Raw genomic sequence first — 144,179 nt, forward strand, 5'->3', positions numbered from 1 at the left:
TCTTCTCTGATTATAATAGAATAATAAACCATCAGATGAAGACAAATATCACATGATCTCACTTACATGTGGAATCTAAAGAACAATTTAAACTGACAAAATAGGACCATAGGCATGGATAAATGAAACAGCCTGAAAGGAAGATCCAAAGAATGTATAAGCATATGTGCATAACCCATCGACATAGACAATAATGTGGTGGACAGTGCAGGGTGGACTGAGACAAAGAGGGAGAAAAGCGGGGGGGGGGGGGCATCTGTAATGAAGTCAACAACTAAAAAAAAATTCATCACACACACAAAAAAAATCAATCAGTGAAAGTTGACTTAAAATCCTTAAATATTTAGAAAATAATCAGCACACCTTTAAACTGTCCTTAGGTCAAAGAAGAAATCAGTAAAAGCATAGAGAAAGCAACTATATTTCAGAACTTGTGGGATGCAGTAATAGCACTGTTTGCAGAGAAATTCATCTTTTAAAGCTTATGTTAATAAAGAGGAAGAGTACATAATTAATTATCTAAGTCCATCATTAGAAGTTAAAAGAAAAAGCAATAAAATCTAAGTAAGTTAAAGTAAGTAAATAATAAATATGAGGACAAACCTAAAGAGAAAACAGAAAAAAAAGTAGAGAGCAATAACATTCAAAGCTGATTCTTTAAAAGGTCAGCAAAACAAAACTGGTAAACTTTTAAGTAGATGGATCTAGAGGGGAAAAAAGGAAGATTCAAATTATCATTATCAGAAATGAAATAAGAAATGACATTATTGATCTGACAGTCATTAAAAGGGTAACAAAGAAATATGATAAACAGCTTTATTCTAATAAATTTGAGAACTTAAATGGATTGGACAGATTCCTTGAAAGGCATAAATTAAAAACTGACTCACAGAGAAACAAACACCTGAATCATTCCATATTCATTAATGAAATTAAATTCATTACTTAAAAGCTCTCTAAAAAATTTTTTTTTTCATTCCAGATGGGTTCACTGGATAATTGTATTGAATATTCAAGGAAGAAATAATACCAATCCAACATAAATTATTTAAAAAATAGAAAAGGATGCAATATTTTCCAAAGAATTTTATGAGTTCAACATTAGACTAATACCATACCCAGACAAAGACATTATAAAGAAAACAAAGCTAAATATCAATATCCCTCATAAAACGGGATGAAAAATTCTTAACAAATATTAAAAACCTAATCAAGCAATAATAATAATAATAATAATAATAATAATAATAATAGTAGTAGTAGTAGTAGTAAACCATAAGAGTTAATACACAAAGATCAATTGTTAGTGTTATCCTAGGAGTATAAGATTGGTTTAACATTCTAAACTCAATCAATGTAATTCCTATGTACAGAGAATAATGGAGAAAAGCATATGATCATCTCAATAGATGTAGTAATAACGTTTTACAAAATATATCACCCACTAATTCTAAAAACTCTCAGTAAAATGTAAATATTAGGGTAAAAGAAGGAAACATTCAACTAGCATCCATATTTACTGATGAAAGACTAAATAATTTCCTCCTCTAAGCCTGAGAACAAAGCAAGAAATTTGCTCACATTTATTGTATTGATATTCTACAATGTGTTGGAATCCTAGCCCGTACAATAAGGAAACTCATAGATGCACACTCAGATGGAAGGAAGAGACAAAACTGGTTTTATTTTTTAGATATCATCATGTTTTCCACAGAACTTCCTAAAAACTGCCATAAAATCTAACCTATATGGTAAGTGACTAAAACAGCATCACATGACACAAGGCCAGTACACCAAAATCAATTAATTGTGCTTCTAGTTAAAAGGAAGAATTATGACATCAAAAACATAAAGTGCTGCTTGATCTGCATGGCTCTTTGGTTGAGTATAGACCTATTAACCAGAAGATCACTGTTCAAATCCTGGTCAGGGCATGTGCCCAGGTTGTGGGCTTCATCCCCAGTGAGGGGAGTGCAGAAAGCAGCCAATCACTCTCTCTTCATTGATGTTTCTGCCTCTCTCTCTGAAACCAATAAAAATATGTTTTAAAAAACAAACATAGCCGAAACCGGTTTGGCTCAGTGGTAGAACATCGGTCTGTGGACTGAAAGGTCCCAGGTTGGATTCCAGTCAAGGGCATGTACATTGGTTGCGGGCACATCCCCGGTAGGGGTTGTGCAGGAGGTAGCTGGTCGATGTTTCTCTCTCATTGATGTTTCTAGCTCTCTATCTTCCTTCCTCTCTGTAAAATATCAATAAAATATATTTTTAAAAATAATAATAATAAAATAAAAATAAAAATAAAAAACAAACAAAATGCTTATAATTTTAACAATATATATAATACCTGTACATTTGAAAACTACCAAAGATTGCTGAATGAAGTTAAGAGGACATACATAATTTGAGAGCCATACAATGTTCATGAATTGGAAAACTGAATATTATTAAGATATTGATTTTTTCTAAATTTATTTATAAAACAATACAACCCCAATTAAAATCCCATACTTTCAAACTTGATTCTATAGTTTATATGGGAATACAAAATAAATAAAACACAGAATTTTAAGAAAGATGAATGCATTTGGAGGAATTATACTCACTGATTTTAAGACTAACAATGTACAGTAAACAAGATAGTATTATATTAGTGTAAATATAAAAAAATTTAGATCAATGGAATAGAATTGAGAATTCAGAAATAGATATATGATCAATTATTATTATTTTTAAATATATTGCTATTTATTATTTACTAGAGGCTGGGTACACAAAATTCATACATAGGAGGGGGGATTATTCCTCAGCCCAGCCTGCACCCTTTCCAATCTGGGAACTCTCGAGGAATGTCTAACTGCCCCTTTAGGCCCAATCCCATTACAATCGGGCCTAAATGTGCAGTCGGATATCCCTCTCACAATCCAAGACTGCTGGCTCCCAACTGTTTGCCTGCCTGCCTTCCTGATTGCCCCTAATCACTTCTGCCTGCCAGCTTGATCACCCCCTAACCACTCCTCTGCCAGCCTGGTTGATGCCTAACTGCTTCCCTGCCAGCCTGTTTGCCCCTAACTGCCCTCCCCTGCAGGCCTGAGTCCCCCTCCAACTGCCCTTCCTGCAGGCCCAATCACCCCCCAACTGCCCTCCTCTGCTGGCGTGGTCACCCCTAACTTCCCTCCTCTGCAGGCTTGATCACCCCCAACTGCCCTCCCTTACAGGCCTGATTCCTCCCAACTGCCCTCCCCTGCTGGCATTCTTGTGTGTTGGAGTGATGATCAATTTGCATGTTACTCTTTCATTAGATAGGATAGAAGTCTGGTGCATGCATTGGGGCTAGCTGGTTTGCCCTGAAGGGTGTCCCAGATCAGGGTGGGGGTTCCCTTGGGGTATGGGACGGCCTGGGCAAGAAGTCTGTGATGGTTTGCAGGCTGGCCACACACCCCCAGCGACCCAAGTGGAGGCCCTGGTATCCAGGATTTATTCATCTTCTATAATGGAACTTTCTAGCCTTGAGCGGATCCAAGCCTCCAACTTGTCCATGGCCACAACCATTTTTGTTGGGATTTATTTATCTTCTATCCTTGAAATTTTGTAGCCTTGAATGGAGGCCTGGTCCAACCAGGGTGTGCGGAAAGCTTGTCTTCCTCCATTGCCGGGGAAACCCAAGCCTCCTGGTCACTCTGTGGCTGCAGCCATCTTGTTTGGGTTAATTTGAAAACTTGCTCCTGATTAGCTTGTGGGTGTGGCTTGTGGGTATAGCAGAGTGATGGTTAATTTGCATATTATTTTTTATTAGATAGGATTTATCTATTTTTCTGTAACTTCTTCAAGATTAACTTACCCATATTTTCTTCCAATACATATAATATTCTCTTTTGTATCTTCTTTCCAAATGGTTATCCAACTGTCCTGTTATTACTTAGTAAAAAGTCCTTCTCTTTCCTCCCCAGTAATTTGAAATATTGCCTTTATTATCTATCAAATAGCCATATATACTTTCCATTTTTGTACTTTCTATTCTATCCTATGCTTTGTCTGTCTATGCATGTACTAACATCATACTTTATTTAAAAATTTTTATATGTTTCTATTGACTTTTAGAGAGAGGAAGGAAGAGGGAAAGAAAAACATTGATTAATTAGTTGCCTGCACACACCCTGACCCACAACCTGGGTACATGCCTTGACCCAGAATTGAACTTTTAGTGCATGGATGATGCTCTAATCAACTGAGCGGCACAGGCCAGGGCAAAAATCACTCTTAAATACAGAGGCTTGGTAGTGTGATTTAAGATATGTTTTTTTCATTGCTCTTCTTTTCCAATATTTTCCTGACTATTTGCTTGTACATTTTGAGAATCAAATTTTCTAGTTTCCTAAAAATACTAGTATTTTCATTGGGATCACATATTTTGTCATGTAAATTTTAAATATTTCTTTTTATTGGTTTTTAGAGAGAAAGGGAGAGGGATAGAGAGATAGAAACATTGATGAGAGAGAAACATTGATCAGCTGTCTTTTATATGTAATCTACTGGGGATCAAGCACACAACCTGGACATGTGCCCAGACTAGGAATTGAACTGGTGACCTCTTGGTTCATGGGCCCATGCTCAACCACTGAGCAACACTGGCTGGGCTATCATATGTCATTTTTAATATTAACTTTAATTATATTGATTCTTTATGAGCAGAATCATCCAATCCAAGAATATGGATTGTATTTCTGTCTGTTCAACTTTCTTTTGTATCTTTCAATAGCGTTTTGTTTTCCAGGTAGAGTTGACCCTTTGTACGAACCTTAATCAGATTATGCTGGATATTCAAGGCCAATTTTCCATACACACGTGCAAAGTCAATGACACAGTTCTATTGTATACACTGTGCAGGTGTACCTTTCTATAACCCAAATACTGATGTTACTATTTGGCAAGAGGCCTCTTTAGTATGAGTTGGTATAAAGATGTGTTATTGACTAGCCTGTGCGCAGCTGCTTTAGGAGACTACTTTGAAGAACTGTTTTGTCTGATGGCTCCTTGTTAGCAATGGCTATTTGGTTATAAAGTCTCTCTGATATGCCTATGACTTCTTATATCTTCATCGTCTAATACCCGGCGTCCGAGGGCCTGTCCTTCAACACCCTTGAACAGCATGGGAGTTAGGGGCACCGACTCCTGAGCAGTAGAAAAATCCATGTACACATAACTTTTGACTCCCAAAAAACTTAACCATACTCTTCCCACAGTATCTGCTGGAGATTTGTTCTAAGATTCTCACAGATACCAAAATCCATAGATGCTAAAGTCCCTAATATGAAATGATGTAGAAAAATGCAATAGGCCCTTCCCACCCCTAGATTTCCAACCACAAATCATAAAAATAATGTTTTCCATCCACAGTTGGTTGAATCTGCAAATGCAAAATCTCAGGGATATAGAAGGGCAATTGCATATTTATTGAAAAAATCTGCCTGATAGATCCACGGCCATTCTATATTATTCATGGGTCAACTGTATGAATTTTTTACATTTACTGCTTATTTTATTTCTGTTTTCTTCCACTTTTTTCTGTTATGGGATGCTTTCTTTGATTTATATCTATAAAAATAATAATTTTTACATAATGAAATATTGATTTTACATGGTAATTTTATATTTTGATACCTCATAAAATTATATTATTTATAATCAGATTTTATTGATATTTTTCAAATATACTATTATATTTTATACATATACATATATTTTTATCTTTTGTAATGATTAGAATCCTAATTTTTAAAATAATTGCATTAGATAATATCACTAAAACAAGAGTATATAGTAATGCAAATTAAGGGCATTTTTGTCTTATTCCTGTCTTAGAACTTATTCAGTGTTTTTCCATAAGTAAATGTTATATTTTGGATTGAGGCATAGACACACACACACACACACACACACACACACACACCTCCTGTTAAGGATGAATTTATTGACTCTTATTTCAGAAAGTATTTTTTAACTTAGAAATTGATATTAAATTTTCAAATGTCTCTTAAGCACCTGAGGGAATATATAATATTGTTTCCTTAAATCTATTAATGTGCTGCATGACATTAATGGCTTTTTAAAATGTTGAACCATTCTTGAATTATTTAATAATCCTACTGGGTCAGGACATATTATTTTTTAATGTGTTTGATTTTGGTTGCTAATATTTTATTTTAAATTTTTGCTTTGATTTTCAAAGTGAAATAATCTATAGTTTTACTTGAGTTTCCAGATTTATAGTTTCAATCTTATGCTGACCTAAAAAAATAATTTAAATATTTTCCTTCTTTCAGTATCCTCTGTGATGTTATTATTATTTATTTGCTGGCCTCTTTAATTTGCACATTTGGGGGAGAATACATATAGAGAAACTAGAATTTGCTTATGGCCATTGTATAACAAAAACTTGGAATTTTTATCTTATATAAGATTAGTGAATGCTTATTGAAAAAGTCTTACAAAGTACAAATGAGCAAAAAGAAAAATACCATCCTATAAATAAAAGCATAGTATGCAAATTGTCCCCTCCACTGGAGTTCTTCTGGGAGTCCAACCATGGGGCGGGCCAGCAGGGGGGAGGGGAGTGGCCCTGGTGCTGGCAGGCAGCTGGGGAAAGGGGAGGAGTACTGGGCCAGCAGCTGGCAGCCACTAGGGACCCTACCAGTGCAAGAAGGCCTCTAGTAAAGTAATAATGTAATAATGTTAATAGTCTTTTACTATTTGAGTAATCATTTTACCAGATGGTTCAAACATATAATAGTGATCAGAATACAAAAATGTACCTTTAAATAATTCTTCTTTCAGAAAAATGTTGGCCTGAGAAACCTAGCTTTCAATTTATTAATACATTTTATTTCTTCTATATAAAAATATTTTAAAATATTTTAATATATCTGGCTCTTCAAATAACCTAATGATTCTATAATATTTGAAGAGTAAAAGGTAGCCCTTTAAAAATAGAAAACACCTTATTTTAATGTAACCACATGGGACTAATTTTAGTATTAGTCATGTGAAAAACCAAACATTCACCAAAATGAAAGCAACCATTTTGAGAGCAGAAAAGAAAAACTGAGTAATGTTTTCTATTCCCCACTCTAAAAAAGTCGTGTGTACACTCACTGAACTCATTACCCAAGCAATAATGTCTCAGATTCTTCTTTAGGAATGGATCTCACTGCCACATTCTTATGCGGACACTTGATAATATTTTTTTAAGACAGCAAAAGTATAGGAGAAAAGATTGTCTTCTGTTTGTTTCCTGTTTCATTTTCCTCTATTTCTCTCTCTCTCTCACTCTCTCCCTCCCGAAGGTTATTAGAACAACTTTTCAGGAGCCCCTCTAATTTTTCATTTATAGAATTTTTAGCTTTCGTAGCAATTGTCCTGGGTATAACAACATACATACATGAGTTGTCACCGTCTGTTATAATCAACATTTTACCATTTTGAGTGTTTAGAAAGTTGCTTCCATTTAGATCATTTCATTTTTTTTTCACCTTTGAAATAAAATTATCTTAAGTGTTTACTTCACATACTTTAAAAATCACATTACATGGTATTATAATGTTTGCTGTAATTATCAAAATGATATAAGAACCACCGAAACCGGTTTGGCTCAGTGAATAGAGCGTCGGCCTGCGGACTGAAAGGTCCCAGGTTCGATTCCAGTCAAAGGCATGTACCTTGGTTGCGGGCACATCCCCAGTAGGGGGTGTGCAAGAGGCAGCTGATCGATGATTCTCTCTCATCGATGTTTCTAACTCTCTATCCTTCTCTCTTCCTCTCTGTGAAAAATCAATAAAATATATTTTTAAAAAAGAACCTTATAAGTAGTAAGATATTCTGCTATACTTACACCCATTTTTCCCATTATGGCATCCCCTTCTGAAGCTCAAAGCCTTCTATTACCACTTACCTTTTGTTAGAGAGCTTCATTTAGTCATTTTTTAACAGTGGAATTGCTAACAGCAAAGTCTCTTAGTTTTCCTTCTTCTGAGTATGTTACTTCCCTTAATTTTTGAAGGATATTTTTGCCAGATATGTAATCTGTACCTGTGTTCTTTTCTTTCAATACTTGAAAAATGTGTCACTTTCTTCTGGCCTCCATGGTGTTAGATGAGAAATGGGCTTTCATTCAAATTGGTGTTTTCCTATAAGTAATGTGTCATTTCTTTTGGGCTATTTTGCTGATTTCTCCTTTGTTTTCAGTTTTCTGAAGTTTAATGGATTTCTTTGTGATTTTTTATTTCATTTATTTTTATTTTTTAAAGAATATTTTTATTGTTGATAGTATTAGAAATGTCTCTCATCCCTCTCCTCTTTTATCCTCCTCCTTTTTGTTTTAATTTTATTTGTGGTTTACTCAGTTTCCTGAGTCTCTACATTTATGTGGGCTATTGTCTCACAGGTCCCTAAAACAATTTATTTTCAAACTATTTCTGCAGGAAACCAACCAAACATTGTAGCTAGTAGTCAAATGTAAAAATAGCTGGCCAACTTTAATGGCTCTGAATGGTCAGAGCTATCAACTCATTGTTTAGTTGAGATAGTGGTAGTTGAAGCAACTTTAATTTGTTAATCATATGTAAATTCTGGTTGATTTTCTGTTGTTGGAATATCCTGCCTAAAGGAAGTTTTGATCTCAGAACCTCAATAAAAGGAATGAAAGGAATGGCGAAAGGCCAGACCACTGGGTAGTCCTCCCACTAGAGGTGGACTCCTGCCTGGCCCCCCATTTTCCCAAATTCATGTCAAGATTTCCCTCATTCTTGATATAATGCATAATTTTCCACTGTACCCTAGATATTTTGGGTATTATATAATGAGACTCGTTCCTATTACCACAGGCCATGTTCTTGTTAGAGTGCACCTCAAGGTATGCTCAGCTCCTTGTCTACCCACCTTAGCAAAAGTGGGCACTGCAAGGTATGGCTGGAAGGTTGGCTTCACACTAAGCCCCTAAAGCACCAGATAAGAAGGAGTAGAGTTCCAATTATCCGTGCTTCTTCCTACCTCTTCTGCTTCTGTGACAGCAGGTGGGGTTGGAGGCTTGGCTACACATGGGCCCCACTGACACAAGGAAGAGAGCCCATGGGATAAGTAGATTGTCTATCGCCCTGCCTCAGCCCATGTAATTCTACCTCCTGGATGCTAGGTGGGTTTGGAGGTTCAACTCCTCACTGAGTCTTGCTGACTCCAGAGGTGGGGTAAAAACTAAGCACTTATTAGCTGACTTACATAACAGAAACCATTTTTTCATAAAGTACTTACAAGTGAGCCCACCAGGTGTAAAGCATTGAAACTCTTGGTTTACTGTGTAGAGAGCATTCCCTGAATCCACTGCTCTTTGTGCACAGCTCATCTTGGACCTGGAAAACCAATCTCATTTTGTCCATTTCTAAGCAAGAGTTTCCATTTTTGAAACATCAGGACTTCTGAGATGGTTACCTATACTGTTGAGTTAGTCATGCCTGGGAAATGATTGTCAGCATGTTGTCAGTCCAAAAGTTAAGGAACCCAATGGACTGAACTTGATGGTGATTAATATAACTTATGTACCAGAGATTTAAACTTGAGAGCACTCATCTCTCCAGAATCATTTGATTCTTTACCTGTTGGAGAAACATATTTTCAGAACCTTTTCCATTCTTTTACCTGCTTGGAAAGAACTTCCTGGTAGAAAAATAAGCCACTAGCAAAGCAGAGGAACAATTTGAAAGAAACAGCTTTGAGCTGCCTAACTTATATTACCAGAACATCTATTCAGTGTGTTTTTATCTGATATGATAGATGCAATTTGTTGTAACAGATAAATTTTCTTGTCAAGGAAAACAACACCTGCCTATATGAGTTATTTTCAATCTTGGGCAATGTAAAAAAATACTGATGCTCCAGCCCCACTAAAGATATTCTTATGTAATTGTTCTGGGGTAATTCGAATTTATTAGTATTTTTTTCTAAGTCCCAAAGCTATTCTAATGGGTGCCCAGAATTGGGAATTTCTGCTTAGATTTATAATATCTACTTGTTAATTTTTAAAATTTATTTAGCTTTACAGTGCTCTACAAAGATAATCTTCCATGGAGGACTGAAAGGTAAGATTAATGATAAACCCAGCAATTTCCCTACCTGAGCCACTGGGGAATGGATTGGTCATTGCTCCCTACTGGGCTACTATTTTAGATATAGAAAAATTAACCTAAAAGGGGTATTTATCATTGAATGTGTTCATGAACTGAACTTGGTGGTGCTAAATGGTCGGTATAAATCCAGAGAAAATATTGCACTTGTCCCTGGATCAAATATTCTCACTTATCATCTATCATCTAAGGACATATTAAAAAATTCTGCCTTAGTTACACAGGGAAAAAGGTTCCTCCCCTCATTTTCCTTTAACATATTAATGATGATTTAAGCCTGGTCTGCCATTGATCTTCTAGGGTCTGATTTGACAAGAAGGGCTGGGCAGCCAAATGTACTTCTGACCAGGTTTGCGTGCAACATGTTAAGTAAAAAGTAATAAAGGCTGACTGTGGTTGCAACAAATTTTAAAACTTTCTGTGATAGGGAGTTCTGGTTCTGCCAAGGCGGAGTAGCCTTTCCCTCCATGGGGGAAAAACTCTGAACAGGCACAGAGAAAAAGAAGCACGAGATTTGTTAGGCTCTGATGAATAATAGAAAGAATATCCAATTCCTCAATCTGGAAAAGGAGAAGGGAGGACACCAGTTCCCTAAACTGGGTACAGGCCCAGAGGTTGCACATACTGTGTCTGGGGGCTTTTCTAGGGAAAAACAAGCCTCTGAGTCATGGAATCTTACAAGGAACCATAATAGACGTTACTGGATGAGATGAATATTGCTATTAAGGTAGAGGCATCAAAGACTGTCTAAATCACTCTGCAGGAATGCAACTTCTATGGATCATTGACTTATTCTCCCTTCAGGTAATAGGAAAAAAAAAAGACTGTAGAACATCAGTCACAGCCATCTCCTCTTCCTAAGAGTGGTAAGTCTGTTGACTGTGATAAAATAGGTCTTTCCTCCTTAAGCTTTGATCTTCTCTGGCTCCCCGAGTGGTCTATCATGGGCTCTGATAAATTCCACTAGGATCTCACTCTACCCAGGTCCTCTTTAATTTGTATTAAAACTGCTGAAGCACGTGCAGATATTGGCCATGGTTTCCAGGTACCTCTTGATTTAGGACTTAAGATTTGGCATTTTGTATTTAAAAAGTCATTTTTCTTGGCTTAAAAAAGAACAGTGAGATGGCTCAAGGATGGCACAGTATTAGCCATTCTGACTTCTAGAGACTTTACAGGTAAATTTAGCAACCAGTTAGCATCCACACACAAAATAACACATGGTTAAACCTAATTGTGTATTCGGATGCAAGTAGAAATTCATTGGGAGTTGTACCATCTTTAGATTTCAAAGGCAGACCAATAGCTAACTTAATATCCTAGAGACAGAGTTGGTTGAGTTAACTTATTAAATGCTTACTTCATGTTGATATCAATAGAAATGGATAAAAAGTTATCTCTATCTTTTAAAAGTTTGTAACTTATCACAATCTTCCTATTATCAGCCAAATTTAACCATGAGCAGTGCCTAACTAACTTCTTCTTTAATAGCTCACCAATGATTCCACAACCACAAAGGTACTTAATTCTAGCCTTGAATGTAATTACTGCTGGCTATCATACTCAGACCTCATTTTATGTATTTATTATTAAAGATTTTCTACATAAAGAAACCTATAGACATTCAAATTATATAAAGATGGCTCACCAGATCAAGTGCATAATTATAGTTGGTGTCTTTTTTAAATCTTAGCAGGCAGTTGCCCACATTTTCAATATTTATTGATCCCCCCTTTTAACATGCCTGTGTCCAAAAATGTAAGCGACTCATTGTCTAAATCTATGCAGAGGTACATCAAAAAGCACCATACAAAGCTTTTTGCATAATTAATTCAATCTCCAAAAATATTAAATGAATGTGAAATGCAAATAAAAGTTCTTGATGGGTACATAAAATGCTTGAAAAGAGTTAATTATTTTTCACTTAATGATAGTTGCAAAATTTCTCTAAAATGAAGACATTTACCTCAGTGTATATTAGATGTTAAAGCAGAAATTGAGGAGAAAGAAATTCCATTTGAACTTCATAAGCAAATGACTGGTGAAGGGATATCAGCTGTACTACATTACTACTTTCCATATTGCAAACTAAATTATGTGCTCATTAGTTTATGGGTTAATAAATGAGAAGCTAAAAAATTTACATGCTCTTACAAATGAAATATTTTCATGGAGCCAAAAGAAGTCTGACTAATTTGAATTAGGTTTGAATCCTCTGCATTTTTTAATGATTAATACCACGAGACAACGGAAGAGTAATCAGTTTCTAATTCTGACTTAGCCAGTGACTCACCAACAGAACTTGGGAAATTCCCTTACCCCATGGGTCTGCATTTCCTAATCTGTAAATGGATAAAATAATACAGATTCTGGGGAGTCCACTCAGTTCCATGATTCCATCAGATTCTAAGGGGTTTCCTATTTGTAACTTCACCTTATAAACATATAAAAATGTATCTGATGTAATTAAACCAAATTCTTATACGTTCAAGGTCATCTAAGGACTGAAGTGTGTCCTAAGCTGAGAAACACTCCAGGGCTATAGCTACAGGAATTAAATTGCTGAGCTCTCAAAGGAGAATGTAGCTGATGATATGTTATCATGAGATATGATCAGGTAAATGAAAATGCTTTACAAACTATGTAGGGCTACATAAATGTCAGGTATTAGGCATAATTATCATCTCCATTTATTGAGGGACCAACTTACATAACAGGGCCATATAATATGTCAGAGACAATTTGGAAAAATTATATTTTTTTATGCTGACTTTCCTTCTATTCTTTCATCTTACCAATATTTATGGAGCTGCCCTCTGCTTCTAAAGTATCAGTGGGGACATTAAAGAGGTATCTAACTGCTAGTATCCTCACCTAGTTTGCAATATAGTAAATACTAGTATGTATGAAACAACATCATCTATTTTTCCTTAATGATTTTATGGGCTGAAGATTAATTTTCCTGACTAGGTTTTTAAGTTCTTTGAGGCTCCAAACTAGACTTTTATTTCTTTTGACCTCTTTCACTATATTCAACAAATTACTGGGCATATTGATCCTAAAAATACATTGTTTGTTTGAAAAATAAAAAAAATAAACTATGTGATAGGACCTCCTAAAGGGCTAAACAAATATGTTATTGCCACTATTTATGTATGAAACTTTCTCCAGTGCAATTCAAGAAGATATCTAGACATTTAGGATCCTATAGCTTTAGAAATGTACTGGCCTAATGACAACCAAAATAATAATAATAATAATAATAATAATAATAATAATAATAATACCAAAGTAATAGCAAACTTTTATTGAAGGGTAATGTGTCAGACACTATGCTATGTGTTTATATTCATCATCTCATTTACTCCCCATAATAATCCTATTCAGTTGGAACTTATCCCCATTTTATAGATGAACAAATAGGCTGAGGTCTAGGTCAAAGTTGTATGGATAATGAGTGGTTGAACTAGATACTGAATGAAGGCAGTATAGCTGCCAACACCTAAAAGGGGACACCATTACTGGGAGCTGAATCTACCTGATTTACTATATTTAAAAATACCTAGAATTTTAGATCAGACTGAATGACTAGTTCTCAATGGAGAATAATTTTGCCACCAAGGGAATATTTGACAATGTCTAGAGATATTTGTGGGTGTCATGACTGCAGAAGTGCTATCAAAGTCACAGATGCTGCCTAACATGGTCCACTATGGAAAGCCCCCCACAGAAAAGAATGATCTGGCATAAAGTGTCAGTAGAGAAACCCTGATCTAGTCTTGTCTTTTCTTGCCAGTGCTGTAATGTCATAAATTACTGATTTCTTTCTCATGGCTCAGGGTAGTAATGAACATGACTTGAGAGTCCTGTGCAAGAGCTCAGGGAAGTGAGGCACTGCAGCTTGGGATCCCAGAGCTCCTATAATGAGGTGATGTAGCATGGGGTGTTTTTCCCCCAGAAGGTAAGAAGGCCATTTATAATGGCTTGGTTGAATTTGGAGTTTGTAAAGGTTTGGTTTATAGTTCATCTATATCCCTACCCCATACTTTTTAATTTAGACCAATGTCCTATAGTTATTGTTTGTTTGTTTTTTAATCCTCACCGGAGGATACTTTTCCATTGACTCTTGGAGAGAGTGGAAGGGAGAGGGAGACACAGAGAGAGAGAAACATCAATGTGACAGAGCCACATGGATTGGTTACCTCTCACACTTGCCCTGACCAGGGATTGAGCCTGCAACTGAGGTACTTGCCCTTGACCATATTGAACTTGAGACCTTTAGTCCACAGGTTAATGCTCTATCCACTGAGCAAAACCAGCTAGGGGTTATAGTTTTTAATACATAAAATAGAGCTGAGTTTTCCCTATATTTGAGACTCTTTTGGCCTAATAGTTAGATGGCATTATCTGTGGGTAGCTAAGATAAATAGCGATAGCAATTTCATAGCACTTGAAGTCACAATTCTTGATAATCTCTAGATTTTTAGGGACCATTAGACATCTCTGTGTGAATTTTGGAGTAATGGAAAGTACATTCTAGCAAATACTTTAGATACTCTGCCATTGCTGCATTGATTTAGAAACACACTTTTAAATCAATTTTTTGCAACTTTAACTTGTAATAAAATGAGTCTTAACCAAAGTGCCCTTTGCAATCTAACTGCTTAGGTTTGAGAATAGCAGGCAAAACAGAATTAATTAACATTTTGAAGCCATAGTGCTATATTGCTTAATACTACATTGTACTTAAAATAGGGATTGATTTCTACTCCATAATAAAGTAACTTTTCCCTCTTCCCATGCTCTTTTCAATAAAAACATAGATAGTGTATATTTAGAGAATAAGATTAAATAAAGCAATCACTAAATGTTTTTGATGAAGCCATATTAATATCCTATTAAAAAATACATGTTCTTCAAGACATCTTTAAAACTTTGTGAAAACAATTATTACTAAATAAGACAGAAAGCCAACCAATACTGAATGAATTAGTGTAATTTATGTATCATAAAACTGATAATAGACATTTATTTCTAAAAGTCCTTAAAGCGCAGGTAATAATGGATCCAGTCAGCAATTTGCCACTTGCAATTAATCACTCTCTTCATATTCACAACATTCAATTTTTCTTGCTATTTGAGGGAGTAATGATTAATTGATAAAAGTTTAACAAGTGCACTAATAGCAGGTGCTGCTAATTGCAAAGTCTTCAGAATGATTCTCTCCCAAATCTACTTTATGCTAATTTGTACAACATTAGTCATAACACTTTATAATTTTACTTTTAAAATGACTTTTCTTTTAGTCACCCTAATTTAATTAAGTATTTTAACTAGTTACATGTATCAAGAATACCAATGAATTTTAAATTTGTGAGTTTGATTACCATAAAACACTCAGAGATTAACAAGAACACTCATAAAAATGCACGGCTGCCAATTAGAAACATCAACACTGTGTAAATTAGAATTTGTTAATGGGTTTAGCAAATGTAAATTAAATTTTTTGAAATTTTATGAACTGAAAAATTGATTATATTTTTGTGAGCCTCAAAAAATATCTTATTAGTGATGATATTTGTTTCAGTAGTTTCTGAGATTATATTTGTATTTTAGCCATAAACATTTCTATTTCATTTAGTTCAAAAATATCAGATCACAGAAATATTTTTTTTCATCCACATATTTTTGCCCTGTACCATCCACACTATTAAATGAATACTTAAGCACATTTTTTCTTTCATCTGTTTTTCTCTCAGCAAGACAGATAAAATATGCATTCTAGGTCAGGTTTTTTATTTTGTACTCTTCAATATTAAAGTGCATGTAATTAAGTTAGTTTCCTTAGACAGTATGTGTTTATGACAAAACCTACAGATGCTTTTAGAAAGATGAATACATAAACAGCATCTCAGGTATTAATACTGTTTGCCTCTAGGAAATAGATCCAGCAACCTTGCATTTCATAAGTGAAGCAGAAGCTATTGTATATTTTAGTATGCATCGTGGAATGGAGAGGCCTGTTATAATGTAAGGTCAAAATCTATCCTCAATGAAGCACATGCCTGGTCTGAACATTAACTTCACACCAGTTACTCCCCTGCTAAGCTGCAGTCAAGAAACTGAGGACAGAATTGAGGATAGGCTTAAAATATCCCCATGGCTAAGTCTCCAGACTGTAATTCAGGAGCTGGGGAAGAGAGCATTGGATTGCTTTGTGAACTCAACAGTCTATTTTCCAGATAATGGGATTCATTTGTGAATAGCCACGACCACCCTCAATTTGCCCCCTAACTTCTCCTGCCCCTCCCAGAACTGTTTTTGAAAATCACAGAGCTTGATGATCACTCCAAAGGCTCCAAAGTCAGCAATTAATTATTTGGCTGCTCAAAACCTCTCACATTAATGCATTTTCCTAAATTTGTGTAATTAGATTACTCTATCCCTGATTAGCTCTCAAAGGGATAAGACACAGGGTAAGTGTACAGGCTAAAGATATCATGTACTTGTGCCTTTGCCTTTGATCAATGAGGATAGAAAGGGACTAAACATTGCAGGTTTCATGCATATAGTTCCATACTCATCATCTTTATGTAGGAACTGGGCCCAGACCACTAGACCTGGGACTCAAGTAGCAGCTGAAGTCACTCACACTGGGAGGACAGCAGTAGAAACCTGGCTTAAAAGAGATAAGGTCTCTAGAAATCAGCTGAGTCACAGGGATCAGAGCAGTCCCAGACTATCAAGAAACAGGGTGGCTTTGCTTTTCACCCTGATTCCTTCTTCCTATGTATATTCTTCCCTTCCCAACAGATCTCCTGTTATACTAGTTTAAAATTTTTTTTTAAAAAAAGGAAACAACCTCAATTCCCCAAAACAAAACAAAAAAGTTCTGTTAAATGTAGATATTAGTAGAATATTATGCAGCTATTAAAATAATAATGTAAGCTCTGTCTGGGTAGCTCAGTTGGTTAGAGTGTCCTCTCCATACTCCAAGGTTGGGATTTGATCTATAGGCAAGGTATATACAAGAATCAACCAGTGAATGCATGAAGTGGAACAACAAATCAATGAAGCTCTCTCTTCCTTCCTCTCTCTCTCTCTCAAGTAAATAAATAAATAAAAATAATAATTTATACATAGTATCGACATGGAAATATGTTCACAATTTATTAATTCAACATTTACCAAATACTGTTCCCTGCCTAGTGTGTGTCAGGTGTTGATCTAAGCGTTGATCAGCAGTTAATAAAACATACCTATCCTCATGAAGTCTGCATTCTAGTGAGAAAGTTAGAAAGCTAAAAGCTAAACCAGCAAATATATGTGTAATTTCAAGAGAGAAAATTGCCATGAAGAAGTATAAAACATGTCAGGGATAGAGTGGGAATGACATTTGAGTAGATAAGATAGAGGGAGAAAAACATTTCCAGCACAGGGAAATGCCAGTGTCAAAGCCTGAATTGGGAGTAAGGAGATAAGACAGAGGTAGAAAGGCCAACAGTATGGAGTTTCCTAAAAAAAAACCTAAAAATTGAACTCCCATTTGACCCAGTGATCCCACCTCTAGGAATATATACCAAGAAACTAGAAACACCAATCAGAAAGGACATATGTACCCCTATGTTCATAGCAGCACAATTCATCATAGCTAAGATTTGGAAACAGCCTAAATGATCATCAGCAGAAGAGTGGATTAGAAAACTATGGTACAACTACACAATGGAATACTGCGCTGCTATAAAAAGGAAGGAACTTCTACCATTTGCAACAGCATGGATGGACCTGGAGAGCATTATGATAAGTGAAATAAGCCAGTCAGAGAAAGATAAATATCACATGTTCTCACTCATTTGTGGAATATAATGAGCAACATAAACTGATGAACAAAAACAGATCCAGAGACAGAGAAGCATCAATCAGACCTTCAAACCTCAGAGGGAAGGTAGGGGAGGGTCAGAGTAAGGGGGAGAGATCAACCAAAGGACTTGTTTGCATGCATATAAGCCTAATCAATGGGCACAGATACTAGGGGATGAGGGCATGAGGGGAAGGGTGGGGTGGGGGATAACGGGGAGATAAGGACACATATGTAATACATTAATCAATAAAGAGAGGAGAAAAAAAAAAAAAAAGAAAGACCAAGGCTAAAAAGGAAGGAAAACAAGCTGTGCAATGGTGGATGTAAGTTGGAGATACTCAGCACCCTCACTCAGCTCAGTTGTCCTTGCCAAGGATGGTTCAAAGAAAAGCAACATCTGCCGAAACCGATTTGGCTCAGTGGATAGAGCTTCGGTCTGCGGACTGAAAGGTCCCAGGTTTGATTCTGGTCAAGGGCATGTACCTTGGTTGTGGGCACATTCCCAGTAGGGGGTGTGCAAGAGGCAGCTGATCAATGATTCTCTCTCATCGATGTTTCTAACTCTCTATCCCGCTCTCTTCCTCTCTGTAAAAAAAAATCAATTATATATATATTAGAAAAAAAAAAAAGAAAAGAAAAGCAACATCATCTGCACTGAGCTGGGGGTGATTCTGGGGATAAAGAGGCAGACAGGGTGCTCTACACATGTTAACTCCCAGTCTCGAAACCAATGCAGAGCATGCAAGTGTGTCTGCACCTGAAAGGTTTCATGGAAAGTAAAACACTCTGTGGGCCCGTTACACCTGTGGGCTCTATATGGCTTTTGGCTGGAAGTTTTCATCCCCTATTTTAAGCTCATTTAGTGAAAATTCCAGGACTGATTGGGGGAATTGGGGAAACATGCATTGCAGTCAAAGGAAATGCCCTGAACTGGAGACTTCCTCTGGGAGCATACTGACTTTCCTATCCACTGCCCCCTTTTCCTCCTTTTAAGATGTACCCTAGGACATTTTCTCCAGTAATAGAAGCCTCTGAGAGTTTCACTGCTTTGAACATCCTCTCATAATCTCATGTATCCTAGTCAATGCACTCTAACTCTCCACTCTGGTTGGGGTGTTTTGGAGGAATCCTGGGCAATACCATTCCACTTGAAAACACAATTTCTTAAGGTATTAGTGAGGAGAATAATATTTATCTTTCCCACTGGGTGATGTGATGGTTCAATGTGTGTGGCTCAGTAACTGAATGTCAACCTAGGAACCAGGCAGTCATGGTTCAATTCTCTATCAGGGCACATGCCAGGGTTGTGGGCTATATCCCAGTAGGAGGTGTGTAAGAGGCAGCCAATCAATCATTCTCTCTCATTATTGATGTTTATATATCTCTCTCCCTCTCCCTTCCTCTATAAAATTAATAAAAATATCTTTTAAAAAATAAATGATTAAAGGGCATTTTAAAGATTACTAATGTCAGCTATTATTGTGATGATTATTAGCTGATCCTACAACCCAGAATTAGAATGAGCACTAGGTTACAGCTGACTATTTCATCATCTGTACATACTTTCTATCCACTGGAGGAATTAAATTTAAGCCCAGCATAATTAATTAGTGTTTATAAAGCATGTTGTAAGTCTCAAAACCATAGCTTTAGTTTGAACCTTGCAGTAAGATTAACATTCTGATTGACTTCATTTACATTTACAGATCAAGCACTTAGGGTCTCATTTCTATATTCTGCTCAGTGTCTGGCAGCCTGCTGGCATATCATAATTATTCAATAAAAGCAGCAATAAAGTTGTAATGTCCTTTTCTCTTGATTTGCCTCCATATTTTTTTAAAAGTAGACTAGACAGGAAGAAAGATGCTTTCTTATTTTTGGCAGAGGATGATTCAGAATCTTTGCTAATGGGAGCGTGGAACCTTCTTTTTCCTGCTTACCAATCAGGAAAATAAAAACTATTTACTCTGGGAAGTCTGGTTGTATCACTCTTAAATCATTTATAGTCCATTAAGTGCTTTGAATAATGAAGAAGCTAGAGGCCCCTGATTTAATTTTCTCTCCTGTATTTCTTTAGTATCTTTGTGCTTTCTTGCATTTAGGGGAACAGCACAGAAGAGACAGTTAAGAATTTTTTAAAAAAAGAAAGCTATTAAAAGCTTTTACAAGGGACTTGAGCTTTAATAAAACCTCTCTGTATGCAGGAAGGCCAAATCTCCAGGGATTTGGAAAGACTCAACCTCAAAGTTAAACATTTAAAGAGCAAATTAAATTCATGACTCTAACATCGCTTTCTTTGTCTCTTACCCTTATCCTCTTTATAATAAACACAACATTTGGTCAGTATATTCTTTAACCCCAAATCTCCAATATCATAGTAAGAAATTACAAGAGCACATATTTGTCTAACATTTTAGTTTATAAAATACTATATTACATGTCCACTAGTTTTCTATTTCTGCCATAACAAATGATCATAAATTCAGTGGTTTAATATACAGTTCTATATTATTTCACAGTTCTATAGGTCAGAGGTACCAGCACAGATTGGATTAGCTGGTTCTCTACATCAGGTTTCACAAGGGTGAAATCTGTGGGGCTCTAGTCCTCTTTTGAAGCTCTACAGTATGAATGATCCTGAATACTGTTGGCAGAATTTAGTCCATGTGGCTGTAGGACTGTGGTCCCTGTTTCTTTGTGACTATTGGCCCAGTGTAATTCTCAGCTTTTATAGGCTACCTACGTTCCTTCACTACTGGTCTCCTCTCCCCATCTGCAAAGCCAGCAATGAGGATAAAGTCCTCTTCAAGCTTTGAATCTTTATGGCATCCCCTTCTGCTTTCTCCTCTGCTTCCCACTGAGAAAATTCTTCTATTTTAAGGGCCCATGTGATTAGATTGGGCTAATCCAGAATCTTCCCATCTCAAGATCTGTCATCTTCATTATATCTGCAAAATCCCTTTTGTCATCTAACAAAACATATTCATAAGCTCCAGAGATTAATGCATAGACATCAGTGGGGGTAGTCATTTTTCTGCCTATTCTTCATGCTAGGTAAGGAGAACACTGCTATCCCAGTTTTACTAGAATAGGTGAAGAAATGCAGGTTCTCAGTAGCATAACTGATTTAACCCAAGTCACAGAGCAAATAGACAGCAGAGTTTAAAAATAATGTGTGTGGCAGAGTCTAAGAATAATGACTAAAATCATTTTGTTATTTTCACTCTTTGATTTTAATAAACATTTAAAGTAAACGTCAGGTTCTGACTAATGCATGATACTACAATATTATGCTGACTGTCCTGCAAGGACAAGACTGTCCTATAGATTTCAATCATTTCATGTACAGAAAGCTCAATTGTATGGTTTCAGATTCCATATTGCTCTTGTCAGGTTTGAATGCAGTATCAAGGAATATCCAAAATTGTCTTAGAACACTATTAAAATACTCTCACCACTCCAAATACATATCTATGCAGGCTAGGTTATCTTCAGATATTTCAACCCAAATATACTGCATCAAATTAAATGTAGTAGGTAATATGAGGACTCAACTGTGTTCTCAGAAATCAGACATTGGAAGAATTTGCAAAGATGTGAAACATTGCCACTCTTGTCACTAATGATTTTTCTTTTTGACTTTAGAAAGCATAGTTATTTTTTAAATAAAAGTATGTAGTTTATTTTTAGCATGCATTTTACTTCATGTCATTTTAAGAGCATTAAAACAGAAATATTAAAAATATTATTTAAATGTACTTTAATTTTATAAATTTTATAAATGTTTATTGACATAATATATATAAACAAAAATTCTTTAGAATTCATCATAACTTTTAAGACTGTAAAATGCTCCTAAAACCAAAATGTTTGAGAACTACAAGGCAAGTCTCATCAGAAAGCCTGAGGTTGCTAGGTTTTTGCTGCCATTTAATTATAAAGTATATTACAATAGAGCAAAAATGTTAGTTCTTACTCTTAGAAAAAGTTGTCTAGATGGGAATAGTTAATGTTTTGAATATGGCTTCTGGAATATAATCTACGCTTTTAGAATCTATCAGACAAAAACAAATCCAACCAACCAAACAAATTAACCCCCCAAATACTCACAAGTATATATAGTTGTTCATATATATACTTGTAAAGGAGAAAACCTCCTTTATTTAAAAATAGGTTTTCTCCTTTACTTAAAACTAGAGGCCTAATGCCTGAAATTCATGCAAGAGTAGGCCTTCCCCGCCGCCCCCCAGCTCCCCCTGCTGTTAGCACCTCATTCCCTCAGGCACCCGGAACCCAGGCTTCCCTACAGCCACCAGCTTGGTCCAGAAGGTTGTCCTGAAGGACGTTGGGTCTACTTAGCATAGTATGCTTTTATTATTATAGATGTGATTATTTAAAATGAATTTTAGAGATCAAGTCTCTCATAGTTCTGAAATAAATGCTATTTGATAGTACTTCAAAAGTCCTAGTTTTTCTATTGCTTTGGGGGGAGGGGATGTAAAAACACACTTATATATCTATTTGGAGTTTGATGTTCTCATTTGTTTTGGCACTTTGCCTTCCCTTCTAATGCTACCAAAGGTTGGGTATCTAGAGAGTTGACTGATAGATATATTCCACCCAATGTTCCCACCTCGGGATGAGGTCCTTATACGAAAAGGAACATTACTTCTACCTGAAAGTAAAATTTTAGAAAAATAAAACTTCAATGTTCCCTACAATAAGGTTTGCTCCCCTTATTACATTCTGAGCACTATTGAGATGCCGTACAACTGTTGACATATTCAAAGCTCATAATTTTATAGAGAACTGACAAAATTGAAGACCCAAAAGCGTGAGTTACTTGTTTAAAGTGACCTAACAGCTGCATGTAGACCTAAGCAATGTGACTCAAGAGAGGTGTACTTAACCAAGACACTTTGATAAAATGGTGCTTTAGTTGCAGATAACTTTTAAAATGACATTTCAAGTTAAGGATTGCTTAATTTTTGTGGTAATAATTTTAACTAGGATTTAATTGCACTTTGGACACATACTCTTATGCTTACGAGACTTCCAAGAAGAGATTCAGGAGACACTGAGGCCACAAGGGATAGAAGTTGCAAAGATTTGAAGTTAAAAGAAACCTAGAAATGTTCCCCAAATTCTGCCAAAAAAAAAACAAACCTCCAATGGCTGAAGTAAGCAAACCTGGTTCCTGTTACTAGTGAGAAATGGCTTTGAAATTCCGTGCTTTATCTTGTCAATGTTCTTGAATTCTGCATAAGATAATACTATATTTTAATATATTTTAATATAAAATCATGTTTTAAATTACTCTTCATTGAATAAAATAATCTTCCAAGAAGATCCAGTTACTACAGTTCTTTGTGGCTCTACCACACAGTCTCTTTTTGGTTATTTCTTTTTTCCACCATCACCATTTATCCCCCCTATGCCTTCCTCCACCTTTACTTATCCTCTCCCCCCCCCTTCCACAATCATTACGCTGTTGTCCATGTCCATGAGTTCTTTTTCCCCCCCCTCAATTCACTACCTCTCTCGTTCATCGCCCTCCCCACACACAGCTGTCACCCTGTCTCTATGTATAGGTCTGTCTCTATTTTGCTTGTTAGTTCATTTTGTTAATTAGATTCCACATATGAGTGAAATCATATGGTACTTGTCTTTCTCTGACTGGCTTATTTCACTTAGCATAATGTTCTTCAGGTCCATCCATGCTGTTGCAAAAGTAAAATCCCCCCCCCCCGTTATTTTTTACACTGAGTAATATTCCATTGTATAATGTACCACAGCTGTTTTATCCACTCATCTACTGATGGACATTTGGGTTGCTTCTAAATCTTGCCTATTATAAATGACACTGCAATGAACATACGAGTACATATATTCTTTCAAATTATTGTTTCGAGATTTTTTAAATAGAAATTCCCAGAAGTGGAATTTCTGGGTCCTACTATATTGTCTAAATCTTAGAGAATTCTAGCTCCACAGAATACTTTGGAAGATCATGGAGGATTATCTCCTTTTCATATTTTCTCATCTTGCACTTTTGCCCAGGGATTCTGTACTAATTTGAACTTGGTAGCATAGCTCTAAATAAAATGATGGCAAGAGGATGCCAGGGGGCAACTCTGTAAGCAAGTGAGGTTTGGCAAAGTCATTGAATGATCCCCCTTTCACTGCTCCTTTTAGCTTAGCCTGGAGATTAGAGATAACATGTGTAAAGATAGCAGGCACACCACAAGAATGAGTGACACAGGCCAGACATGAGTACTATAGGAAACAGTGGGGACCCAGGCACACTGGAGGACACATGCACTGTTTAATATGGGCTGTCCTACACAGGTCCAGCACGAGTGAGGCCATATTTGCCAGGTATTCTAATGTTTTGAAAATTAGAGAAATAAGAGAATTCCATTATCAAAAATAAAAATATTTTGATTTTACTATTATAAATAATTCAATTTTATTAAATATGTGGCCAACTAAAAGAGCTTCAGACCTCTGGCCTATGCTGCCCATTCTTTTAGGAAAGGGAGCAACATTTGCATTGCATTATGGTTTATGTTATGAGACACCTAGGTGAATACTCTTCAGCTAGGTGTGTCAGGCATGGTGTGAGAACAGAAACTTCTTTCCTCTGATCATTTTAAAGTTTTGTTTCTGCCTACTGACAAGTCCCAAGAGGGAGAATTAAGGTGACTCTTCTGAAACAGGATAAAGAATGGCCTCTTTGTTGCTTTTATAGTATTTTCCTCTGAGCCTGAGGAACACACATCTCTTCTGTTCTCTCTTTAGTGTAAAAGGGAAACAACTATTTTCCATCCTCTGAAGAATTCTTTTTTTTGTATTTTGGAATAGTTATCAAGGTTCTCCTTGCTCATATCGTCGCTCTCTTCAGAGAAAATAATCCCAAACCCTTAAATATTTCCTCGAGGATTTCTTCTTACATTTTAATTATTTTCATTATAGACCTCTGGATCCTCTCCAAGTTTCCCGTATCTTGCTTATAATGTGGTCATACTGGAATAACTTGTTCCCATAAAAGCTCAGTCAAAACTAAATGCAGATAGATTATTTGCAGACTCTACATGTATGCCTTTGTGTTCTTTTCAAATAGTATTGCATTTCTAACTGATATGTAAACTTGCAATCTGCTATAAACCCTATATCACTCCCACTATTTTTATGTATAACCAGTTCCTTCTTATTTTTGTGCCATACCTGTAACTTTTACTGCTTTATAGTTCAACCCATGTAATTTCCTATGTGTTTACATTTTTTTCCTCTATATCCAAGATGCTGAGACTTTAATGCCAGTATCTACATACTGCTCAATATACAATAGGTGCTTAAGATATGTTTATTGAGTGAAATAGCTAAAATCCGACTTAGATAATATGTCCCACAAAAACTTTTTATTGAATCTAATAGAAGCTTTGGATACCCTTTTCCAAACTTGACTAAAGGGTTGGATTCTATCTAGGGAATGATCTGTGTCAAAATATTGGCTCTGGTTTCTTATTAGCTATTTGATTGGGATGTTATTTAAATTGGCTAAACCTTTGTTTCTAACCTATAAAATGTACATAATATCTATATTTAAAGTTATTATGATATTTATATGAAATATTGCATGTAAAATGCTTGAAAGTGCTTGGTATATAATGAATCTCCCCCAAAATTATTAGATTATGAAATAAATCATATCCAAAACATAGAGCACTATATCTGAATACATTAGAGTGGGGAGTATTTTCTCATCTCAGGCTCTCACTTCTAAAAGGTTTTATGCTGGAAATTATTTCTGGACGATAAGGATTCTTGGTCATGTTACTCTATAAGCTTCACTTTTTCATCCTTCTGCTCAAATTAAAAGTGCAGCCTAAGTGTTCAGCCCCAGTCAGATACTCACTACACAATGTTAGCATTTCAAATCACCAGTAGCATCAGTTCCATCTTTTCCTATATCTTCATGACACAAGACTCGAAATAGAAAATATAACCCACTGATGCAAAGAAGAAATGTAAAACTGCTATTGAAGTACTTTAAAGAAGAAAATATACTTGACCATTCAAGGAAGAGGAATGGTTCCTTTACAAGAAAAGGAACAGGTCTTACCCAGACTGTGCTCTGGAGGATGTGCTGGGCAAGAGTCTCGTGATTGACAGCTGGGGCAGTGATGGAGGCATGGATGAGTTCCCATGTCACAGAGAAGAGGACATGGTCACTGGAGAAACAACAAAGTATTGAGTATTCCAGTGAGTATCAGGTGATGCCAAAGCTTTAGGAAAGACAGGAAAAGTAAAAGGAAATGACAATCTAGAAGTGATTCACAGCCGCATGAAAATAACAAACTGGCAGACTACATGGATGCTAAAATTCACACTTCTAAAATGATCACCAATTTAACGGCTAAAGTGTGTATCTCAGCAAAATTGTGGTTTAAAGTGAAGATTTACAGTTTTTATATTTTAAGCAAGAGGTGAGCTGCTCAGGAACAAAACTTCTATAAGGCTTATTTATTGTCATCAAATGATAGTATTTAGGGATGTGTCTGTTAGCACAAATTACTATAAGGTGATAACTCATATAAAGTTTATATTAAACTTAGGATTCATTAGAATAATTTTTGAAGTCCAGAAGACCTTGCAGAAATTTTCATTTTCAGCCACTATAGTAAATCATTTCCTACTCAAAACTACTTCACAATTATAATGTTTCCCAAGGACACACTCTATGTTTATACTTATCTAGTTCTACCCTCTCTGGGGAAAAGGTCATTGACAATGAGATAGAGAAAATCGGATCGCATGGTCATCACTATTTCTCTTAGGGTTATTGATTAGAATAAATCAATTAATTTAAAATTCTTCTATAACTTTTCTTTCGTATTGAGAACTACATCACTCTTAAAATTATAATATATTGCTAGCCCAAATATTTGTGCCAATATGTTGTGTGTATTGTTTGGGATAATTGAATATAAAAGTGCCTAGAAAAATAATGATAGTAATGCAGATCTAGGCATCAAATGACAAAATTTTGTATTAATTCTATCATTTGCCAACTTTATACCATTGTTCTGGCAAAAAAAAAAAAGCCTTGAACTTTTTTCCCCTTTAGTTCAATCATTGGGAATGATTTCACAATGACTTCACGGTGCTGTTTAATAAAACAAAGGTGATGATCAAAGTCATGTAAACCCAAAAGAGCTAAGTCAACATACATAAGGCTCTACTGATTCTATCTAATACTACTTATACTTCTATCACTGCTATTATTATTACCACCACCACTATCAGCATTATTCTTAGGTTTGATGCAAGCAACTCTTTCTCATCCTAGGTTTCAATGTCATTAATATAGAGATAAACTATATATTAATTCCTCCAACACCTATATAATTAAAAACAATGAAAGATTATGTAAAGCATAGTAATATGCATTTATATGTCCTTTTAATAAAATTTATATGTAAATTATAATACTGTCAAAAGGTAGTACTAAATTATAAAGTAAAAACATCTGAATAAATAAAAAAAATGACTCTTCTATGATCCTCTCCCAATCTCATTCTCCTGAGATTGCTCAGTCTATGCTTTCTCAGTCTACTGCTTTTGAGGCTAGCTGTTTTAGGAACAGAGCAAATACATTTTAAATATAAACTGTTCAATACTATACAAGTTTCTACACAAGTAACTTAGCAGCCAAGAGCCTTCAAATACTTTGCCTACTAATAGGAAGAAAAAACTAACTTAAAACATTGTCATTAACAGATGGATTTTGAGTGCCTATTAGCCACAAGGCAGAGTTTTAATACAATAACTAACATGAATTCTCAGCTTTCCTTTTTTCTAAACTTCATGTAGACTATTCTTCTCTTCCATCTACATTGGCCATTATAACATTCCTCTTTATTTATTTATTTTTTTAAAATATTTATTGTTCAGATTATTATAGATGTTCCTCTTCCCCCGCCCCCCATAACTCTCCTCCACTAGGTTCCCATCCCACTCCAGGCCTTCACCACTCCCCCCCACACTGTCATCTTCCATACGTGAAAGCTCTTTGTCCAATCTCTTCCTGCACCCCCACACCTTCTTCCCCACATACCTTCTTCCCAACAAGAATTGTCAGTCTGCTCCCTTTCCATACCCCTGACTCTATTACATTCACCAGTTTGTTCTGTTCATCAGATTTTTATTCATTTGATTTTTAGATTCACTTGTTGATAGATATGTATTTGTTGTCACTTTGTTGTTCATAATTTTTTGTCTTTACCTTTTTCTTCTTTGTCTTCTTAAAGAATATTCTTTAGCATTTCATATAATACTGGTTTGGTGGTGATGAACTCCTTTAGCTTTTTCTTGTCTGTGAAGCTCTTTATCTGACCTTCAATTCTAAATGATAGCTTTGCTGGGTAGAGTAATCTTGGTTGTAGGTTCTTGTTATTCATCACTTTGAATATTTCTTACCACTCCCTTCATAGTTTCTGTTGATAAATCAGCTGATAGTCATATGGGTACTCCCTTGTAGGAAACTAACTGTTTTTCTCTTGCTGCTTTTCAGATTCTCTCTTTGTCTTTTGCCCTTGGCATTTTAATTATGATGTATCTTGGTGTTGTCCTCTTTGAACTCCTCTTGTTTGGGGTTCTCTGCACTTCCTGGACTTGTAAGTCTTTTTCTTTCACCAGGTAGGGGAAGTTTTCTGTCATTATTTCTTCTAAGAGGTTCAATATCTTGCTCTCTCTCTCTTCTTCTAGCACCCCCATAACTCAGATATTGGTACGCTTGAAGTTGTCCCAGTCTCCTTACACTATCTTAATATTTTTAGATTCTTTTTTCTTTTTGGTCCAGATATAAATGTCAGTGGAAGCCTGCAGCTTTCTCTAAGCACATAAAAAGCCATTCCCTCTCCATTCGGTACTGACTTCTTTTTTAAACTCAGTCTACCTGCACCCAGGTGCCTTGAATAAGTATCTTTTTTACTACACTGAGCCTGGAGTCAGTTTTGTGTGACCCCAGCCCAACTCTGAACCCTTCACTTGCCCCTCTGCCTCAAGTTCTCCTGGGCATGAGTCCCTGAAATGCATTTCCCATGACTCTGCTAAAGAATCTTATTTCCACTAGCAATAATTATGTGTTGGTATATACTTATTTTTACATATATACAAGTGTATAAATTGTGTAAAACCCTTAGGATATGTGAAATTTATCATATGTACATATTTTCATGTTATATTATATTATTCTTCAATTTAAAGGGTTAATAAATTAAATCAGATATACATTATTTTTTTTTCATAGTAAATGTCACACTGTCCTTCAAAAACTAACAATTTACATTTCTACTTATAGTATATGAAGATACTCTTTTATCTTCATGTTCTCATTAATACACTTTTTGGCCAATATGAGAAGCAAAAGATAGTATTTCCTTGATATTTAAATTTGCTTCCTTGATTATGATGTAAGAATTAAATTTACTTTCTCACCCTGTTGTCCCAGTACCATTTGTTGAAAAATTTTCCCTTCCTCTTTGATTTGTTATGCCATTAGTCTTTATCATATTTTTGTGATGTTAATGGCCATGATAATATAATAAATTCTTGAATATAGTAGGATCTGTTTTTGAGATATCTATTCTCATCTATTAATTTGTCTCTTTATTGTTGCACCAGTGCCACACTGATGAAATTAACATAACTTTAGAAAAGTTATTTCCATTAATCTTCTTTTTCAAATGTAAAAAGAATCCGATACTTTAAGTGATATCTTCAATGGTTTTGTCAGGGCAAAAAATACCAACTGAGATTTTGATTTGCAATTCATCTATGGTTGGGTTCCTCAGGGGAAACAGGCACTGAGATAGAGATTAGTCCCCAGGTAATTAATTGGGAGTGCTTGAGAGAATAATACCTTTGAGAGAGGAAGGGATGCAAAGAGAAAGTTGAACTGCAGCTGTGATGAAATTATGACAGAGGCTTCAGCTGCTCCCACAGAGAGCTGTAGAGCTGCAATAATTCTTCCAAATTGACCCAGATTAAAACAAAGGGGCTACATCAACCAGCCAATGTATACAGGCTTCCTCCAGGAAGGAGATAAAATGAGCAAGGCCATGGACAATTCCTAGAGAAAGACTCATCTATGTGCTGTCAGTAGACAACACTCTCAGTATCTAGCAATGAGAACCTTGATCCTGAATGGGAATATGAAGCATAGCATCCACTACATAATTTCTACAATATTGCTTACTTTTCCAGGAAAATTATTAGCCTTTCATTTTATTCGATAATATCTTAAATAACTTAAGCAAAAAGTACAAAAGAAGACAATTGTAAAAACTAAATAACTTTTCAGTGCAATGACTGGTAGTCAAAAATTAGTATATGTCATATTGAAGAATGAGCCCAAAATCAACAAGAGAACTTGTAGTAAGTGGTTAGGTATGAGCAGAGCAAGGACAGTGGATCAGATACAGGTTAGTATAGGGTGGGACTTGTCCCAAAGGTGACCTTTTCTCTCACCCCTTACCCCCATATATAGCTGGTCATCTGGTTTAGACCCCCTGGTTTTTCATATCACTGGTCATATGTTTTGGACTCTCCAGACCTCTCCTTCTCTACCATGTTACTAATCATGTGGTAGTCTCCCCTCCCACCCCCACCTCTGTCCTTAGAGGAGGAACAAGGAGTCCAGAAAATAGCCTCATAAGACTTCCATACAAGCCTTTGCATGATCACTACCTTAAGCATTAAGCAACTTTTTATTTCCCATAGTGCTTTGTTTATATCACTCTTGAAACATGCAACATGCATGTCTGTGTGTTTTCTTGACTAAATTTAATTTTAGAAGGTTTAGAGAATCTAAAAGAAAATGACATGATTTCCAGGGCCTGGAAACTGAGTCCTATTTTGAGTAGATAATAGAAACAGGCACAATCCAGGGCTCTAATAGCATTAAACAGCCAAATTAACCAATCCTTGAATTTTTCTCTCTAATATAACAATAGACAATTTAAAGGGTATTGTGATTGCTATCATTAAATATTTGAAGAAATGCCATTGGATAGTAGATTAAATTTAATTCTGATGCACCAGGAGAAATAGCTAGAACCAGTGTGAGAGAATTTCTTTTACATATTAGACAGGCATTTTCCCTTTACCAATTAGAGCTGTTCATAAATAATATGATCAAGTAGTGATATCTTCATCAATAGAAAATCAAGCAAAATTTGGATGATATTAATAATTTACATTTTAATAGTGCTCTATTTTTTCAAAGTATAATTTCATTTGACTACTCCAAAAAACCCTATAAGGTGGTATGTGTAAATATTATTACTTCTTCAGTTTGAAAAGAATGAGGTGTAGCAAACGCAATGATTGCTCAAGATTATGGGGTTAATAAATAGCACAGACTCACAGTCAAATTTTTTTTATTGAAAAATATTGGCAATCACTAAAACTTTATAATTATCACACCATTTAACATGTGTAAGGAATTGAAAGTAATTTTATAATAGACCTGGATTTGATTCTGCTCTTATTTCTTATATTTCTTATTCCTGGCAATCTTGTCTCTAGGAATGCCCATCATTAGCCACTCTATTTCTCTCTCCCCTTGATAACTTAAAACTACATTTCTTAAAGTTCCTGCTGATATATTTCTATATCTTGCAGATTCTGTCTGTATTCCCCTTTATTAAAGATTTTTTATTTGGTATTAGTTACTACATGTATTTTTACCCTTTCCCAGTACTCTATAGAGTCCAGTTCATGAATAAATGAAACATAGCTAGAGAAATTCAAACTTGTTTCTCTCCTTGTTCAATTTGAAGTATCATTCTTTCTCTCATGGAATGTTCTGATTTATTTCATGATTCACTGAAATATAATCAACTCTCTCTTCTCTTTCCTTTGCATCAGATACAAAAGAATTCTCTTCAAATACATAATGAATTCCCTTCAAATCAATTAGGAAATTCTAACCTGAATTTTGAGATCCTTTGATCTAGTTCTGGCTGTTGCTTTATGATTCTATTTTTTACACTAATGGAAACATACTGTTTCTCTATTTCTTGAATTGGAATTTTTAATAGCCACCAGAGCTTTAAGCTTTGCAGAATTTGAAGCAGCTCACTATATTCAGGTACAAAAAAAAAAAAAAAAAAAAAGACTTTCCATCTCAAACATGTGTTATGTAGGGTTTTCATTAAACTCCTCATTACATTTGAGCTAGGAAGAATGATTGTTGATAATGTGCTGGTGACTCCAATATGTTTTATTAAGTGGGTACTGCAGTGAATACCTAAAATTTTTTAACTTCAGAAATATAGCAAAAAACATCAAAAGATATAGAGTAGGTGAATGACTATGAAATTACTGCAATGATTTTTGCTTATTTCTTAATGTTCACTTGATCTGCTAGTTCCTATTGTAGCTGACCTTGCACAACAAGGTATGAACTGTGAGGATCCACTTGTAGATGAATTTTTTTCAATAAATACTGTGAATGTTATTTTATCTTTCTTATGATTTTCTTAATAACATTTCCTAGCTTCCTTTGTTGTAGAAATACTATATATATCATACAAAAATATGTGTTAATTGATTGTTTCTGTTATAGGTAAAGCTTCCAATTACCAGTAAGCTATATTAATAGTTAAGTTATTGGGGAGTCAAACGTTATATGCAATGTCTGAGGCATTATTTTACGTAAAAACTTTGTCAACTATTATATGCATTTTACAGATTTGAAAACTGAGGCACAGAGAGGTTAAGTTATCCAAAGTCACATTGCTATAAAGTAGTGAAGGCAAGCCTTAGCTGGTTTGCTTCAGTGGATAGAGCATCGGCCTGAGGACCGGAAGGGTCCCAGGTTCCATTCCAGTCAAGGGCACATGCCCAGGTTGCAAGCTAGATCTCCAGTAGGGGATGTGCTGGAGACAATCACTAATTCTCTCTCATCATTGATGTTGCTCTCTCTCCATCTCCCTTTCTCTCTGAAATCAATTAAAAAATATATATTTTTAAAAAGTAGTGAAGCCAAGACTGACAGCCAGCCAACCGAGTTCTAGAACCCATACTTAATCACTATGCTTTATTATTAATGTCATTAATATTATTAAATGTGATCACCAATTTGGAATTTTTAGAGGGCTGCAAGAAAGCAACAAAGAAGCCTGTTTGTTAGAATGTATTAATATATTTCTTGAAACAAACTCCTGGTGTTTCAACTTGTATGTTTAGGTGTTGAGCAATTTTAAATATTTCAGTTTATTAATTTCTACTCTTTGCTATGTACTTAAAGGGAAAAAATTATATATATATAATTTTATTTTATTTTTTCTGATGGGCTGACTTAACCTATCTTTGAAGGAAGCCCAGGCTAGGAAGTAAAAACAAGTGAGAGGAACAACCTTGACTATGATGGAAAGGATTCTCAGATGTTGTAAGAACAACAAAAGACAACTGAGTAAAAGATATAATAAAAGGTTTAAATCACAAGTACTACAAGAGAAAGCAGTTTAAGTAATATAAATAGTCTTGTGTAGGGAGAAAAAATAGTAGTGTTAGGAAATAAAAATTAGTCTATAGGATCTGAAATTTAGAATTAGTATAAATCAGAGAAGAAAAATTATATATATATATATATATATATATATATATATATATATATATATGAAATTAGAATTATTACTTGAGACTCAAAAAAATTAAGAGAAAATAAAAGAGAAGAAACACTCAGGAGATAGATTGGGAAAAGGTGTGACAAAAACAATGAAAGGAAAACAAGAAAGAAAAATACTGAATGGGCAGTATTTACAGTGAAATTCCCATGATTTTTCATGAATAAAAGTCCAGATACATAAAATGTGAGAGAAAGGCAGAGTGGAGTCATTCCCACAGCTGGCTGCTGAAATGAAGGCTGTGATGTTTCTTTATTATAACAATTGACTGGCCAGATAAATTATGATTCAGTAAGTTACAGGTGTGGGAAATGAAGTGGAAAGGTACAAGGGACTCAGCAAACTGTAAAACTGCATTGGCTTTATCAGTGGACTCATGTTGAGTCCATCTAGTTGATGAACATCCTTATCAGCCTGCAAATATAAATGACTTATGGGAATAATATTTCAAGGCATAATGACACAGCTATAGCTAGTATTCTTCTAAGATCTGGGCTATTAAATATTAAATATCAAAGCTGTAAATTATAGTAGCAGCTTTATATAACTAAATTAAATTCAAACAAAACCTAATTTCCTTAATCATTGGCTGTAATCCTCCAGGAACATATGCTATTAACTCAACTACAAATGGCACAGAAATTGTATGAGTTCAGTTAAGTTATTTGATATCAAATTCAGGCTTCTCTGTAAATCTCCTACAGGGATTTTAATACTTCTAAAATCATATTGGATTTTTACAGAGTAGCTAATCTTTTCATACTCTTATTTCTCACTTCTTTATCCAATTTCTTTTTATTTTTTCCTCTTTCTTTTTTCCTTTCAGAAGATATTCTAGGTCAATTTTACAAAACAAACAAACAAAAAATTGCTTCCTGTAGCACTAAAAAAAGTTTTTCAAAATTATCACCAGTTATCATAACTAGAGATATTGCATAGAGAACTAATTAAACTTAATAGAGAGTATTTATAGATCCAATTAACTGTGTATAACCATGTATGTCAGTGCAAAATAGTAAAAAAAAAAAAAAAATGACCAGTATAATTTGGCTCATTGTCCTTGTAGCCAAATGTTTATCATGGAGTTTGTTCAATGATGAAGTGTATTGTGTCTATTGTAACTATGAACAAATGGCTTAACTGAATTTATTTTGTTCTCTTCTTGAACAAATGTTAGCCATATTTTGAATAACCCATTATGGGTATAGACTAAATAAAATATAATTAAGAATCTAAAATTGCTTAAAGTGAGAGTTAGGAAAGGAGGGAATAATTTGTCCATATTATAGGCATATATACAATAGTAAGGAGATGAGATTCCTGGCAAAAATGGAGGTCTGGGCAGTTTGGATTATATTCTTAACCAAGATAAACAGGAGGCAAGGTGAGGCTCAGTGAGATTGGTGTTGTAGACACTCAGAAAAAGGTAAATAATTAGTTCAGGTTTTAATCACAGGTGTCAGGCTTTTTGAATGTGCTATGAAACAGTCCTGGACTGCCTTGAATCCAACAAAATGATAATTCAAGATGGTGAGTAAGTCAGCAAGAAGAGATGGTTAGCTTCCTGGAGAGCAAAATGTCATAACATCTACATGCTGAAGACTTTTAAATGTTCTTTTCCCCATCCCAGGCATCCCCAACCTTAGGATTTCTCTAGACACAACTTGGTTGCCTTTCTGTATATTCACTTGGTTGTCTGATAAGGAGATCAAAGTGGCCTAAGCTGTCTTATCACAGTCAGGGTCTCATCATGAGACAGCTGATAAGACAAGTTTAATGAGAAACAGTTTACAAAGGTGTGGGTAGAATGAAAGAAGCCAATAGGGGGTGCTGAAGAACTCAGGGATTGATAGCATGATGAGCCTGTTACCTCCTTTAAACATACATGTAGGAACAAGGGCAAGGAGTCCAGTGAAAGCTTTGAGCCATGAAACAAGGTCTATCTGATAGAAGCAATAATCCCAACATGTAGTCACCTGCAGAAATGGTGTGAGATAGGAAGGCATCAGAAGGAGTAAATTCTTTTTTATCCTTCCTGCTGTTGTTACTTCACAGATATACATCGATGTTTTACATACATCTGTACACAGAGGTGAGCAAAAGTAAGTTTACAGTTATAATACAAATAATATAATGATTAATAAATAGTAATAGAAGATTAAACTGAGTTTCGCATATTCACAACTATAAATCTCCTTTTGCTCAGCGCTCTATACATATATATACATATATATATATGTGTGTGTGTGTGTGTGTGTGTGTGTGTGTGTGTGTGTGTATACATCTATTGACCTTTGCATGAGGCAATTGGCTTTGAACTCATGCTTTTCCTAGGGTCCCTACATATCACCAAAGGCTGAGCTTTAACTGTTTATACTTTCTCCTTCAATTCTATTCCCAGAATTCAACTGTTGCCTTTATGCTACTGTGGGTTCTGAACTCAAGGTATAAATATAATTCATGGGGACAGTATTAGAAGCACAGCATTTCAAATAAGGTATCCCTTTTGTTAGAAAAAGACTTAAATATGAAATAGACACACTTTTGCCCGTTCTTGATTAAATATGAAGCAACCTAAACAAAACAAACATAAAAGCAAGTGGTCCATCAAGCTAGAAGGAAAGGGCCTAATTACATGCCTAACACTTGGTTCGCTCTGGAATAATCAGACGAGATCAGGCGTGTTCAGGGTGGTATGGCCGTAGTCGTTCTGGAATAATCAATGTGGTTTAAGGTACAAGTATTCAAATGTTCTCAGGTCTCTCCAGCTTGAGGCTCTCCAGCTTGTAGATAAAGCCACCAAAGAGCCTTTCCTCAAGTTCTGAGGGCAGATGGTTGTCCTGCATATAACTGATAGTCCTGCCCTGTTTGAGGGTCGGTGCTCTTGTGACAGATGCTCACTTCTGACAGGGCCAGGGCTGCTGATTCAGAGCTCTTGCTCTATTTTCTCACTTGGTGATATTGGTCCACTATTGACACTTCCCTCTGGAACATCATTAGTCCCACACTGTACTTAAAGCTTCATGACCAATTGCCTTTGTATCTTTAGTTCTCTTCTGTAATACAATAAAAAAAAAAAAAGCCTTTCCTTTTGCACTCTCTATGTTTACAGGGTGTCCCATGGTGGAGTGGCCTGGTTACCTGGTAATAACTAGTTATAATACCATCTAACACATATAGATGGTGCAGGGCTGGAGGAGTTACAAGAAAACCTCTCAGAGATCAAGTACCACTTTTCCTCACCTATGTAGGCTGCTCAATCGAGTCTGATTCAGAGAGCCAGAATCCTTCATCAGCTTTGGGAGGGGGTTTCTGTCAGTGGCCCTCCTTGTAGTGGTCCTACATCCTTATTGTGGATGAAATTCAAGTTATTTGAGGCTTAGGGTTCCATAGAAACCTGGTGTGTGACTAGGTCTACTTGACATGTGCAGAGTAGGGGTAGGCATGGCAAGGGAAGAATAAATAGCATTTCGCTCTTCGAAGGCAAAATAGCAAGTTTTAGTAGTTATATAGAGGGTGGGATTGGGGGTGTGTGGTGGGGACAAGGGAAATAGAGGTGTGTATAGGGAGTCTGAAATGGGGAGGGAGGGGGGAAGGAAACTGTCATCTACATCTACCTTCCATGCCAGCATGTCCAAGCCTCAATCTGACTTCAATATTCCTTGATAGGTTATGTGCTCAGTCACACCAAGACTTTCATTAATCATAATCAATTTTTAAGCTAATTCCATTAAGGATATTTTTATCTGTGACTAAATTTTCAACTTTTACTAGTTTTAGAAAATGATAAAAATTGTCCTGTATGTCCTTGACTCAAAATTAGCTTGAGTTCATTATGAGACTTATTTTTTAAGTTCCTTGGAATTCTTGCGAAAAGTACCACTGTCTATTAACCTATTCCCTACTGTTCCATTCATCATTCATCATCCATTTTACTACCATAACATTGGGAGCTTGTTTTAGTTTTTGTTAGAAGGGCAACTTGATACAAGTCAGTAACTTAGCAGTAGCTGTGTGATATATGATTTTTCTTAAGGCTCTATGGAAAACAAAGGCAACATTGGTGTAATTCTTGGATCGATACAAAATATAAGTTGAAAAGTTCTGTACCAGAGTCTTCAAAGGAATATACTGTATATACTATATTCTTATTTTAAAGGTATAAAACTTACCTGTTCTATTGGGTAATTTGGAGAGTCCAAATAGGTTCAGCCATTGCTATGAAGTCCCCACAGTTTTCTGAAGAAAGTTATTCTTCAAATCACAACTGCTGTTCAATAAAAAGAAAAGATGCTATGGTCATGGTATTTGTACAATATTTCTACATTATCAACTTTTGATTGAGAAAGGAGAAAACAACCCTCTAGTTTCCCCCAAAGAAAGTCTATCCCAATCTACTAAGTGCATCAAACACTGCACCTATTGTGGAGTTTAGAAATTGCTTCACAGAAAAAAAAATGTATTGCTTTTATTTAGAGCTACATAGGTTACCTCCAAAATCCATGAATGCAATACAGAGGAGAATTGAAATACTTTGTGTTGTTACACACCACACCTTGTTTGGCTCTTTAACATTAAATTTCAAAAGCTCGCCTCAACTTTCTCCAAAAAAATAGTCTTACCCAAAAAATGAAAACTACCACCTTACAAACATAAGGGCTTCACAACAAATTAGGGTCCTAGAATTTGGTTGTATAGTAGGATTTAAAACATCACATCACACACACACACACACACACACACACACACACACACACACCAGACACTGCCTTTGTTAGTCTATTGTCTATTTTGTCTTCTAGTCATGCTTTGATTGCAAACTCCTCAGATCTAAATCAAGTCTTCTACAACCCAGGTGGTAGCACAATTTCAAGATGTCAGGATAACCAGGCTATAGCATCTGCTACCCCTGCTGATAGCCAAAGGTGATAAGTGTGAAAGTGAATACTTTTCTAAGCCAGGGAGAAATAACCTCCGGTTAACCCCACATACATCATGGGGGTTTCTGCTAGAACCTCAAATTTTTACTTTAAACTTTTTACAATCAAATTTTTATCATTACAGCCTTAAAGTTTCAGAGAAAGAAATAGTTTATCCTACCCTGAAACTTAGGTAGAATAGTGTCTGAGGGGAGGGATTTTTCTCCACTGCATATGGTAAGTACTTATTAAAATTGATAAACTGCTCCCTCTTTCTTCCAGTCACCCCCTACTATTGGCAGGTTCATCACACTGCTTTTAAATCAGCATGGGGAAAGTGAGTAGTTTATTATTATTTATAATACAGCCCTTAAAATACTAGAAACGTATGTCTTCTGACTTCCTTTAAAAAAGAACCTCATATAGGATCTATGCCCAGCCTGGAGTTTAGCAAAAATGGTTTAGCATATATAGACAATTATTGGGCTAATATACTTTAAATAATTTCCCTCTTCTGTGATAGTAACAAATACCTCAGGTAGGACGTTGGTCATTGGACTAGTCAGCTAGGGCTGCCATGAAAAAATTCCACACACCGGGTGGCTTAAACAACAGTCACTGATTTTCTCACAGCTCTAAGTCCAAGAACAAGGGGCCCCTAGGATTGGTGTTTGGTGAGACCTTTCCCTTTGGCTTGAGAATGCCGCCATTTTGCAATGTTCTCAATGGCTTTTCCTTTATGGATGTGCAGATTGAGAGAGAAATCTCTGGTGCCTTTTCCTTTTCTTATAAGGACAACAGTCCTATGGAAATAGGACTCTATACTTAGGACCTCATTTAATCCTAATTGCCTCTTTAAAATCCCTATGTCCAATCACAGTCATGTTGAGGGTTGGAGCTTCAATATGTGAATTTTAAGGGGACACATTTCTGTCCATAATATTCTACCCTCACAGTATTTAAGTTAGGAATACTAAGGAGGAGAGTAAAAATCATTCAAGAACATTGTATCTTCTTTTGTTGTTATTGTTGTTACGCACACAATAATTGTGTCATGTTAGGTAGGAGAATAACCTTGTTATTTGCCTTATTTGGGAACGAAGTATGGCTTAAAGAAAAGTGTATGGGTGATAATTGACAAGAGATAGACTTATGATGATTAATCTTTATGTGTCAACATGATTGGGCCATGGGTTGATCAGATATTTGGTGAAACATTATTGTGGGTTTTTCTGTGAGGGTGTTTTTGAATGGGATTTATATTGAAACTGATAGACTGAATAAGGCAGATTGCCCTCCATAATGTAGGTGGGCCTCATCCAATCAGTTGAAGGTCTGATAGGGAACAAAAGGCTGACCCTTCAAATTGGGGCATCTGCTCTTCCTAGTTCTACAGCAGCCTTTCCTCCTTCAGACGTTAACTGAGACATGGGCTGTGCAGATTTTGGATTTGCCATCATCCGTGATCACATAAACCAATTCTTCAAAATAAATCTTTTTATACATATAGTCTGTTTATCTAAAGAACTCTGAGTAATATAATTGCTCATGCACTTAAAGGCCATCTATCTCCCACTTGTCACTTAATCATGTGTACACCATGCTTATGGTAAATGTTTCCATATAGTAATGAATATCCTATCTAATAAAAGAGTAATATGCAAATTAACCACCACCCCACTGCCCCAAGCCACACCCACAAACCAATCAGGAGGGAGTATGCAAATTCGCCCAACTAAGATGGCTACACCCACAGAGAGAGCGGAAAGAAGGCTTGGGTTCCCTGGCAATGGAGGAAGCCAAGCTTTCCACACACACTAACCATCCCAGGCCTCTGCTTAAGGCTACAAAGTTTCACTTATAGAAGATACATAAATCCCAAGAGAAATGGCTGCTGACATTGAGCTGGAGAGAGCAGGAGCCTAGGGTTGCTTCCAACTATGGTGGAAGCTAAGCTTCTACAGCCCTGGCCAGCCCAGGCCTTTGCTCTAGGCTGCAAAGTTTCAATTATAGAAGATAAATTCCAACAGAAATGGCTGCCACCATGGAGTGAGCAGAAGGCTTGGCTCTGCTCCAGGCTACAAAGTTTCAGTTGTAGAAGATAAATAAATTCCAGATGGCTGCTCCCATGTGGTCAAAAATCCTGCCCCTATGTGGACACAAGATGGCCACCACAAGATAGCCATCAGGGGAGGGCAGTTGTGGACAAACAGGCCATCAGGGGAGGGCAGTTGGGAGGGACCAGGCCTGCAAGGGAGGGCAGTTGGGGGCAATCAAGCCTGCAAGGGAGGGCAGTTAAGGGATGACCAGGCTGGCAGGCAGAAGTGGTTAGGGGCAATCAGGAAGGTAGACAGACAAGTGGTTAGGAGCCAGGAGTCCTGGATTGTGAGAGGGATGTCTGACTGCCCATTTAGGTCCGATCCCACCAGGATCAGGTCTAAATGGGCAGTCAGATATCCATCCAGGGATCTCAGATTGGAGAAGGTACAGTGCAGGATGGGCTGAGGGACACCCCTTCTATCTGTGCATGAATTTCATGCACAGGGCCTCAACTAACTAACTAACTAATTAAATAAACAAATAAATTCACCACACTGGCAGGGGCAATGTTTATATTTTATTGTTGCAAAATTTAGGTGTCAGAAAATCCCATCCATAGTTCATTCAGAGGGTTACAGGTTTGATTCCTGGTCAAGGGCATATACCTGGTTTGCAGGTTTGATCCATGGCCTCCATCAGGAAAGAGGCAACCAATCAATGAATCGATGTTTCTCTCTCTCTCTCTCTCTCTCTCTCTCTCTCTCTCTCTCTCTCTCTCTCTCTCCCTTCCACTCTCTAAAATATCCTCAGGTAAGGATTAACAACAACAGAATTAAAATGACTACAAAATATATTTCCTAAATTTTAACCTACTAGTTGCATGGCTTAGAATGAATCACTTATCTACTCTGAAATCCAGATCCTCATTTAGGATAAAGATATCAATTTAAAATCTCATGAGATGATACATGTAAAAGTTATTCCAAAGATATACATCATCATCATATGGTTTTGTTTTATTACCATTAATGTATATCATATTATTTGCATTTGTTGCTGCAGGTTTATCTAAATTAAAAATTCCCAAACCATAGGACACAGTTTTTATTATGATACACCTTTGGATAAACCAGGAATGATAACTAAGTAGCTCAAGTTCTGCTACTGCCCCTGACCATAGCCCTGGCAGACATCCAAAATCTACCAAGGAGGCACTTTCCTGCTGAGCTTGTGAAGAGCCATAGAGTTCTTCTAATGCTTTATATTCTTAGCAGTCACTACCAGTGGACCCCAGTAGGCACACAAGTTGATACTTGGTTGTCATCTCTGAATTAGTGACTAATTAATTGATCATTCCTGTGGGCCAGCTTGTTCTGCCAAAGAATGTCTAAATTACTATTAACTTATAGACTGCAACATGGATCTCTATTGGGGTGGAGAGCACAATATTAATTGCTGCATTTAGCAAGGGGAATCATATTACCTTGTTCAACAACTTTGCAGCATGTCCTTCTGTTTACTAAAATTTTTTGGTCAGAAATACCGACATGCCTGCTCTCCTCTGCAAATTGCCTTCCAAATTCTGCCATTCATGGGAGTTGTCTTTGCAGAAGGAAGTTGTTTGAAAGGGAATAAGAATTCAAACAGACTGTGTGCCAAGAGAAGAACATAAGCTAAATTATCCACCTTTCTCAGCACCCCTTTGTCGCCTTCCTCCTTAACTGTAGGCACAACTTGTCCTTTGGGGATTCCTTAATTCTTCTTCAGGTTACATAGAAAAAAAAACTAGAGTTCTTTGATTACAGTAAACAGAAGGTTTTATGATTCTTTTGTCATTAAATCATAGCAAAGAAACATAACACAACACGTTCAGTTCAGCTCAATCAAAACCTAACCAGTCACATAGGTTTATTAAACATAGCATCGACAGAACGAAAATATGGAGTTCTTGCCCAGGAAGGATGAATGCCAAGAACAGAGTGATTTTCTGACTTTGTCTCTGATATCTATAAATTTTATTCTTTGTGCAAGTCACTATATTCCCAAATAGCTGTTGATATTAAGCATTGGGGGAAACTTACAAATGGACAGTGAAATGCATTAGGGATTTCCAGATGTTAGCTAGACTCACTCCATGAAAACACTGCTCACATCTGTTTTTGACCTCCAAAGTACATAAAACACTTTATTTTCTCTTCCATTATTCAATCTCCTTATTTTTGCAGCCAAGTATATATTGAATGCAAAAACTTTTTCAGACCAAACTTGGCATGGGAGTTCTTGATTTGGCTGCATTTGGGTTACCACCAATTTGCAAAAATAAAGAATGAATAATAATCCAAGCTGTAAGAGTGCAAAGTAAAATAAATCTTTACTTTACCTTCTTATCAGGGAATATAAATCAATCTGGCACATACGTCAACCTCAATTTCTGTGTAAAAATTCCAGATGTAGTTATGATTCTATTTTATAAATATAACCAGCATGTTAGATATAATGAGAATTAAAGATCCCATGGATCTCATGAATGGCCCTTTCCTCATAAACGCAACCTAAGCCCAGAGCCATCAAATTTGATTGTGTTCTCTTGACAATATTGCCTCTGTACTGATTTTCCTCATATCTTCTTGTTCTTTATTCAACTCCTTTCTCCTCTTCTTATTTTCTGTCATGTATATATCTTCCATACCTAGGGACAATAGATGAACCTTTTGGGGAACAATCAAGGCAAAAAAAAAAAAAAAAAAAAAAAAAGGAATAGCTTTTAGGTCATGTGTTTATAGGAGTGATTTGGGATGTTAACCTCCATCCACCATTTTTTTTATCTCCAAGTAGGTGTTGATATTAAACTTCTGCTACTGATTTTCAAACTGAAGCCCTTAGTCATAACAAACCCCCACTGCTACTCTGCCTACCTGGCACCAGGGCAGCACCACCTCTCTGTGCACTGTGTGTGTGCAGGCCTTGCACAGATAGGCCAGGCCACTGAAGACCACAGTCAAAGTTGAGATAAAAAACAAAAAACAAACAAACAACAACAAAAAAAAACCACTGGCTCTCATTTATTATGGACCACTTGCTATGGTAAGGCACATGAGCTTCTTTAGTGCCACAACCTGTTAGAGTAGTATTCTTTTTTTAATTTTAAAAAAATATATATTTTATTGATTTTTCACAGAGAGGAAGAGAGAGGGATAGAGAGTTAGAAACATCGATGAGAGAGAGTCATCGACCAGCTGCCTCTTGCACACCCCCTACTGGGGATGTGCCCGCAACCAAGGTACATGCCCTTGACCAGAATCGAACCCAGGACCTTTCAGTCCGCAAGCCGACGCGCTATCCACTGAGCCAAACTGGTGCCGGCTAGAGCAGTATTCTTATGACAGAGGAAAGGGAGGCTTAGTGAGGCTGATGTACTTGCCTGTAGTTGCATAGTGTGGTCTGATACCACAGCCCATGCCTTCACTGTGAGCTGTTTCTCTCCTGGCCATATTAGAAGTATCTGTTCTAACCATTGCTCCCATTTCTACAATCTTTAGTCACCAAATAAATGTCATCTCCACCTAGCTCTTCTCCTTGGTGTCTTTTCATCCCTTACTGTTTTGCAATTCTGCACCCTGACAACTCTAATACTCTCAGATGCGTTCTCACAAGAGTTTCTACCCTCTTGTGAGTGTCATCCTCCATTGAAAGCAATGCCAACTGGGTTTAATATCCTCTGCTTTTCGAACCTCCTGAACATATCATTTTATTTTCGCAGAAGTTTGACACAGGGATCAGTCTATTTTTCTACCACATTTAGTTTTACTTTCCCTTATCCTTATAAAGACTTCAAATTCCATGCTGCCTTTATTTCTTCCAGTCTGTTGACTTCCTCCATTTCCTTTTTTTGCCCTTCCCATCCTGGACTGTATAACTGATATCTGAACAAGTGATACGTCATCTTTGGTTCCCTTAGCTCTCTATACTCCTCTGACTCTGCCTGGGAAAACTGAACCCAAGATGAATGCTAGAATCCACTTTCTCTGCACTCCACAACACTGGGTCAGCTGCCAGCTGCCAGAAGAAATTGCATATTTCTATATGTTGGTGCTAATATCAGCTCGTAATTGTTCATTAATAATTTATTTCCTTTGCTTAGACTCTATTCTTTTTTCCCTCAGATATAGGCCCAAATCTTGACCACTCTCCTCACATTCCCCAACCAATGCTCAACCCTCACTATCAGCGCATGATGCCCTGGTAGCCAACTTCACTGTGACCACTGAAGTCCTCAGGCCTGATCTCTGTTGACTTCCTGTCTCCCTTCAGCCTTTGCCTTATCTACCCCACACACTTCCTTCTTTCCATGAAATCTCAGAGAATAAGTCCTGTCTCCTGCCTGGAAACCCTCTTCCCTTTCTTCTGTATCGGGCTTACTACTCACTCATGTTCAAGTTATCTCAGGTGGTCACTAGTTCAAGAAGGGATTTTTAGAGATGGCACCATAGTCGGGACAGGTGATTCTTGTCAGAGCTTCCCACCACATACATGAGCTTAATCATGGGCTTACTCTGGTATTTCATTGTAAAGCAGCTTAGGTGTTTGCTTCCTAGAGCATGATGTGTGCTCCTAAAATCCTGTTCAGTCTAAATTCCTTAAAGCCTAGTGCAGGCCTGCTACATAAAAGGGACACAGTTTTACTTATTTGTTTTTGTTTGCCAACATCCTACTTTGAAAAAGGTACAATATGGCAACAGCATAGGAAGACTGAACTCACCCCCATCATTAGCAAACTCAAATATACACATATATAGATAGCAATTACTCCTACAAAACAACAGAGGGCTAAATGAATAGCTTCTGAACAACAAGCATGAGGAAGAGACCAAACAGAGAAGGCTGAGAAGCCATGGGCTTTCCTGGAACTACAGGATCTCTCCAGGAGAGAGGAGCCAGTGGGTGCCATTGTTCATGCTCCCTTCACTTCCATATGGCAGGTAGAGCTCTACACCACAAAATCACCATAGTGTGTTCCCAGCTACATTGCCCGGTGCCTTTTCCTGAGAACAAAGGGAATAAGCAGGAACAATGGGGTCATCACAAGCACTTGGCCTCACTGTTGGGAGACCTCTAGCTTTGAAGGCCATTGACTTAGGTGACATAAGGTCTTGCTGGTTCTAGTCACCTTTCCAAAGCCTAAACTGAGGTCACTTCTACATGGGACCACTTTCTCTATGAAAACAAGAGAGAGTGACTTAATAGAGAAGGCTGTGGAGCTGAGGGAGCTCTCCAGGGACTGTGAGGACTCTTTGGGTAAGAGGAACTGGCGAGTGCCATTGTTTATATCCCCCTCCACCTCCATAGGGCAGGTAGAGGCTCTATCTAGGTGGCCTGGCTTACATGCAAGGTCACTGTAGAGCTTCCTGGACACATCACGTGGACCCATTACAAAGAGAGCAAGCAGGATCAACAGGGCTCTACTACATGCACCTAGGCTCCTCAACCCAGGTCCTCTCTGGTTTGGTAGGCCAGTGCCTGGATGCCATAGATACCCACTCAGTTCCTACTAGCCAAAACCACCCAGCACACACAACCCATGTAGAGGTCACTTCTATACAAAGGCCACTGTTTCAAGACTTGGAGAGATAAGCTATTTTGTCTAACTCATGTATATAAATATACAAAGTTGAGTAAAATAAAAAGACAGAAGAATATCTTTCAAATGAAATATAAGAAATATTCCCAGAAAAAAAATACCTTAAAGAAATTGAGATAAGTAATTTGCATGATAATTCAAAGGTCAAAAAGATGCTCACTAAACTTGAGAGTGGAATAGAGAAACTTGGGAAGAACTTCAACAAAGAGTTAGAAAGTATAGTAAAGATCCAAGCAGACTTGAAGAGTACAATGATTGAAATGAACAATACATTAGAAGAAATCAACAGCAGATTAGGTAATACAAAAAGATGGATCATTGACCTGTAAGGTGGACTAGTGGAAATCAACCAATAAAAACAGAAAAAAAGAAGAATTTAAAAAAATGAGGATAGTTTAAGGAACCTATGGTATAACATCAGGTACTCAAACATTCACATTATAGGGGTCCCAGGAGAACTTTAAAGAAGCAAGAGGAAAACAATGAGTTACAAAGAAAACCTTATAAATCTATTAGCTGATTTCTCATCAGCATCTTGATAGGCCAGAAAGGAATGACAGGACAACTTTAAAGTGCTGAAATAAAGGAAGCTACAAGCTAGAATAATTTACTGCAAAGATATCACAGAATTGAAGGACAGATAAAGAGCCTCCCGGACAAGAAAAAACTAAAGCAATTCATCACTGTTAATCCAGATTATAAGAAATGTTAAAGGATCTCCTTTAAAAAAAAAAAAAAAAAAAAAAAAAAAAATATATATATATATATATACATTTTATTGATTTTTTACAGAGAGGAAGAGAGAGGAAACATTGATGAGAGAGAAACATTGATCAGCTGCCTCCTGCACACCCCCCACTGGGGATGTGCCCACAACCAAGATACATGCCCTTGACCGGAATCGACCCCAGGACCTTTCAGTCTGCAAGCCGACACTCTATTCACTGAGCCAAACCGGTTTTGGCTAAAGGTTCTTCTTTAAGCAGAAAAAGAAACATCACAACTATAAATAAAATAAAGAAAAAATATGAGATAGAGGAAAATCTCACAGGTAAAGTCAAATATTTAATAAACAGTGAGAATCAGACATTTAAGAAGCTACTATGAAGGTAAACAAGTAACTGGAACTACAATAAGTAGTTAGGAGATACCCAACACAAAAAGATCTAAAGCATGATATCAATAACATAAAGCATGGAAGGGGCAGTAAAAATGTAGTTCTTACAGAATATATGTGAACGTAAATGCCTATATGCTTAAAATAGACTGCTATAGATATAGAATGGTACACATAAACCTCATAGTAACCACAAACCATAAGTCTATACAAGGTACACAAAGAACAAGGAGAAGAGAACCCAAACAAAATACTGAAGTAAACTTGAAAACCGCAGGGAAGAAATCGAAAGATGAGAAAAGGAACAGAGGAGAACTATTACACCACACACACACACACACACACACACACACACACATTTAATAAAATGGCAATGAGTTCATATTTTCAATAATTGTTTTAAGTGTAAATGGACTCAATGCTTCAATAAAAAGAGATAGGGTGGCCAAATGGATAAAAGAAACATCATCTATCTATATGTTGCTTATAAAAGACTCACTTCAAATCAAAAGACACAGAGAAAGTGAAGCGATGGGAAAAGGTATTCCATGCAAATAGGTATGAAAAGAGAGCCTGGTAGAAATACTCAGACAAAATAGACTTTAAACAAAAAAATATATATTGTAAAAAGACAAAAAGGACAGCCTAAGAGACTGTTCGACTGTTTGACCGTTTGCCTGGTAGCTATGATGTACAACACATGTGTCAAACACAAGGCCCGCGGGCCAAATCCAGCCCGCCAGGCCTTGCAATGTGGCCCGCACCGCGCTGTCATCACTGCACTCCGCTGTCAGTTTATGACATTGTCAGTTTATGACTGTTCAGTAAACCATTCGGCCCGCGATTTAGGCTGGATTTTAGATTTTGGCCCCTTCTCTGATTGAGTTCGACACCCCTAATGTACAATGACCACCAGGGGGCAGACACCCCAACCAGTAGAGGAGGGAGCCCGATTCCTTGTAGAATTGGCTGTGGGTTAGGTTGCTGCTGGGGTGCTATCAGCTCCGAATCTGCTTCACCCACACCCTGGGCCCAGAAAGGATGGAGTCCAATTCTGAGAACCACCTTCTTGCAATCTGGAATCCCTTGGGAGATGTCGGAGAGACGGTTTCAGCCCGATCCCCACAGGCCAGGCTAATGGACTCCACTGGTGCACAAATACATGCACCAGGCTACTAGTTAATTATAAAGGGCTCAATAAAAGAAAAGGATATAACTATCATAAATATCTATACACCTAACATAGGAGCACCTAAATATAAAAATATAAAGCAATTATTAATGGACATAAAGGGAGAATTCCATCGTGCTAGTAAGAGAGAAAATTTTAATGCCCCACCCATATCAATGGATAAATCATCCAAACAGTAAATTAATAAGAAAATCATGGCCTTAAATGTCACATTTAACAGACTGACATAATAGACATTTTAGAACATTTTATCCAAAAACTGTAGAATACACATTTTTCAAGTGCACATGGAATAGTCTTCATGATAGATCACATATTAGGCCACAAAACAAGCCTAAATAAATTCAAGAAGATTGAAATCATATCAAGAATCTTTTCTGACCACATGGCATGGAACTAGAAATAAACTACAGGGAGAAAAATGGAAAAAGGAAATATGTGGAGACTATAAACAACACGCTACTAAAGAGGTAATCAAACAAGAAATCAAAAACTATTGAAACAAAAAATGAAAACACAACTTTTCAAAATTTTGGGGATGCAGTAAAAGCAGTTTTGAAGAAGAAAGAGGGAAATGTATAGCTAAAAAGAATATCTCAAGAAACAAGAAAATCCCACATAAATGAATTACAACCTAAGAAAGTTGAAAAATAAAGAAGAGCAAACAAAACCCAAAGCAAACAGAATGAAAAAAATAGTTGAGATAGAGTAAAAATAAACAAAATAGGGAGGAAAAAAGAATTCTTGGGGTGATTACTTAGTAAGTTATATGTCTAATCACTGTGATATAAACCTAAAACTAATATAATATTGTATGTCATCTGTAATTTAAAAATAAAAAAAATATTTAAAGTAAAAAATAAAGGATGAAAACCACACTATCATCTCAATAGATGCAGAAAGCATTTGACAAAATTCAATATTAGTTTATGACAAAAACTGTTAATAAAGTGGTTATAGAGGAGACATGTCTCAACATAATAAAGGCTGTATATGAGTGATAAACTCATAGCTAATATCATAGTCAATGGTGAAAAGCAAAAGCTTTTTCTTTAAGATCAGGAATAAGACAAAGATATCCACTAACAGCACTTTTATTCATCATACTACTGGAAGTCCTAACCACAGCAATCAGACAAGAAAAAAAAAATCTGAAAGAAGTAAAACTCTTATTTGCCAATGACATGATACTATATAAAGAGACCCTAAAGACTCTACCCAAAAAACTTCTGAAACTAATAAATATAGAATCAATATACAGAAATATGTTCCATTTATATACACCAGTAATAAATGATCAGAAGCAGAAATTAGATTTAGATCCCATTTATGATTGAATTTAATAGCATAAAATACTTAGGAATGCATTTACCCAAAGATGTGAAAGACTTGTACCCTGAAAACTATAAGACATTAAAGAAAGAAAATTTTAAAAATACAATTAAATATATGATATACCTTGTTCATTGATTGGAATGATTAATATTATTAAAATATCCTTACCACTTAAAACAATATGCAGATTCAATGCAATCTCTATTAAAATACCAATAGCATTCTTCTCATAATTAGAATTAATCCTAAAATTTATATGGAATCACAAAAGATCCCAAATAGCCAAAGACATTTTGAGAAAGAATGAAGTGGGAAGTAAGATACTCACTGGTATCAAAGTATACTACAAAGCCACAATAATCAACACAGTGTGGTACTTGCATAAAAACAGATATATAGCTCAATGGAATAGAATAGAGAGCCCAGTAATAAATCCTCTCTTACATGGTCAATTAGTCTATGACAAAGGAGGAAAGGATATACAATGGGATAAAGACTGTTTAATAAGTAGTGTTAGAAAAACGGAAAGATACATGCAAAAAATAAAATTAGACAACTGTCTTACACCATATAATAAATAAAATATAAATAAATTAAAGGCTTAAATGTAAGACCTGAAACCATAAAATTCCTAGAAGAAGATAATAAATGCTTTGACATCACTCTTAGCATTGTCTTTTTGAATATGTCTTCTACGGCAAGGGAAACTAAAGAAAAATAAATGAGATAACATCAAAGTGAAAACTTTTGCAATGTAAAGGAAACCATCAACAAAACAAAAAGACAACATACTGAATGGGAGAGCATTTTTACAAATATAGATCTGATAAGAAGTTAATATCCAAAATTTATAAGGAACTCAAACAGCTTAACACTATAAAAACAAACAATCCAATTAAAAAATGGGCAGAGCCCTAACCAGTTTGGCTCAGTGGATAGAGCATAGCCTGCAGACTGAAAGGTCCCAGGTTCAATTCTGGTCAAGGGCATGTACCTTGGTTGCAGGCACATCCCCAGTGGGAGGAGTGTAGGAGGCAGCTGATCCATGTTTCTCTCTCATTGATGTTTCTAACTCTCTATCTCTCTCTCTTTCTCTCTGTAAAAAATCAATAAAATGTATTTTTTTAAAATGGGCAGATAACCTGAATAGACATTTCTTCCAAGAGAAAATACAGATGGCTAAGAGAGATATAAAAAGATGATCAACATCACTAATCATCAGGGAAATGTCAATTAAAAACGACACTGAGATATCACCTCCTAGTTGTCAGAATGCCTATTATTAATAAACCCACAAATGAGAAATGCCTGTGAGGATTTAAAGAAAAGGGAACCATTTGTACATTGTTGGTGGGGCTGTAAATTAATGGAGTTATATGGTGATTGCTCAAAAACTTAAAAATAGAGATTCTATACAATCTAATAATTGTGGGTATTTATCTGAAGAAAGCAAAAACACCAATTTGAAAGGAATCATGAACCTTATGTTCATTGCAGCATTACCAGTAATGGCCAAAATATGGAAGAAATCTAGATGTTCATCAGTAGATGAATATCTCTATCTCTATCTCTATCTCTATCTCTATCTCTATCTCTATCTCTATCTATCTCAATATAGATACACAGAATGTTATTCAGTAATAAAAATAACAAAATCTTGCCATTTAAGACAACATGGATGGATCTACAGTGTATTATGCTAAGTGAAAGAAGACAAAAGATAAATATTACATGATTTCACTTATATGAGGAATCTAATAGAATAAATAGATAAATAATGCAAAACAAAAATAGTCCCAAAAGTACAGGGAACGAGGTAACAGTTGCTAAAGGGGAGGTGATAGGGGAATAATAATTTAAAAAAAGAAAAATATTAAATAAAGACTACAGGCTTGAAGGAGTGGCAAAGTATTAGCTTGTCTGGAATGATCACAAGTCTTGCTTCAACCATGGTTGAAACAAGAGAGAGGTAATGCAACCAACAAGAATAGATCTGGAGTGGGATAGAGTGGTGGTGTTGGGGACCATGAACAGTTAGAGAGAGGAAGAAGAGCTCTGAAAGAACACAGATGGCTCCTCACTCTGTGAACCGATTGGGTTAGGCATGTGGCAGAGAGAAGCTATGATTGTATGCAAGGAAAGTTACTGCTTCCTGGAAAATCAGGCCACAGGAGCCTAGAAACCACACACACACACACAATAAAACAAAACAAAACAACTGCCTACCTTTACTGAGCTGAATGTGTTTTCCTTAAGACTGTATAAAAAATTCCACCAGACTTACAGATGCACTAAAGAGACTGTGTTGTATGCTTTCACATCTCAATTCTATTAAAAGGAAAATATTACATTTATAATGCAACATATAATATAACTATGTGAATATATACATATTTATAACACAAATATATATACACATATATTCATATTTTATCTATCACTTTATGTGAAATAACAAATATCTTTTGTTTCACATTCTTAACACTACCAAAAACTAAATTAGTTGTAACTTTGAATAAGTCACCTGTCCATTCTGGACCTGAGTTTGCAAAGTTAGGAGTTTGGACTGGGTAAACTCTGTGGACCCATCAGCATTGAGACAATTTTATTAATGATGGATAATAATAGATTCCATTCATGGGATACAGCAGAAAGATAATTGACTCTACTATGGTAAAAGTATTCCAAAATGTCACATACTATTTCTTTATCTGACATTTTTAATGTAAGTTTTTAAATTTGTGAGCTATCTTACAAGAATAAAAGCATAATATGCTAATTAGACCAGACGGCCGGACGCCCTTCCAAATGAAGCTGGGGTTGTGACAGCTGAGGAATGCTGCTGTGGCTCCAAGGGCCGAGCTCCTTGAATGAATTTCATGCATCAGGCCTCTAGTTCTCAGATTAAATGAAATAACCATAGATGGACCTTGAGAACATTATGCTAAGTGAAATAAGTCAGTCAGAAAAAGCTAAGAACCATATGATTTCACTCATCTGTGGGATATAAAACTGAAACTCATGAACAAAAACAGCAGTGTGGAAGTTACCAAAGGGAAGGAGATGAGGGGATGAGGGGTCCTAATAGATGGTGACAGGAGAAGATTCGAGTTTAGGTGGTGGGCACATAGTACAATATACAGACCTTGTAACATAGAAATACACACCTGAAGCTTATATGTTCATGTCACCCCAATAAAGTTAATAAAAAAAAAGAAAAAAATAAAATATTATGTTTTTATGTCAATTTTATTCTTAAGTAAATTTAAAAAATTTTAATAGTTTTAGATTTACATAAAATTTGCAAAGATAATGAAGAGAGTTCTGTATGTTCCTCATTCAGTCTCTCACTTATTAACATTTTATGTCACCACTGGTGGCCCAGTGCATAAAATTTGTAGAAGGCCAAATGGGAAGACACCTGGACATTCTTTAGATTGTTGTTGACTGGGCCTGGGATATTGACAAAATCATGTCAGTTGCACTCCCGTCCTGGGAGATGTTCTTAGTTCCTGTCTTGTGTTTGTCCAGGAGGAAGGAGTGGGTGGAATCTGGGCCCTCCCAGGCTTGTTTTCCTGTGAAACCCCCGTGTTGGATTGGAGTATAAATAGATGTGCTGTGTGGCTTAGGAGGTCGTCAGTCTGCCTCTCCAGCAGAGGAGGTCTGGGGCCCTCCCAGCTCCCAGCATAAAATCTATCTCTGTGTCTTCTCTCTTCATTTCTAATATTTCTCAATCTCTGGGCACCTCCACTTAGAACCGGTTCGTTCATCTCTCTTTCTGTGCGGGATGCAAAAAAGGGAGATCCCTGCCATCGAGGCCCCCGCAAAAATTCATGCATGGAGCGGGGGGTTGGGGGGGGCGGTGGAGGGGGTTCCCCTCAGCCCAGCCTGCACCCTCTCCAATTGGGGACCCCTTGGGGGATGTCTAACTACTGGCAGTTTGACATCCCTCTCACAATCTGGGACCACTGGCTCCTAACAGCTCACCTGCCTGCCTGCCTCACCTCCCCTAACTGCCTCTACCTGCCTGCCTCATTGCCCCTAACCCCTCTGCCTGCCTGCCTCATTGCCCCTAACCTCTCTGCCTGCCAGCCTGATCACCCCTAACTGCCCTCCCTTGCCAGGCTGATTACCCATACTGCCTCTGCCTGCTTGACCACCCCCAACTTCCCTCCCCTGCAGACCTGTTCTCTCCCCTAACTGCCCTCCTCTGCTGGCCAATTCGGTTCTGATTGATCAGTTTCTATGCCAGTCCCTGTCAAAGCTCCATCTCCTAGGCAGTCATTGTCTCCTCACATTTCACCCAGATTTGGTTCTGATTGGTCTGTCTCTGAGCCTATCAACAGGGCCTGATCAGAAAGGCAGGATGATCAGCATCCCCAGTGGAGGCTTGGAGAGAAATGGAGGCACAGCTGATGGCCTGACCTGGAAAAAGAGAGGCAAGTGCTGATCAACAGCTGCCACACAGGCTATGGATCAGACCCTGCTTCTCTCTTCAGGCCTCTCTCTGGGCCTTATTCACAGCCCTCTCAGTGGTCAGTGCTAGGTCACCATGCCTGTAGCCGTAGCAGTCAGTACACAGCAACCCAGTGCTGACTGTAGGACTGACTTCTGGTTGGTCAAGTCTCTGGTCATGACAAACCCAGGGTTTTTATATATTAGAATGTTACATTTGTCACAACAATAGAACCAACATTAGTATATTCCTACCAACCAAACTCTAGGCCTTATTTGGATTTCACTAGTTTTTCCATTAACACCTTTTTTTGTGTCCCAGGATCCCATCCAAGTAATCATGTCTCCTTATTTTCCTCTGTTGTGTGAGAGTTTCTCAGTGACTGCTGGGTTTTCATGACTGACAGTTTTGAGAAGTACTAGGAGAACATTATCCAAAATGTTCCTCAATGTCGGTTTATCTGGTATTTTTCTCATGGTTAGCATATGGTTATGGGTTTTGGGGAGGAAGACCACAGAGATTAAGTGCCATTCTCATCACATATATCAAAGGTATGCACTATCAATATGATTTATCAGTCAAATGTTAACCTTGATCTCAATGTAGTTTTACAAGGTATTTTCATATTCATTACCTCATGTGATTCTTTTATGGAACATGATATACAAAGTTGGCATTGCCAGCTCCATTTTATAAAGGTAGACACTCAGGCAGGGACTGGAACTAAGGCATTATGACTGCCATCTTCAATCATACCTAAAGAAGCATTTATAAGGAGCAACTTCCCACAATGGTTTCCAGTGTAATTCACTTTATGGCTCCTGTGGTTAAAATGGTCATGATTTAATGATAAATTGTATCTTCATATGTAACTATAATCCTAGGCTTGTTTGAACAAATTCAGAATAGATTAAAATGTCCAATCAAGTAATCAAGAAACAACCAATAAACTACATGAACTAAACATCATGATTTAAATTCACATTTGGAATGAACTTTCTTTTTTTAAACTATGTAATTATTTGATGTTTCATAGTCATAGCTTATTTTGGGATGGTGTTTATTCAACACCTACTCATAACTTTATTTATTCAATAAATATTTACTGAGTACTTGCTATATTTCAGGCAGTTTTTTTCTAAGCACTTTGAAATATCAATTTATCCTCACAGTAAACATGAAAGTAGTATCATTATTATTTTATAGATGAGAAACCAAGGCTCAAAGAGATAAGTAATTTGCCAACAGTCACATTGGTTAAAAGGCAGAGTCAAGGCTTGAAGAGGGAAACTTGAAGAAGGCAGCCTCACTCTAGATTAAGTTGACCAGATTTTAACATTGGTAAAACAGGACACCATTGACGGGAGGCGGGTTCTTGATTAAAAATTTGGTCTATATGGAGCAACAAAACTTTTCATAGAACGCAAAAATAGTATTGTAATATATATTTTTAAATTTCAACACAAGTACAATTTACAAATATAATAAATAAATAAAAATTACGTATAGTAGTGTCACTTTCAAGGCCGGCGCTAGACTTTTTGCCACTACTATAAAATATAAATAATACGAGTACTGTCTGTTAAATTCAAGAAAATTTATGTATTTATGAAATAAATAAATAAATTACTTACATGATTTGTAATGACATCACTTGTTTAACTAGCTTACTAGCATGCAGTTACAATGTGTTAATCTGAGGGACAGTTACAAAATGTTTTCATCATTGCCAATCCCCCAAAATGCCATTGTTCATTAAGTCCAAACAATGGTGGTCGAATTCTAACAACTGATCAACAATGCAAACTTTGATAAGCAGTTCTTGACAATCAGTTCTCAATAATTATTTGTTATTATTAAAGTTTAACATTATAAAATTAACAAAAATAATATAAAACTCATATCCTGGCTAAATAGCCACATGGCTGCCGAAAACCATATATTCCCTTCCCGTTCTCCCGCTGTCCCCCAAAATCGGGACTTTTTTAAAATGCCGAGGGAGAGACGTGGGACAAATTCTTAAAAATCGGGACTATCCCATCAAAAGCGGGACGTCTGGTCACCTTACTCTAGATTAGGGGTGTCGAACTCAATCAGAGAAGGGGCCAAAATCTAAAATCCAGCCTAAATCGCGGGCCGAATGGTTTACTGAACAGTCATAAACTGACAATGTCATAAACTGACAGCAGAGTGCAGTGATGACAGCACGGTGCGGGCCACATTGCAAGGCCTGGCCAGCCGGATTTGGCCCGCGGGGCCTTGTGTTTGACACATGTGCTCTAGATCCTTCACCTGTACTTCAGACTTCTCTTCCTTGCTAGCTGTTGAAGTGTCTGAAGATTGATAATTACTGCTGATTTTACTTTTTTTTAAAGAAGAGTAATTATTACCATTATTGCTAACTTAATATAGCTCTGCTTTTCCTCCATTATCCTATATAATAAAAGGCTAATACCCTGTTTCCCTGAAAATAAGACACTGTCTTATATTAATTTTTTCTTCCAAAATTGCGCTACGTCTTATTTTCAGGGGATGTCTTATCTTTCCATGAGCTAGGTCTTATTTTCGGAGGATGTCTTATTTTCGGGGAAACACGGTATGCAAATCAACCGAGGCGGAACAATGTGCACTGACCTCCAGGGGGCAGACACTCAATACAGGAGGTGCCCCCTGGTGGTCAGTCAGTGCACTCCCACAGCGGGACTGTCGCTCAAGCTCACAGCTGGCAAGTGCAGCAGCAGTGGCAGGAGTCTCTCCTGCTTCTGTAGTAGTGTTAAGGACCCTTGGCAGAGGGAGGGGGGAAATGTCCAATTGCTAGCTTAGGTCCGCTCCCCACAGGCCATGCTGAGGGACCCTACCCTCCAACCCCCTGCATGAATGAAATGCACCAAGCCTATGAAATAGTTATAGTACTCTTCCTCCTTAATCCAGTTGTTTCAGAGCATTAAAACAATCTGTGAAGTTTTCTGATTCAAATTTTTGAACTAGGAGCCAAGTCTTCACCTCTGAAATGATAGAAATGATTTTTAAAATAAGAAAGGAAGTTATAAAAACAGTGCTAGAAAGCATTAGGAGTGGACCAGGAACTTTGAGGAGTTCTTGGAAGATAAAATACAGACAGGATTGAGCCAGTGGAGAAATCAGACAGAGGAAAACAACCTAAGATAGAAGAAATGAACATAGTTCTTTCTGTGAGAACTCCCAAAGCTGAATTCATACCAGCAAGTGCAAAGAGCAGCTCTGCTCATATTATTTCTCAATAATTACTTTCAGAACAATATAAATGGTTATAAATCATTTCTTCTTCCTAATGTAGTAATCAATGACTTCAAGCTAAAATCTGAAAACTGTTCTTTAAAGAAAGATGGGTGGTTTACACTTCTACCAAAGATGTAAAGAGAATCAGAGCATTTGGGGGTAGATTTGTATCATGAAGCATCCAGTGCTGAGGGATGAGGTAGAGGCGAGAAATCAAGGCAACTCCAACAAGGACTGAGTGAGATGCACTAAGCACCAGCTTTTAAAGGAGCCCTCCTTATGTTGTCAATACTGCCAGCTTCTCCCACAGAAAAGCTATTCTGACAAGTGTATCCTGTCCACGTATTGGGACTATAACCAGTTCTTACATTTAATAGGCAGATGGCTACTCAGAACACTTATACCAGCTATATGTTAGCTAGCCCAATTCCTTATTTGCAAATATGAATAAACAAAAGATCATTAGATCATTTGAGGATCACAACATTATAAAATCCTGAAATTGAAGAAAGGAATTGAATAAACTGAGCAACCCACAAATGAAAACTAAATAATTTTAGTTTAGTCATTAAATAGTTGTAAGTAATATCTCTCTATATGAAAGCCTAATATGCAAAGTCCTACCAGTACTTCAATCGCTTGCTATGACGTGCACTGACCACCAGCCAGTGACACAGAGAAAAGGAAGGCCAAAGCCAGCAGCCAGCAGCTAGGGAAGGGAGGCCCCAGCTGGCAAACAGCAGCTGCTAGGGAATTTCGTGAACTGTGTCTCTACTTTCTAAATAATTTTAAAAGATATTGTATACATAAAAAATAAACAAGATATTGTGGAAAAACACACACAGAGTTCAATAATAAGAAGGGTTTGTTGCAAAATATATTGACTAAACCAATCATTGATAGAGTTGAACAATAAAATGAAATCATCTGAAGGTTCAGTTCTACATTTGGAAAATAAAATTAAGAAGCTCTACCAGAATATAGATTAAAAAAAAAAAGACCAAGAGAGAGCCCTTTGGCTCAGTGGATAGAGTGTTGGCCTGGGGACTGAAGGCTCCCAGGATCCATTGCAGTCAGGGGCACATGCCTAGGTTGCAGGCTTGATCCTCAGTAGGGGGTGTGCAGGAGGTAGCAATCAACAATTCTCTCTCATCATTGATGTTTCTATCTCTCTCTCTCTCCCTTCCTCTCTCTCTAAAAAAAAAAAAAAAAAAAAAAAAAAAAAAAAAAAAAAAAAAAAAAAAGACCAAGACAGAAAATATAAGCATTTCATCAAAAGCAAACAAAGAAGAAAGTATCAAAGAAATAACAGAAGGTTTGACTCACTTAAATAAAGACACATGACTACTGCACCTAGTAGAATATGTAAAAAAATATCTAGACACATTGAAATAATAAGCATTCCAAAAAAACAAAAAAAAATCTTAAAATTCCAGACACTAAAAAATATTTATCTAAAAAGAAAAGACAACTGGATGAACATCAGACTTCTTATTAGTAATACTGGTTTCTAGGTTAGAGGAAATATACATTATATCTGAAAAATACATCAAATAATAACTTCATATCTTAGATATTGCCTGTTGACTTTCAATTTTTAGGATTAATCAATTGACAAGACAGTAGATTTAATTACAGCTAGAGAACAAAATGTATTTATTAATAAAAATTGGGTAGTAGAGATGGAGTGAGAAAGAAAGAAGGCATTGTAGAAGTATTGGATACTCCAACTTTCAAACTGAGAATTCAACATTTTTGTAAGTTGGTAAATCAAGAATGAAAGAAACATAGATTTTTTTTAAAAAGATATAATTGTAACTACCAGAAAAATTAATAATGGAAGGTGTTCATTGTGAATAATTATTCTGGGAAATACAATGTATTTTCCTGTAGTGTATGATTTTCCCCCATGACTTATATTATATAACCACACACACACACACACACACACACACACACACACACACACACACACATATATATATATATATATATATATATATATATATATATATATATATATATATATATAACACATTAGAGGCCTGTGCAACTGTGGGGTCCCTTGGCCTCGCCTGTGGGGATTGGGCCAAAACTGGCTCTCTGACATCCTCTGAGGGGTCCTGGATTGCAATAGGGTGCAGGCCAGGCTGAGGGACCCCACTGGTGCATGATTAAGGCTGGGGAGAAATTGTGGGAGGGATCCAGGGTGTGTCCAGCCTGTTTTGCCCAGTCCCAATAGGCTGGACCCTAGCAGCAAGCTAACCTACTGGTTGGAGCATCTGCCCCATGGTGGTCAGTGCACATCATAGTGACTGGTCAAATGGTCAAACGATTAGAGGGACAATTAGCATATTAGGCTTTTATACATATATATATATCGATAAGTACGTCTGTATATATAAGAGTGATGTCTGAATAGGATCAAAATGGAGCTAAGGTAAGAAGGAACTTTACTAAGAGGCTGTGGCTTTTGAGACCAACATGTGCTTGATTTCTGCAGGATTTCAACTCCCTTGTTGGATTATGTGTCCAGTTTCAATAACTACTCCTTTTACTTGAGCTAGCTTGAGAAGGACATTTTTGTACAACTAAAATCACTCTAATTAAAGAGAATCTTGAAAACTGTGCTCACTTTACATTCAGAAAGGAAAAGGGGCCTGGTGATTGCTGTCCCCTCAGAATGGGATGAGTGGGTTCCACTTCAGTGCAATCCCAGCCTATATCACAGGAACTTGGTGCATGAGGCTGAGATTGCTTTAAAAAATGTTACTTTTTTTTTTTTTAATATACTCTTTTTTTAAAAATTAAAAGAGAGTATATTTTTAAAAATGGCTTAATTTATTTTCATTCTATAAAATTCTTGGGCTATTGGGTTGGAGGTTCCAAGATATTTCTCAGAGATTTCAGTCTTCTTAAAACAGGGTTAAGAAAAAAGAATAAAATAAATGACCTTAATATTCTCTTTATAAAGGCTTTGTTTTTCTGCTCCAGAGACTACAGAGCCTAGACTGAATCTAAACCTTCAAAACATGGAACAGCAAAGCTGTGTGGAAGACGTCAGGCTAACCCTTCTCCCAGAGAGCACTCCTAGGAGGCTGAGAAAGAGAAAAGCTACCCCTGACAGCAGGCAACTGGTCTGGTACCTTCAACTAGGCATTGGTATCCTCCTGGGGAACCCCAAAATTTCACCCAACAGCAACATAGAAGGCCACTTTGTAAGTGTGATGGGTCAAGACAAAATGAGGACCACTCTGCAATCATATCTAAATACAGACCAAACCAAAGCTGAATATTGTCTAAACCACATGTGTCAAACACAAGGCCCGTGGGCCAAATCCAGCCCGCCAGGCCTTGCAATGTGGCCCGCACCGCGCTGTCATCACTGCACTCCGCTGTCAGTTTATGACATTGTCAGTTTATGACTGTTCAGTATAAACCATTCGGCCCGCGATTTAGGCTGGATTTTAGATTTTGGCCCCTTCTCTGATTGAGTTCGACACCCCTAGTAAACCATGAGCATGAACAAATATCCCCCTATTTAAAAAGCTTTATAAAGACCCCAAATCACAAAATTAAACCCACTTCCTGAAATCAGCCCCGCTTTGGTAAGCCCTCCCCCAAATCACCTATCACCAGCCCAAACCCTTTCTAATCAGTCCTTGCTCAGCTTTCTCACACCTTTTTCTGAGATGCCCCATGGTTCTCCATGGAGCGTCGTCTTCTCTGAAAGAGTAATAAACCACCTTGCTCAGCAACAGATGTGCTCCTGGTGGTGCCCAGCTGGAGGGTTTTGACAGGCCTTAAGGATGCTTCCTGTCTCAGCTCCACTCCTATTATTGTCTCAGGTCATCAAAGGGCAGCTCTTTTAGCTTAGCTTTCTTGGTCCAGGCAATAATCACCAACATTTACTAAACACTGATTACCTACCATATGATTTATATGGATTAATTTATATGATACCACAATGGGCCTATGAGTCTATAGACTTAGTGCCCAATTTATAGATGAGGAAACTGAGGTTACAACAGTATAAGGGCTGAGCCAGGAGTCCAAGGCAGCAAGTTGGCCTGGTGCCAACTCCATGCCGTGCTGCCTCCTGCTGGGCGGGCCCTCTCCTGTGCCATCAGCCTACATTGAAGGGCACTATAACCAGCAGCCCCAGGACATCACTGCTGGGTTTCCTGTAAGATAAGAGAGAATGCAGACCCACAGGAAAAAGAAAAGTTCCTCCCTATGCACAGTACCAGAAACAAATACACTTCTTTAAGCGGCTGGGTTACTTACCTATTTATTTTACCGAAGAAGATATTAATCATCTAATTCAGAGTTTTCAACCTAGCTTTTAAGAAAGTTATGGTAGGGTTTTAAGTTGAATAAACCTAACCAAGAAAGGTTTTCCTTTGCATTTTTCTTCCAGTTTTACTAATGTGGTCAAAAAAAGCGTTCTGGCTTGGTAGTAATCTGAGTAGTTATCTCCCCAAAAGTGGGACCCTGAAGCACAGAGCCCCGGAGAGCGATAATTAATGCCCAGGTAGGTCTCAGTGACTTCGTTCCATTTTATTTACTTCTGTAATTACCTTCCATCCATAGCCTACTCTATTGATTTTCCATTTACAGGTAGTATAAAGTTTCCTTTTAAAATGACTTCAGTGAAAACCTGAGTTTGTTTAAAGGAAAATGTTAAGTAAATAGTGGTACAGGTGGTAGGAGACCAAACAGGGAAACAGAAATCACCAAGGTATTTCGGGAAACCCTGACTTCAGTTTCCACTTTGCCCTGGATGCTGGAAAGACCGGAGTTTAATTTATTGGTCACAGACCTCAAGGTGCAGTTTGTTCCCTGCTCCATGAATTCCTCCTTCTATTCGAACTCCTAGCTTATAACGTTGTAAGCTCAGTTTCCTCAATTTGTAAGCTTCTATCTCCTTCCTCAATCTCCCCCCTGCCCTCTTTTCTCTACAACATGCTTTCAGAGAAAAAGTGGTGGGGGTGGAGGATGAGAGTGGCAGATGACACAATAACGGCTAGGCTATTTCTTTTCTTCAGTAGCACTGTGTCCAAAGAGTAGAAGTGACCCGGTCACCCACGGATGAGGTTCAAGGCGTTCTCAGAAAGCCGGGGGTGTCTGATTTCCTCCAGTCCCTGGAAGTTGTAGCTCTCCTTACTGGGCAGAAACCGTATTTCTAAAACTGCTGGGACAGCACATTCGCCGGCCCTCCTCCGTTCCAGCGGAGAGTCACCACCACGACAGCCTGTTCCTGTAAGAAGTGTGAGTGAATTCAAGACTGCCTTCAGAGGCAAGCACGGGGGAGATAGATGACCCAGAGGCGTCCTCCTCCCCCTTCCTGGCTATGCAGCGCCCTGTCCACCTCTCCTCCTTCCGATGATCCCTCGGAGTAAGGAAGTTCTTAGGGACTCCAAGGAGGCCGGGGTTGATAGAGGGCAGGGATGGAGACTACTAGCTCCCCGGAATGGGAGGGGGGTGGGCAGTGCTGGAGAATAACGCCCAGGAACCGGGACTGCGAGCCCCAGGCTCCCGGGAAAGCCCAGCAGCCTGGAGAAGCTGGGCTGAGAGGCGCCCCTCTTTGAAGAGTTCTCAGGAAGTTTGGGGGAGGGGCGAGGCGCTCTCTCCTGTTGAAAGCCAGCAGCGGGAGGCTGAGGAGGGACCACAGTGGCAGCGGGTCTCGGAGCTGTCACGTTCCTGCTCTCCGGCGGGCGGGGTTGGGTGGTCCTGGCCGGGGTCTGCGGTACGGAGAGGAGGGCAGAGCGCGCCGGCATGGAGGGACTGGTCCTGCTCAACGCCCTGGTCACCCGGCTGCTGTTCTTTCTGCACTCGCTCATTGGGGTCTGGCGAGTGGCCGTGGTGAAGAAGGAGCCCAGGTACTGGCTGCTGGCGCTACTCAACCTCCTGCTCTTTCTGGAGACTGCGCTCACTCTCAAGATCAAGCGCGGCAGAGGCTACAAATGGTGAGAGCACTCCGGAGGGGATGGGAGGGAGGGTACGGAGTCTCAGGGGCACTATCCCTCCCATGGTACTCGCAGGCTGCCCCAGAGCTTTCCTCCAGAAGCCCAGGACTTTTTAGTGGGATTCAGACCCCCCTTTGTTCATGCTGGGAGCTTGGAAGGAGCGCAAGATGCGCGCGTCCCTTGGGCACCTCAGGGTCCCAGGGCATCACTGGGAAGACTCTAATCACAGCCAGGCGTCACCCAGTCCCAGCTTTGGCAACTTGGGAAATGAGGTGGGGGGGGGGGGGGGCGAGAAAGAAAGCGCTTGCTTGTTCTGCAGAAAGTGCTCCAAATGGGGGGTTTGAGGGCAAAGGGGTGTCATGTGACCTCCTTTCTGAATTTGGGATGTGTGTGCCTGTGCACACCGGTTACTCTGCATACATGCAAGTATGGGAATGCCATCAGGGACTTTGGCAAGAGCTTGTGTGCACGGGGCAGCGATGAAGGGGAGAAGACCCTGACAGCACAACAGTCTGTGCTTTCAGCCCTTTACTTCCTTCCAGTCCCTGGAGCCCTACGTGGCACCAGCTTCAGGTGTCTGGGTTTGGTCACTTTGGAGCTTGGCTAATGGGTTGCCACGCTGGTGGAGGGACCAGCAGGGGGTGGTTCCGGACTTAACCTCAGTGTCAAGAATTACAGGCTCAGCATGATGCTTTCTTTCCTCCCCCAAAGACTTGAATACAATAGAAAAAATGAGAAAAGGATTCTCTTGCCATTTGCAAAGAACCTCCACCTTTATCCCTCCATTCCCAGTAGATTTTCATCCTAAAACTTCTCCAAGATTGGCCTCTTCTTGTGTTAATTTTTAAATACAGTGAGGCTGTGTTTTATATATGTCAATACTTTTTATAACTACCCAATTCACGAGAAAGAAAAAAAATAGTATTAGCCAATTCAAGAATTACACACAGCATGCAATTATAGTTAGCTACCATATTGAGGGAGGAAAAAAACAAAACAGAACAAAACTCTTCTCTACAGTTTTACCTATCAAACTACAAAAGACTGTATTTTGTGACACTGCAGGGGGTGAATGTGTTGTCTCTTAAAATGATGTAAATCAATCTTGCTTAAATTTTTCACTGTTGAAAAATTTCTAAAATTACCAATGAAAAAAGTATTTGAGTAGGATCTTAATTTAATACAATAAGGATTGGAAAGTTGTTGCCTGCTCCCCCTCCACCCTCCCTGTCCCCTCACCCTATGAACAGCTTATAAGAAGGGGGTAGTTAAGGTACTTTCCAGTGTGCCTTTTGGAATATCTCAAGGAAAAAATGGTATTAGATTCTCAATGGTAAAGAAACAGAAGGGGAGAAAAGTGTGCATCCACCAGGTCATGTGAAATGGATTTAGTTTTTCCTGAGTAACTTTAAAATGCTAAAGTAGAAAATACCTTCAATAATAGGAAGATGAAGTCTGCGATCTAAAAAATGTTCTACCACCAAGCATTAGAGCTTCTGGAAGAAATGTCAACCTCAGAAGAGGGATCAGTTCTGTGGGCTCTGAAATATACCTCCTCCCTCTCCAAGAGTAAACCAGAATCCTTAGCTCACATTAAATCAAAATTTCCCTCCAGTTGAATAGAAATACTATAGCTAATGGACCTTTATGTCTATATTATCACTGATGGCTGATTCAGACTAACATGTAACTTACAACCAAGAGAGGAGAAACAAGTTGAGGCAAAACTAGGTGATAGTCAATGTCAAATAAGGGTCTGAGGACATATTCAGACAGATAATGGGGTGAAATTTGGGCTTTCCTACTTACTTTCTGTGAGGCATTGAGCAAGTTACTTGACCTCTCTGAACCTCAGTTTTCTCAACTATAAATACTTATCTCATAGATTGTTATGAATTAAATTAAATAGCATGTTGATGACTAATGACTAAAAAAGGAATGGTCTTTTCTAGATTCTACGGTTTCTCTCTTTTTCACCCCCCCCCCCTTTTTATTAAAAGCATCTGGTGTTAATTGGACACCTTTTCTGTCTGTATATCTTTATTTGAGGGACTGGCCAATAAACCATTGGTTCAGAGCCAAAAAGTAGAAAGAAAACTCTTACCTTTATTTTAGAATAGGCTCATGATGTAATTTACAAAAATTTTGCTGGCTTATTATCTAGATTAATATTTAAAAATAAGAAAAAATGATAGATTTGGCTTATTATAACATTTCAGGGACAAATGAGTCTTTGTAAATTATCTAAATTGAAATGTGATTTGGAATACCCTATTCTACTGATGTTATAATTGAATCTGCAAATATGGTAATTTTTGTGAGCAAAGTACTCAGGCTATTCTGTCATAAATCTGATAAAGAAATCAGAAGATGGAATAATAAAATATATAGAAAATTATCCCTGATGTGATATAGTAATAATTAAAAAGATGACTTGGGACATCTTTCATTCCTAGGCTGACGTTTTCTAGGTAAGGCAAGGCATAACTTTTTGTTTTTTCTTAGTGTTAAGAAAAGTTAGTAAATATATGGCAGTACCTATTCATTTATATAGTAAATAGATGGCAGTAACTACTTATTTATATAGGAAAATGTCAATATAGATCTATATAGAGATCTACATTAATATAGATACTGTATGTATCTTTTTATTTATTGGTTTTATATTTTGTCATTTACCCAGTGGAACCAAAAGTATCTATATGTAAATATATATACAAAAATAATAATTTCCATCTTGTTAGAGGAAAATTAATCTAACAGCAACCAATTATCCATCAGTAGACTGGTTGAAAATTGTAACATATCCAAATATAAAGTAGTTTGCTGATATTAAAAACAATGAGCTAGATTTTAACTATTGACCTTGTGGGATGTCCATGATATGTTGTCAGGAGAATAATGTTACAGAGTTATGTATATCAAGTCTCAGTATTTTTGTAAAAAGGACTTGTCAAAGAACTACCCTACATATCAGTCGAATACATTATCTATTTATAAGTCAACAAGAAGAAATAGAAGCAGGGGAAACCCTCCCATATAGAATATCAATCAGTCAATCAAGTAATGCCTGAATGGTAGACTATACTCTGTACAACACATGAGGTAAAAATTTCTTTCCTAGAACATCAAATCTACAAACCTCCTTTAGATTACCCTGGGCTAGTTTGAACATTGCTCTTTTTACTATATTTGGAACCTAGCCCCAAATAAATCAAATCTACAGAAATCATGGAACAATAAACAGAGCTATAGAGGAAAATGTGAACAAAATTTCTTGAAATGTAGCAAACATATTACACTGATCCAAAGAATATTTCTTTAGCTATCCTTTGGAAAGGAAAATGGAACTAGAGCTGCTGAGCTCAGCTGTCCAGGGACAGGCAGCATTACATCAACACTGATAACTTGCCAGTTGGAGACATTTAACTTGTTGGAATTCTATAGGAGAGGGTAAGCCAACAGCACACTCCTTATTAAGTGCAATAAATGTATGCCAGTGGAATTTGTTTCATTTCACCTCATGTTTATTAATTCCACCTGCCCATTTACTTATATTCCTATAAGGTAGAAATTAGTACAACTTTGCTTTATTTTGTTTTTCTGTTGTCTGGGCAATAGTCCAACGGACTCATGAATTACTATTTAGGCAAAAATCAAACAGAAGACACTATTTCAGTTGCTTTCTAGCCAATAGTGATGACCAAGATTGTGACACATTTGAAGCCTGTTACTTGAAAGTAGACAGCATCTGAGAATAAATAGGAATATAAGTTGAATTTATTGGCAAAAGTACCTAATTTTAAGAAATGAACTTTCTTCATTGGAATTCCAAAAACACAAGGTAGATATAATTGAGTTAATAAAATACTTCATCTATTTGGGCACCTTTTGTCATTATCTCTTTTTCCTTTATTAAGTGCAATCAGATAACTACTAGTTGAACTGTCTAATTAGTAAGCATGATACTATGGTAGACACTGCATGCACAGGCAGAGGAAACAGAAAACAAAGACTCAAAATTAAAAAAAGGTATAATTTTGATTAAGCACTCAATGTGTGGGAATAAGAATAATTATGACTATTTCACATTTATTAATGTTGAGGTTCTTTCATGGTTTTACACAAATTATCCAACTTCTGATAGAAGCTTCAATTATTTTGTTCCTCTAATTTCACCCATTTTCAGATGAGAAAACAGAGGCACAGAGCTGTTAAAAATCATTTTACTTAGGATCACTTAGTTGGTAATTGGGGGAGAAGGGATTTTAAGACTCCAACAATTTAGAGAACAAAGGATGTGATGGGTACTATTTACTTATAAATAGATAATGGGTACTATTGCAGTGGGGAAGGGAAGGCGGACAAAAGGGGACTGCACAGTATTTTATCTGTAGCAGGAAAAATAGATAAGAGAGAGGAGTGCAAAGACTGTAGATAAAGGATATCCTGAGGTTGGTGAGTGTAGGGAAAGTTGAGCAGATTTCTCTGGAGCAAGTACAGAGCCTTATCATTCTTCATTCAACAAAAATATCTGGAACGTCTAATATGTGTTAGACATTGTTTGAGTGCCAAGAATACACAGGTGAATAGCACAGATAAAACTCTGTCTCGAAAGAACTCACATTTTAATCAGGGGGCCCAGAAGATATTGAAGTAAATAAACAAGTGAGTGAGTTAATAACAGTAAGCAAGTAAATAAATGAATTATTAAAACTATGAAGGCCTTAGGGGTTGGCTTACAGAGGGAAGGAGAACCAGGGGGAAGGGTGGTCAGAGAGGCTTCTCTGGAAAGCCATTTCAGCTGAATCTGTTAAAGAAGAGAGGGAGCTAGACATGGAAGAGCCAAGGAGAGGAAAATTCGGGAGAGGGACGAGCTAGCTGTGGCATGGGACATTTCTGACATACCCCCAGAAGACAGTCAAATATTGACTTTCTTTTCTACTTTTCCTTATCTCTTCTCCTCCTCAGGTATCCTACCTCCAAGGGGAAATTTTCTTCTAAATTTTATATCTTTAGCACATCTCATTTGAAACATCATGTGTTATACATGTCTTGGTGTCTCCCAAATGAAAACAAAAAAGATAAAATAGGAATAAGAAGAGATTCTATCCTAAATGGATTTCAAATTCAAACGAATTCTATAAAAAAAACAACAAAAACAAAAACTAAATGAAATCTGTTTTGATTACTTAATTGTATTTAGACAGTTCAAGAACAGAAATGAAAAACCTAGATTTGATAGAAAACATATGAAATCTGATCTTGAACAAGTTTTGTGTATTGTGGAACTCTATATGATATAATTTTATAGTATTTGACACATGTATCTTCCTGATCAAAATTGTTTATAAAAATGCCAGAGAGGAAGTTGGGGAGTAAAAGCAGTCTTCTCCTGATGATCTTTCTGGATATCAGGGAAGAAGGGATTGGGAAGAAGATCCTGTAATTGCCAGATGGCCAACTTGGGCGCTAGAAATTCTCTCAGCAGATAGAATATTTCTCTCCTTGTTCACACTTGCTGTCCATACTTTCTGAAATCTCTCCTTAGTATTTTAGTTATTCCAGTAACACTTTCCACTATGCACTGGATTTATCCACACCACCTGCTATGTGATTCCAGAGTTTTGCAATATTCAAGGTTGTATGTGCACATTTTCCTTCCTGAGCATTGAGCTCAATGCAAAATGGTGTTTTAACTTTGCATCTTTTGGGGATGCACATGTTGAATGTTACCAGCAAATGAGTTTGTTTTTAGTGACCTGAGTCATGGCTTTAGAAAGAAGAGTCTTATGCTACCTTGAATGAGTACCATGCTTCACTCTAAAGAAAAAGTCTTATTTTTCTTTCTTTTTAAAAAAAAATATATTTTATTGATTTTTTACAGAGAGGAAGAGAGAGGGATAGAGAGTTAGAAACATCGATGAGAGAGAATCATTGATCAGCTGCTTCTTGCACACCCCCTACTGGGGATGTGCCCGCAACCAAGGTACATGCCCTTGACCGGAATCGAACCTGGGATCTTTCAGTCCCCAGGCCAATGCTCTATCCACTGAACCAAACCGGTTTTGGCAAAAAAAAGTCTTATTTTTCTATTTCACAATGGACTTGGGAGGGATCAAAACAATAATTATGTCTGCTTAATGGGACCACTGAGAAACTAAACCTTTGAACAATGTCCTTGCTTTCTCTATGAGTATGTTCAACTGAGACATTTAGAACTGAAAATTAGGCTTATAATATTTTGTAGCTTCTTGTACCACACTGGGAGGAAAAGAAAGTGTAGGTAGCTCCCATGAACCATTGCTAAATTTCATGCATTTCCCCTTCTAATGACAGTGGCATTATTATGGGTGCAGCATCAGAACAAATCTGAATAGTTTAACTTCTTTTCCAACAATGGAAAATTAATCTTTACATCAAGGATTATTCTCCCTCTGTGCATGTTTCTCGCTACTCTGGAAGTACTGGTATCAGGAGAGTTAAACTTGGGGAGCATAAATCCTTTGTTAAAACCATTTTTAAATAGTTTTTTATATACTGGTATAACAAATGCACTTTCTTTGAAACTCGCTTTTGAATAATATTAAAATACATCAAGATTGTTAATACAAAATGCTAGATGGAGACATATTTTGTTTCTTCTTTTTTCTGAAATTAAGCCTACTATTCATAGTTGCTTAGGAGAGGTGGGGGGGGGGTTATATTTTATCTTCAGTTTGTCTGACTGACCTCAAAGAGGTAGCTGGGGTGCAACTCAACTGCCTTAATGTTGTTCATTTGTTAGAGTTAATGTTAGTAATTCTTGGGGGGGGGGGGGGAAAGTCCTCCCTACCATCAGCTCTGCTGTCAGCCCTCTTCATGCTTTGCAGTATTTCTTTTGTTTCCCTGATTGAGCCTCCTGTCCCACACACCTATTTGATCCACCTGAAATAGCCTCTTAATAAAATGACTGTGCCATTTTCTGACAGCCTGTTAATAATATATATGAGAATAGATGAAGTTGATAGTGATAATGGAGGTGGTAACAGGTATCAATTATTGAGTACTGACAATGCTCCCAGTCTGCTCTACATTCATTTTCTCACGTAATCCTCATAATGACCCTATGGGTTAGTTTACATCTTTATCATTGTTTTATGATGAGGACATTGTTACACAGCAAGGCAAGATTGTTTATCTAAGGTCGCAACTAGTAATAATAAATCACAAATATAATTCCTAGCTTCCGGTGAACACTCATATTTATTGAATCAGGCATTGGCATTGCACGGATATTACCTCATTTATTCCTCAGAATAGCCCTGGTGGAACTATTCTTGCTCTTACTTACAAATGAGAGAGCTGAGGCTTAGGAAGGATTCCCCACCCCAGGATCAGATTCCATCAGCCTAAGTGTTATGCTCTGCTTTTAATAAGCAAATTAGACTTTGCCTGTGGATAGTACGAATACATATATTTTTAGGGACAAAGATTCCCTATAGTAGAGAAAGAATTGCAATATATATTTTTTTTCTTTTCCAAAGTGAGGTAGGTTAATCCCAGGTGACCTGCTAATGAGCACTGGGATAATTTTGCTTTTAGAACAAAATGTAGAAAAGTTCAGACTGCAAAGGGACATGGCTCAAAGAAACTCTTGCATGAGCAGACATCTTTTTATAAACCAAAACAGAATGTAAAAGAAAAAAGAAGAGGGGAAATTTTCTAGGTTGTCTTTATTTTTGATGCTGAAGTGGAAAGCCAATCTCTTAGATAGAACAGAAATAAATGCCATTGTCTTTTATAGAATAAAATAAAGCTAATGCAGCTTGTCCTCCAAAGACCATTAAAATTCCTGTTCACTTATTCATTTTATAATAATACTAGAGGCTTGGTGCATGAATTTGGGCATGGGTGGGGGCCCAATTGGGCTGCCTCACCCAGTCCCTGATGGTGGCCTATGGGGGCTGGCTGGCTGGCCTGGGAGGGACCATGGAAGGGGTTCACAGTGTGTCTGGGACATCTTGCCCAGTCCCAATCTGCTGGACCCCAGCAGCAAGCTAACCACCATTTGGAGCATTTGCCCCATGGTGGTCAGTACGCATCATAGCAACTGGTCGAGCTGTTGACTGAATGGTTGGCCAATCGGTAGGACACTTAGCATATTAGACTTTTATATATATAGAAAATCATAATATGCTAATTAGACCAGACAGCCGAACAACCTTCCAGACAAAGCCACAGCTGCGAGGGCTGAGCCCCTTGCACAAATTTTGTGCAACAGGCCTCTAGTTAAACAATAATTTATTGTACTGGGTGCTATGCAGTTGTATGAGAACAGGACAATATAAGCAGTTACATAAGAACAACACTCTGAGAACCAAACACTTTCCCACAAATTAAGTTCAGGAGTGCAGAGAGACTAAAGAATAAAGATACACTCAGTATGGTAGAACTTGTTAGACAGAGAAAATTTCTTGTGATTTATTCATTGGCTTTGAAGTAGCTGGTGGTTTTACAAGAGAGGAGAGAAGAGAGAAGGGCTTTTCCAGTTGAGTGTCTATGATGATGGCAGTACTTAGGGTTTCAGTTGGAACTAATCCATTTAGGAAGATGTCATGATTTGCTTTGCCTCAGAAATTTATGAAAAAAATAGTACATGCATTTTAAAATTGATGCATATTTTTTTCCTATAACTAGTTTACTCATAGTGAAGCAAACTGCTGAGGTTTGAATGTGGGCAACTTCCATTTTAATAATGTTCATTCTTGTTTTAGATATTGTCTTGGGGCATTTTAGGTTAAGTGAAGTCTACAGTACTGCTGCTACTGGTTTATATCATAATTTGGGATTATGATTTTATTTTTAAAATGGACATCAACAAACAATGACAATTATTATTAATATTCACCTTCAGAAGTAGTTTTCCCTTAACAAAACATAAATGTAGGCATTTTAAAAGAGTTTTGGAAATATAAAAAATTATTTCATTGTAATGAGTATTCCCAGCCCATTTAAAAGTCCTCCTTGTATCTTCTGTTCCTTTTTTAAAAACATCTGTTTTTATTGATTTTTAGAGAATTTTAAGGGAGAGGGAGAAAAACACTGATATGAGAGCATGATATCAATACAGCTTTATTATCTGATGTCAGCGCCTGTTAAAACATACACTCTCCATATTTAATTCTCCATTTGGGTGTAGTTTTCATGAGCTTATGGCCATTTAATTGTGGCCTCCCTCCCTCTTCAGTGGCAGATACAGACAGAGGCTCTTGGAGACAGGTGGTTGTGAGGGGGCTCTAATTAAGAAGAAAAGTGGGTGGTGGCTAGGAATCAGATTTGTGACTTTGAAGGTATGTGTTCTGCAAGAGCACGGGGTGAGTTTTGAGGGAATGCAGAGAAGCAGGTCATATGTTGAGGCTGTCCTATTGGGCACCTTTTGCCCATGCATTAACAGAAGGCCTAACTGAGCAGCCCAGGTGGAGCTAGTGGGTATTAAGGCCCCCTTAGAGAAAGCACTCTACAGTACATGTAAGGAGGACAGACAATTCTAAAATTGTTAAACAGGGTTTATGGGCCCACAAAAAGGTATCTTGACCTACTTTTTTATTTCCATGAAAGCAGGCCTATTATAATAAAGTGCTCCAGAAATTTTATTGAGGACACTCAAGGCAGTTTAATGTGAGATTTTGAAACGTAGGTCTAGTATTCTTACAAGTCCACTCCTATTTGTAGAGTAGGAAATCCTGAGAAATTGAAATCACAATTTGCACAGAAATAATTTTGGAACATCATTTTTGCTTCACTTAAATCTTATCTATTTTCAGGTTTATGCATATGATTGGAAGACTAGAATCCTCATTGTTTGTGGAGAACAAAGCTAAACAGGCTAGTCAGTGATATCATGGTTAATTCTTCTCCTATTTGCTTTTTTATATTGTTATATGCTTCCAAAAATGAACAAATGTCACTTTTCAATAAGAAAACAACAATAATTGTCATATTTAGAAGGATGAAAATGGAATCCTAATTCTAGATTAATGGTGAGTTGAAGTAAATATAATTCATTGCAGAGCTAAATTGCTAAATGTCATGACATAATCATTCTGTGAAAAACATTATAATTTGCTGAAATGACAACTTCGTGTGACAAATAATATTTTATTTTTGGGTGAAATGAACTGAAAAGAAACACAATGAATATAGCTCTTTAAGAGCTCAGAGCAGTATGTAGCATGTAGCAAGACCTATAAATATATTTTATTAGTAAATTAGTCCATAAATAAATAAAGAAAAAAATCCTTTAAGATCGTTCTCCTGCTGGGTACTTTAGAGAGAACTGATATGCTGGTTAAGGGTTGTGAAATAAGAAACAAGCAAACAAAAAAAAGTGTCTGTGGGGAGAAAAATTCATATTTAGGAAGGTTTTACCAGTAATTTAGAAAAAATGTCTGAGCAAAGGCAAAGTAATTGGGCATTAAAGTATAAACGTTGGGTACCTCCTGTATTCTGATAAGGTAGTGGTAATTGGCATTGTAATAAATCTGAGTTTCTAAGGGCAAAGTAGCTTATTAGCAATAGAGTATTCTCAATTTTGTAAATATTTTCCACTTGGATGTGTCTTATTCATTTACTCATATATTTATCAGTTTTTGTTAGGTATGAATAGTATGTCATTATTTTCATAAACTAGTATCCAGAAACCTAATTTAAGTTATTTTTGAGTTACTTAGATTCATCTGTGGTATAAGTCTTCATACAAAATGGTTGGCATCTACTTACTTCTGATGCCATGAAGACTGAGTAAAATGATTTGATAGCTTCTGAGAAAGGGCATCCAGCTTTATTAGTTACACAGCACAAGGTAGGATCAGGCCTAGCTTTTAATTTTTAGAATGCATATTTCTCTTTGGTTCCAAAAATAAATTGCACTGACAGTGCACGATCAACAATAAGGCAAACCTTCAATATAATAAATAATGGCTAAAATATAACTCTGAAATATTAAATCTTTCATACTAGCAGAACAATATTAAATTCACACAAGAACAGAATCATTAGTTTCCTTCAGTAACACCTCTGATAAATCAATTTATGATGATATTTCAAGAGGAGGCTTCTAGTCAAACCAGCAACAGAGAGGCAAGAAAATAGGAACTTTAATCAGCTATGACCTTATCTGATTACTACATATATGAAAGGAGCCCACCACCACGTGCCACGCACTGTGGAAGGAGATATGGATACATTGATCAGCAGGTAGACTCAGTTCTTGTGCTGTAATTACTCAGAATTGCTGGGAAACGGCCATGAGCGCAAACACATGTGACTATATAATTATAAATTTTGAAAATATATGTGGTAAAAGTGAAGAGTGTGAGGAGACAAGCATAACAAGGAGATCTGATTTAGATGCAGGGGAGAGGAAATTTTTTTCTGTCGAGTCCCATATAGCTGACATGAACTATGAGAAAGAAATAATCAGGTGAAAGGAGAGGAAGAGAAGTATTTCAAGGGAGAGGAATATATATGAGCGATGGCTCTGAGTTAGGAAGGCACTTAGTTTTTATCCAGAACTGAAAGAAAAACACCGTTAGAGTAGCACGGTGAAGAAGAATGGTAAGCAACAGTACCCAAGAGGTAGGCAGCCCTGATGGTGTGGCATTTTATAAGTCATGGTGGGCAAATGGCTCTTGCAAACCACGACCTGGTCAATGAATGTGAAGTCAGGCACAATGTTGTCCTCAGCAGCACAAACAATTTCCCTTAATTCAAGGAGTCTTAAGTAGGTTTGGTTTTGAGAATCGTAGTTTAAAAATAGGATTGGTTATGTTATTTTAAGACAGTCTTCTAAATGGGTGTCCTCTCTATCCTCTTTCAGCCACGCATGTATTTGCAGAGCTGAGCTTGTATAAGGCAGCAACGCATGTGTATTGAGCACATACTGAAATAGGAATTTTTAGGGGTGAAATGGGCAGGTTCAGGGAATTTTTAAAATTAAGAGGGTCCATGAAAAAAGCACAGGGCTACAGAGCTGCAAAAGGGTACATTTCCACAAGACAATGGAGTTGGGAGAGGCAGCAGTTACATTTCCATAAGGTAAGGGAACTGGGAGTAGCAAAATGTCTATATTTACAAAATAAAGTAGGAGGGCCTCATGTGTTCCATGTGAGGTTTGACTTGTGAGCTCAGGAGTTGCTACAGTGACCAAATCAAAGGGGAGTGGTAGCCAATCAGAGGGGATATCGAGACACACAAAAAAATAACTGCAGCCTTTATAAACCGGGGAAAAGGGAGCTCAGTGGGACTCTTTCCCCCTCCCCACGTGGGAGTCTGTGCTGGGAGATTCTTTCCCTTTATCCACATGGGAGTCTATACCTGTTCTTCAATAAATGTCACCTTTGCTATACCATCTTTCCTCCTTGGTTTTATTCTTCGCCTCCTTTGGACAAGAGCCCAGGAGACCATCTTGCCCAGGGGACACCTTGTGACCCAGTCCAAAAATTCCATATCAATACAATACCAGGCACATAAGTCACGCTGTCTCACTTAATCCTTATGGGGTGCATATTATTATCCCTATTTTATAGACAAGGGTATTGAGCCTCAGGGAAGTTAGCTATTTTCCAAAGATGAATGAATGAAAGATGCAGGATTCAAATTTGGGCCTCTTAATTTTGTAAACTCTACTGCAGTGTGACAATTCCATGAAGGGCACAATGAAAGAAGCACACTTGGCACTGGACCTCCTGAAATGGGAATAAAAGGTCCTGGTAGATGCCAGTAGCCTCCATTCACTGCATTTGTTCAGTCCTTCCTTATTAATAAATTCATGAATTTTTAAGCAAATAAGTGTTTGTTAACAAGCATTAATTAAAGACTTAGTAAGATACCCGATACCACTGATGAGAGGAAAAGGTGAAGGAAAGGGAAGAGGGAAGGGATATAAAGATAAAATATTCAGGATCTACCTTCAAAGAATTTAGGAAATCTAAGTCTCATACATAAATAACTATAAAACAGTGAGAATATGTTGGGTCCCAGGAGAAATACATTACCTGTATACAGGTATGATGTTGATGGGCAGATATGTAAAGGAAGCATATTCCAAAACAGAAAATTATAAATTGGAGAGACATTTGCCATAAAGCCATTTTAGAACCTCTGTTGTAGATTAACCAAGTGAAGGAGCCTAGAGCACTTCATTCTTAAAAGGGACCCATTGTCACCGAAACCGGTTTGGCTCAGTGGATAGAGGTCTGCAGACTGAAAGGTCCCGGGTTCGATTCCGGTCAAGGGCATGTACATTGGTTGCGGCACATCCCACATGTACACAACCAATGTACATTGGTTGCAGGATGTGCAGGAGGCGGCTGATCGATGTTTCTCTCTCATTGTTTCTAGCTCTCTATCCCTCTTCCTTCCTTTCTGTGGAAAAATCAATAAAATATATTAAAAAAAAAAAAAGGGACCCATGGTCAAACAAATCATAGATGGCTGAAATATATTCTTCATAGTCAAAATAACATATTTTAATATTTTTCTAGGTAATAGAGGCTTTTATTTTCTCCTTTTTTTTTTTTTTTAAAGAATTTGAGTTGTACAACTGCTACAGCCTGCTACTGGGAATTAGAGAGGGAGGAGAGAAGGGAGCTCCTGATTCTGATTTGCTATTCATCAGTACGTGGTACTACATATTGGGTTAAGAGGATGGGAAATGTGATGAGAAAGACCATGGACTCTGACACTCATGATTTAAATATGATTAATTCTTGAGACCTCAAGGTAATTCCTTTTCACTCATGGCAAATAGTCTAATGAAGAGGCACTGAAGTGAGGGCAACTTTCCAAAACATTTTGTTTTGCTTGTTTTAAATACATAACAGGTTGGATCTACACAGTGCCTTTCAAGTAGCTCAGCTTGATAGGATGTGGTAAAGGAAGCGGAAGGGGAAGTGGAGATAAAACCAAATAATGGAAGCTTAGGATATCAGATTATGGGATTTAGATTTTCTGTACACAGAAAAGCTTGGATCTTGACATTTTGTTTTGTTTGTTTGTTTGTGTGTGTGTGTGTGTGTGTGTGTGTGTGTATAAACTAGAGTTCAAGTTAGAGGAAATAAGTTGAAACAGGATAGTATTTTTTCCAATTTTAGAAATAAATGTTATACATAGAAATGTTATAGGGCCCTAGCTGGTTTGGCTCAGCAGATAGTCGGCCTGTGGACTGAAGGGTCACAGGTTCAGTTCCAGTCAATGGCACATGCTAGGGTTGCTGTCTTGATCCCCATTAGAGGGCATGCAGAAGGCAGCGGATCAATGATTCTCTCTCATCATTGATATTTCTATCTCTCTTCCCTTCTCCCTTCCTCTCTGAAATCAATGAAAAAAACATTTAAAAAGAAAATGAAAATAAAAGAAAATGTTATAGGTAATTGTTTGTTTTATTTTTAACCTCTTTCAAGAGCTGTTATGTTTTCAATATATGGTTTCACTAGATTATTATTGTAACATATTGTCAGGGAGTTAATCCCAAAATCAGTCTCAAGAGGGTCAACAAAATTGCAGTCTAGCTAACATTAGAGGTATCCAAACAAGCATTTACATATTGCAACTGTCCCTCTGACTAGAATTTATTTCCTTTCCCTATCTCACAAAGGAAATAGTCTCTCCTGATGTTTCCTTTGATATGGAAGGTCAAAATTAATTGTTTCTTTCCTTCTTAAGAGCATGTTCAAACTGGAGGCTTTTGATATCTCTCTGCATCCCAGCCATCTTCCAAGTCAGATTTTAATAAGGTGACCAATAACCTTTTGTTTCAAAATTGGATTTTGCAAGAAATCAAAGGTGGAAGAGTGTCTATATTAAATATTGACTATTTTTAAAGAGCTCTCTTTCTTGTATTCCTCCTCTCTTACTCTCCCCATAAATTGAAAGATGTTAGTGAAAGGGTTGAAAGCCTTCAAAAAGCCCATTCTAAATGTTCTTTTCCATTTAGATTTGTTCACTTTTCTCTCCAGGATTATAATAGTACAGTTTTAGTAGCATTACATCTCAGATAATTCTACTTATTGAACAATTAATATTTCTATTTTTCAGGTCATTTTGAACCAGTACATGTGTGTACTTCAAGTGTTTTAATAAAAATACATTTACTTACAATTTTGACTTTGAGATGCTCTATAGGAGTCCAATCTACAATAAAATGCAATTTGGTGGCTATCTACAAACTAGGAAGAGAGCCCTCACCAAACCTCAACCATACTGGAACCTTGATCTTGGATTTCCAATATGCAAAACTGGGAGGGAGTGACTTTCTGCTGTTCATGTCATCCAGCCCATGGAATTGTGTTATGACAGGCCAAGCTGACTAACACACTGACTATCCTCACTTTGTAATTTAGGATGCAAACTGAGAGGTTAAAATTGGCATTTGAACCTGTGAATGACTTTAAAGCCTACTCTTTGTATAGACCTCTGAATTTTGAGCCAGAAAATACTAGTAATGAATATAGTCTTTTAAAAAGATACAAAACCCTTCCTCTGTTGTTGTATGTATTTTTAGCAGATACAGATAAAGCCAGTTGATTTTGCTCATTTCTATTTGTTATCATCTGATTTTTGTGTTCTAGCAGGATGTTATTATTTGAGCTCTCAGAATTCCAGGTTAATGTTAAAAAATGTAGTTAATGCCACTGAAATTGCAATGCTAAAAAATCCAAGAAGATTTACTCATGCTGTATTTGCTTTTTGTAGGACATATTAAATACAAAATATCCCACTTTGTGCCTGAAATTAATTGGCAGTGCCTCATTAAACCATATTAAAATTAACGTCTATTAATTGGATTAGAAATTCAGTGAGAATGACAGCTGCTAGTGCCTTTTACAGTTACTCTGTTTTTCTATATTCCATATGGCAGAAATCACATAATGTTTTTTTTTCCCCCTTTGAAGCAAACACTTGAAATGAGAAGATTTGACTCACTGTGGTCAGGGGATGTGCATTTATTTTCTTTCTTTCTTTCCTTTTTTTTTTTTTTTTTTTTAAAGCTGAACTATCTTCCCCCCTCTTTCACAGGTTTTCACCAGCCATATTTGTGTATCTGATTAACATCGTTCCATCACTGTGGATTCTTGAAGTGCAACATGGGAACCAGGTACATCCTTTTGGAAAGTAGAAAAGTGGAACATTCAGCAATAAACTGCTTTCATATTCTAATCCGATTTGTGTCAGAGATGTATTTTTCTAAGGAACTGGATTTATTAAGAACTGAATAAAAAGAGGTAATCAACAAATAGAAGCAAATTCATAATCTGTCAAAACCAATAAAAATAGTAAATAGTTTTACAGATAAACTATAGCAATGATATAATATTATTTTATTACCTTCACTAAGATTAGATAATTTAAGATTAGATAATTAATTAACAATTTGTATTAGGATTTGTTCCTAAGACACCGCCTCCCCCAATATGCTAGAGTTTTACATGATGGGATAAAAATTTGTTTTTAACCTTTGCAGGGTCAATGAGCTCCTATATGGGACTAAGAATGTGCAGGGCTCCATAATCTGGCATCCTACAAAATGACATTTTTAGGAACCACAAGAACAAAAACAAGCCCCATCATCTGTACCATGCTATATAAATGCAATCAAATTTGGAGGGCCTATTTGAGATTATCTTAAATACAGACGATTACAGGAGATTCACTTTTGAGGGCCCTATGAGCTGCTTTAATGAAATAGGAAATCTGCTCTAGAGACCCAAAATAACCTTAAAGAAGAAGACTCATGAGACCCGCCATGAGGAAATGTGGACTATAGTATTAGAACCACGTTGACCTAAAAAATAAACAATGGCTTTCAGTCAGAGACCCTAGTGTATACACATACAGAGGTCCTAATTTTTAAGTGAGTTGCTTCTTACTTGGGCAAGCTTATGCAGCAGGCTCTAGGCTGGATTCAGCTATTTCTTCTTATTAATGCACCTGTACAACACCACACAGGTCGTTAGTAACATCCATCAGACACCAGCCTAGACTTCACATCTTCAGGGTTGGGGTTACAAGACTATATTTTTTTGTTTTTGTTTTTGTTTTTGTTTTTTAAATATGTTTTATTGATTTTGAACAGAGAGGAAGGGAGAGAGATAGAGAGTTGGAAACATCGATCAACTGCCTCTTGCACACCCCCTACTGGGGATATGCCCGCAACCAAGGTACGTGCCCTTGACTGGAATCGAACCCGGGACCTTTCAGTCCCCAATCCGACGCTCTATCCATTGAGCCAAACAGGTTTTGGCTACAAGACTATGTTTTACAGATAAACTATAGCTATGATATAATATTATTTTATTACCTTCACTAATAAAATACGTTAGGTAAGATCTGAGAATTTCCCCCTCCCCCTCCGTAGATTTATTTGTTGGCATTCATCATTTTATAGCAAAAGTAGGTCTCCTATATATGTTTTAGATATTGGAACATAGAAAGAAAATACTTACTCCAAATTTTAGGCACACAGAAGGGAAGTTAGCTCTGTGACCTCCTTTTGAAAAATTCCACAAGCATGTACCAATAATACAGGCATTAAGGAAAACATCTATCTGCCTTAAATCTCCTACTTAAAAAAAATATTAATGTGATAGGATATTTCTATCCCCGTAGAAAAAATATTTCTGTAACAGTAAATTGGTTGGTTCAAGTTATCATGACTTTTAAAAACTGTACCATAGGGAGTTAGGGGACTGTTTGAATTTTCTTACTGCTTACTATTTTCAGGGGTATGGAAATAAGTTCACGATTTGAATCATTTTTCCCCTTCATATCCAATTCTATGACATGGCTATCATCCACAATAACAATTCATTTCCCCAAATGCTTTTATAATATAAGTGTATGGCACAGTTAATTGATATACAGGTCAGATCCCATTACAACAAATAGCCTGCAACCAAAAGCTCTCTTTTTAATAAAAAAAAGATTTTTTTTGAGCCACGGGCAGTACCTCTCTAATTTTCATACTACAAAAGAAATTGGGCCTTTAGTAGTAATGCAATCTACTCTTATTGACATGAGGAATTAAAGTGAATGCCCAGAGATTGGATTGGGCAGGGTGGGTAGAGATGGAAATACCTGGTAGAAAAAAATTGAGGGGAAAAAAAAAGAGACAAAAAGACATTGGAATTGCATTTAAAGAGATAAGAAATGGCAGAATAAAGGAATTCTCTTTGTCCATTCATTTAAGAAATGTTGGTTTTAATAATAATCACTTTTCCTATTTATGTCAAAGTATTTTCAGGTATGTTTTCTCATTTATAAATCCAGCAACTACATGAGTTCGGCATGGTATATGCACTTCTGTTTTATAGAAGAGGACCCCAAGACTCAAAAAGATTAAGTACTTTTCTCAAGGCCATGCAACTAATCAACAGCTTTCTAGGGCTTAGAACCTATGGCTTGACCCCGACTCGGTTAACCACACTGCCTTTCTCAGTTATGTGTTCCATGTTTTAGAGGACTTACCATCAAAATCATCTAAATTCTTCTTGATGGGAAAGAGTAATTTAATTTCCTTTCACTTTTTCCATTTACTTTGAATCCTAAATGTTCTAACCTATGACTTGGCATTAGGAAAACATTCTGACCTACTTCAGGCAGACATTCCTCTTGGACAATCAATTATGTACTCTTATTTCTGAATCTGACAAGGTCTGCATGAATGGGAACAAAATGGTTATGACAACAATTATGACCTTACTTCTTAGGCTTACTTATGAAGTGGTAAGTTAAAGCAATGGAAACTTGCTGTTCTTGACGGAGTCAGTTCGGTTTGACCCAAAGGAATATTTTTGAAGCTAATAAGAGTTTTTAGGACATAAACCATAAAAAAGGGGTTTGTGTTGGCACCCAGGTCATCTACCTGAACTCACATACATGGTGCTGATGTAAACAATATGATCATAAAACAATAAAGTCAGATTAGGTTTAAGAAGTCAAACCAGTTGCTCTTTAAAGTCCTAATACAGCTGCCACTTAAAGGGAAGTCTCATCGATGTATTATAAGTAGAATTATGAGAGTAGAGAGGGACTCCGGTTGTTTATAACATCATGATATGGATGACAGCTGTTTGCTGCTAAGTTATCTTATACTTCCTTAAAATAAAAAGATGTCCATGGAGTTTTAGTGACAAGGATATAAAAAAAAAATTTAAAGTTTTTGGTCAAATTTTTGGTTTTTAACTAGAGTCACAATACTACAATTAGAATTTGTTACTTGCTTCAAGTATTTAAATTTTTTTTTATCTTTTCTCAGAGCCTTGGCAATATTAGAAAAAAAGTGTGCAAACAGTTGTATTTTACTCTTAGAGATATGGCACATGGCTATTTTTCTTAATTTTTGTTGTCATCTCACCCATAATACTAGTACTTTTGATGGAAGATAGGAAAAAATAGCCTCTTAACAGACTATATTTTCTATTTTTAAAAGAGCTCATAGAGTGATTGATGAAGTATCCAAAATAATTAAGAAAAATTCACTTCTTACAGCTTTAATATTTAAAAAATAGTTTCTCTCAAAATTCAAATGTGCGATCATGGATGAGTGGTGGTGGAGTGTGTTTCAAAAATCTGTTAGCCCTGCAGCTGTTTAAAGAAATCTTAAAGCTTATTATTATATATTTTTTAACCATTTATGAAATAATCATGGGTACAGTTACTTCAAGTGCCACCTCTTTCCTCTTTTACTTTCTCTACCTCAGATTCCTAGCATCTGGCTGGATAAAAATCAAGCACAGCTCACTTGCAGAAATTTACATGCAATATTAAGGAAAAAGAAGGAGGAACAATAAATCTATTTTAGGTCTATAAAAATTTCTATAAACTTAAATTGACCTCTAAGCTGACACTAAGTCTATATTTTGGTGGGTTAATGTTAATTTTTTTTTATTATTTTAGTGCTTAACAGGCAAGATGGAAAAATAATTGGATCATCTATTTAAGCAAAATGGTATTTAGGTAAAAGAGGCTTCTTGGGACAAGAAACAAACTCTTAGAATGAATGCTTTGACCATGTATGTTTTAATGTTGTTGTTGGTTGTTAGCTTATTTTACAGTTGTTCCAGGGTTCAAAACGGAACCCCATTGATCAATCTATAAATTCTACATTTCTCTACAATCCTCATAGACTTGTAGAACAATAAGACATATAGTTGACCTATTAAAAAGTGGTTTTTCTATCTCAAACATATAATCTGAGTTTTGGGAATGTTTATCCATACTGTTTAAATTCCACATCTCTGCTCATAATTTCTTAGATACATTGAAGCTATTTTTAATTTTATCTTTGTGGGTTGGTTTTTTTTTTTTTTTTGATATATTGCCTTTTTACAAAATTCTTAGTATTGTGGTAGCCAATCTGAAGAAATATCACAGAATGCCAGTAGCAAAGAAGACTTCAATCAAACTCTGATGTCAAGTGAAGATGCCCATGGAGGTGACAGTCTCATTGAGACGGTAAGAGCTTCCCCACAGAATGTTAAAAGGATCTATCAAAGCTTCTCACCTAACAAGGACAGTGCGCTCCACACCTTTCAGCTTTTTCTAGGGAAATTTGCTCATTGTTTGTTTGACTCAGGAATTTGCGAAATAATTGTATTTTTTGGTTAAATTAAACATAGTTAACATGCATAATAGGCATATCCTATCTAATAAAAGGGTAATATGCAAATTAACAATTACTCTGCTACACCAAACCCACACCCACAAGCCACGCCCACCAGCCAATCAGGAGCAAGTATGCAAATTAACCCAACCAAGATGGCTGTGGCCATGGAGAGAGCAGGATGAAGGCTTGGGATTCCCCAGTGATGGAAGAAGCCAAGCTTCTGCAGCCCTGGCCTGCTTTGTCCTCCACTTAAGGCTACAAAGTTTCAATTATAGAAGATAAATAAATCCCAGAGAAATGACTGCCTCCACAGAGTGAGCAGAAGGCTTGGCTTGCTCCAGGCTACAAAGTTTCAATTGTAGATGATAAATAAATCCCAGATACCAAGGCCTCTACTTGGGTCACCAGGGGGTGTGGCCAACCTGCAAACTGCCATTGGTTCCTCACCTAGGCCACCCCAAAACCCAAGGGAACCCCCACCCTGATCCGGGACACCCTTTAGGGCAAACAAGCTGGCTCCCACCCAGGTACCAGGCCTCCATCCTATCTAATAAAAGAGTAATATGCAGATTGACCATCACTCCAACACACAAGATAGCTGCCCCCATGTGGTCAAAGATCCTGCCCCTATGTGGACACAAGATGGCCACAAGATGGCCAGCAGGGGAGGGTAGTTGGGAGGGAACAGGCTTGCAAGGGAGGGCAGTTGGGGGCAAACAGGCTGTCAGGGGAGTAGTAAGACATCAATCAGGCTGTCATGGGAGTGGTTAGGTGATAATCAGGCTGGCAGGCAGAAGTGGTTAGGGGCAATCATGAAGGCAGGCAGGCAAGTAGTTGGGAGCCAGCAGTCCTGGATTGTGAGAGGGATCCCAGATTGGACAGGATGCAGGCTGGGCTGAGGGACAACCCTCCCCCCCCCCCTTCCTGTGCATGAATATTGTATATTTATTCACACACACACACACACACACACACACATATATATATAGATATAGATATAGATATAGATATAGATATAGATATAGATATAGATATATAGATATGTTTAACTTGCAGTATTAACAAACCTTTAATTCTTAGGTTAGACAATATATGTATAAAGTGAGATATATACATATATTTGTTAAGGGATAATATAAGATTGGGATCTTCCTTCATTGTTTTAGGTGTTCATATTAATAAAATAAAGATTTCCAGCCAAAATTGAATCACTTCTTTGTTATTTACATGTATGATATTTTGAAAACTAACCATGGCCCTATAGAAAATAATATATGGGAGAGACTTAAGGCCAAGGCCTCTATCATTGAACCAGATTTCAACATTAAGATAGGCTATTGATTCTGTGAGTTTAATAGAACTAGCCTTGGGTTCTAATTAAGCTCGAATCACAATTTACCAATATCACTTTGAACAAACCACTTAAGTCTCTGTATCTCAGGGTTTTTTTTTAAATCTGGTAATTGAAAATATTAATATATTCCATGCTAGTATGGTCCCTGTAAGAAATAAATAACAGGTATGTGAAGTCTCATAGAAGAAATATAAAGAAGTGTGCAAATGAAAGATTATTGATCTTCATACATGGCTTCGATCAAGTTAGCATTCTGACTTTCTTTCATTTTCCCTCTACCCTTGCACTTGACATCAGCAAGTGATCTAAAGGGATAAACACATTTGCACAAACATAGTTAAATTACTGCATAAATCAGTTGGAATCACTATCCAATTCATTTGAGACTTATGCTCTGTAGTCTTCAAAAGATTATAACTTTTAGGGTCAATGATATACTTTAAAAACTTTTTTAGAAGTAAAGTGGGCAAGAAATATTATCCAGAATACATAAATGGAATGCAAATTTTTCTTAGAGTCCAAGAATAAAGGAAGGAAATAATGTGATTGTTAGCTTCTGAACTTTTGAATAGCGTGCCAAATATTCAGAAAAAAACTTTATAGTTATTCTCTTTATTTACACTTAAGTAATGATTAAACATTACATTTTCTCATTTGATATAATAGTGCTTTAAAACAACAAAAACAAGAGAGAACATTTGTATCATGCTAATATATCCCCAGATTTGAAAATTCAGACTTAAAATTGCTGAAAGAAAAAAATATAGGGAATTTTTTAATTTTAACATGGGGATTTAAAAAAATTAAAAAATTGCTATGTGTTATACTTAGTTACAGAGAATAATAAAGTAAAAAATGATCTTTAAAACATCATAAAATTGTCTCTTTAAGTATCATTCAGAAGAACCCCACTAGCGAATGTAAGGTTTCAATTACTTTTAGTTATAAAGCTGCTCATTTCAAGGACCACATTAGCTTTTTAAAAATTTTCAGTGTTCAGTTAAAGGACTTTTACTTTCTTTAGTAAGTGAAGAATCATCCTCTGAACGTAACCTTCCAGGGAAGCTAACTCTTGATTGAAAGCCATGGTGAAGAAGTGTCTCTCTCCAAGGTGGCAACTCATAATCCTTTTGTCTGTATGGCATTTCTGTTAAACAGGCCAAAGTGTTTGTAAATAACTTATCTACAGTGTGTGAGAAAGACTGGACTTTGGGACTCCATCAGACATTCCTGTTAATGCTAATAATTGGAAGATGGCTTCTACCTATTGGAGGCACAATCACTCGGGACCAACTCTCTGAACTTCTCCTTTTGTTTGTGGGGACAGCTGCTGACATTCTGGAATTCACAAGTGAGACCTTGGCCGAAAAAACTGTGAGGTAAGCAGTGAAAGGCCCTGCTAGGAAAAGACCTTCTCTACAAGGTCAGAGCCCACACAATTGTCTCATTGTTCCATCATTTCTATTCTGCATGAATAAGGATTTTTAGTAAACTATATGCCAAATGGTTGAATCATAGACTTTGATGCTGTGGAGATGAGATAGAGGTAGAGACAGAGACAGACTTTAATACAAAAAGGAGGTTTCTGCCAGAGAAAAGGGGCAAATAATTTTTCCTATGAGTGAGACGGAAAAGCTCCACATGTCTGCAGGACCACAGGTTAGACAGAACCATGGTTACCTAAACATCTTCTGGAGATGGATGACCGCCACTAGCTGCACTTTCACATTTTCAAGTGTCCAGGAATGTAGTAAGATCCTCTTCCAGAGCATAGCACAGCTATAATTCCAAGAAAGCACCTAGAAGAGACTTGGCTAAACCTCTCCCCTGCCCCGCTGGGAAATTTATATTCCCTGGTGTGAATGGAGAATGGGGCAGATTAGGTTTCATTTTACTAAATTTTATTTTTAGTCAGTTTTGTTCAAAGTGCCCAAGGCTTTCTGGAGTAGATGCCTATAAATTAAAACTTATTGAGTTGGTACTTTATTTTTGCCACAAGCAAACAAACTCAGAATCCATGATCACATCTGTTTATGGAACTACTTTCTTACCGTAAGGGATTTAAATCTCAGTGCCTGAATGTACTTTCAGCTTGGTTTGCTTTGCACTATGCTATAAAAATAAATTGCAATGTGGCTGGCTGTTAATGCTACAGTTTACTCTATGCTATGTTTCTCAAACAACGAAATATAAAGCTGAACAAAATGCACTAACTGAGAAAACTTAATACCCCAATTATAGCGCAAAGTATATCTATAACCACAGGTTACCTTTACATGATCATTTCTTGTCTCACTATACTTATTTTTCTTATACCTCATTAAGTGGGCATATAATTTTAAAAAGAATACAATCTAAGTTGATCCAATATCTTCAAAATGTTTATTTTAGTTTCGTAGCTTTAATAACGTCCACTGGGTCAGTGATTTTCGTCATATAACTAATTTTCAGATACCCAAGGACACAATACAATAGAGTTACAAGAAAAACACAAAGAAATCCTTACCAAGTACATAAACACAATAAATAACTACAGGTACAGAGACAGGAACATGAGAATATAAAGATAATTAGTACACCTCTATAGAAATAAACACATAAATGCTAAATATCAAGAGGGGTGGGAGGGATATTAAGTAGGAAATAGGGTATTCAGGAGCTATACCAAAATGATACATTAATTTTTCCACCCTCTGTAACTGATTATCTAGTATGTGCCAGGCAATGTATTGGTCAGATATTGGGGAGCAAATGGTGAGCAAGTGATGAGCAAAAGAATATACAATTCTATCTCAACTGAGGCAATTTCAATTTCTTCTGATCAGAATGTTTCACAAATCTCCCCCCCCCCCCCCATTTAAAGCTTATATCATGTCCTGAAGATGGTATCAAATAAATTATGCCATGGTTTCAGTTTTTAAATTTCTTTTCAGGTCTCATGATCTCAGATGGAAGTAACTTTACTTTTTATATAACTGCATTGTGTCCTTGAACTTCTGTAGTCTCTACTCCATTCCTGCATGTTTCTGTTACTCAGATTCCAAACTCAAGGCCCAGAAAGAACCTAGAAACCTAGAGCTGTTTCTCTTCTAAAACTCACCTCACAAATTCTGATTTCACCTCAGGGCCCATCTATATTGCAAGAATTAACACTAGTAATCCCCCTTTCTTCAAAGATTTAACCCCCTCCCATTATGGCATAGCTTTTCCCTGTGGTCTCAACAGTACAATCACAAAGAATAAATTTAGTATACACAGAAAGGATGTTTATATGTAGTATCAAAGGAGGCTACATCATTTTAATTTATTTAGCATTATCTATATTAGTACAGTATTTTATTTTCTAATTTATTTTATTCCATAGTTTGGACTGATTAGGAAAAAGCTTGCAGTGACATTTTACAATGGAAGTACATTCCAATAATATCTACCTCTTCCCTATATCCTGACTAAATTCTCAAATCTAATTTTTTGACCTAAATCAATTTACTTCATTATGCCCATATGAAGCTAATCTGCCTTATTTTAATAAGTTTACATACTGCAAATATTTCTTAATTACTTAACTTTATATAGCATAAAAGTCAACTATTATAATTCAATGGTTAAATGATATTTACTAAACGTATAGATTTATATAACCATCACCAGAATTAAGATTCCTTATTGCAGTCAATTCTCACTCCCACTAGCAATTCTAGGTAACTATCAACATGCTTTCTGTTTTCAAAAGAACATTTCATGTAAATGGAATCATGAAATAGTAGTCGGTTCACATTGTTGCATGTATCAGTAGTTAGCCTCTTTTAAATTGCTGAATAGTATCCCATGCATATATCACATGTTACTTATCCATTTCATAGTCAATATACATGTATTGCTATTTTCTTGCATTAAAAATGATATTGCTATGAGATTCACTTACAAGCCTTTGGATGGATCTGTTTTCATTTCTGTTGTATAGATAACTAGAAGTAGAATGACTGGGTTTTATTTAAGTGCATGATTAACATTTAAGAAACTTCCAAACTTTTCCAAAGTGGCTGTACCTTTTTATATTCCCACCAACAATGAGAATTCCTTCCTCTCCCCCCCACCCCCCCCATCCTCAATAACACTTTTTTTTTTTCAGTCTTTGGTAATCACCACTGTAGTGGGTTCATAGTAGGATCATATTGTGGTTTTAATTTAGATTTCCCTAATGACTAATACTGTTGAGCATCTTTCTATATACTGATTAATTAGACTTTCATATATCTTCCATTGTAAAGTGCCTGTTCAAATTTTTGTTCATTATTCATCGGATTTATTTTTTATTATTATTGAGTTATGATTTCTTTATATATTCTGGATACAAATCCTTTATTATATGTATAAATGTAAATGTCTTCTCCCAGTATACATATTTTTTTAATTCTTTAATGTCATCTGAAGAACACTTTAAAAAGTTTTGATATAATCCCATATATCTATTTTTTTCTTTTATGTAGTACTTTGGGTATCATATCTAAAACATATTTTCCTCACCTAAAATTAGATATATTCTCCTCTGTAATATTTTGACTTAGTTTTTTGGGGGGTGGAGGGGTAGTGTGAGGTACGGTTCTAAGTTCATTTTTGTCTTATTTTGTTTTGGGCATTATTCCAATATTATTTTCCCCCCAGCTAGGACCAATTCTTCTAGCACCATTTGTTGAATAGTCTATTCATTCTCTATTAAATTGCTCTGGCATCTTTGCCAACTGATCATATATGTAAGAGTTTTTGTTTTGTTTTTTTAATGGACATTCTATTGGGTTCCATTGCTGTATATGTCCATTTTTATACCAGTACCCCATTATTTTGATTACCATTGCTGTATATGTCCATTTTTATACTAGTTATTGTGATTACCAAAGTGCTATGGTAAGTTTTGGAACTGAATTCTGTAAGTCTTTTAACACTGTTCGTCTTAAAAATTGTTTCAGCTACTCTAGGTCCTTTGTATTTCCATTAAAGTTTATAATCAGTTTGTCAAATTCTATAAAACAATCTGTGGGAATTTTGATAAGAACTATTTTAAATCTAAGCACCAATTTGTGAATAAATGACATCTTAATATTGTCTTCAATCTATGGAAGACATTAACTATCGATATCTCATATTTTATTAAAATGCTCTTTAATTTCTCTCAACAATGCTCTGTAAGATTTTTTGTTAATCCTCATCCAAGGCTATTTTTACCATTGATTTTTTTTAAAGAGAGAATAGAAAGGAGGGAGGGAAAGAGTAAGAGAGAAAGAGAGAGATTGATGTGAGAGAGAGACATTGATTGGTTGCCTCCTGCATGTACCTCAGTCAGGCCCAGGAATTAACCTGTAACCCAGGTAAGTGTCCTTAACCAGGAATGGTACCCATGACCCTTCAATGCCAGGGAAGGCCAACACTTTAATCTCTGAACCACATTGACCAGGGGTGCTTTGTAATTTGTAATATACAATGCTTTTCCCTCTTTAATGTCCTTTAGGACTTTTAAACTAGTTCACCCAGTGCTTAACATCTCTCCCGTCTTTTGTTTCAGTAGAGGTGAATTTAATCTTTCTCCCCTACTGCACCAGTCTTGAATACAATCTTCCTTGCCTTATTAACTCAGCTGGGTCCAAATTGTCTTTGACATAGCCAAGCTGGAAGAATATGGGAACATCCCATGGGCAAGAGTGCCTCAGACTCCACTGCTCTTAACTAAAGTTCTACTAGATTTTCATGAATAAATGTAACTCAATTTATTATTTGCTTTTGTTGACTTCCAGAGATGAAAAGTGTTTTTTGTTTCTTTTTTTAAACAAATTGTCCAGTGTTAGGTATGTTTGTTGGGGAGAGGATTTGCTGACTTTCTCATTCTGCTACAGCAACCCTCTAACACTGTAACAAGTCTGAATTTCAATGTCATTGCTGGGAAGAGTTAAGCGGTCATTACATCTTTGGTGATCAGTCTGTTCAGTGTTTTCTGAGCACAGATCATTTATTAAAAAGAACAAATTTGTTCCAATAGCATTACTGTTATTTTACTGTGAGTATCTGACCTCACAAAGGAGGGTTTTCTTATGTTTACACTATTTTCTTTTTATTTGGCTTTTTTTTGCTTGGTGAAACATTTCTTCCAGGCTAAATTAATGTTTAATTTTCTTGTGTGTGTGTTTTTTTTTTCTCTATCTCCTTTATCATCCACCTCCAAAAGAGTTTGTTTGTAAAAGCAAGATGGATTTTATTCACTGATTTTCTCCTATCTACAGAAATATTTCCACTCCCAAAAAGAAAGTTAAGCAAATTAGCAATGCATGACTTTATTTGTATCACTCAATATATATAATGCACCAAATTCCAGTCTTTTATCCACTCAGTTTTCCAAATATAGAAGTGATGCTCACATCTACAATTATGCGACTCTAGAGCCTTTGTCTCTTTATGAATAGAGTCCATTGTCTGCTTACATGCTTTTCAGTTGACATTTATGGAGACAGATTACACATGAGAAAATGGGGCAAGACAATTGCGGGAGACAGTTACACAATGCAGACAATGTTGGACAAATTCACTCCAGAATTCCTATGCAATTTTTTGAGTGTTTGCCATTTAAATTCAGTGATTTATTTATATTCTAACCTTTAACCTTTCTGAGTAACTTTTACTGTTTGATTTAATAATACAAATTTATCTGCTTCAAAAATTATCTGGCCATCATTTTCAAAGTTATTTTAATAACTTTACTAATAAGTTTCCCAACACACACATTCTCCCATGTTTTGTTTGTGCTCAGATAAAACTTGCATATGCAAAAAAACACGCATTCATTATTTTAGGGTTAAAATTTGGGTTACTTAGAGCTAGGGTTAGTATATTTTTATCCCTATTTTGTATGATAAAATTAAAATACAAAGAGTTTAAGAAGAATGCTCACATAATAAAAATACAACTACTAGATAATACTTATTTATTACTTGCTGTGTTCCAAGTACTCTTCTAAGGGTTTTAGTTTTAATAAGTTATTTAGACTTTATAATAGCACTATGAAGTAGATACTACCATTTAAATCATTTTTAAACATATATTGTACTTTAAAAATATTTTTATTGATTTCTGAGAGAAGGAAGAGGGAGAGAGAGATAGAAGTGTCAATGACGAGAGAGAATCATTGAACGGCTGCTTCCTGCACGCCCTACACTAGGGATGGAGCCCACAACCCAGGCATATGCCCCAACAGGGAATTGAACCATGACCTCCTGGTTCATACATTGATGCTCAACCACTGAGCCATGCTGGATAGGCATTCCCATCATTTTTTAAGTTGAACAGTGACAGCTAAGAGAAGTTGACAAAGTCTCAAGCTCAAATGAAAATAAAGGCAGTAACTAACTTGTAGTGATCTTTCATAGTCTTTACGGAGTATTGTTTGTTCTAAGAGCTTTATATATTTAATATATTTAAGCGACATGCTTAATAAAATTATCATATAAAACACAACAGTTATTATTATTATTACCTTCATATCAAAGATGAATATACGATAGCATATTGGGATTAAGTTAGTTCTTCATTTCCATGTAGCTAGCTAATGATCAGTCTGGGATTGGAGGCCCAGATTTCTCTGGTGAGGGTGGAGCTAGTATTTGAACTTGAGCAACCTAGTACTAGAGCTTATGCTTCCCCATCACTTTCTGCTGCCTTGAAGAAAAATTGTACATGAGTTATTGGTAGAATTTTTGAAGTTTTGGATTAGAAGAAACTTCAAAAGTGACCACCTATTTTACATCTATTATAAAATCTTTTCCAAAAATTTCTCAATAAGTTTTGTCCAACCTTTCTTTGAAATTTTTGCTAACAGAGAATATACTACCCCAGGAGCATGTTATTCTATTTTAAGTTAATATTATTAGAAATAATTTTCCTCTATTGTGAAGAAATTTGGATTCTTATAGGTGCTACTGAAGACCTTTTAACCTGAATCGGCTCTCTGAAGTACCAAGAAATAAGTTTAATTTCTTTCCCACATGATAGCCCTTTAAATGTATGAAATAACGTTTTAAAAGAATCTTCTCTAGTTTTCAGTTTCTTGGACTACTCCACATAGCTCTGAGTTATCTATTGTACTGTCTCTCTTCTTTGAACCAAAAAGTTTTTAATTGTCCTTCGTAAAACAAAGCAAAACACATAATATTTCAGATATGTTCTGAACATTGTACAATAGGAGTAAAACTTTCCATTTCCTTTATGTAAATATTATAGTATAGTGGTTAAAAGGGTGGATGTTTAAACCAGCTATTTAATTTTAATTTCCTTACCCAACACTTATAATCACATGACTTCAAATAAGTTACTTCAACTCTGTATGCCTTAGTTTCCCCACTGGTCAAGTAAAAAAAATAGTGAGTTTACTTTGTAGAGTTGGTATTAGGATGAAGTGTGATCATAGAATTAAACACTTAGAAAACTGCCTGAATATAGTTCAGCCACTATAAGCAAAATTGTTTAAAAATTCAGGTACTTGTTGAAGGTCTACTATAAAAAGAGATTGACATTGCAAAGAAGGAAAAGTAATTGACTGTGTTTCTTAGGTATTTCCACTTAAAATGCTAGTCTTTATTCTTTTTGTAAAGCAACTTATGATTGCACTTGATTTTGGAAAATCATAAATCAAGTAGCACTGTACACTCATAATTAGATAATAGTAAGGAAAAATATTTGAGTGTTTTTATGACTGCTTCTGTGAAACGCTACCTCTTTTATCCTATTCTATATTATCCGGTCAAGATCTTTTGGGATCCTGACTGTGTCTCCTGGAGTTTTAGCTTCCCATCCAACCTCCATGTCATATGTGCATATGGGAAGCCTTCCATCAATGTCAGCAACCAAGTCATTGATGAAATACGAAGTAGAACAGGATCAAAGGCAGAGCCTGCAGCAACCCATTACAGAGCTCCTTTGGAGAGTCATTTTACACAGTTAAGACTCCATCTAACTATATTCAAACCCAACATATTTCTTAATCTTGTTAATAGGAACACTATGAGAGGCTTTTTATAAGCTTTGGTAAAATCCCAATGTCAATGATTAATTTATATACCATTACCTGCCTGGTAATCCTACTTCTATTTAAAAGAAAGAGAGAGAAAATAATCATAGCGGAGTGCTAATTATTCTCAGGTTACTTGTGCTGATTCCTAGTAAAGCTCTCAGAAATCTTTTAAATAGTCCCATATAATCTAAGTAGGGATTAATAGTAAGTGTGCCTTTTGTAGTTTAAGAAATCCTGGTTCATTTTGAAAGTCAGGACTTTTTGTGTGTGTGTGTGTCACCAACCTTGTCTCCACCATTAACTGCCAAGACAGATAATGATGGCTTAGAATTCTCATTTACAAACTTTCTCTGAGTTTTGAGATCTAATTTTTGAGCCACTCAATTCTTGAAACATTTAAAGGTATTCCTTACAATCACTTCATGCAGTTCGGTTTCAATTACTCTTCTCTGATACTTTTCTCTCTCTCTCCAATCTGAAAACTCCACCTTGACAAGGTAGTTGGCAACAAGATCTGTAATTATACCACTATCCTGAAATTAATAACTTCATTTGAATTTTTGCTAAAAAGGTGACTTTGATACTTTGAAATATGTTTTGTATTTTTGTAACTTCTTTATGGCTTTAGTCTTACACACTATTCTTCTAGATCTAGGGCATTTGTTTATTTGCTAAGTGTGGGTCCTTCTTTTGTACATTCAAAGGTTTCTTCTATAGATATTTGGTGTTTATTATTGGCCAGGCACTGTTCTAGGCACTGGGGATACAGAGGTATATAAAACAGTCATGTTCCTTGACTTACATTCTAAAATCTGGTGTAAATCTTTGATAATTGGATTTATCTCCCCACTTGTTTTCCAACTGAGGATAGCTTTCTTTTAATGCTGAGCTTTTAACTGTTGGGCATCATGTAGCACCTTTGAGATGTATTTTAAAGTTTAAATCTTGGGATCTTAGAACAATTTTCACTTTTTCTCCTTGATTTTTTTTTCAAATCAGCCCTCTGATTTTCCAGGTCAACATCTAACATTTCCCCCATCTTTTTTCTCCTTTAATATTGACATGATTTCGTAAAAGTAAAGGCAGCAATTAGGATTTTTCATAATTCACATAGATGTTGGCAAATGTGGTGGTTAAGGCTAACCTCTCTGACACTGTGTCTCCCCCCGCCCCGCCCCCCCTTTTTTTTACATTAGTCCATTGTAATTATGCATGGATTTTTCATGGATTTATAATATCAGCAATATATAAGAAGATTTATTAGGGTATACTAAAATATGAGAAGAAAGAGAAAAGAGTTTTCTTTTCTGCATGTGATCATATCTTAATTGCTAATTTAAAATGTGTCTGCATTCTAGGAATAACCCTGGCCTAGTCTATGGCATCCTTTGTATTTGGACCTGGAGCATGCTGCAGTTTCCACTTGACTTGGCAGGTAAGTGTCTTGATGTTTCTAAATGAAATGGAAAAGTACAAATTCTTGATCATAAATTATAATAAAGCTAAGGTGGCATTTAAGGGAATTATCATTTTTATCTTTTGACATCTCAGTGTTAGTTCCAGTTCAGTTTAGATGAAAAGAAGATTAAAACTTCGGAAAGCCACTTGCAGATTCACTCTGATACAGGGTGAGTCTGAGAAACTTGAGAGGATAAGAGCACAGCTTTATATTCACTTCAGACAGTGGTTGCATCATTTAACATTTGTAAAGCCTCGTGTAACTTAGTGAACACACTTGTGTGTTAGTTTTTTATCTATGAAATGGAAATGATAATCATAGTAACTAGAGTTGAGAATCTTCTTCCTTTTGACAGCAGAGTTGTATTCCATTGTGTAACTGCACCACAGATTTTTTTATTCATGTGTCTACTGTTGGATACTTGGGCTGCTTCAAAATCTTGGCTATTGTAAATAATGCTAATGATTTATTTTTTTATGGCACCCTCATAAGTAATATTAGGGCAAGTATTTTGCAATAGTTAAGATTTAGAAGTTCCCAGGTGCACATTAGTAGATGAGTAGATAAAAAAAAAAAAAAAAATCCTGTGGTATATTTACACAATGGAATACTACTCAGCCATAAAAAAGAAGGAAATCATACCTTTTGCGACAGCATGGATGGACATGTAGAGCAAAGTGAAATAAGCCAGTCAGGGAAAAGATAAGTACCATATGATTTCATTTAAATGTGGAATCTAATGAACAAAATAAACTAACAAACACAATAGACTTAGACAGAGACCAGACTGACAACTGTCAGAAAGGAGAGATTGGGAGAACGGGTGAAAAGATGAAGGAACTGGGCAAAGAAAAAAAAAGAATACATTGACACAGAAAATAGTGATTATCAGAGGGAAAGAGGGGTGGGGAGAGGTAGAAGAAATTAAAGGGGGAATAAATAGTGATGGAAGTAGAGTTGACTGGGTATTGAATACACAATACAATACACACATGATGGATTAAAGATTGTACACCTGAAACCTATACACTTAATTTATTAACCAATGTAATGCCAATAAATTCAATAAAATTAAAATAAAAAAATAAAATTTTCTGCATCTTTTTTTTTTGCTCACTTTGATAGGCCTAGACATTTCAGAGGTCATTTTAAACCTTAGCATCTACTTTTCTGAAACAAAATTGTCACTAGGTTAGATGGAAAGAGTGGCTGTAGCTTTGAAGCTTTTTGGAAATACTGAAATCTAATTACCAGTTAATAATTACAAACAAACAAACAAACATATACCAATAACACAAACGAGAGAGAGAGAGAGAGAGAGGAGAGAGAGAGATAGAGATGTCATAATGTGCCCTGCAAGGTGTCCTATACCCATTGATCTGCTGGTGTCTTTGGGCAGAATATTCGGCACTATCACTCTACATATGGAACAATAATACTCTTAGGAAGTCCACTGGGAGCATTTTCCTGACTCTAACTTCTTTGGAAATACTATTATTGATCTTTTGTTGTTGTGGTTGTTGTTTATTGTCTTTCAATCTGCTGGTCTTCGGCCTCCTATATCTTGTGGTTTATAGCCTTGCTAAGAAAATTTTTATTTAAGAAAGAAATTGTGTAAACTTTCAGGGGGTGATAATGTTATGCAGCTGTTTGAAAAACAAAGACCAAATGTTACTTCTAACTAAATTACTATTGTATTTTCCCGGGAACAACATTATATTCATATGAAAGCAGCTTCATAATATTTGCAGGCTTTAGCAGACAAGCATTCTTTGTTTGAAAGCCCCAAATGGAAGGCTTCGTTATTATTAAAAGATTATTTTCTGCCCTTGACCCTAAATTAAATTCACATTTTAGAAATTAAAACAAAAAGGTTCATTTGTTGATTATACCTCATTTTGTTCAACTGGAAAATCAGTAATTATATCCAGTTTTCCTTGTAAACCGTGAAACAAAACCATAAGGAATTAGACAAAATAAAATAACAATGGCCATTAGCTTTTTCCCCCACCACCATTAGAAAAATATGTTGAACATAAGTTAAGTTTGAGCCGAAACTGGTTTGGCTCAGTGGATAGAGCATCGGCCTGTGGACTGAAAGGTCCCGGGTTTGATTCCGGTCAAGGGCATGTACCTTGGTTGCGGGCACATTCCCAGTAGGGGGTGTGCAAGAGGCAGCTGATTGATGATTCTCTCTCATCGATGTTTCTAACTCTCTATCCCTCTCTCTTCCTCTCTGTAAAAAATCAATAAAATATATTAAAAAAAATAAGTTAAGTTTGAATTTGAAGATAAGTGCTTGAATTTTCACAACACAATGTACACTGAGGATGAAGTGAGTCAACTCATAAGTAGGTAGATCTCAAGGAGAAGAGCCCGGAGGTTCTGGGTCATGTTTACTCTCTTTCGTCTGCAGATGTGATAGTCAGGGAAGTCACTCATTATCCCAAAAAGAAGATAGTTTGAGAAAGGAGAAAGGAGCCAGGGATATTACTCTCATGGAAACAAACAAGAATCAGTGAAATGGGGACTTTCTCCTCACAGATGCCATCATTATCCCATTTTTCCAAGAAGGAAAATGAGACTCAGGCAGATTAACTTGCCCAGCATCTTCCTGCCAAAAACTGAGGAAGCCACGGAGAGGCAGCCAGGCCCCCTGCCAAGGCCCAGGGCACCCGCTGGGCAGCCTCCCCACACTGCAGACCCAGGGACCAAGGTGGTGATTTCCTGTTCCTGAGTCTCTCTATCCTGGTTAACTGTGCTTTTCCCAGTGTGACAACTAGAAGGTGATCTGAATTGTTTGCATAGACATAAACTACAGGACTGGCTTTCTTTGGTGTGCTTTATTGGAAACATTAAGTATACAATAACCAAGGATGTTTCACCTGTTCCGACTGAATGAAATTCCAGAGTCACTCTCAAGTCTTGAACTAGCAGGGCACCCAGTGTTGAAGACTTGTTCCCATTTCAGCCTTGTCTTACTGACATTTCAGAGAGATGCATTAATCGGTGTGTCTTGTGTTTTCAGTACATCATGTCGCCAGCCCCTTGTCCCTGAGGGCGAGGGGCTTCCCCAGCCTCTTCTTTTGCCAGTACAGCGCCGACCTGTGGAACATCGGAATCAGCGTCTTCATCCAGGACGGCCCCTTCCTCATCGTGCGTCTCGTACTGATGGCCTATTTCAAAGTGTTCAACCAGATGCTGGTGTTCTTTGCTGTTAAGAATTTCCTCGTGGTGATGCTACACCTCTACCGCTTGGTGGTCCTGGCCCTGGGCGCCCGCGCCTCCCTGCGAAGGCGGCCGGAGGTCCTGAAAGGAGAGCGGGGTGGCCCGGCCGAACCCCTGGAGAGCGGGGTCTCCCCCGGCGCCTGGGAGGGCGAGTCTAAGGAGGACGTGGCTGTGCCTCTGCGGGCCTCGCCAGGCACCCCGGAGGACTCTCCCCGCACCCCGTAGTGAGTGATGGACAGCGGATGCCACTAAAATATTTGACTTCCCATTTCTTCTTACGAACAGAATCTCCTACCCCCCTCTTTTTTTCTAAACCTTGGATGCAATACTTTTCCAAAGAACAACAAAAGGGTCCGGAAAACCGTCAAAATTATATACATGGGGCCACTTTCAAATGGAGCGGGAGCTGCCACGCCAGGGGAACTGCCTTGCAGGTGGTACACCTCACCCTTTGGGATGCTAAAATGGGGCCAAACAGCCTCTGGACGCATCAACCATGTGTCCCAAAGAAGTGTTTGCAAGGATAATAAGAAAGTAGATAGTTTGACCCCAGGGCTGATGGCTACCTGACCAAAAATTAAAAACATTTTTAGGATTAGCGGCACTATGCTATCTGCACCAATAGAAAGGCCTCTCTTCTATGGATGGAATTGCTCCCGTTTCCTTTTTCATAAGTACCCTTTGCCGTTGTCTCCTCATCAGAGCATGATTTGGGCTTCAGCCTACATCCATGCGTTCTGAAGAGCTATGTTTATTGATCTCCAATAAATGCTTGTTGCCTTTCACTTTGAGAGGCTTTTATTTTTAGGTAATCAAGCCAAAGCTGAGAAGTTCTCTTTTTTTTAAACTGAATGGAAAGAACTTTGATTAGTGGCTATTGTTACAGATTGTGTGATGGCATCAGATGTTAGAGTTGTTCAACAACTAAGTGATTTGTTTGTCTTGAACCGTCTGACAAGCTGTGGCCAGGGTTACAAGGACATGCCCTCCAGAGACTTCGTGCAGACAAACTGTCTGGGGCTGTTACCTGAAAACAGAGGAGCTTTCAACTTTGGCTCCCGTGTCAGACTGTCTCATCTGATCTTTTCCGCAATGTCCCTCTGACATTAAAAGAAGAAAAAAAACTACATTCAGTGAATGCAGAACAAATAAAGGGAAATGTGCCTTTAACATTACCTCACTGGGGGCTAGAAACAGTGAAAATCTCTGCCCAGCTTCTCCGCACAGGCCTTCCCGGGAAAATCATTTTTTCTGGACTGATGTGGTATTCTGTCATGGCGCATATGCTCTTACAGGAATTTTATTGCTTCTGGCTTGGGCACTGCAAAATTCACAGCAAGCCATTTCAGTTCCAGATTCACCGGTTGCGAGGCAGGAAATACTGGTAATGCTGCGAAGTCACAATTTCCACTCGGAATATGATTGGCGGTATTTGTCAGTATTTTTTTTTAACTGCACTTCACCCTTTTCTGTATAGCCAAGTCAAATCGTATAGGCTGATGCGAGAAAGCACTGTAAGTAGTGTAGAATGGTGCTATAGGCCCTTTAAGGGTTACCCTAGTTTCTGGTGTTTGCCAGCCCTCTGAACTGCCACCACTGGAGACGGCCTTTGGTCCCAGGGAAGATGTTGGGGACTGGGCTTACCTCAGCCCCACACACTGCCAGCAGCCCTTGATTAGTGACGGGGTCAGAAGACGTATGGCACAGCAATGTGGGAATCGGGAAATTCTCCATTCTTCCCTGCATTAAGAGTTCATTTCCCCAATATTGACATCGTCACACTTTTCCTTTATACACTGCTATACATTTCAGATGGAGGCGATTCAGAACCTTTAAAAACACTTTTTGCTTTTAAGGATACAGTGAGGAAATTGACCTGGCTGTATCACAGTAATTATATGAGGGAAACAGTGTCCAAACCGTCCTTTTGGCGTTCAAAGCACAGTTCCTCCTGTTGCTATGCTCAGGAACTCAAAGAGACCCCGCTAAAGATAAGGCAGAGTAGGTCCCTAAATTGGGTGGGACTTCCTGACAATTAATTGGGACAATTTGATCTATAAATCTGTGTGGTATGACATCTGTTCGAAATATTTGATTAAAAGTTTCATAGGCATTTTCTGTTTTTATACAGAGAAATTAATAATTTCCAATTATTGGCTTCTTCAGTGCCTGATATCATGTTTCTATTTCTTTCTTTTCTCACATGTGTTTCTAATTTTAACAATATGATTGTAAAATTACACATGAAACTAATGGGATCCATTTATAATTTTCCATAATAATTTTATGAAAGATCAGGAAATCATATCTATCTAAAGGAAGAAACTTGACAACTTTTAAGTGCTTGTTATTTAAAATGCTTCGCAATTGAAAGCAAAATAATAGCTGCTATTTATAAAACCGCCTTCGCAGAATCTGTTTTTATGTTGACTGCTTTATGGTGAATGTTTTCCTCCACAACATGTATGTGCTACTTATTACTGCAGACTTGCTCATGGCATACTTTTCATGTTTTAATTTTTTCTTCCAGCAAAACAAACATTGGGGCTCTAAAAATAGATGAGTATAAAGTAATACAGGCTGTTGCAAGGATATTTTTAAATGCTTTCAAATCTGAGACTTGGCTTGGCTTTGTGAATGAGTTTCTAGCGTTGAAGTGTTTTGTAATTAGCACTCCTCCGAAGGCCTGGAAATGTAAAGTCCAGAGTCTAGCTGCATTTGGAGTCTCAAGAAGGCAAAGAGCACCCAGGACCATCTTAACAATAAATGGTGAAAAAACAGAAATATTTTCCAGGAAAATCTGCCAAAGGCATCCTTTGTTCACCTAACTGTCAGCACTCCCACTCCTTTGAACTTAGTGTTTTTATTGCAGAAAGAAAATCTCTTTTCATTTAGCTTATTTAAGAATAAAACGCAAGTCCAGGTTTTATCTCTAGGACTTCTCATAAAACATTAAAAATATATTGTTACTGTACTTCTTTATTGTAGATAGGCAAACATGGTAATGTTTGAAAACACCCAATTGTTTGCTATGCAGGGGCTAGAACATATGTTGACACCTGGGACTTGTTTCCTTTTAATTTGCAGTAAGATAAGTGCCTCAGATCACCTGTTTACTGTGATGCAGATCATACCTCCATACCCCCCCCCTTCAGACACATGCCAATCCCCCAACCACTGAAGAAATTGACTTATTTGTTACTGTTGTTGTATTTTAATTGCATGATTAAAGTTCAATCAAATACCCTCCCTCAGAACATAGTTCACTTGTGAGAAAACATAGTACACATGTTTTAATGATGCCATGTAAAAACTCACCTCCCTACCACCTTGTTGGTGTTGCTTCCCCTCCCTAGATGGGTCTCAGAGGCCCTGGCCTGGCATTGCAAGATGAGTAATGTGTTTTTGTCTCTGGTGATTTTGTTAATTTTAATTGAAGCTGGTACAGATAACATATGAAAATAAAAACTTTCATTGTCAATAACATTCTTTTTAATCTTCCAAAATGAAGATTAAATACAAATGTGTCAATTGGCTTTGCTGAAATTTATAGCAACACCTCAGGATTTGCAGACCAGAAAGACATGGCTAAGAACAATCAGGATTCACTGTTATAATATTGATTATTAACTCAATATCAACTTTTCAAAACCGTGGGAAGGCATGAGTTGTAGGTGCGTGTGCTTTAGGATTTCCATCCAGGTTTCAGAGTTCAACACTGACTTTTATTATCTTTGGCATTTAATCTCAATGACTCTTAATCAACTCCCCTGTTAAAAGAAACAACTGCAAGAGGCCAAGTCTCTGTCCACGTTCACTCTATTGCCAGGAAAGTGAGATACTGCAATATTACAGGGCCTCAGAGAAGTAAGTGAAAAACCAAACAATCTTGACTTAGAAGAGGAGATTGTTACACTTTTTCTAATTTCAGACTTGGCTTTTTTACTTAAAGGACATTTTGATCCACTGTCAGGAACATCTGATTTGGGGTTAAACTAGGCAGCTGGAGGATGTTTATAGCTCCTAGGCTTCAAATAATGTTCCATATGATGGGAGTTATCCTAAACAATGTTTCAATAATCAACTGCTATAACCTTATGGATGTTCAGCCTCTGAATATTTTATATGAATATTTTCTCTTAATTACTCATATTTATACTATTTTGCTATGAATGACATTTGTATTTTATTATATATACATTAAATAGTTTGTTTACAACTTTATCTCAATGTTCATTTTTTGTTTGAATTGTCTTTGTTCTCTACTGTAATTCATTTCATTTAGATTGTAAGCTCTGGTTTAAAAAAAACACACAATCTACTTAGAGTATGACTAAAGTGGCATTTCAAACTAGTGAGGAAAGACTGACCAATTTTATAAATGATGCTGGGAAATTTTGCAAACCATCTGGAAAAAATAAAGTTAGATTTTTATCTCACGCAATATATAGAAATAAATTCCAGATGGATTAAAGAATCTAAATGTAAAACTGAAAACTATAAAATATTAGAAGAAAACATGGAATGTGTCTTTAGCATTGCAGAATGGGAAATATCTCTAAGAGAAAGATGTGAATCTTAGAAGCTCTGAAAGCAAAGACTGACAGCTTTTTCTATGTAAAGCTGTAAAATTTCTGAATAGCCAAAGGTATCATAAACACACCACTATTTTTTTCCTTTCAGTGCACTCATACAAGAGAAATAAGAGGTACAGATATTAGAAATGATGAGCCAATTTTATCATTTCTTTGTTGAAGATTGAGTCTTGAATAACCAAGAAAAGCACATAAAAACCAAAGGAACTATCTATCCTGTATAATAAAAGGCTAATATGCAAATAAACCAAACAGCAGAACGACCGGTCACTATGATGCATACTGACAACTAGGGGGCAGATGCTCAATGCAGGAGCTTCCCCCTGGTGGTCACTGTGCTCCCACAGGTGAGCACTGCTCAGCTATAAGCTGGGCTCATGACTGGTGAGCACAGCGGCAATGGCGGGAGCCTCTCCTGCCTCACAGCAGCACTAAGGATGTCCCACTGTTGTTTAAGCAGAGAGTGGGTCTGAGCTGTCAGTCAGACATCCCTTGAAGGGTCCCAGACTGTGAAGGGTACAGGCCAGGCTAAGGGGACCTCCTTTCCACCCCTGAGTACATGAATTTTATGTATGGGCCTCTAGTATGTGTGTGTGTGTGTATATATATAACCCTAATATATAAATAGACTGAACAGTGGAACAACTGAACAATTGGTCGCTATGACGTTCACTGACCAACAGGGGGCATGCGTAGAACATGGTGGGCATTGGCAGCAGGTGGCAAAGCACAGAACATGGCGGACATAGGCCACAGCAGGATGGTGGAGCAGGTGAGAGGGAGCACCAGACCAAGGCAGGGCACCAGTCACTGTCATTGGTGAGAGTGGTTACTTGTTTCCTTTTAATTTGTAATAAGATACTGTGATACAGGCCTTAGGGGGGTTACTGAAAATTCTTTGCTCTTGTGTACCACAGTTCTGCTTTCCACTTGCACCTGCTGCCAGCATCCAGTGTCGGCCCTGATCACTTGGCGCCATAAGCAGGTGCGAGTGGTGGCTGCTGGCCCTGATTACCCTTATGGGCTTCTTCACCTCCTCCTGCTCCTAAGGGGTGATCTGGGCAGCAGCTGCCACTTGCAACTGCTGCTGGCAATGGCCCCAATCGTTCCACACCATAAGCAAGTGCAAGTGGGACCAGTGCCCTCAGTGCATGGGAGAGCGGCTGGGGCAGGGCTGCTGGCAGATGGGGGAGGGGACAGCAGGAGAGGCTGGGCCGGGGAGTGGAGAATGGGCCAAGACCTGCCCCTGTGCCCACCACAGCCTTGTGATACATAGTTCCTTTCAAGGTGCACGAATTTATGCACTTGGCCCTAGTTAAAAATACTCTAAATGTCTGAAAAAAAAAATCAATGGCTTTTCTCTATCTAAACAAATATCACACAGAATATGTATTTGAAGAAGAGATTTCCATACAAAATGAACTATTATAGAACTGAAAAATACACAGAAATAAACTTAATGAATGTATAAGATCCATGTGAAGAAAACTTTAAAATAATTTTGAGGGCCATCATTGAATAATTTAACAAATGGAAAGATATATTCTTTTGGGGAGTGGTAAGAAGATGCTATTTTAAAATGTATTAATTTCTCCTAAACTAATGTGTAATTTTAAAACAATCTTTATAGTGATATCAATAAAATTTCAATTTAGCTGATTCTAAACATTTTATGATAAAACTATAGGTCCGATGCAAGAGTAGGCCTTCCTTCTCCTTACTGTCAGCACCAGCTTCCCTCTGGCACCTGGACCCAGGCTTCCCTCATAGCCCCTGCTTCGTCCTAAAGGACGTCCAGTCTAATTATCATATTACGCTTTTATTATTATAGACTAGAGGCCCAGTGCACAAAATTTGTGCATGGGGGTGGGCGGGAGTGCCTCTCAGCCTAGCCTGCACCCTCTTCAATCTGGGACCTCTTGAGGGATGCCCAACCACCTGTTTAGGCCAATTCCATCAGGAGCAGGAGGAGGTGGAGACCTGGTCATCCCCAACTTCCCTCCCCTGCCAGCCTGATCAACCCCTAACTTCTCCCCAGATTGCCCAATTGCCCTAACTGCCATCCCCTGCCAGTCTGGTTGCCCCAACTGCCCTCCCCTCCTAGCCCAGTCACCCCTAACTGCCCTCCCCTACTGGCCTGGTAACCCCCTAACTGCTCTCTCTGCTTGCCTGATTGCCCACAACTGCCCTCCCCTGCAGGCCTGGTCCCATCCACAACTACCCTCCCCTGCAGGTCTTGTCCCCCACCACCATCAACTGCCCTCCCCTGCCAGCCTGGTCCCCCTGAACTGCCCTCTCTGCTTGCCTGATTGCCCACAACTGCCCTCCCCTGCAGGCCTGGTCCCCCCAAACTGCCCTCTTCTGCAGGCTTGGTTCCACCCCCAACTGCCCTCTCTGCAGGCCTGCCCCCCCCCCTAATGGTCCTCCCCTGCAGGCCTGGTCTCCCCCAACTTCCCTCCCTGCTTGCCTGATTGCCTACAACTGCCCTCCTCTACAGGCCTGCCTGTGCCCTCCCCTCCCTACTGCAATTTCCCTCCCCTGCAGGCCTGGGTTCCCCCCAACTTCCCTCCCATGCTGGCCTGGTCTCCACAGATTGCCCTCTTCTGCTGACCTGGTCACTCCTAACTGCCTACAACTACCCTCTCCTGCAGGCCATCTTGTTGTGGCCATCTTGTTTCCACATGGGGGCAGCCATCTTTGACCACACAGGGGTGGCCATCTTATATCTTGGAGTGATGGTCAATTTGCATATTATTCTTTTATTAGATAGGATTAGATAGAAACAGAATAAGGTCAAGAAATAGACTAAATTACATAAGGATTTTGCTATGTGATAAATCATGAGGCTGTGATAGAGTATTATATCTGGTTTAAGGTTTTTAGAATATCAAAGTGTACCCTTACCTCAATCCTTTTATCCAAAATACTTTCAGATGGATCAAAGAATTAAACATTAAAATGAAAAAATAAAAACCATAGAAAACTTTGTTTTTATATTTACAATATAGAGACTGTTTTCTAAGAAAAAAACATAAAATCATAAAGCTTTAGACAATTCATAAATTTCAAGTTGCAAAGTTGAACTTTTAACATCATAAAAACACCATAAGTGAACTCACAGGTTGAACTGAGTAAGTATTTTTGCAACAAATGTAACAAAGCATTGATTTTCTTGATGAGCGAATGGGTTCTTACAAATTAGAAAAAAAAAACAACACATTAAATAACAAGCCAAATATATAAGTATATGGTTCACTGAAAAAGAAATAGTTAAGGAAATGCAAATCAAATCACAATGAAATACCATTTCTGAAATGCAAACTAAACCTCAGATACCATTTTTGAATCATCAGGTTGGCAAAGATTCAAAAATATTTTAGAATTTGTATTAAAGGGGATTGGGGGAAGCAGGCGTTTTTATTCACTGCTAGTGAAGATGCAAATTGTTACAACTTCTTTGGTAGACAATTTGGCAATATCAGTCGGAATTAAAAATTCATTTATCATCTGAGCCAGCAACTCAACTTCTAAGAATATATACTACAGATAAATGTATGCAAAAATGTGTCTATAAGGCTGTTCAAAGCAGTACAGTACCCACCAATAGTGATTTCTATAGTAGCACCAACAGGTCATTATTGAGTTATGGAATATTTATACTACATATTACCATGTAGCTTTCAAAAGGAATAAAATAGATCCATAAGTGCTGATGAGGAACAATTATAGATATTGTAAAGTAAGAGCACAAACCAGGAGGTTAGAATGTCACTCTTTTATAAATAATCCATAGTTTTAAGTGTATGAAATAATGTTCATTTGTCCAATGATCCTGGACATTCTCACTTTCTCTCTTTCTCTCTCTCTCTCTCTCTCTCTCTCTCTCTCTCTCTCTCTCTCTCTGTCTCTCTCTCTCTCTCTCTTTCTCTCTCTCTCTCTCTCTCTCTCTCTCTCTCTCTCTCTCTCTCTCTCACCTTTATGCTTTTTATCATTTGCAGGTTTTAAGTCTGTGATCCTTTCATAATTTTGAAAACAATTATGAATAATAATAAAAAAAAACCTCTCCAACTTACAGAGCCTACTGCCATATACAGGGTATTCTGATATCATTTTGTAAATAAAGCCAAAACACATCATTTTCACCAAAGCAAAAGACTACTTTTATAACTAAAGATGATTTTTAGGAGTTTTAGATAAATCAAAAGGTTAACCCATGCCAAATACTACTTATCTTGGGAAGCAACAAGCCCAGGGAAGTGAAATAATGACTAGACCTTTAAGACCACAGGAAAATCAAATTGACCAAAACACTTCATTGAATATTGATGGGTACCATGCGATACTTTGTGACAACTTTCACCCTCTCCGGCATTTATGGCGCCACTAAAACAAACCATAGAAGAATTTCACATTGAATTTCATAGTCAAGCTGATTTCCCTGGGGGAGATAAGGAATGAAGGAACCCTGAAAGAGAAAACTTCTGAAAGAATATGTGCATCTGTTTCCAAGTTCGTAGCCATAGCCCGTCTAACTTGTGTGTATGTAAGCTTTTTAGATTTTTGTTAAATATTTACTAAATTTACAATTGATTGTGGTAAGTGATCAAATGGATCATATGCAAATCTGATCAAATTATTGAAGAAAACAAAAATTCCTAAACCAACCATATGTCAGATATCATATAGTCTTTCTATCCAAACTAAGAATTTGGGCAAGGAAAATTGGATCTACACGACAAAATATGTTTTCTCTGTGGATGCCGTTGTTCAGCTTCTGCCAAGTGCATAGCAGGAGAATTCAGATGGCTCTGGTTCTGGGATATTGGGGGTTGTTTCTACCTTCTGGCAAAGAATGTTCTTCCCTATTATTCAAAGGTTCCCATATGACCTGAGTGACAGCTAACAGCTGGGTCAAAAGCTATAATTATATTATCAGTTCTCTTGTTTCAACAAACTCCTGTAAGTACTGTTTTTATTTTTTATTTTATTGGGATCTAACTTCAACCTTTCCTGGACTCCATGCCTGAATTTACAGCCCCAATCTTGGATATTATTTAAGTATCATATACTCTATATATAGAATACATATCTCTTAAAAATATATCCATATTTTTATTTATTTCATAGCAGAGGAAAAAGGGAGAAAGAGATAGAAACATCAAAGAGAGAGAATCATTGAATAGCTGCCTCCTGCACGCCCCACACTGGGGATCAAGCCACAACTGGGGTATGTGCCCTAATGGGGAATCAAATCATGACCTCCTGGTTCATAGGTCGACATTCAATCACTGAGTCATGCTGGCTGGGTTAGAATATATATCTTAATATGCCCAATATTAATATGTACTCCCCTCACCTCTCTGTACCCCATCCAATGTTAACAGCATCTCCAGTCACTTAGGCCCCTATGCTAAAATTGACCCTTCACTCTTCTTTCTTATCCCTCCTATGAAAGTAATCCCTAAATTCTTTCAGTTATGCTGCTTATAATTCCTTTCAGTTTTGCAGCCACGCTCTCTACTTCAACCGCTATTCTCCTATTTCAGTGTCTCATCATTCCTTGCCTCAGTGACTACAGTCATTTTTCGACTGGTCATCCAACCTCCTGGTTTTATACCCCATAATAATATTTCAAACTGCATTCAGAGCTGCTCTAAAATGCACAATTGAGCATATGTCTCTTTTATTTAAAACCCTTTGATTATGCCTCAGTGCCAACAAGATCAAGCACAAAGTCCCAAGGAAATCATTTAACACCTTTCACAAGCTGGTCACAAACTTTTAAACTTTGTTTCCCTCTACTTCACACACAGCTGTCACCATAACATACTACTCATGCTCCCCTAAACTCGTCTTTATTCTGTACATTGCTATGGGTTTGTGTAAATTGCTATTTTTTTTTTCAGCAATGTCCTCTATTGCCACCACTTTGTTACCTACTCTTGTTTATCCACCCCTCACTTCTCAGAGGTGGCCCATTTCCCCAGGCAGAGTTGATGCCAGGGGAGGAGGAGACTGTTTTATACCCTTTGGGAACCCCAAGAGAGTGAGTGTGGGCATCATCTGATAGCAGACATTCTCTGGTCCTGGGTTCCTAATTTCTAGGGCTTCCTTTGAAGAAGAAGCAATGCTGATGAGAACCAGGCAAGACAACGCAGGTATAGAGCTATGGACTTTATCACTTATCGTGGTCTTGGCTAGGGTCTACAGGATAAGCAATGGGTCAGTGGTCCCAGAAGATTTTCCTCTTCTTCTCAGGTCTGATGGAACTAAGCAGTTTCTCCTGTATTTACTAACCTAACAGCTTCTATTTATATTGCATTGGTGAGATCATCCCTGCTTCTTACAAAAATTCTCCCACCCTAGCAATATTTCCCACTCAGTGGTCACCAACTTGGCAACCTTCCCCCAAAACTTCAGCTGAGCTCAATGATCATGTCTGCTTGCTTCCAGAACTGACTCTTCTCCTCTCATAGCACTTTGTACTTTTCTCTGTCCCAGTATTTATCATAATATATGTAACAATTTGTTTATATGTCTGTCTCCGCCAAGCCTGTCATCTGTCTGAGGGCATGAGCCATATCTTATAATAACCATGTAGCTCCAGACACACTGAAACTGTGTCTGTTCCCAGAATTCACAAGCTTCTTTCTGTCTTAGAGACTTTGTTCTTCCTGGGAGAGCCTCCAGCTCCAAGTCCCATTTTCTGAGAGCTGGATTCTTCTTTTCATTTGGATTCCAGCTTAAATTTAAGGCCCTCAGAAAGGTTACCAATTTACTCCTTTCCCAATAATCTCCATCATATCAATCTTTATCTTATTCATAGTATGTATTGCTAGTCAACATTATCTTTATATGTGTATTTATTCACTGTCTACCCTACGTATAATGTAAGGCCAAGGGTACCTGTCTAGTTCATCTCTGTCCCAAGTGGCTAGTTGCTCCAAAACTTCTGCTGAGTGCATTCTTATTTCTGTGCTTATTTATACCTAGATTTTTTTTTTTACAAAACTAAATCCATACTATATAAATTCTGCTTTATTCATTTGTTATTTCTTAAGCTTTTCATAATGTTAACTATTCTTGAGGACATAATGCCCACCTACTCCTTTGCATGAATGTAATAATAGGCCTAATCATCAAATACCACAGGCTTTCACATCCATTATTCATTTAACCCTCTGCCTTTGGTGCTGTGAAATGCCTTTTCCTTATGGCCTCCTCCACTCCCATGGTGATAGGTTCCTTCTATAGCTATGGGTCTGTTTAATCCCTTCACTCTCTAAATGTATAACTTTTATTTTGTCCATTTGGATTAATCTTTCCCTTTGCCATTTCACTCCCATCAATGGCCCCTTAAGTGTATATCACCAGCTTTTCCCAATCCTCTCCCACATTTCCAAGGAGATGCTTTTCTGGCACTTCCAGTTCAACATGTCCATGGTTAGATTTGGAATATGTCCTCTTCCAATTCAGTTCCTTTTCCTGAACCCTCAGTTTCTGTTCTGTTAATAGAACCACCATCCATTCATTTTGGCTCAAGCATTTGGATTGACTTGCCTCATTCACACATTTTCTGAATCCTATTTCTTGTTTTGCATAATGAACACACTTTTGTTGCTTTTCTCTGATTATATGTCATATGTGTCCAATGTAAGATTTCAAACATACAGAACAATAAAAGGGGGAGGGTAAAAAATCACTTGAAAGTCCACCTTACTACAATGGACATTATGAATACTTTGGAGGCCATTCTTTCATGAATATTTCATTTCATATAAAAAATAGACAGAAAAAGATAGATAATAGATAAGTAGATAAAGTTTACATAAATGGGATAATTTCCAAATTAAATATTTAAAGACAAAAGACATAAAATAGTTACAATAATTGTGGCTTAACTTAAATTTGTTTGATGGACAACTTCTGCTCCCAATCTGGTCAGTATTACTTCTATGAAGGCATTTATATCTTCATTTTAAGAACTGAAAAATGTCTATGGTTCAGACCTTTTGTAAATTTGAAGTCTGGACTAAATGGTGCTGTGATAGACTCTGGAATTGGGACCTTGTTTTATTCATCTTTCTGTGTCCTATAGAGGCTCGAAATAATGGTTTATTCTGTGGATGGTGAATGACATCAACAAATATCCTTTAATGCCTTTTACATACAAGCCACTGCTAGCTATGTGAGGGATAACACAAATGAGTAAGATATTGCCCTTGCTTTTGAGAAAATTTATATCCACAGTCTTTGAAAAAAAAAATTGCTGCTATAACCTCCATAAATTTTGGTCCCTACCACCTATCTCATGCCAGTGAAGGGCTTGTTTTGGTTCTCTGTGGGTTTTGTGTAGAACCTGAAGACCCCAGCCTCGCTCCCAACATGCACTTTGAAATATGAGAGGGATGTAAAAAAAAGAAAGGAGATCTGAGAGGGCTGATTTGAAAAGAAATGAAAGTTGTTTGTTTTTTGAAAACTGATTTTGTAGGTTGATAGCTCTTGATCTCTGTGGGCTGGCCACTGTAGGATCCCTCAAACATTGCAAGAGCTCATCTTGCACCTATAACAATTTGGGCTGTAATCTGCTGTCTTCTTTTCAAAGAATGAAGCTATTCTGGAGAGGCTTCTGTCTGAACTCGGCCATAGTTCTATGCTTAACGTGGTGAGACACTATTCATGTGAAAGCACCATGGAAATCTTAAAAGCACTGTATGGACCTTCACAACAATCTAACGTGTATTCCTAGTAGATGTCCAAAGTAGAGGATGCTTGTTTATCACATGTTAGTATAAGTGAGCTTTTTTTTTTTTTTTAACAGATTCACTGTGCTGAAGGGAAGAGTAGTTGGAGTCATCACATTCTAGAAATCTCAATGATAGCCAAACAATCTTAGAAGAAAGATATATTTGGTCTATAGTTGAAGATTACAATCTCTTTCATGAACTCCTTGCAAGTACTTTTTCAAAAAAGTTTAAAATTATACTATATATGTGGCATAAAAGCCTTAGAGAAAATGCTAGGTTGGGGAAACATGCCAGTCATTTTTAAGAGCAGATGTCCACCACTTCTCTCTTTGGGGAAGCAGCCCATTAAGCTGCATGCTGCTGAATCAGACGTGACAAAAAAAATTAATCTAGCCCAGTTTATTCTTGCTTGGGAGTCAAGGCATGAGTGGCAATGGCTGGTATTTCTGGATCTGCCATTGCTTCCACTTTGGAGACTGTTGAATCAGACCTGACTGAACTCAGACATCTCTGGTTCTGCTGCACATACATCCTGAGCACTGGTTATCTACAGCATCCTGGTAATTTGTTTTAAAATAGCACATCCACCTGCACTGAGGTAAAATCAGCACCACACAAAATAAGCTTACCCTCAAATCTTTGTGTTCTTTCATAGAAGACTAAACATCCAGGCGCTGATCCATTTATTAGACAGAACATGGCTTCTCTGGGGATGACAGCCACATTCATCAAAGCTCCCGTCCCTCGAAAGGGATAATGTTCAGGAAATATTTGGGCAGCTATCATAGAATTCATCCTTGCCTTATGGCTTTTCTAAAACTTAATAAAAATATATTTTTTTTTCAATCAGAACCTTCCAAAGAATATAGACCTCATTTCTCCAACTTCTTGGAGAAGCCAGAGCAAATGATTATAATTTTTATTTTTCAGCTTTCAAGTACCTAAAAAATGCTCTTTCACTTTGTATCATGCTATTGACTTCCTTTCAAATGTTGCCCACAGAGGATTTTACTCAAGATAGATTCTGCTCTTTATTTGTATTTTGAGTCACATACCTTTGGAGCCTTTGAGCTTGAAGGGATGTTAGATCTTACCTTTTTCAAAGCTGAGGAATAAAAGCTGGGAGAAGAGAAGGGTCAGGTCATCCTAGTTGTACTCCAGTGGATGGCAAATTCAAGACCAAAATGACCTGTCACAAGAGCAAAATACAAACAAATTCATAAATAAAACAAAAAAATTAAACATGTTCAGTTTTCTGCTAATAACATGTAATATCTATAATACCCTTAAGATAATTTGACCTGTCAAACATTTTAGAGTTTATAGGCTTTCACATCTGTCCTTTCTATCTCCCAACCACTCAGAAGTAAAATTGTTTGTTTTTTAGTCCAATGAGAAATGAATGCTCAGAGGGGCCAAAAGATTTGCAAAGGTCATGTCTTTGGAGCTGATAAGAGGCTCAAGCCCAAAGGTTAAGATCCCCAGGCAGGAATTCATTATGAAATGATTCTGTTCCATCAGCAAGCACAAACCAACTTAAGAAGTTGAAAAGACTTGCCTTTCCCATTGGTCTGAAATTTTCCAGAGTTAGCTTTGACTGGCAAAGTGGGTTCTGCTGTCCCTGACAGTGGGCCCAAAGCCACTTCCATCAGGTGACAACAACTTCTACTGGCATCATTGAAATGTAATTAAATTACCACTCGATTTCATTGGGCATGGGCGGCTTTGCCCCCACAGCTTCCATCTTTAGGAATGTTAGAGTAATCAAGGAGAGATGTAGGTTGTGCACATTTGTTCAAAGAAAACTGCTGCTGGGTTCCTGTGCAGTAGATTCATTATGTCACTGTGTTCTTTTCTATACTGAATGGAGCTGGGAAAAAGAAAATTCATTTTTTGTCCTTCCCACACTGAAACTCTTACCATATTTTCTAAGAGAATTAAGATAATAAGAGAAAGACATAGTGACATGGACTATGTGGGGTCTTTTACAGAAGATATTTTCCGTTTCTCCGACACAGACTTCCCCTCTCCCTTCCTTTCCCTTCCTTTCCCAGCTCTTCCTCTTTCCAACAAGCACTTTAGGTCAGTGGGGAGAAGAGACTGCAGCAAGTAACAGTGAAACTGAAACAGTAAGTCTTCCTTTCTCTTCTCTCTGACTTCTTTATTTGCATAAATTAAAACCTATTCTAAACTGGCTTCTTTCTTTGGCATGGAAGTAAGTTCTTTAAGTGCTCATTAAATGCCCTGTCACAGCATCCTGTCTTCTAACTCCTTAACTTTTTTGTCCCTCAACTTCCCATGGATAGCTCTTGTCAGAGAGATAGAATTTTTTTTCTGTAAAACCTGAATTGGTAACCTTGGAAAGTCTGAACCACATCCAAAAGGAATTCATTACTGAGTGGGGTGACTTTGACTTTCATGAAAATGAATGCTCTGAAACCATCAGCTTTGGAAAATAATTCATTACACTTTTTTTTTCTGGTGGGGTGGATAAAGTACCTTTCATAAAAGCACCTCTTGTATGAGCATCCTGCATGACCTATCTCTTATGAAAGAAAACGTTAGGACAGTCAGCTATTTGGAAACATTGTACGTACTAGCTTTTATGCTGACTTTCAGTGAGAACAAGATGAATCATGAATACTTAAAATCTTTTCCCCATGGTTCTGCTTAAATCCTAGCTTAATTGTTTCAGAGTATGCGCCTGGGAGACATTGCATGCAATATGAGTTTGGGAGTTGGAGCTTCCAAGAATTGTCCAGTTCAGTGGCCAGTGGGACGAGAGCTCCATGAATTTTCATCTCAGTCTCTCCTCTCATTATTTGGGCAAATACTTTCATGTCCCTTTTTCTCTCAAGGCAAAAAATGTTTACCACTAGCCCCAGTATTTTGAAGGTTAACAAAGGTTGTGAGATTTTCCTTAATGTTAAAAAATTACAGAAAAGATAGAGTGTAAGACTCATGCACCTAACACTCAGATAAAAACAAGCAAACAAAAAACAAAACAAAACAAAAAAACACACAAAAAACACCTGTATTATTTCATCCAATTTGCTTCATATTTTTAATATTAAATACATGAATAAAACAGGAATTAAGTGAAGATATTCTTTGTACTTCTATCAATAATTATATTCCTCTTTCTACCTTCCTAGAAGCATACACTTTCATAAATTCCAGTTTTTATATCTTACTATTTTATCTTCAAATTTTATGTCATATTTGAGACAAAAAAATTTAATTGCTCATCTAGTCATTGTTATTCTCTTTTTAAAAATATTTTTTATTGATTTCAGAGGAAGGGAGAGGGAGAGAAAGATAGAAACATCAATGATGAAAGAGAATACCTGATCAGCTGCCTCCCCCACATGGGGGATCCAGCCTGCAACTTAGGCATGTGCCCTGACAGGGAATTGAACTGTGACCCCTTGGTTCATAGGTCGACATTCAACCACTGAGCCACAGCAGTTTGGCTGTAATACCCTTTTTGCACTCTATCTGACACTGAGTGCAAAAAGGGAGTTACAGGCTGAATCAGACTCTTGGAGCAGGGATGAGTAGACTTCCTGGGCTACTGTTTCCTTGCTCCCAGAGTCTGTTGCAGCTAAAGAGTGGAGGGGTGAATAAGAAGAATGTGATATAGGTTTGGTCAAGGGGCTAAAAAAAGAAGTTTAAAATGTGGGGCTATTAGAAAAACCATTGTTTTCTTGATAAGAGGGGGATATTCAGATTCATCTTTTATGGTCTCTCTCTTTGGATCTGCAGCAAGGATGCAATGTCATGCCAAAGCTATTGTTTTGTAACCTTGAGGATGAAAGAGAAGATAGAATGAGCCATGAGCCTTGAGAAAGGGACAGTGGTTTGCAGGTTTGAGTCCACCTGAAAATAACTATTCAGTTCAACCTAGCAAATGTAGACTAAGCATATTTACACATGTTATATACCCTGTTCCCCTTCTGGACCATCAGGCATGGTTAACTGTATGAGTGCTCACTCCCTCTTGGTGGGACTTGACAGATAGCATCTTGGAGACACCTTCATTTGGATCACTTTCAATTGAACACTTACAAGACAAAATTATAAACCCCTATTTGGCTAAGCCACTGTTGTTAAAATTATTTAAATGCAGCCAAACACAATCCTAATTGGTAATGTATTATTTAAAAAAAAATTTATAGAAATGGTGCTACCCTTACAAGTTTTCTACATCTTGCTTTTGTCACTCAAAATCTGAAAAAAATAATCCAGAAACACCAGTAATTGAGTAAGAAAGATTTTGATTTCTACCAGCTTCATGACAGTCCTCTCTGCTATTCTCCTTTTGGCCATGAAACACTCTCAAACAGGGATTTAAAGTGGCATTGTAGACACTTGAGGCTAGATCATTTTTTTGTGGGACCTGTCCTGTACATCATAGGATTTTATCAGCTTCTCTGGCCTTACTCATAAGCACAATTTCACGTACTGGATCACTAATATAGGATAATACCTATGTAAAATAAAAATACAATAATAATAGTTGCATTTATTCAATGCTGGAAAATTTTCTAAAAATAATATGCATGCTTACTTATTTATTTTCATAACCAGTTTGTGATATAGGTACTATTTTATACCCATTTTCTAGGTGAGAAAACTGAGAAACAAGGTTAAGACATACTCTTCATACAGATTCTCTTTAAAGTTCTCAGAGCAAACCTTCAATGTACATGTAACTATCATCATTTTATACTAGTAGATGAATAAGTTGAAACTGATATTAAGAAACCTAGCAAGAATCCCATAGTATTAAATTGTGAAGTGATATATGATGTGGATTAATATACTTATACCCACAAACATGATACAAATTAGAACTGACATCTATCAAAGCTATTTACCATTAGAGATATGAGTCCTTCAAAAGGAACTTAGTGATTTTTTTGTAAATACAGGAAAATTTGATTGTATAATTTATCATAGATTATAATTACATCTGAGTTAAAAATTTTCAACTTTCTTTTTTTATTAAATTATTATCTGTGTACATATTTTACCATTGCCCCCTCCTCCCACTCCCATACATGCCCTCCATCCCCAGAGTTTTATGTCCATTGGTTGTACTTATATGCATGCATACAAGTCCTTTGATTGCACCACACTCTTTCCAGTGAGAATTTAGATAGGACAGCTAAGTAGATGTATAAAGCTAACTAAACATAATAAAATGTGGATTCAGAAATGATGATGAGAAAACAGTATAAGGACTTATTGATGGCTATAAAAAGGCTGTGAGAATTTTTATGTTTCATAACCAGTCTGAAAAAGAAACCTGGTCAATTATACAGTTCCCAGTGCCCATTGGAAAAATAAAATTAACCAAACTTCATTACCCTGAAGAGCTGGTAGAAATCAAAATCTTTCTTATATAAGATCTGAGAAAAATGTTTCTTATTGTGCCTAACAGATTTACACTGAACATAGTGTACTGAACAGCATTCTCAATAGTTTTTAAACAATAAATGTTCAGTAAAGTAACAAGCAGACTGTAAAATTACAGCGGGGAGAGTAGGGAGATCTGGGGGAGATAAGAGATCAACCGAAGGACTTGTATACATGCATATAAGTACAACCAATGGACACAAAACTCTGGGGGGGGGAGGGTATGTATGGGGGGGGCAATGTTAAAATATGTACACAGATAATAATTTAATAAAAAAAAAGAAACAAACAAAAAAAATAAATAAATGTAGTGATGACAAGACCAGGTGTTTGTATATCCAGCTCAGGGAAAGCATGACTATCAATTGTGAATTGTCCTTCTTATGTTATTTGTAATTTTATTCTCTCATAAATATTTCTAAAGTCATCAAAGTATCAAATGAGAATTTCACAAATTATCCGTATGGGAATTTTTGTATCATTCTTTGGGATTGCTATCAATCTCCACTTGACACTCCTTTTATAAGCCTTTAGACAAGCTTATTTATTTTTAATATACTTTGGTTTTGGAGCGTTTAAAAATTCCTTATTGTGTCTGTTCTCCTGAAATTACTGTATTGAGCCATTATAGGGTCATTGTGGTTTCTGCTACTAATTTAATAGTGATTTACATAACTTTATTTCCCCAGTCTGCTCAGTGGCTTATATTCTGTAAGGCTCAGGGCACTTTATAAATTAATAATTTTTAAAAAGCCTACAATAATAGTTGCACAACCAGTAAAACCCGCAGTGGGAAGATTTTACTTTCTGTTTCAAATTGTTAGCACCGGTCTATTAGCAACCTGAACAATGGTGAGAATTATAGTGGTTTTTCTTGCATTACATCTTGAAAGAAGATTCAGCAGGAGGTAGGGGGTGGGGAGGAGTGAGGTGAAAATAGCCAAAACTTCTTCTTGCTGTAATTCAGAAAGTATTGATATTTATTATTATTATCATTAATACTGTTATAATCATTACAAATAGTGAAAGTAGGGATGCATAAATAAAGTCTGCCCCAGGGGCAGCCTGGAGCTATATTCCAGCAACTTACTGTGCTTCAGTATTATGAGAATTTTTATCCATCATCAATAAAAAATGAGCAGAGCAGTTATTATGGCAGTTGCCACAGTCAAGACAGTTTCTGCTATTACATCTCTGAGTAAAAGGGTGATATACTCTCCATTATACGATGTCAACTCATCCACCTTTCTGTATAATGTACAATCTTTACATGGATTCTTCCCTAGTGAAGTCACATTTCCATGAACTTGGGGCAAGGACACAATAGGGCTAAATTAACTGTGGGCAGAAAGTAAAGCACATTACTTTTTTTTTTTTTTTTTTTTTTTTTTTTTTTAATAAAAACCAATAGCAGCACTGAGCTACCTTCATTTCTTGTTTTGCAGAGGAATGAATTTGAAATACATTTGATAATATAAATATTTTACATAGCAGGTTGATGCTCACCAGGGGTGGGATTATGCCAGACCAATGCCCTTGATGCTCCACTAGGTGGGCATGCTCTCTGGAAGCCCAAAAAAAGCAAATAATAGTATTTCTCTCCTCCAAGTTCTCCAGTACCAGGAAATGCAAGAGCAGGCTGAACAAACTGGCTGCTGTAACTGTCTCCTCAGAAGCAGGGTAACTGTAGGTGGTTCTCAGAATATCAAAGGCCCCATCCTTATATACTGATATTTTTCTGCCTTTAAGTCCATTTTATTTTATTTTGAACTTTTTAAAAATTAAAAAAAACTAATTATTATTGCTTATGATCATTAAAGGGATATACCAGTAGAAACTTCACAGGTAACTCATTAAAGAGTATGTTGCTTATATTCTGAAAGGCTCAGGGCACTTTATAAATTAATAATTTCTTGCTGTAATTCAGAAAGTACTGATTTTAAAAAAAGTCCAAAATTTGGAAAGGAAGACCCTGTGCAAGTCCAGACTACTTAGATGTATTTCTTTGGCAAAATGTCTTTCTCACTTTTCAATAAATAGCTGTAAGGGTTTTTTGATCAGTTCAGAATAATCCCCACTTCTTTGGGAACTATGTCTGTCTGTCTGCATACTCTTTACTCATAGCTAATTGGATCTTACCCATCAGATTTTCTCCCCCAGTAGGGTTGATAAAAGGAAAATGTGAAAAGCTTCATTCTGCCATGTGGGCAAAGGAGCAGAAAAGCCTAATCTGCAGATAGAAAATCATGTGACAGAGAGGAAGAGAAGAGCTAATAAAGGAAAGGGAGACTGAGTCTTAGTGCATTCTTGAGCCATCCTGGGTAAGGGAGAGAGTCATCTTGGCAGTGTTCCCATCCTACCTGAGGTATGAGATCCTACCTGGGATTTGGCTACACATGCACAGTCTGGTTTGTGAGACACCCTAAGTGATATCGATGAGACCTTCCTATTGTTTGTGTAGATTCTGTGTGTCTTTGTTTCCTGCAATCACAAGAGTACTAAGACACTTTGAAGTCATGGTTTTTTTGTTTGTTTGTTTGTTTGTTTGTTTTTTTACCATAGAACCAGGAATTCCTGATCCATATCATCACAGGTCATTGTGAGGAGAAATTAAGTTGCTAGACAAGGACATTCTTTGTTTTTAACCATTGACAAGCTAATTCATTTGGTCAACAAATGTTTAACGGGCATACATCATGTGCAGCCTCAATAATGCAATAACCTCTGAGACCTCAGGGAGTAAGACAGGGGAACACTTGGACAATAGCATTCCAGCAGAGAGGAAGTAAATTCAGAAGCCCTGAGGAAGGAGTGGATGTGTTATGTTTGTAGAACAGAAAGACCAGAGTGACAGTAGGAAATGAGATTCAGTAGTGGCTGCTGTGTTATGGTAAAGATTTTAGTTCTGCTCCAGATGAGATGGGAAGCTATGGGAGGCTTTTGAGCAGAGGCTTGATATGATTTGACTTCCATTGTACAGAAAATATTGGGATGTCATGTTAAGATTAGATATGAGAAGGGAAAGGTGAAGCAAGAAAATATATTCTGAAGCCAGGTCAGAGATGTTAGCGGTTTGGATTAGAATGGTGGCTGTTGAGGATAAGGAAGTCCAAGATTCTCATTTCATTTGAAGGCAAAACCTATAGAGTTTCCTGATGGCTTAGAGATGGATTTTAGAAAAGACAAATGTAAAAAAAGAAGAAAAAAAGAACAAAGATATTGGCCAAATAGAAAGATATAGATGGTGTTGTAAGATAGGGGAAGATAACAGACCAGAAATGACTTAAGTTGGGGGAAATAAGTGGTTATGATAACTATTAGACATTGTGTAGAAAAGTCAAGTATGAATCTGTATATGTGAGATTGGAGGTTGGGAGAGAGTTCTAAACTGGAGATATGGTTTATATTCCTGCCCCCTGCCCACAATTCCCTTTTACCACCAAATGAGCATCCCACATTGGCCTGTTAGAAGATTAATATTTTTATTCAGTGGGATTTAGAATTAAGGAGATTAGATAGCATGATACTTTAAGATCAAAGTGTTTAGAAGGGAAGCAAGAGAATTAATTAAAACCCCGAATGACCTTTTTTGGCTTTCTGTAATTAATTTTGTTCAACAATTTTTATCTTTGAAGAAATTATGATCAGCAGCAAAATATTGTATATCTATATCTGTATCTATTTATTGGAAACACTTGGGACTTCTGAGTCAGAAAACAAATAGAGAGATCATATCTGATAATAATTAACAAATTATTCTTGATGCATGAATTATTAGATGAACAGAGCAATCATTGAACATTTATCAAGCACTGATTTTGTGCTTAGTACAGCCTAACAGGGCTAAAACTAATTAAACTCAGTCCCTGCCTTCAAGGGGTTTAGAGCAGAAATAATAAAATCTGGCATATTCCCAAAGACAACTCAAATAAATTGTAAATTTTCAAAATGTCTTTGTTTCTTTTCCATTACCATATTCAGAATGTAACTTACAGCATGTCCACTCTCCAAACCAACCTATAAACCAGAGAGATTGTGCAGCATGGCATACCCCGAAAATACGTGAAATAAAAATCACTTACATTTGAGATAAAGAATATAGCAGAGAACCATAAGGTATTGAAGTTTGGAATAAAGAACACCAAAACAGAGCTGAATTCTTATCTTACTTAGTATGTCCTTTATCAACTATGTCACAAATGATAAATAGCATCATTTAAATGGAAACCCTTCAATGCCTCATAGATGCAAGAGGGCAATTATCCTGCACCAAAGTCTTTAGAAATTTCTATCTCCAAGTTTTCAAACCTTTTTTTTTTCTTTGCATAGTGTAGTTTTTCCAATCCTTATTTTTGTGCAGTTCACATGCCCTTCAAAATATGTTAATGTTATCACACATGATACCAACACACATGACACTGATGAACCCAGTAAATAGTAACTGGACACTTACTGTGCTCTGCAATGGTGACAGGAAGAATAAGACGCACCCCACCCCTTTTTTTAAGCAAGGAGGAGAAACCACATAAACATAATAAATTTCATAAATTGCAAATGTTTGCATGAGATATTATGAGAGTCAAGAAAAGGTACTTATCAACCCAAGCCTTTGGTGAAGGTTTGCTTAGGGAGTCTTAGAAGACAAGTGGGAGTTCCCCAGGCCAAAAGACAAGAAGGCCATGGTAGAAAGATTATTCCTATTAGATAGAGCAATAAGAAAGTGTCAACTGCCTGAGATTAAGTCCTGTTAGAATATAAAGTTCATGACAGGGGTCATGAGAATTGCAACTGGAAGGATAAGTTATTGTCAGATGATGGGGAGGGACTCTGAAGTCTAAACTTAATTCTTCCTTAAGCCAACTCAAATCCTCCTTTATTGGGGGGAGGGGGTCTAGGAGGAGATTGGGGGAGTGAGAAGAGCATATTAAGAACTAAATAAATGACTTTATACAACTATAGTGGTTTCTTCTTTTATGTTTTTCTGATGCCTGGAGAGAGATTATGCAAAAGGCAGGAAAATTAATTACAAGAAAGTGCTTGTTTTATTTAAAAGTCATCAGAGATAGTGATACATGTTACAAGCATCTTTTAATTGATTATTACAGGTTAAAATAAAACCAAAGGCTTGGGTATTTAGTCAATGACCTCTGGGGTCTGTTAGAACAGTTGTAAAATTCTGTAATTATGACCTTGTTTTTTGTCCCATCTGTGGAGTTACCAGAGGGGAAGTATCTGTAAAGAAGGAATTAAAAAATCAGTCTCAGCTTGTGTTGCAATAATATCTCTCTGTTCTGTAGAGGTCATTTTAGAACAAATAATGAGGCTATTTACCAAAGGTTCCTCAGAAATGATTTCAAATTTCAAGAAAGTACGTTATAAAAACTCATGAGTTTAGCCAGGCAAAAGCTTATAAAAAATATTAATTTAAGTACTATAACAAAGTAAGTTTACTATAGCTATGTGTGAGCACAAACATAAAATACATATATGTGTAAATATTTAAGCCATGCCTCATTAATGATTTTTATGATGTGTGCCTGATTCTATGACTAAAAATATATCCATTTTTTAGTCATATAGTTCTAATCTGGTACATTTTTAAAATTATTTCCTAAATCTTATAATTACTAAGACTGCTGACCAGAGCTATTTGAAAACTCTTTGTAGTTCAGGTTACTTATCATCATGTTGGATAAAAATAGGCAAATGACATATGCTCCCTTTTAAGAAATAGCGTTTCCGGCTTCATCTAACCCAATTAACTGGTTAGAGTAACATCCATAAAAACAGAAGCTAGCACTTCAAGGTCCATTCGCAGGGCCCCATGAAGCTGCTCTCCTTAGCTGACTGATATCTCTTTCTAAGCTTAAGGATCCTGAATTTGTGATAGGCCCCATTCAAGTTTCCTTGTGCCTTTAGTTATGTAAGTAGTTAGATTGGGTTGCTAATGAGGTTAAACAATGAGGTGATATCCTAGACAGGTTTTCTTGTTATTATGGTTGTGTTATTTCCAATAGGCCATCAAAATGAAGATGATAGTCAGTTGTAGTTACTATATCTATGCTCTCTCCTAGAAAGCACCTTCTAACTTGTTTTGTTTCTTTTAATCAAACACTGAATTTTTTTAGAAGTACAGAAGTCTTCTTCTTCTTCTTCTTTTTTCTTCGCCCTTGTCATGCCATGAGTTCACAGGGAATGGGTTCCAGCAGCTCGGGCTCCTTTCCATTGATTCACAGCGTGTGCTTCTCTGGGTGGAGCAGGCTGATGTTTCAGATGAACGCAGATATCTTTCTCTTTGGCTTCCTTCTTTCTCTGATAATTTTCTTCACATGTTTCAGGAAGCTGTCTTGGTTCTCAGAGTGTTTACTATGCTCAGTGTGTACAACATTAGTTCTCTTGGCAAGAATCTTGCCCTTAACTTGTTTTTTCATAGCAATGCCCACCACATGCTGGGTGACATTGTAGACTCTCCTCATTTTGCCATGGTAACATTTCTGGGACATTCCTTTTTGAAGAGTCTCCATTCCCTTGATGCCCACAACATCACCTTTCTTGTGGATTCTCATGTATGTGGCCAAAGGAACAACTCCATGCTTTCTAAAAGGTCTGGGGAACATAGAGGGGGCGCCTCTCCCCTTTCCCTTTGTGCTAGTCATTTTCCGTCAGAAAACAAGTCACACACTGAGTTTTAAATATTTGTTTTATAGACTACTGGTTCTCAAGAAACTATATTGCTTAAAAAGGAAAGGACGGGAGGCTCCTAAGTAAACATTTGCGTGAATGGCCCACTCAAGAAGTCCATTAACACATTAAAGATTCTGAGAGTTCTAGCAGTAAACAAATTGCTTTCATTTAACCAGAATTATCAAGTTTATCTGGTCAAGAAAGGTTTATTTATTTTTTCTTATAAACTATATTAACACTATATGGAATTTCACAATTTTGAAGATGAGTGATATTAAATCAGAATCTTGGAGTCCACAGTGTTCAAAAGTTATTAATTTCATAGATCTACCACAAAGTCTATTTGACAGATAACTTGAGGGTCATAGATGTCATTCTAAGGTTGGCTTGCACCAGCTGCAAAGCTGTAAGTGGGAATAAGGTTTCCTTATTTCTATCCCAAATCATCTCATTGTTTTTGTTTTTTAAAGACGAGAGAGAGAGAGAGAGAGAGAGAGAGAGAGAGAGAGAGAGAGAGAGAGAGAGAGAGAGAGAAACATCTATGTGAGAGCAATTTCTATCAGCTGCCTCCTGCATGCCCCCTACTAGGGATCAAGCCTGTAATTTGGGCATGTGCCCTGATCACCTCTCAAACCAGCAACCCTTCAGTGAACAGAACAATGTTCAATCAACTGAGCCACACCAGCCAGGGTCAAATCATCTCATTGTTAACAACAACAACAAAAAAATTATTAGTTACCCAATGATATTCTGAAATACTTATCTAGAGGCATAACTTGCTTTATACTAGATTTTGAATGAGAGAATATGTATAATTTTTTAATGAATAACAAATTTCCAAACAAAGCAAAATGAAGTGGAGCTTACATTTTTACCATACACACCGGTTCAAGATCATAGCAGTAAGAGGTAAAATATAACATTAGGTATTAAAAATGTCCTAATGGGGCTCACAAAGATAAATCCCTGCAGAGAAGAGAAATAGAATGGAAAAGCATAGTGGTAAGCAAGACGAATCTATGAGTCTAGGTTTGGTTGTAGTAGCTGCTGATGGAAAATTACAATAATTATAGATGATTTTAGGACCAAAACTAGAATCATTACCTGAAAACGAGGGGCCAGAGTAAAGTTCTCCTGTTCATGAAAAAACAAAGCTGGGGAAATAAACACAAAAACAAAAAAACAACTGCTGAGTTGCTACCTCGAACTATAGCATTATAGAAATGAGGGAAGGCCATGACATAATCTCAAATGAAAAAATAGTTCCAATTTACTATAACAAGAATCTATTAATACAACATACACAAATTAATTAGAGCCAATGAAAGCTGAATCAGACCAAAGCACAGACTCTGGAAATAAATATAGCCAGTAAAATTTTAAAAATAACAATACCCATTAGGTGAAACAATTCTAAAGATATTTTCTAAATAATACAAACAATTCTAAATACTGTGAAAGAGAGAGAGAGAATTAGATGATTATACTGAGGAATTCACAAAGAGAAACAGAAATTTCTAAGTTACAAAGACAAGCAGCTTAGAACTATGGCGGATTGACTTAAGAATTTCAGAATAAGAGAATAGAAGGAATGATAAAGAACAATATCTGAACAGATATTAACTGAATTATTCAAAAGTGAAGACAAAATGTTCATAATAAATTATTGAATCCCAAGAAGTGTATGAAAGAAACATAAAGCTAGAACTAAAACTGTGAAGATATTACAAACAATTCTAAAAGCTTGAGGCAAAACGTTATCTGCAGAAAACTGTCAGGAGAGTTGTCTTTAGCATAAAAACAAAATAAAGCACACGCACATGAAAAAAGAAACCCATAAGACAATGGAGTTATATATTTAAGATACTTACTCAAATTTTATACCCAATCTATATAATAAAATCCTAAGTGCCATTACAGTGGAACAACCAGAACAACGGGTCACTATGATATGCATTGACCACCAGGGGGCAGATGCTCAATGCAGGAGCTGCTCACTGGTTGTCAGTGCTCTCCCACAGGGGGAGCACCACTCAGCCAGAAGCTAGGCTCACAGCTGGGGAGTGCAGTGGCAGTGGCAGGAGCCTCTCTGAAGCAGCGCTAGGAGCAGCAAGCAGGCAGGCAGTAAGGAGTGAAGGTCCCAGGCTGCAAGAGGGATCTCTGATTTTCGGCTTATACCCAAGGGGTTTCAGACTGCAAGGACTGTGAGGAGAAAGAAAATTAATACCTGCGTGCATAAGAGGAAAACTATCAAACAAACAACAAAACAAAGGCAGAGAACATATTAAAAATAGTCAGAAGAAAACTGGCAGGTGGACATCCCCCAAGGAGTCCCAGACTGTGAGAGAGCACAGGCCTGGTTGAGATTCCTGCCCCTTCCCCCCAAGTGCACAAATTTCGTGCACCAGGCCTCTAGTTAAATTATAATAATGAAAGCAAAATGAAGACATTTCCAATATACAAACACTGAAATTGTTAACTACCACAAATATTCAGCTTTAAAAAAATGAAAGATTGTCATCAAGCAGAAAAGTAAACTCAGAAATTGATCAAATATGTCATTCAGTTTAATTATTTATTAACTGCATTACAAATTTACTGTTTTATGTATTTTTAGAAATATAAAATATAACTTTAATTGAAAATAGTAGGTGGTAGGTTGATATGATTAATGTATAGTTATATTATTATAGGTTTTGTGTTGTCTGAGAGAAGGGAATAATTGTTGCATAGCTGTAGAATATGTTAGAAAATAAAATTATATATAGTATGTCTTTAAAAATTCCAGAATATCTAGTAAAATAATAATAAAATTAAGATCCTCTAAACCTGTAGGCAAAAATAAAATGGATTTTTTACCCATTCAAGAGAAAGCAGGAAGCAAAGGATTAGGATGTAAACAAAATACACAAAATAAGATGATAAAAATAAAACTAAATAGACAAATCAATATAATAAATGTAATAGATTTTACATTTAATAAAGTTAACAAGAAACAAAAGACTGTAATTTATAAAATTAGGTTTGAAAAACAAAACCCATCTAAGACAAAACTACCTTTAGAAGTGAATATTATAAATCATACACTAAACAATTTTATATATTATATGTAATTTGTATTAAATACTATATATACTATACTATTATATACCCTTCATAATTTATGATATATAATTTATGATATATATCTTATATTTACCATATTGGGTTGTTCTACCACTGTTTTTTAACTCAACCTTATGTTTTTGGCATTTATTTATCTTGATATGCAGCTCTACTTCATTTATTTAAGGTTCTGTACTTAATATTTGTGGACTATTATTTTATACTAGAGGTCTGGTGCATGAAATTTGTGCATGAGGGGGATGCTCCCTTCAGCCCAACCTGCACTTTCTTCAATCCAGGACCCCTTGGGGAAGTCCAACTACCAATTTAGGCCTGATCCAGGGGCACAATCCTGGATCGCTGGCTCTTAATTGCTCACCTGCCTGCCGGCCTGGTTGCTCCCCAACTGCCCAACTCTGGTGGCCTGGTCTGCCTCTTCCCCTGCCAGCCTGGTCATAGGCAGCTATCTTGTGAGGGTGTGAGGATTAATTTGCATATTGGCTCTTTATTATATAGGATCAATAATAACTACAATAACTATAATTTATTTACCCATTCTCTTTTGGAATGCTTTTTCAATCATTTCCCATTGTATTGCTTTATACACCATGATATAATTCACAAGTAAATATCATTTTGCATTTTATAATTTTTTTTCTAGAAAATATACCTAATAGAAGAATCGTAGCATCATTAGGTATACACTTTTTCAATTGTTCTGGATACTACCCAAATGCTAAACAAAATGTTTATAGTTGTAGCAATTGACATTCCCGATATTGAAAATACTAAATTTTGCAAGCTTTATTTTTTTCAATATTTGATATTGTCATACTTCTTAAATGTTATCAACCCTATGTACATAAAATGTTTTTATTTTTGTTTTGGTAATAATTGTGTATTTTCCTTAAGTACTAGTCAGGTTTAAAATGTTTATAGGTTTTCTCTTATATAAATTGTTTTTCATATTATTATCCCATTTTTCTACTAGATTCTTTTAAAATTGAACTGTTCTTGATTCAATATTGAACCAGTATTATTGTATTAAATCATTTAATTTCTCTTTATATTATTTTATTTATAAACTTTATATCTATGTTCATAATTTTCACTTTCTTTTTAAGTCCTTGTCTGATTTTGATTGTTATTATTTATCTAAAATGAATTGGTAACTGATTTTCCCTCTTTTCCTATTCTGTTAAGTATTTTGTATGTTGGTTTTTTGAAGGTTGGACAATATTTACCTTGTGAGCAGTCTGGTTCTAGAGTTTACTCTGTTTTGTTAGAAGAATGGAAAAGAGAAATGGGACAATATTTATATTATAAATTTATTTAAAAGCTAATATTTTATTACACTTTTCTTTTTTAAAATTTGTATATTATTCTCGAAATATTTATAGTTAACCCAAGTTTTCATGTTTTTAACTTACCTTTGTAGTATTCTCTTTGATTTAAAGAATGGATATAGTGTCTGCAGTTGTGTCCCTTTAGGTCCTATTTTAATTTTTTTTTTCATTTTTCTTGCTCACTCTATTTTACAGGTTCATTAAAAACTATATTTAATTTTGTTTATCCTTTCTTTAGTTTCTTTGACACATACATTAACTTTTCATATTTTTGAAAATTTCTTCTCCCTAATTAAGAGTTTGTCCTTTTTTACTTTCTTAGCTTCTTGAGTTAAAAGCTCAACTCATTTATTTTCAAATATTATTGTATATCTATAATACTATCAATAATATATATTAAAAGAAAATAAAGGCACTTAAAACGTAAATTTATTCATTATAATCTTAGAAGTTATAATTTTATATTTAATATTCTTATTCTTCAACTTTAAACATTTTAAATCTCTATTTTAAATTTAGAAGTGCCTTCCTAAATTTCCATATTTTCTAATTTTATCAATTTATTACTGAACTATTAATTTAATTTAATTTTACTAATAGTCAGAGAGAGTGGAATAGAATAGTCTGAGCTCAATTTTGATACTTATTTCCTGTGCACTTGAAAGTATACTTTCTATTTTTTAGTGTAAATTTATTTTCCTCCCTTTCTCTGTGTGTATACAGTGTTTCATTCATAACATCTATATCCTAATTACTTTTGGTGACTTGACCTATGAAGTTTCTTATAGACTTGAGTTAATATATCCCATCATAAGTGTTAGTTTGTAAAATTTAACTTTTAATTTTGTCAGTTTTTTGCTTTATAGGTAAAGACTATATTTTAATTGCAGACAAACTCATGATTCTTACATATTCCTTGTGAATTATTTTTTATTCTCAGTTATTCTTCCCTTAAGTTTTATTTGTTGACATTTCTATAAATTCAAAAATTTTACCACACAAACAAAAGCCACTCAAAGAGGTTATCCTAAGTTGTATGTTCAGAGATATAAGAGACTTCCAGGATCATGCCATCATGATCTCCAAATTGCCATCAGAGACCAGAATTGTAGCATGTGAAGGTGCTGTTGAAGACTATCATTACATTTCACAGAGTGCACTTTATCAAGTCTTGGGAGAAACTTTTTCCCGGACAGAATACTGAGAATATTTGGGCTTCCCTTTCCCTAGTGGAAATATTCTGAATTATCATATTAGGTCCAGTTTTTACTTTCTATTATTAATTAGAAACCTCAGAGCCAAATCAGTGGTCCTTTCCCTACAGTGTGTGTTTTGAGTACTATTTGAAATCATAGCTTAATTTTATTTATTTTAATTACTATTTTAATGTAAATTATTGTCCCCTATCTATTTTTAAATTTTATTTAATATTGAATCAATTTCACAAAGCCTTCCTGGACTATAACTAGATAAAATGTATTAAATAGATGATGGATTTGATCCAGCAATTTTTGTTTAAAATGGTTTTGTTTTTTTGTTTTTTTTCAGTCATTTTGCTGTTTGTATGCAAGGAGAGATTTTCATGACAAGTGACAGTAAGCTCCTTTTCCAGGCATAAGTGGCATGCTATTCTGCAGCCTGATGTACTATTCTGTTCTCTGTAGGCGAATGTGAAATCTTGGTGACTCTAACGAGGATATTCTGCAGCCTGATGTACTATTCTGTTCTCTTTAGGGGAATGTGAAATTTTGGTGACTCTCATTAGGATAAGCAGCTTTATGAACCTTCATAGGACCCTAAAACCCTTCTGCATGAAAAAACACACATCAAGATGTAGGTGAAAGGGAAGGCAAAACAAGTTTTCTGACTTTTCTGAGCATCTTGTATTGATGTGATGATGTTTGCAGGTTTTATACATATGTGTTGTATTTTATTTTATTAGGATTATTTTATTTCATTATTATTTCATTATCTTTTACTACATTGACTTATTGGAATTAAGTTATAATTGATAGAAGCTCTGGTTTCTTTTGCTCCCCCTACATGCCTTTCATCTGTACATGCACACACACTCACACATCTTTAAAATAACCATGAATGATCTGCAAACTACTTCTCATCCTGTTTTCCATTTCAGTCTCATTAAAATTTCCAAAATCTACTCTAGAGTTCAAGTTTTCTCAAAGATCAGTGCAGACTTCACTTACCATTGGGTTTTGTTTATCTATCCTTCAAGAAGCTAATTTAAATTTCTCCCTGCGCAGTAATATGGTAAGTCACTACTCTATGTCAATATTTGCTTTGAGTTCTTTTCCACTTGATGGAGTTCGTGAAATGTGTAAAGCATTTTCCTGGTTCTTCAAGAGTGAGTTATATATGTATGTAAAAACAAAAAGGAAATGAGTGTAAACTTTCCAAAGGCCTTTCTAAAATGAATGATCATTTTATTATTTTCTCAGATAAAATTAACTCAGTCACTTGAAAGAATTACAACACTCATATTTAATGCAAAGTATTGAGATGAGAGAATGAAATATATCTGTATTTATAATTCATCATAAAATTTTATATTCAATTTTCACTTTGCCAAAATGCATTCATCACTGTATTTCAGAAAACTAGGGGAATTCTTAATACCTCATGAATAAAAACCTGAGGTGAAAGAATTCCCTCTGGTAGCAGTTTTATTTTAATACAAGTTGTATCTTCAATTTTTTTTTGATGCAGGCAAAACTCCCAATGAAAAAGTTTAAATGTTGCAATGTCCTCTTACTATTTAAAATATAAGAGCAGTAACTCACTAGACTTAAAAACATAGCTACAACAGCAACCTCCCACCTCTGAGCCCATCAACTTTAGGGGCTGCCTGTAGGATGACAGGAGTTGGCCAGTGAAAGAATAACATTTCTGAGAGTTCATTTTACTCTTGAGTCGCTTTTGCATGAAATGATAGCATTCCTTTTGGGGACGGGCCTCAATGCATCTTTCTGTAAATTACCATATATCCGTCTTGATTCAATAGACTATAAAATATAGGTGCTTGTTATTGGCAAGAATTTAGGGGATTTTTACAAAGGAAAATAATGCTCTGCGGCAGAACATTTTAAAAGAATTAAGAGTTATGGGGCTACAAGGAGAAACTTACCACTTCTTCCCTTGAAAAACCCTTTCCTTTATGATCTTTTCCAGCTCTCCCACTTACAGCCTTCTAATTCTGTTGAAGAATAGTTGTAAAAATAATTTCAACTCAGACTACTTGATTCAACTCACATAATTAATTTAACATAGCTCCAGGTTTCTTTTTCCTTAAACCACACTTTCCCCCTAATTGCCTGACTTTCTAATAAGAATTGGAATCTTCCATTGAGTTCTCTCAGAGCCTGGTTTCATCTGTATTATAATATTGAATACTGGAATATTGGATTGCACTTTAACTTATTTTACATTAAATTTTCTTGAATATGGTTCCTATCTGATATTTCATTCCTTTAATAGCTAGGAAACCATGGAGACAATAGGATAGAATGCTTTGGTATAATCAAGAGTATTTGTCTCTATCCTTAACTGTAATAAACACATCTCTCTGAAAGAAAATTGTATATCTAAAGCACAATTGTGTGTTTTTAAAGTTTTTTTATTACTGTGTTTACTTTAGATGTTGTTTAAAGGGTTCCAAATGGAAAGTGGGCTGGCTGTTTAAGGAAACTGTGGCAGAAATCCACCCATAAATTCACACATACACACAGGCAAATACAAATAGAGGCTCAACAAAGAACCATTTAGTGCAAATGAGGTCTTAATAAGGTATAAATATGAATTCAGTTTGGAAATAAAAAATGGTAGTGTGGTTTCCCAGAGGAAAATACTGCCCACTGGAAAAAGATCACCAGGAAAGTCACACCGCTGACCAAAATATTTTCTACTTTCCTTTTTTCCTCCCTCTTGCCATAAAGGAGAAAAAAAGCAAGTGGAAATTAAATAAAAAATAAATAAGTCTGGGGACCTAAGATTGAGACAGAAATGAAAATTAGAATCTCCAGAACCAGATAATGATACAAAAAGTTAAAGTAAATATGATCATTACTCAGTATCTTCACTCTAGCAAACTGAACTTTAAGCAGTAAATTGCCTAGAGCTGTAAATAAAATGTGTGGCTATAAAGAAGATAACTTTAAAACTTTTCATTTATGAATGAAAAACAATGCTGAATTAGATGAAAAGTCACCAACAATGGAAAGATCCCCCAGCAAATCTAATCACTGATCCAATCACCCCAGAGAGAAATGGGGATCATGGGAATTCATGGGAATGGCCAACTTTACACAGCTTTTAATATTAGTTATGAAGGAAGTAGCTAATAATTAGAGGATCTGCATGCCAGCAAGAGTAGAAGTAAATATAGAATTTACCCTCTGATTCAGCAATTCCATTTCGGGGTATAGACCCCAAGTGTTCAAAATAGGTCTTCAAATAGAAACTTTTGTGCAATTATTTTTAGCAGCTCTATTCACAACATCCAAAAAGTAGAAACAACCCAAATTTCTATTAAGAGGTGAATGGATGAACAAAAAATTATATATTCATAAATGGAATATTATTCAGCCATTAAAAAGGAATGAACTTTGAAAACATGCCAAATGAAACAAGCCATGTATAAAGTCTACACAATATGTCCATACAATAAAGTACAGTACAGCTTTATAAATGAATGTTGAATATCTTATATAATAAAGAGGCGATATGCAAATTGACCATCACTGCAACACACAAGATGGCCACCCCCACGTGGTCATAGATGGCTACCCCATGTGGACACAAGATGGCTGCCACAAGATGGCTAGCAGGGGAGGGCAGTTGGGAGGGACTAGGCCTGCAAGGGAGGGCAGTTAGGGGCAATCGGTTCAGCAGGGGAGCAGTTAGGTGTCAATCAGACTGGCAGGGAAGTAGTTAGGGTGTGATCAAACTGGCAGGCAGAAGCAGTTAGGGGAAATTAGGTAGGAGACAGGTGAGCAGTTGCAAGTCAGCAATTCTGGATTGTGAGAAGGATTGCAGATTGGAGAGGGCACAGACTGGTCTGAGGACACTGCCACCCACTCCCCTTTTCCCCTCCCCGCCCCCCCACCCCCCCGCATGCATGAATTTTGTGCACTGGGCTACTAGTCTCTATACCACATATGTCAAACACAAGGCCCGCGGGCCAAATCCAGCCCGCCAGGCCTTGCAATGTGGCCCGCACCGCGCTGTCATCACTGCACTCCGCTGTCAGTTTATGACATTGTCAGTTTATGACTGTTCAGTAAACCATTCGGCCCGCGATTTAGGCTGGATTTTAGATTTTGGCCCCTTCTCTGATTGAGTTCGACACCCCTACTCTATGCAATGCTATGAAGTGGTACTAGTGAAAGTTAAAAAACAAACAACCATTATGAAGTTAAGTGAGTATACTATATTGAAGATTATATATCACTTTATTTTAAAAATAAAATTTAGTGTCTTAAAACAACAAATATTCATTATTTTCTTGTGTTCCTATGGGTTGACTGAGTGGTTCTTTTACTCTTTTTAAAAAATATTTTTATTGACTTCAGAGAGAAAGGGAGAGGAAGAGAAAGAGACATCAATGATGAGACAGAATCATTCATTGATCAGCTGACTCCTGCATGTCCCCCCACCCCTCCTCCTGGAGATGGAGCCTGTAACCCTGGCATGTGCCCTGACCAGGAGTCAAACCGTGACCTCCTGGTTCATAGGTTGATGCTCAACCATTGAGTCAAGTCAGCTGGGCAGTTCTTTTACTCTTTTCTGAGAAGTGTCATGGCAATGGGCAGCTCTCAGCATGGCTATCCTTGCTTGTGTGAGCACCAGCTAGGACAGTTCAAATCAAGAAAACTTAAGTTCAAACACTTTTTAGAAAGTGTGGTGTTTTTCTATTTTATTTTGTTTTGAATTAAAAAGCAAGGCTGATTTGAGTATTTGGGAATGTCAAAAGATTCAGGAGTCAAGTTGATGAAGCTGCCACTGGCCAAAGTTATGACAATTTATTAACCAATGTAGTAGATTAAACTACATAAAATATGTTTAGATCTATGATTTAATAATGATACTAATTTATGGTTGCAGAACATTGTAAATGTACTTAACGTTGCTTAATTTACACCTTAAATAGTAAATTTTATGATATGTGTATCTTATCGAAATAATAACAAAAAGCAGAAGTAGGGTCTTGTCAGCAGGAAGGGATGGCTAGCTCCCATATCTTTTTAGCTGGCTTTACACATGCCAGTGTGCAGATAAGAGTTTAATCAGTTCACTTTTCATTACTGGGCATCAGAACTGGACACTCACAGGTGGTCAGCAGAGATCCTGAGGGTATGAGGTCCCTAAGCCAACTACCCACCATCAGGAGAGAAAAGTAACTGGCAACTAGAAGCCACCTTAGAAAGTGGTAGAATAAAGGCAGGTTGGATAGGAATTGACCTTTGAGAGGCCTTCATAACTTATTAAATGAGACCATTTAAACAAAAAAATAAATTATTTGGACTCGAGGAAGGGCCTGAGATACTGTAGTTGGCAAATTTTCAAATATCTTTCCTGCCAAGATCAGGAATGGGTGTCTCAGAGTGAGATGAAGATAGTTACAGAAAATAAAAATACCACTTTTTTGTGCGCATCCGAGTACAGTACATGTTTCAGGTTTTAATGAGGTGGAAATCAGAAGCCACCCATGTACAATGCAGTGGTGTTTATAACCCATATCTTTTGTTTGAGTGACTTTATGTTTTGTTTATCTTAAAGAGATGAGGAGAGTGATGGGTATGTAAGAAGAGCTATATCAGTGATGACACTTGTGGTGGTAGAAAATGTTGCTCTTGAGCAAAAACCCATATGAAGTCAACACTCCATGATGTTTAGTTATTATAGTTCTACACTACATAATGAGAAAAACCACCACAATTGGGAAATTCCTTCAGGATAAAGACTTGTGTTAGAATCTAAAACTCTCAAGCTTTTAATTTCCACTTTCCCATTAAAACATTGTGTTTTTTTATGTTGAATTTTTTGATAATGTGAGACTTCCCATAGCACAAAGCTCTCTCAGAGTTCCTAAAATAGTTTAATTGATGACTATTTTTAAAATTGGGATATTTTACATGCATGCATGTGTACAGTTTTTGTGTCTTCTTAACATTTTTGCAGAGCTTGACATTGGGCTTGAGTTGCCGTGTGGCAACAATCAGACTGAGTCACCAGCTTGACAAATCCTTTCTTATTGTCTCTACAACAACAGTTTCACTTCCTTCATTTTAGTATCTTGACTAGTAGGTACTGGCATTCATACTCATTGCTATAGCCAAAGGGTGTTATTATAACCAATGAAGACGACTGCACTGGTGAATCATATGGTTTGGCTTAAGTTGCAAAATCCCAGAAATGTTCCATTTCTGGATGACTAACACCACTAGCTCCCTGGCTCAGAAGGACAAAAATCAGTAAGTGTACCATCACCCTTAAAAGAGAATCATTTAGTAACCAAGAGAGCATTGTATGCATTAGACTGTCAAGTGCAAAATGGTATCCGTATAATAGTATAAGGATTATTATAGTGCTATCATTAGCAAGCATTCTGGAGTTTAGCCAAAATATCTAGAAGACTATTTGATGCTGATGATAACTTTGGTACAGCAAATACAACCTATGAGACCCTAGATTAGCTAAAACCATACAGGGGGAACTGAAAAAGCCTGAGGACGTTTATTACACAAATAGCATTTGGAATCTCTACATTTGTGTTAGAGACCATGCAGCCTTTCTAGCACACACAATAGTAAAAACATTGATTTTAGAATATAGATTTTTTACTTTTAGTGCATAGATCTGTGTTTCTCAATAGCTGTACACACTTTTAGGAAAATGATGTCTTCAGTCCTTCTGGCATCTGCTCATTTTGTAGTTTAAGTGAGCTCTCATTTTCACACAAGATATAAATGAAACAGAGAGATGAAGAAACTGTTTGAAGGTCACACAGTGATTCATCGAAGAGAAAAAAATGAACTGTGCCTCTATTCCCACCCGTTTATATAATGACCAAATTTTTCACAGACACCAAGACCCAGTTAAGCTTTTCATTTTACAGGAATTGACTTAATAAAGGCTCAAGATAATCATTGAACTTTTCTTTTTTTCTGCATAGTTATCAATAGTTATGTAGACATTTGTAAAAGGTTATTCTTGATATGATGTAGGGATTGATTTTCTTTCAGACAATGCATCACTCAGAATTTTCAGTGGAATTCTTTTAAAGCTTGACTTTTATATTTTAATAAGATTATGGATAATCTCTTGAATAGTAATGCAGCATCCTTTATTCTTCGGTTTATGCTTTTTAATAGTTCAGTTTGAAACACTATCTTACTACATATTTTCTTCAGCTCTGTCAATAAGTACAAATAGTAAACAGTCTGTAGATCTCTCTTATTGGCCTGTTTTCTCTCTAAAAAGGATTAGTAAAAATAAAAGACAAAAACCATTTCATATTTGTTGTAAAATAAACTCACTCTGGGAGACATAGCTGAAGTTTTCTGCTACGTGTAGTGGAAAATAAGCAGAAATGAATTATTGCCAAAAGAGTAAATACAATGATGGCTGAATATATATATATATATATATATATATATATATATATATATACACGTATATATATATACATATATATATACATATATATATTTTAAACTAGTTTTCTAGGGAGCTTTTGTGTGAAAGCCTAACAGTGCACTCCAATACATTTACATCTTGGAATTTTAAAGGGTCTGTCTATCAGTGTGCTTTCTGAATGGGTTTTCAATTGCACAAATGGTTTCTATCACATGAAAAGCAATACTGTTTTTGAAAGGCAATATACTTATTGTGCTAACCACATGGGACTATCAGTGCCTATTGGCTACCAACAATTACCTTTGAAATGAAAAATATTGTTTGTATCAAAGAACTGTTTGAGTCTAAAGAAAAAGCTTTGCAGCCTGCCAATCATCCCCATATCCTGAGGATTATATTGTTGGTAGTTTATACAATTTACATGCAGAACTTCAAAATGACTCCGGTGAGTTATATAACCCCATGGGGTGTTTTCACTCTGTTTAGGTTGCACTTCCTGACACCAGATTACATCAGATTCTGTTTGTGGAACTGGGAATCAATGTCTTTCTATTTTTAGATATCTGAAGTCTGTCCAGCAAATGTTATCACTATATTGATTGTGATTGCAAGTGATTACTTGCAATATTTCTTTCCTTCTGATTTCAGAAATTCACCTTTATCTGTTCAGCTGGGGATTAAGGAAAAACAGTTATAAAACAGTTATAAGCATCTTCCCAGATTACTGGTTTGGAAAAGCAGCAAACAAAATAGTGTCACCTAGCACTAGAATAAATTTTGAGCATTACAAAATTTCCAGTAACCAAAACAACTTCTGAGATCTTTGTAAATCAGCATCTTAGAATTCTATTTTAACCTAGGCTTTTAATAAAAAGCTTTATCACTCATTTTTAGATCATCAGAGCCAGGCTATCATTTCAAAATTCATTCTTAAAAAAAAAAAAGAAAGAAAAAGAAAAAAGCACCTGATTTCTTTATAGTGTGTGATGCCATGGCAGGAAACAGCTCTGGAGACAAAAGACATGCCAGTATCATTAAACAATCCATATGTCTGCCTAATGCATGAGAGTGAGTGATTGTAAAGCTTGATATAAACAGATATGTTATTTGATAAATATATAATCAGATATTTAGTGAAGGTTTAAGTGTTACCAGACACTCATGGGGTCTTCTAGGCATATTTCCAAAGGAACTCTACTCTTAGCCTTGTCTGAAATTAATTTTTATTATTAACAGAAAGAGATTTTTTATTTTAATCAAAAACATACAGACTTTATATTTCAGAAATGAAAAAAACAAGAAGAGGTATAGGGGGAAATTATTGGAGAGATTTAGAGAATATTATTGCTCTCATTTATAAAGTAAAATATATTCTAGTTATAAATGTTCACTCTCAGAATATATCACACTGTACTACTTACGTGTGTAATGTGGTGGCTGTGAGTATATGGATATATTTATTTGAATATATTCATGACCACAAGTATGCATTATATATAGTAGACATACATGTTATATAGTATATATAGTATAATATATATGTAGAAGATATAGTAAATTTGTAGAAGAATCACCGTGTGGCCATAAAAATCCCCAACCCCTTTACTCTTTTTTTTTTTTAATATTTATTTATTTATTTATTTATTTATTTAAATTAAATTATTATCTGTGTACATATACCATTGCCCCCCCCATACATGCCCTCCCTCCCCAGAGTTTTGTGTCCATTGGTTGTACTTATATGCATGTATACAAATCCTTCCATTGATCTCTTATCTACCCCAGATCTCCCTACCCTCCCCGCTGTAATTTGACAGTCTGCTTGTTGCTTTACTGTCTCTATATCACCTGCCTTAAGTCCATATAAATTCCAAACCACAAAAATTGGTAAAGTCAAATAAATGAATATTTAGTCATTAGCCTAATGAGTGTTCAGGCTTTTGTTGTGTGCTATGACTAATAGAAGTCTAGAAGGGCATTAAAATGAGACAAATCAAATCCATTCATTTCATTTTTCCATGCAACAGAACAAGATTCTCATTGTTTGTAGTTTGCAGTGGAACACCTGGGTGATAGTAAAAGATAAGCATAATTTGAGAGTCAATGTGTTGAGCAGCTGAATTTTGCTGATTCTTAAAAGGATAGGAAATAAAGTAATGAAAGATATATATATTTATTTTTATTTTATTTTTTTTTTCAGCAAGCATGTGAAAGGTTGCCGATCATGGATGGCAGCGTGGTGGCTGGGAGGTAAATGTGGGTCAAGGTCTGAAGCAGAATCAACCAGGAGAGCAGGAATTAGCAGCAAATAGGTTAACTCTGAACCAGCATGCACAGAGCAGGAACAGAGTCTGTGTCACTCTTTTAATTGTGGCTTTTGTTGCCCTTCCTTGGCGTTGCCTATGGAGGAGGCAGCCATCTCCTACTCAGCATCAGGGCAACCTCAGACCCCTCATGAAGCACACAATTGTCAAAAAGAGGACCAGCAAGTTCTTCTAGAAACAGTCAGACCCCTATGTCAAAATTAAGTGTAACTGGCAGAAACACTGGTTGTGGGAGCAGCAAGAGAACAAAGCCACATACTGCCTGGTGGATTTTGGAAGTTCCTGGTCCACAATGTCAAGGAGCTTGAGGTGATGCTGATTTGCAACAGATCTTACTATGCTGAGCATGCTCACAACATCTCCTCAAAGTACCGCAAAACCAATGTGGAAAGAGCAGCCCAGCTGGCATCAGAGTCACCAATCCCAATGCCCGGTTGCACAACAACAACAAAATGAATAAACACGTTGTGTACACATTGTTTTGTGTTAATAAAACCGTAGAATCCTGTGAACAATGTTGGCTTTTATTTATTTATTTATTAGAGACCCAGTGCATGAAATTCTTGCACAGGTGGGGTCCCTAGTCCTGACCAGCTATTAGGACCCATAAGGTTTCCCTCCTCCCTAGCTTTCCACTTCCCCCACTCCTCCTTCCCTTGCTGCCTGCATCTTCCACCACCCACCCCAAGTTTCCTGTCCCAACTCAGGGCCTGATCAGGCAATCATGGCCTGCCAACACGGGTGGGGATGGGGGATGGGACCTGGGAAGTTGGCTGCTGGCCTCAAGAAAAAAGCGGGCTCTTGGGAAAGGGGCTGTGTCTGCCACCACTCACCCCCAGTTCCATGTCCAAGCCTGGGGGCCCAGCTCTGATCAGCCTAGGTGGTTGGCTGGCAGGCCCCATCGACTATCAGAATGTGCAGGGTAGGGGCAGCTCCTTCATTAAGTGTCTGCCCCTTGGTGGTCAGTGCACATCATAGCGACTGGTTGGTCCAATCATTCCATCATAACGGTCGCTCAGGCTTTTATATATATATACTAGAGGCCCACTGCACAAAATTTGTGCACTCAGAGGGGGTGGTCCCTCAGCCCGGACTGCATCCTCTTGCAGTCTGGGAACCCTAGGGGATGTCTGACTAATGGCTTAGGCCCGCTCCCCTATCATCAGTTGGACATCCTTAGTGCTGCTGTGGAGGTGGGAGAGACTTCCACCACTGCTACTGCACTTGCCAGCAATGAGCCTGGCTTGTGGCTGAGCAGCACCCACCCTGTTCCACCAGCGGACAGATCCTGCATTGAGCATCTATCCCCTGGTGGTCAGTGCATGTCATAGTGACCGCTCATTCTGCTGTTCAGTCAATTTGCATATTAGCTTTTATTGTATAGGATATAGACTAGGGGCCTGATGCACAAATTCTGCATGCGGGGAGGTGTCTCTCAATCTGGGAACCCTTGCTCCTAACTGCCCACCTGCTTGCTCCTCCCACCCACCTGCTTGTTCCTTATTGCTTGGCTCGCTGCTCCTTAGCGTTACTGTGGAGGCAGGAGAGACTCCTGCTACCGTCACTGCACTCACCAGCAGTGAACCCATTTTCTGGCTGAGTGGCACTCCTGCTGTGGGAGCACACTGACCACCAGGGGGCAGCTCCTCTGTTGAACATCTTCCCCCCCTGGTGGTCAGTGTAAATCATAGCAACCAGTTGTTCTGGTTGTCCAGTCACTCTGCCATAATGGTCATTGGCCTTTCATTATATAGATTTACTTATTTATTTATCGAGTAAATAATTAGGGCTTTTTAATTTTTTAAACAAATAAAGGTATCTACAAAAGCAACAGGGTCAAGACAATTCCTGTGGCAGAGGTGAAGGAAAAGACTGAGAATATCTCAATGTTCAAGGTGATGCATCAGCAGGGAAATTTGGCATTTGGTCAGGTTATTGGTAACCAAGTATATGACAAGTGTGAGAGAAACAGAGATGGACAAGAAAAATCAGGGAGATTAATCTAGATTTTAGAAACTTAAGTAAGGATGCTATATCCAAATGTGATAAGAAAGAAGACTGGACTACAAGAACATGACAACTCTCACTCCCATATTTTCTTGGCAAGAAAGATGTCTTAAGTGGAAGTAATGCAACCGCTGAACACAAAATATTTTATGTGCTTCCTGTTATGTCATGGACAAACACCCAAGCCTGTTTGGACTTATGGAGGAGACAAACAGATGTACCCAGAAAAAGTCTAAAAAAGAAGGATGTGAACAGGGGTATTATTGGTACAAAATAGATGGAAATAGAAAGAAATGAAAGGATAGGCTACAGGCATAAACTGATAAGAGTATAGACCAAGGGTGATAGTGAGAATGGAGTAGAAATGGAATGAAATCTAAACGTTATTGGCACTGAAATGTAACTCTATTAATAAAAAAATAAAAAAAAATGGTCACGAAGCAGGCTCCTCTCTATTTTATCATTTGCTACTTTCAACACCCTTGACATTTATTCTCACTAGGGTTGTCCTGGAAGTTATTACCCTGTTCTTTTCTCTTCTATTGCCTTGTTCTCTCATCCTGTTGTTGCTTAGGACCTGTGACAATCTCAGAGACACTGGCATTTTAACACCAGAATTGTCAAAGTTGCAGTGTCTGTATATCTCAACTGCTAGGAATACCTGACAAAATAATAGTTCCCAAGATCCTAAACATGAGTCAATGCCTTATAATTCTTCACATGGGGTAACATTAAAAATAAAAATGATACAGCTTTGTTTTTATTAGAAGGAAGGGAATGTTTCATGGAAGTGCCTCTTCTCCATTCTCCATCAATGTTGCTTGTTATGATGGCCAATAGGATCAAGAAACAGAATTTCTTTTCATGCTTTTCTCTATATATAGCATACTTTGAATAAAACCAGGAAATTCTGATACTGACTTTTAAAATATAAGCTTTTTCATTTAGTGTCACCTCAGAAATGTACTTTGAAGATATTCTCTCTCCCCTAACACCACTTACCCACCCTCCTCTCTCTAGCATTTATCAATTTCTTACAATGTTTCAGACCCTCTGTGGTATATAGGGAAAATTTTACTGAAATAGTTACAACTTAATATGAGTGCTATTAAAGATGAAAAATATGTGATACCTTAATCAATAAAGTAATTAAAAAAATAAAAAACAGATAGTGGGTGCTGTGGTTGGAGTTGGGGAGTGGAAGGCATATACCCCCCCTCCCAAAAAAAAAAATAAAAGCTTGTTTAAACTGAAGGTAATAGATAATAATGTAATAAAGTTGGTGTATTTGGAGAGAGAGAATCCCAGAAGACTTTCCAGGGCTAACATCATATATGATGTGTGAAAGTAAATTTATTCAAGGAACTAAAAGTTCAAATAGGACTAAGCCATTAGGGGAACTGGCAAGAAGACTGGAGGGACATGAGTTTGATCATGTGAGGATTGTTTGATCTCCATAAGTATATTATGTAATACATCATGGTTTTTTTTTTAATCCTCAACCACGGATATGTTTTTATTAATTTTAGAGAGAGAGGGAGAAGGAGAAGGGAAGGGGGAGAGAGAAACATTGATGTGTGAAAGAGAAAACATCAATCAGTTGCCTCCTGATTGAACCCTGATTGGAGATCAAACCCATAAACCAGGAACGTGCCCTGATCAGGAATTAAACACATAACCTTTTGATCTTTTGCTCCAACTGAACCATCTGGCCAGAGCTATGTAATATATAATTTTAAACAGAATAAAAGAGAAAAACTCAGTATGCTCATATCAGTAGATGTAGGAAATGTGCATTATATAACAGTTAATACTTAGAAAAATTTCTTAGCGCAGTGGAATAAGAAGGACACTTTATTAACTTCAGAAAGGGTTTCTCTCAAGAAACCTAAAGAAACAT

The 144,179-nt window shown here is 36.9% G+C and overlaps 1 protein-coding gene and 2 pseudogenes across 3 annotated transcripts in view; 2 read left to right on the forward strand and 1 right to left on the reverse strand.

Moving 5' to 3' along the window:
* The first annotated feature begins 63,337 nt into the window (after positions 1-63,337).
* Positions 63,338-100,503, forward strand: TMEM26 (transmembrane protein 26). Its single transcript, XM_084904215.1, has 6 exons — positions 63,338-63,655; positions 79,715-79,793; positions 84,038-84,151; positions 86,815-87,035; positions 96,067-96,143; positions 99,196-100,503. Exons 1-6 carry the CDS (start codon positions 63,465-63,467, stop codon positions 99,618-99,620), a joined length of 1,107 nt encoding a protein of 368 aa, XP_084760341.1. The 5' UTR covers positions 63,338-63,464; the 3' UTR covers positions 99,621-100,503.
* Positions 100,504-124,331: 23,828 nt separating this feature from the next.
* Positions 124,332-124,814, reverse strand: LOC311632525 (large ribosomal subunit protein eL21-like; annotated as a pseudogene). Its single transcript has one exon. The product of its transcript is annotated as a large ribosomal subunit protein eL21-like (transcript).
* A 15,358-nt stretch (positions 124,815-140,172) lies between these two features.
* The window catches only part of LOC311632648 (large ribosomal subunit protein eL32-like), an 8,617-nt pseudogene continuing 4,610 nt past the window's right edge, over positions 140,173-144,179 (forward strand). Inside the window, exons 1-2 of the transcript in view lie at positions 140,173-140,198; positions 140,357-140,741. The product of the transcript in view is annotated as a large ribosomal subunit protein eL32-like (transcript). The remainder of the gene's footprint in view (positions 140,199-140,356; positions 140,742-144,179) is intronic.

This window comes from Pipistrellus hanaki (assembly GCF_964339955.1).
Source record: "Pipistrellus hanaki genome assembly, chromosome: 14".
NCBI lineage: Eukaryota > Metazoa > Chordata > Mammalia > Chiroptera > Vespertilionidae > Pipistrellus > Pipistrellus hanaki.

Excerpts from the sequence above, each read along its gene's own strand:
- TMEM26 (XM_084904215.1), top strand. The coding sequence starts at position 63,465 with ATGGAGGGACTGGTCCTGCTCAACGCCCTGGTCACCCGGCTGCTGTTC. Across the intron at positions 79,794-84,037 it reads AAGTGCAACATGGGAACCAG|TATTGTGGTAGCCAATCTGA; the intron begins GTACATCCTTTT and ends CAAAATTCTTAG. Across the intron at positions 84,152-86,814 it reads GTGACAGTCTCATTGAGACG|GCCAAAGTGTTTGTAAATAA; the intron begins GTAAGAGCTTCC and ends TCTGTTAAACAG.